This window comes from Oncorhynchus kisutch, linkage group LG8 (assembly GCF_002021735.2).
Source record: "Oncorhynchus kisutch isolate 150728-3 linkage group LG8, Okis_V2, whole genome shotgun sequence".
NCBI classification, from domain to species: domain Eukaryota; kingdom Metazoa; phylum Chordata; class Actinopteri; order Salmoniformes; family Salmonidae; genus Oncorhynchus; species Oncorhynchus kisutch.
The window spans coordinates 65422145-65546294 of NC_034181.2; the positions used below are offsets into that span (position 1 = coordinate 65422145).

At 42.1% G+C, this 124150-nt stretch overlaps 4 protein-coding genes and 1 pseudogene across 11 annotated transcripts in view; 3 read left to right on the forward strand and 2 right to left on the reverse strand.

Annotated features, from left to right (window-relative positions):
• The window catches only part of LOC109895405 (beta,beta-carotene 15,15'-dioxygenase), a 7624-nt gene extending 4815 nt beyond the window's left edge, over positions 1 to 2809 (reverse strand). The window contains exons 1-6 of the mRNA XM_020489063.2: positions 2558 to 2809; positions 1066 to 1194; positions 845 to 974; positions 555 to 702; positions 306 to 453; positions 1 to 191 (exon numbers count right to left, since the gene is read on the reverse strand). The exon at positions 1 to 191 is cut by the window's left edge and continues 30 nt beyond it. Of these exons, the coding sequence (XP_020344652.1) occupies positions 1 to 191; positions 306 to 453; positions 555 to 702; positions 845 to 974; positions 1066 to 1194; positions 2558 to 2624 (813 nt within the window). The 5' untranslated portion in view covers positions 2625 to 2809. The remainder of the gene's footprint in view (positions 192 to 305; positions 454 to 554; positions 703 to 844; positions 975 to 1065; positions 1195 to 2557) is intronic.
• Positions 2810 to 8543: 5734 nt separating this feature from the next.
• Positions 8544 to 24347, forward strand: LOC109895254 (polycystic kidney disease protein 1-like 2). The gene is made up of 32 exons (XM_020488882.2): positions 8544 to 8864; positions 9535 to 9693; positions 10742 to 10882; positions 10971 to 11378; positions 11516 to 11637; positions 15078 to 15254; positions 15466 to 15603; positions 15725 to 15878; positions 15942 to 16068; positions 16237 to 16357; positions 16539 to 16670; positions 16879 to 17104; positions 17207 to 17397; positions 17519 to 17749; positions 17833 to 17934; positions 18029 to 18207; positions 18301 to 18447; positions 18545 to 18744; positions 18835 to 19067; positions 19255 to 19477; positions 19581 to 20044; positions 20143 to 20239; positions 20347 to 20487; positions 20564 to 20749; positions 20864 to 21194; positions 21362 to 21495; positions 21592 to 21719; positions 21838 to 21998; positions 22116 to 22326; positions 22527 to 22628; positions 22707 to 22838; positions 23930 to 24347. Exons 1-32 carry the CDS (start codon positions 8546 to 8548, stop codon positions 24080 to 24082), a joined length of 5970 nt encoding a protein of 1989 aa, XP_020344471.2. The 5' UTR covers positions 8544 to 8545; the 3' UTR covers positions 24083 to 24347.
• An 8962-nt stretch (positions 24348 to 33309) lies between these two features.
• Positions 33310 to 49977, forward strand: LOC109895253 (polycystic kidney disease protein 1-like 2; annotated as a pseudogene).
• An 86-nt stretch (positions 49978 to 50063) lies between these two features.
• psmd7 (proteasome 26S subunit, non-ATPase 7) lies at positions 50064 to 55178 on the reverse strand. Its single transcript, XM_020489062.2, has 7 exons — positions 55004 to 55178; positions 54443 to 54534; positions 54251 to 54343; positions 54052 to 54149; positions 53821 to 53901; positions 53462 to 53553; positions 50064 to 50792 (listed from the first exon to the last, which is right to left on the reverse strand). The coding sequence occupies exons 1-7, from the start codon at positions 55075 to 55077 to the stop codon at positions 50348 to 50350; spliced, it is 975 nt and encodes a 324-aa protein (XP_020344651.1). The 5' UTR covers positions 55078 to 55178; the 3' UTR covers positions 50064 to 50347.
• A 2224-nt stretch (positions 55179 to 57402) lies between these two features.
• Positions 57403 to 120772, forward strand: nfat5b (nuclear factor of activated T cells 5b). Of its 8 annotated transcripts, XM_031830894.1 has the most exons (15): positions 57419 to 57723; positions 96391 to 96519; positions 105883 to 105945; positions 106544 to 107204; positions 108424 to 108613; positions 109463 to 109653; positions 109831 to 110003; positions 111170 to 111304; positions 111434 to 111486; positions 112139 to 112271; positions 112909 to 112977; positions 113132 to 113235; positions 113380 to 115336; positions 115489 to 115745; positions 115947 to 120772. In XM_031830894.1, the coding sequence occupies exons 4-14, from the start codon at positions 106567 to 106569 to the stop codon at positions 115725 to 115727; spliced, it is 3882 nt and encodes a 1293-aa protein (XP_031686754.1). In that variant the 5' UTR covers positions 57419 to 57723; positions 96391 to 96519; positions 105883 to 105945; positions 106544 to 106566; the 3' UTR covers positions 115728 to 115745; positions 115947 to 120772. The 8 variants fall into 8 exon arrangements, with proteins under 8 accessions (XP_031686750.1, XP_031686754.1, XP_031686753.1 ...); XM_031830890.1 differs by lacking the exon at positions 105883 to 105945 and having other exon boundaries at positions 57403 to 57723; XM_031830893.1 differs by lacking the exons at positions 57419 to 57723; positions 105883 to 105945 and adding an exon at positions 77311 to 77434.
• The last annotated feature ends 3378 nt before the right edge of the window (positions 120773 to 124150 follow it).

The following is a 124150-nucleotide window of genomic DNA, read 5'->3' on the forward strand; positions in this document are numbered from 1 at the left end:
GGCCCAGTTGACGCTTCTAAATATAGCTGTGGCCAGTCTGACGATGTCCAGTTTGAGTGGTTGCTCGACAAAGATGATGTAATTCTCTGTCATGCCGAAGCTGTGGAAGTAGCTGGGGAAGAGGGTAGAGCGAAACGGTATATTGCAGACCTGCTTCACCTTCCGCAGGGCAGGCTTCTTATGCTCCTTATCTGGAGAGGGAAAGAACATTGTCCTGTGAACACTTAAATGTGTAATCATTCATGGAGGTTTTTCCCCTAACATGTATATGGCCAAGAACCCCCAAAATTTAAATGTTCCGATACCTGATGCATTTACTGGAACCTTGAAGATGACATAGTTGGGCATGCCAAACCTCATGAGGGCAGTTCCCATGTTATAGGTGTTTCCCTCATCATCGTAGTGAGGGTGTGAAGTCGCCATGTTCAGAGCAATGTGATTCCTGTAGTTCATCTGAGGTTGAGTTTACAGGACAGGCAAAGGGAGAATATATTAAAGCCAGTGATAATAGATTGCATGGACAACAGTGATAATTTCAACAGATTTGAATTTACCTTTCCAATTACGTCCAGGGTCATTGGGTCAATTTGATTAATGTAGTTGACTTCTGATGAGGCATAGTAGTCCTCACCATATCTAATGATGTTTATCAGGTTGTTATCTGTGAAGTCTGGGATGGCAGCGAGAAGGTAGGAGAAGGCTCTGAAAAAAGGACAAGATACTATGTGATATTATGTGTTTTTGGTCATATTTGTTGAGATTTTTTGTGTGGACATCCATGAAAGGGACATGTAAAATCAGGAACAAATAAACTATAAATCATGTTTAAAAATGCATTATTTACTTTGAAAATATGTTTTTGCAGGGATCGGGATAGATCATGGTCCCAAATTCTGACACAACAATCTTGTTTGCCTGAGTGTTTTTCTTGAAGGTGTCACTCCTCAGGAATTTACTCCTGTAGTACACATCACCTGTAAAACACAAAGATTCTCAGCCCGATTCAGCCAGCTGGGAAAGTGTTTACCATTTGTGGAAATGTACAATGTGTTGTTCCTGTCTCACCATCTTTGAAGGTGAAACTATGAATTAAGGCCATGCCATCAAACCAGTGGTTGTATTCAGTGTCTCCCACTTTAAAGAGACCAGGCCCATTGCGCAGCAATGTCCCTTGTAGCCACTCAGGGACACATCCTGCAAGCACAGAAGATACAAGACATAATAAATGCTTTCATTTTTACCATATTTCCATGTGATAAACCGAACAATGTAGAAATGGAGCTGATCCCTGATAAAGTTTGACCTTCAGCCTATATATTTTTTTGAATGGCAAATTTGATAACTTTTGAAAGTTACAATAGAGGTTCATTATACCTCATATACTGTATATAGGTGTTTGTGTCAGTGAAGGCTCTTCGGAGGAGGAAGGGGAGGCCCATCGTCCTCTGTGATTTTCAGAAAAATCGCAATTGTAAAACATTAAAAAAGTTATCCTTTTTAAATAAAACTATACTAAATATAATCATGTCACCAAATAATTGATTAAAACATTGTTTTGCAATGGTCTACAGTAAAAAATAGGCCTTCAACTTGTAAGCATTGCAATTTAGGCTATCATTTTGGGTACTGATGTCTCGCAGGATAATTGTTTAACTCTATTTGTGTTTTAACTGTTTTTACTATAGGGCTACACTTAAAATGAGACCCTAGCTCACAGGCCTCTAAATATAGCCTTTAAATATTTTTTTTACGAAATATTTGAAGAAGCACTTGCAGTGGCTAATAGAGAAAACAGATCTGGCAATAAGAATAGGCTATAGAGTCTTGACAATTTGGGACCCCTTGGCTATACCACAGTAGCCCTACACGGGCTATGAAAAGGACCTTGTGCATTTCAGGTAAAATAACAACTCAATGTTTATATCCCAGGACAAGTTAGCTAGCAACAGCAAGCTAGCTAAATATGACACATTAGTTAGCAAGTGCAAGCTAGCTAGCTAAATTGCCAAACATGTTTAATGCTTTTCGACGTGTTCCCAAATGAATGTCATTGGTTCAGAGTTTGTTTCGATATTTTGACCTGCGTGTCGTGATCGCGTTTGGTGTAGGGGGACAAAATAAATGTATGCACGATAGCGCACGCGCGCAGCCGGTTTGGGTTCCGTGTCGTCACAGAAACGGTGAACACACAGGCAGAGAAGCACAAAGGGATGGAGGTGCGGCGAGAGAGCGGACGAAAACGCTTCTTCGGGGACCGCAGCTGTGCCGCAGCAATACAAATTGGTGCTGTGACGTCGTCGCAGCAACAGCAAAACGTAATTTACCGTTTTCTAGCGGAGCCAATAGCGGATCTCACTGAAAAATAGTTGGAAACACTGCACAAGATATTAATCAGAACGTGCCAATGTTAAAAAAGTAAAGTTGCTCAGAAGGAAATAATATTTGTATTATGCAAGTCACTAGCAAATAGGAAACTAACTTACTGACATAGCAATAACACTGAACTACCTTGAACGATCGGCTAGCTAGTACATAAAGGGATACGCCTACGGCCTACCTGTTACTTCTGCTTTGACAGGTTCGGGTGATTCAGTCCCGTTCTTGCCGATGATGGATTGAAACATGGCATCAACTATGTTTCAATCTATAGGCTGTTATGTGGTACAGTGGTCCCTTATCAACCACAATAGGTTATATCAAGCTAGACTATGGACGGGTCCGTCTATATCTTTGTGGTATGGACAATAGTCTAGGGGTAAAATTCCAAATGTATTACATAACTGTACCACGTATGACCACGTAGGCTACTAGGCGCCGTCTATTGGCTGGTTTATGTAAAGCGATCACAAAAAGTGATAACTCACTAAAACAATACTATCGCCATCTACTGGCCTGTTTATGTATAATCAAACTGTAACAACAAAAAACAGAGGTCAGACTCTTTTAATGCATTTATTACAACTTTGAATTGAAACTCCACTTCTTCTCCTTTACTCCTTCTTCTTCATCTCTTATCAAATTGACATCTTGAACTTTACTAAAAGGCGATGGAAAAGAAAATAAACAAATGGATAGATTAGAAATAAAATGTGCTTTTGGGCAGTCTTCATGATAATGGGAGTTTATTGAGTTTATACATGTAATGGGCTGCCCTATAGTAAGTTTATTAATGAAAACTAAAAAGCAAACACCTGGTAAACAGTTGAGGGATGGGCTGGAGAAATGTAACCACTCTTAAATTCATAGACAGAGCTATGGATGCAAGGACTGCTCATCCATGAGATAAAAATGTAAGTTTTATGTTTTGGAGCTATACAGTGTTTATTTACAATTACATTGTTTACAAAGTAATGGAGTAAAACAGTTATATTTAGACAGCTGAATAAGCTCAACAGGCATTACAAATTACATTATACAAGAATCAATGGCTATATACAGTGTCATTATTTTACAAGTGAAAACATGTACAGTGCATTTGGAGAGTATTCAGACCCCTTGACTTTTTCCACATTTTGTTACGTTACAGCCTTATTCTAAAATGGATTAAATTGTTTTTCCCCCCTCAATGTTTGCTAATTTATTTTAAAAAATAAAAAATAATAACAGATACCACATTTACATAAGTATTAAAATCCTTTACTTAGTACTTTATTGAAGCACCTTTGGCAACAATTACAGCCTCGAGTCTTCTTGGGTAAGACACTACAAGCTTGTATTTGGGGAGTTTCCCCCATTCTTCTCTCCAAATCCTCTCAAGCTCTGTCAGGTTGGATGGGGAGTGTCGCTGCAGAGCTATTTTCAGGTCTCTCCAGAGATGTTCGATCAGGTTTAACTCAGGGCTGGGCCACTCAAGGACATTCAGAGACTTGTCCTGAAGTCACTCCTGCATTCTCTTGGCTGTGTGCTTATGGTTGTTGTCCTGTTAGAAGGTGAACCTTTGCCCCAGTCTGAGGTCCTGAGCTCTCTGGAGCAGATTTTCATCAAGGATCTCTCTGTACTTTGCTCCATTCATCTTTCACTCAATCCTGACTAGTCTTGCAGTCCCTGCCACTGAAAAACATCCCCGCAGAATGATACTGCCACCACCATGCTTCACCGTAGGGATGTTGTCAGGTTTCCTCCAGACGTGACACTTGGCATTCAGATCAAATAGTTCAATTTGGTTTCATCAGACCAGAGATGCTTGTTTCTCATGGTCTGAATGTCCTAACGTGCCCTTTGGCAAACTCCAAGTGGGCTGTCATGTGCCTCTTACTGAGGAGTGGCTTCTGTCTGGCCTCTCTACCATACAGGCCTGATTGGTGAAGTGCTGCAGAGAATGTTGTCCTTCTGGAAGATTCTCCCAACTCCACAGAGGAACTCTGGAGCTTTGTCAGAGTGACCATCGGGTTCTTGGTCACTGCCAAGTCCAAGGCCCTTCTCCCCTGATTGCTCAGTTTGGCCGGGCAGCCAGCTCCAAATTTATTCCATTTAAGAATCACGACGACCACTGTGTTCTTGGGGACATTCAATGTTGCAGACATTTTTTGTTACCCTTCTCCAGATCTGTGCCTCGACACAATCCTGTCTCAGAGCTCCTTCGACCTCATTGCTTGATTTTTGCTCTGACGTGCACTGTCAACTGTTGTATAGATAGATGTGTGCCTTTCCAATTCATGTCCAATCAATTAAATTTACCACAGGTGGACTCCAATCAAGTTCAACTTGGACTCCAACCAATCAATGCTGCACGGCAATCGCTCATCCATATATTTATATGTACTGTACATATTCTTATTCATTCCTTTACACTTGTGTGTATAAGGTAGTTGTTGTGAAATTGTTAGATATTACTGTATGGTCAGAACTAGAAGCACAAGCATTTCGCTACACTTGCATTAACATCTGCTAACCGTGTGTATGTGACCAATAACATTTTATTTGAAGTTGTAGAAACCTCTCAAGGATGATCAGTGGAAACAGGATGCACCTGAGCTCAATTTCAAGCCTCATAGAAAAGGGTAAATAAAATAAAAAATGTAATTGTTTTTTAAAATTATATATACATTTGTAAAATGTCAAAAAAATCTGTTTTTGCTTTGTCATTATGGGGTATTGTGTATAGATTGATGAGGAAAGTGTGTCCATTTTAGAATAAGGCTGTAACGTAACAAAATGTAGAAAAAGTGAGGGGTCTGAGTACTTTCCGAATGTACTTGTATGTACCAATCCCAGATTGCCCCTTTAAGACCTTTTTACCTTTCATAATAAATTGGTCCCCTCTCAAACTTCCTCTTCTCCTCCCCAACAGAGATTTTGCCTCTGGCTGACATGGCCTGGATAGTGGCCTGGGACGGTATTGAAAACCAATAATTAACCATTGTAACTTAATGAATGGATAAAGGGAAGTTTAAAGGAGTAAACAAGCATACATATGTTAAAATCCATGAAAGTGTCAGTAGATGGTAAGAGTTCACTGCCCATTATTTTGGCTACCATGGCTGGATGAAGAGATGTCAGTGACTTTGAAAGAGGGGCTTCAAAGGAGCTTAGGGGGTTAACAGTGTGTGTTTGTCTCAGTCACCAGATCGCATCCCAATTGCAGACTTATTGGAGATTCTGGAGTGGCGCCTGAGACAGCGTTTTCCACCACCATCAACAAAACATTAAATTATGGAATTTCCAGAGGAAGATTGGTGTCACCTCCCTCCAATAGAGATCGAGTGTCACTGTAAATTATTTGCAATCAGTGTATCAATAAATCAATCAATTAATTTTCTTGCACTGGTAATTGCGTCCTTCTGAGCCGAGGAGTAGACATGAAAATAGAAGGAAATTACGTAGGAGTGGCCCAGTTTTACTGCCTGTTCAGGGGCAGAACAACAGATTTGTACCTTGTCAGCTCAGGGGTTTGAACTTGCAACCTTCCGGTTGCTGGTTCAACGCTCTAACCACTAGGCTACCCTGCCGCCCTGAGAGGCCAGACCCTGAGAGGCCAGACTCTCAGTCTCCAGCAGGACTCAGTGGAATTATGGAATTAGTCCATGAGCCAGACCCCCAAATTTGGTCTATCAGGCTCACTGGAGGTGACAATGTGTCCTAGTGAATTTAGAGAATGTGTGATAGCAGTGCAGCAATGGAGCTTCCAGTAATAACTATTTCTTTCATTCCTCAATACCGTACAATTTTTCCATAGGGGTTTTACCCTATGACAGATAATGCTAATATACAAGTTATTGCTCACGTATAAGCTTTAATTATATATCATTGGATAGATTCACAGCTATCCATCAGACACATTTTTGGAATGTTCAGGTCAACAGAAGTTTAACCTTTGACCTAGAGGGTACATATCAGAATTACCTGTATAAATTGCTTTTAAAAGGAAACCCTGACACATTTTAAACTTTGTTTGACAAGTGGTTCTGAAAGGTCATTACCTTTCAAATGATATATAATATAACTAACTTTGAAAGCACTCGCTACAACTATTGTTTAATAATCACCCATATTATGCTATTGACATTAGAATTTTGGAAGCTTAGCCATATACTTTCATGTAGTGGGGCAACTATGTTTTTGAATTGTAACTTTGGTGATAGAGGCACCAGATTTCACACACATAGTAGAACAGGGTTTTAAACAGATGTGTAGATACAGGGCCATCAGAGGATTCAGGCATTAACCCCACCGTTTTTTTTCTCTCTCAATATGGCCGCCACATAACTCATTGGGGATACATTTCACAAATCTACAAGATCTACAAATATTTTCTAGCTGTGTACAGTATGTGCAATTTGGTGCCTCTATCACCAAAGTTACAATCCAAAAACATAGTTGGTCGAAGCTCTGAACATACCGAAAATGTGTCTAATGGACAACTGTAAATTGGAGCTTTCCAATGATATATGATTAAATGGTATATGTGACCAATAACTTGTTCTATACTGGCATGGTTTGTCAAAGGGTAAAATCCCTATGGGAAAATGTATGAAATGGAGGGATGAAAGAAAGCGTGATAACCGGAGAAAGCTCAAATTGCTGCACTGCTATCACACATTTTCAACTCTAGGGACATAGACCTTTAAAGAAATCACTATGAGACATCACCCCAAGTGAGCCCGACCGATCCCCCGCCCTGGCTCATGGACTAGTATGCACACTCCACACAAAAGTGCATGCACGCACACACATGCCTTTTCAACTCATTGTTGTGAAACTTACTGTTATCTAAATGCCAATTCTGTGCAAAATGATTACGCAATTTTTTCAAACACAGATCATGTCCATTATCTTTAAACACACGATAAGGCCACACACATTCAGGCATCTGGGAATAACACATTTAATATGTTCTGTTATTATCTCAGTACAATTATTGTAGCCTATCATGTTGACATGATGTAAGGCAACTTGAGTTTAATCCCACAAACTCCTTGAAGTTTTTAAAATGTATCCAAATGGAAAATGCATTAATCCACCATGACCTGGATTCTCTTTAGTCAATTGGAAAATGTAGAGCAGGCCTATACTTTGGACCTAAGTTTATTTGCCTTTATCTGTGCACATACTTAGCTATATGTGTTTATGGTTTTACAGAGGTCAATTCTACTGTCACTGATTACCACATAGTACAGCTGGTCTAGAGCAATGCTTCCCAAACTCGGTCCTGGGGCCCCAATGGGGGCACGTTTTGGTTTTTGCCCTACCACTACACAGCTGAATCAAATAACCAACTCATAATCAAGCTTTGATTATTTGAATCAGCTGAGTATTGTTAGGGAAAAATCCAAAACTTACACCCAGGGGGGCCCCAGGACCGAGTTTGGGAAGCGCTGGTCTAGAGTCCCATATACGCCAACATTCTTTCATTAGATTACATTTTCATACACAATAGAAACAAGGGAGATAAAACTGAATAAACACCAAATGACATGATCCCGACTCACATGCAGCTCCTAAAGAGAGACATGTTCTTATTAGTCAAAACAGATAGAAGACTTGTTGAGTTCACCACATTAACAAATGCATTTTCCTTTACAACTAAGGATGTCAAAAGTCCAGAAGAGTTGGACATGACTGTCAGGAGACAAGGCCACTGTCTGGGTCAGTGGTTGATTTAAAAGTCCTCTGACAGTTCACAGCAGTACCAATGTCAATCAACAAAATTCTTGGCCCTATAAAGTTTCATATGTGGTATAAATACAAAGAGTCTCAGTATTTTTGGACTTTTATAACTCTGATGGTCTTTATCTGGGTCATTGGTTTGTTGCTGCCAAACCTGTATAAAGTTGATTTACACCTGCAAGCTGCAGTGTGTTACATCAATGGTAGCCTTCAGAGGCACCCATTATTACTGTTGACACAGGTCCTTCCCTGAGGACCTTATTGTAGACCATTCATTATATCCCTGTGGTCTGTTGGTTTGTACACAAGGATTATGTCCATTAGAACTTCACAAAGAAAGTGCAGTCAGCCATAACAGGTCATTCTGTAATGTCAGGCCCCTTTAAAAGACAGCATGTCATCAGGCTGCCTGTAATAGTGCACAGGTGAAGGGGTGAAGATGGACAGCACTAATCTCTCTGTATTGCTCTTGATGGCTCTCCTCTTAAGCCTGTCTTGTGCGGAGGATGAGATGGCACCTCTATCCTGCCCAGAGTACCAAGAGGGTTTTGACGGCTCCTGTTATGAGTTTGTGGCTCTACCGCGTTCCTTCCTCAGTGGACAGGGCTGGTGTGAGCGGGGTGGTGGACACCTGGCCTTCATTCTAAATATTGATACACAGCAGTTCCTACAGAAGCACCTGCAGCCAGAGCAGGACTGGTGGCTGGGTTTAGCACCTGCCTCCCCGAACCTAACACTGGACTCTGCTGTTGCTGAAGGTAAGAGAGCAGCCCAGGCAACTAAAGTGGGCATTATTTGATGACACTAATGCATTAGATCCTTTGATCATGCAAAGGATCTCAAAGGGTGGGAGTAGAGTGCATTGTATTCATTTGAGCAGATATTGTACAGATTATTGTTAAATTTCCACTGCTGTCTCCCAACCTAAGACTAAGATGCTGGGCTTGTTCACTCCCACATCAGCTGGCTTCTTGCTGGGAGATTTATAATGTATTAATTTCGCACCATTGCTAGGAGACCATGCCACATTTACATATATATCCTACATATATTTAGCAGCTAATGAGGTACACCTGTCATTCAATAGGTTTTGCTGTCCAGTCCGTTGAATTAAAGCAGTCTTTTTAATTCTCCACACAAAGGACGAAACTTTATCACCTAATAGCGTTGTTTCCTTTCCTTACTGCTTCTTTACATATTTTATTAATGCCTCTGACATCCCTCATGAGAACACAAGCTATCATAGTATTTATTAAATTAACTAGATAGTACACAGTAAGCATGTCAGGTCGAACAGATGGGACATCTAATATTGTGGGAAAATACTTTATTTCCTCTCCTTTGAAGAGCAGGTGTTCCTAATGTTTTGTACCCTCAGTGTATATAGAATATAATACTTTCATTGGTGTTTGTGCTGTAAATCCTCAGGTCCTCTCTCCTGGCTTGATGGCTCTGATGTCAGCTACTCTAACTGGGTGAACGACCCTGATCCAGGGGCTGGCTGTGGGCACATACTGAGGAGCTCAGAGTTTCAGTGGGAGGCAACAAGCAACTGTAGCCAGGAGCTGCACTTCATCTGCCAATTTGGTTTGTATTTGATGTGTGTGTGTTTGTGAGGTAGAGAGCGAGGAGTGCAGCTGGATAGAACTGTTAATATTGTAAAACAAACACAGCTGCAGCAAAGGAGGGAAATGCACGAGAACAAAATTCCACTTGAGGAAGGAGCTATTGTATAATCAACATAAAAGATGTCTTTATCGCACTGGAAACCACAGTAGCCGAATAAAAGCAAAGCCACTGAATATAGCCTGAATATAGTGAAATCACATGCTTTGGTTGTAAAAACAATACAAACAAATAGAAATACAAGGTAGTAAATATTGACCTTTGCATTTAACGTATTGCACTGTTTGTCCTCCTGAGCTAGTATTTCATGCATGAATGGCAGACATTCAGAGTAGGCATTGTAATAAGGATCCTCTATCTAAACCATGTGTACTGATACCCCTCCCATAAATGTAATGGCTTTTGTACAACTCAATTCTAAAAAGGACGACAGCCTAATGAGGAAAACGATAATGACAATTTCATATAATTTACGTTATTAGTAGCACTTTCTGTAGTGACAATAACAGGCCTACAGTATATGCCCCTTATTATCTACACAGCTTATCCCACTCTGTTACAGTATGTACTATGTAAAGTGATTTTCCTCTCCCTCAGTATATAGGAAGCAGTGGTTGCTGTGTGGCCTTCAGACAGTGCATGTACTACATGCTTCTCTGCTTGATTCTAATCTCTCTCCCTCTTATCAGTTGGATTACACAACAACCAATCTTTAGTCGACCACAATGTGAAAAATGGCACAGCATCATCAGCCAATCAACTTTAGTTGTCCCTCAGGCATATTCTAATAATACAGCAACACACATGAGAATATATTCAATTCAAATGCAGAATGCAATGTGATGCATTTCAAATTAAACTAAACAAAAATACCCAAGTAGGCCATTAACTTTGTTCTAGTTTGGTACTTTTCAGTTCTTATATTTGAACACATTGGCAAGCTTGAGCGGAGACTAGCACCTAGCACACACAGTCATATTCATCACCCAGCTGTGTCTCTGGTCCACAGTCCAGAAACACATCATCCTTCAGAAGCCCATCGGGGAGTTTGGCATCATTAAGTGCTATAGCATGAACCAATCAACAGATGGTGCAAACTGCAAGGCCCTGTACGGAAGCCCCCTTCAAATCCAGGTAGAAGTAGAAGCTGGTAAGTAAAACCAACATGAGCCGAAATAAAAGGTCTTACATTTCCGAGTACAAATCTTGGTAGAATGAGACAACTTTGCTATCTACAGGTACGAATGTGACCTACAAACTCCACAGTGGGGAGATGTTGGTGGCCAATTCATCAGCAGTCAGAGGAATCGTCCCCCACAACATCACAGTGGGACCAGAGGTGGAGCAACAGCTGGGCTCTGGCTGCCACCAGCTGACCCTGCATGCCTCTAACGGGGTCTCGGTCTTGGGCGTGTCCACTGAGCTGCAGGTGTGTCTGCTGGAGCCTGTGGAGGGCCTGCTGGGATCAGTGATGGCTGAGGAGGGCGAGTGTCCAGACTCAGACCTCTATGTTAGTGTCTACCTAGACCGGGGAGCCCCAGTGCAGCTTCTCTTCCAGGTGTCTGGAGCCAACGACAGCATCTCTAAGACCAGAGACATGCAAAACAGAAGCATGCAGGTTTACAATATCTCAACCACTATCCAAGGTACCTAACCTATCTACTCAAACTGTCATCCAACAAACCTTACTCAGAGATTAAAACAGAGACTGATGAAGAGACCTTTTTTAAAATTCTTTATAATACTCATGTTTATATTATTCATATCAGCTGTTTTGTTACAGGATTTTTGCAAGTGAAAGTCAGGGCCTGGAATGTCTTCTCACACATGGATGTGGATGTGGGGAACACAACAGTTGTTTGTCACAACAGTTCAGACCTCAGGCAGAATGGCTATGCAAACACAGTATGTCAAATAGCTAAGAATTACAAAAAATGTATATATTCCTTTAACCTTAAACAGGTAGCACCTTTTTCACTAATTGTGAAGGTAATTATTTTCCTGCAGTTTTTCTTCACATATTTGTTTTCATCCCCAGACAGAAAAGCATATGAGAGTTCGCCGAGCCTATACCTTGAGAATTACTGCCATTCCAGAAACTGCCAGTCAAGACACTGAAAGCGTCAAACTTGAGGTAACTGGCTTAGGAGGACTATCAAATGGAAAGCGGAGCAAATTTGAATGGGAATGCAGTAAGTACCAGTTAAGGCCTTTAAGCCACAGGGCTGTTGAAGAGAACCCTCTCACCTCACCCTATTACAGTATAAAATGAAAAACAATGACTGTAAACTTTGTTTTATAACGTCCATTTTCCGTAACAATCGTTTTTTCCCCTCTGTTTACTCCGTGTTGTGTCTGTCATCTTTTTACAGCATGGCCTTATGGTGATGTTTTCTAACCATTTTCCCTTTCCAATTCCAATAGAAGAAGACTGTAAAGGGAAATGCAATGATAAAACAACAGACAAGACTCGTTTGATTGAAAAAGACTGTCTTCCAAACCCATTTGAGTTTTTTGAATACACTTTTTCTGTGAAGACAAGGAGTGGCGATGGGAAATGGTTCGACTTGTTTTCAACATCCCAATGCATCACGGTTACTCCAACGAACTTCGCCAACTTTAGAATTTGGTAATATGGGGATACGCTTCAAATAGTGAAGTTAATATAATTATAAATATAATATATTTATAATATAATATAAATATAATATAAAACAAAGTCATGCTATTTTATTTCATGACATGATAACTCCCATCAGTGTCATTATAAAAACAGGCAATGACAATATTATAAAAATTGCTATTTAAATATCCTAGAAGCCTATTAATAATTCTAGTATCATCGTCATAATCATCCTCAGAGAAGTACAGGTAACTGCCAAAATAAAGGAAACACCAACATAAAGTGTCTTAATAGGGTGTTGGGCCACCAGAACGGTTTCAGTGCACCTTGCATAGATTCTACAAGTGCCTGGATCTCTGTTGGAGGGAGGTGACACTAAGCTTCCTCTAGAAATTCCATAATTTAGTGTTTTGTTGATGCTGGTGGAAAACTCTGTCTCATGCACCACTCCAGAATCTCCAATAAGTCTGCAATTGTGTTGCAATCTGGTGACTGAGACAAACACACACACACACACACACACACCTTAAACCCCCTATGCTCCTTTGAGAGCCCTCACTGACATCTCTTCATCCAGCCATGGTAGCCAAAATAAAAATAATAACAACTGGGCATTTTTATACATGACCCTAAGTATGAGGGAATAATAATAATAATTGCATAATTAACTCAGGAACAACACCTGTGTGGAATGCTTTTGGACTGGCCTAGGTGGCCATACAGAATGATACTAAATATCTGGAATGAATTGGGTTAGAAATGATTTAGCTTAAACTATTGACAGATTTGTAATCCTTAAGTGTACAACAGGGTAATGACATTAGCATGCTAATTGACTGATTTAATTAAAATTCAGAAGTAAAGTGGTCACATTTAACATGCGTTGCTCTCATGCCTATGGAGCATGTTGTAATGACACTAATAATAATGTTGCATTAAATGCCCAATAATGACATAATAATGTATGTATTGCTTTGTTATTACAATGGTAAACAGTTTCTGGTACAACACTGTTCCTATTTCCATTTGTATGATAACAATAACTGCTGAACTCCATTGATATGTATTTACGAAGCAATAATCAATTTACTATGTTACAAAATGTGAATTCAATGTTTTTAAGATCTATTTTATGCTAAAAACATTCCCATATTCTTTCAGTTGCCAGGATAATTGTAATATAGTGGATGTAAAAAAAGATGTCATATTCAAATTGGACTGTAACTCCAGTTGCCCAAAGGTAATTTGGCAAATTGAGGACCCAAAATCTTCAACAGTAAGTTTGAGATTCCTTTATTGTTGCATGCTGAATGCAATCATATGTTTTATTGGTTTCAAATCTAATTTTATTTGTCACATACACGTGTTTAGAAGATGTTATTGTGGATGTAGAGAAATGTTTGTTTTCATGTGTGAATTAGTTTCATTGGAGTGCATGAATCAATTTATTGACTAACCCATGCTGTCTAATTTGGAGTTGACATATTCTAGATAAATAAAAACAAGTTGATGCATGAACACATTATTTGTGGACTGCATGTGATGGACTATACAATAGCCAGAGTTCAGCGTACATGAGGACAACATTTTGAATTCTGTGGTCTTCTAGGGTGCCCTGCAAAACTGTTACAAAAACACAGGGAAAAAGCCACTTACGGAAAGAAAAGATCAAGATGGTCAGAAAGAGTACAAAGTGAGCAAAAACTACCTGAAAGAAGCTTCAGATAGGCTTCAGAATCTCCATGTGATAGTTTATGGTGAGTATCTATTCCTTGTATTCAATTCCAAAAACACTATAAGTACAGGCTAAAAGTTCGGTTAACTCAGTTGATAACAGGATGTCCTTCAGATATGTTGAACTTGCATCAAACTGTTCTTTAGCATATCGACAGAAATTTAGACATTTCCCGACTGATCAATTAGACATCCCCATTTTTGTTTGAGATATTTATAGGAGCATAGTTGTGATTGATTCATCCTCAGAAAGTATGGACCAAATGTAACATGTTCACGAGTGGAAATAACATAAATATCCCTGTATATCACCGTTCTTTAGATAAGGAAACTTTTGAATATGCCAGGTACACCATTCAGATACCAGGTGTTACGACTCCTGCCCCTGCTGATACTACGCCACCTGTAACCTCTGCTCCGGCTATCACCTTAAGTCCCCCTTCATGTAGTATTTACCCTCCGTATGGCACTGTTCTGGATCCTTTCAATATCACCTGTACAACACCTACATCCTGCACAAACGGCTGCCAATATTGTTTTAAAACTGACCAAGGTGAGTATCCCTCTTTGCCAGTGTTGTATATTTCAGGAAACCTTCTCCCATCAAAGAAGTTTAGCACCAGAGCCAGATTAAGATAAAAATGCCATATTGATTTAGTAAAAATAAAAAAATCTATGTAATCAGATAGTTTTTCTTCTTTATCTTTCAGGTAAACATCTGCGCTGCAGTTCTGTAAATAAAGTAACGTTAATCTTCCTACCTGTTGGGGAGATAAGCAGCAACTACATGCTGTCGGTAGAGGTGACTGTTACAGAATTGAACACAAAGACACGTGGAAGTACCACAATCAACACTGAGGTTTGTTATTACCAAACAAAATAAATAATAAATGATATAATTTCATGTATGGGCTCTGTCTTGCCTTTCATCTCCATAGTTCACATCCATTTAGTAATTGGAGCACTCATTTAGTTGTTATCCCCCAAGGTGCGGCCAGCCAAGTCCGGAACTCCAGTGCAGGAGCTCCAATCTGCAGTGGCGTACACAGTGGCTAATCTAGGGCAGCAGGGGATGCTCTCTGGAGAGACCCTTGGACAGATGTTCAAATCTGTGTCGGACATACTGAATAAAGGCTCCAGTCAGGAAAAGAATGACAGGATGAAGGTATAAGGAGTGTGTGTGGGGGGGGGATACTAAATGTATATGAACTTTAAGACAAAGATAGTGGTATGTTTTCGTTGAGTTTACAAGACAGATGTTTGTGAGGTATCCTGATTGAATAATCCAGATGGAGATTGTGCAATTGGCGTACATGTAAAAGGTCCAGGTTAAGGGCTTTAAACATCATTCTTCAATGTTGGTGTGTCTCCTTAAGCTGCGAGAACAGATGCTGATGAATTTAACTGAAGCACTGGAGATCAGCTCCAGCAGCACTCCTCAGAAAGTGCAGCTGACGGCCAGAGCTGTGGCAGGACTCACCAAGAGGGGGGATGAGCTGAGTCCCGATGCTCAGGTACACTTGGATAGACCTAGCCCCCCATGGAAGCAGGGTAGCATGGAGTAATTCACACAAACACATTGGTCAAAATGTGCCCAGAATAAAGACTTCATTTCAGATGGTCTATTTTTTCCAGCTTGAAGCTAGCTTCCTGGTGGCAAACCTCAGCTCTTCCCTCCTCTCCATGAACGTCAGTGAGCATGGTGGAGAAGAAGAGATGGTGCAGGCAGCTACACCAATTGTAGAGGCAGCCAGCAATATCCTGGATGTTTCCTCAAATGTGAGCACTAATTTACCTTCACTTAGTCTAATGACAGTAATGAAGCATCCTTACTTAACAGTTTGTCTTTCACAGAGAGAAGTCTCTGATTTACTTCTCAAGGGCATGGACAATGTGCAGAGTGCACTGTTGAATTGGAAGAAGGTTGATGAAGATCCTGTGATTGTCAACAGCTCTCAGATCACTGTGTTTGTGAACAGGTAAGAAGAATGTGGGCAGAGGACATAAGAAAAGGAACTGTAGTTTTAAAAAGCAACGATTGCACCACATCAGACATATTTTAATTGCTGTTACAATGCGATGTCTGCAAGACATTGCAACTGTTATATAGCCTCAATAATGAGTGACAGCATATCATGCCCTCTCAGAGTGTCAACAGAAACTATTCAGATGCAGTCTATAAGCAACCCAATAAGCTCCTCTGCAAGCTTTTCCTTCCCTCCCCTGGGTGCTGATGTCCTTTCTCCAGATGAACCAGTGGACGTGCGAGTAAGTGTGCATGTGGAACTATATACTGTATGTATGTATTATCATGAGTCAATATGCATGAAAGGTATTTTCATTGTGAAGAGAGATATTTGTCTTTTTGTACCTGTTAGTTTTGTTGATGAATAATTAGGTATGGTTTTTAAACCCTCTCTCTTGATTCACTATTTCCCATTTGTTACAGATGCTAAGTTTCAAGAAGAACCCATTTTCATGGAGCGAGGAGAACAACATTACCGGCACTGTGGGGTCTGTCTCCCTGACAAGAGGAAATGGTTCTGTCATCCCCATAGAGAACCTATCTGAGGAGATTGAGGTCAGAGTGCTGCAAACCCCTTCATATTCTATGTCATTTGAGAGTGTAACAATTCTACTGTTGCCTTAATAATACCATATTAAATTAAAGATATAAGATTGCAGATCCTGGATCAGATATCAGTGGCGAATGACATTCTGCTGTATATAATAAATTATATACCCATTATCTCTTCTTTGAAAAACATAATCTCTTCTTTGATGCTCAGATCTTCTTGCCAAGGCCTGAAGGAGTGCAAGCAAACAGCACAATACTGTACTTGGGAAACTACAGCACACTGATGGTCGACGTCCCTTCACCTGATGTAACACTGGTGCTGAAGATAAAGCCATCGAAGGACATAACCTTTCAACTGTTCCTGGGGTATAAAGACTACCCAAACGATAAACAATACATAGCTAAGACTCAGATGCCTCACCAGAGCAACACGCAAGGTGATGTACCTCCTGAACGTACATGAGTCACGTAGACATAACAATTGTGAAGCATGGTGAGCGGAAAACATTTAATGTTTTGTGTGTGTGTTTTGGGTACAGAGGAGAAATACACCTGGGTCCTGGGTCCCAAAGATTTGACAGGAAAAGTTGGGGTGCATTACCTTGTTGTGAGGCCCATTGTGGAAGCAGGGGTTAAATCCGTCAATGCCACTGTGACTGTCACCTCCATTGCTGCTCAGTGCACATATTGGAATGAAACCTTATCCACCTGGAGTGAAGATGGCTGCAGGGTGAGTTAAACAAGTACTACACAACACAACACCTTATGATAAAACAAAGGCACATTGCAGCATCCCTGCAATCCTAGACCAGGCTATAATGAAATACATAAACCAACTGTGATCTCCTTAGGTTGGTCCTTTAACCACGCTATTGGCCACCCAGTGCTTATGTACGCACTTGACCTTCTTCGGGAACTCTTTCTTCGTCATGCCCAACCTCGTAGACGTGTCACGTACGGCTGAGCTCTTTGGCACCTTCGCCCAAAATCCTGTGGTGGTGTGCTTTATTGGTTCCATCTTTGTTGCTTACGTATTGGTGGTCATATGGGCACGCAGGAAGGACATCCAGGACACAGCCAAGGTCTGACTTGAAAAACCACTGCTACCATTTTATCATCTTTGCTGTTGATGCTGAGTTTTACCTTCAAGTGTTACTTCTTATAGGTGAAGGTGACATTGTTGGAAGATAATGACCCATTAGCTGAATACCGTTACATGCTGAATATCAGCACTGGGCATCGGCGTGGTGCTTCCACCTCCTCTCAGGTCAGTACCAACAGTTCCCACTGCTGCAGGACATCATATTCTGTTCTCTGATAAAACCACACTCAGTCATCCTGACCCTGTGTTGATGCTGCAGGTTACTGTGACTCTGCTGGGCATGCAGGGAGAGAGTGAGCCACACCACCTCACTGACCCTGACAAGCCTGTGTTTGAGAGGGGTGCAGTGGATACGTTCCTGTTGACCACACCCTTCTCTCTGGGGGAGCTGCAGAGCATCAGGCTGTGGCACGACAACTCAGGGGGGCACCCAGCCTGGTAGGAAAGGGGGAGGAGGGGAAAAATCCATGACCAAAGTTGAACTTTGAAGTGAAGATGTAGGTCTAGTTGACAATAAGAGTTTTCTTGCAGGTACATAAACAAAGTTATGGTGCAAGATGTAGAGACAGGACAGAAGTGGCACTTCCTGTGTAACTCATGGCTGACCATAGATATGAGTGAGTGCACTCTGGATAAAGTTTTCCCTGTAGCCACGGAGATGGATTTGAAGAAATTCAGGTGAGAAGGAACTTGAATGCACCTTAGAATGGTAAAATATTAATAAAAATCTAATTGTCCATTATGGTACAAGCTTCCTATACCGTATATTCTGCAGCAATATGTTCTTCATGAGGACGGCAAAGGATTTCCGTGATGGCCACATTTGGTTTTCTGTGATCAGCCGGCCTCCAACGAGCACCTTCACATGTGTCCAGCGAGTCTCCTGCTGTTTCTCTCTGCTGCTGTGCACCATGCTGACCAGCATCATGTTCTGGGGCATCCCCACCGACCCCTCTGAGCAGACCATGGACCTGGGTATGGACGCCTGCACAGTATTGGTGGCATTTGGAAATGGTAGGTTTTCAGAACAATAACTCGTTCTTCTTTTTCTTTCTACTCCTGTAGGTCATATCGAGTTCACCTGGCAGCAGCTGATGATTGGAGTTCAGAGTTCAATCATAATGTTTCCAATTAATCTCCTCATTGTGAGTATCTTCAGAAACACCCGCCCCCGAGAGACGAAGCCTGGAAAGCCCAAGGCAGAGGTGTCCAAGCAGGGGAAGACTGGCAGAGTGTCTCCCTCTCAGCCCTCCTCCCCACAGAGGGACAGAGAACTCACACCAGACACAGTCATCAAGGTAAACTATGTCAATATATTAATATTCCAATTGAAGCCAACAGTCCCTACCATAAAATCTCATTTTAGATACTGTATGTAAGCCATGATTTGTAAGTAGACAGTTGTAAGTTTGATCTCATCCTGGCTGTCTTTATTCTGTATTCTCTCCACATTAGCAAGGCTGTTAATGTACTGTATTCTCGCAGGACATAAAGAAGATTGCTCAGTCACTCTCCAAGGCTATGAAGAGCCCCATTCCACGCCTGGAGTTAGAGATGAAGTCTGGACCACAGACTGATATCAACACTCTGCTCTCTCTGGTGGAGGACATCATCCGGCAGCAGAACAGAGCCAGTGGAGAGTTCTACACTGATGCCTCCAAGAAAGAGGGATCGCTCATTCTCTCACTAGGGGTAACCAATCTGCAAGGTACAGCCCGAGCCTCCAGATCCTACAATGATGATCATCAGTATTGGTTGAAAATGTTAAACTCTGTCTGACCCATATATTTCCTATATCCCTCTGCTTTCAGAGACCAGCATGTGTGGGAGCCCTGAGAAGACTGGGGATGGGAGACAGAAAAGGAGCACCAGCAGCCAGTATCTGTACAGGCAGCTACACCATGTAGAGAAGGAGCTGAGCCTACTGGGACCTTCTCGCTTCCCCAACCCAGACAGCTACTGCCAGGCAGTGCAGCAGGTCCAGGGCATGAAGGGACTGCTAGAGTCTTCCAGCCTGGCAGGGGATGAGCTGGCTCAAAGTCCGGGCCAAGCTGAGAGTAGTGATGGGGACAGTGGCAGTAAAAAGTGCTGTCAAGACGGGCTGCCCTGGTGGTTTGTGTTTATCGGCTGGATACTGGTGGTAGCCACCAGCGGAGTATCAGGATACTTCACCATGATGTATGGGCTGACCTATGGGAAGGACCGCTCTATAAGCTGGCTCATCTCCATGGTCGTTTCTTTCTTTCAGAGCCTCCTAATCATTCAGCCACTGAAAGTGAGAAACATTAGATTAGAACTTTCTCATTTCAATTTAAAATGCCCTGCAGCATGTATCTGTAATCTGGGTATAACTTTGTGGATTTCCTAACACAGGTGCTAGGTTTTGCAGCCTTCTTTGCTCTCGTTCTGAAGAAAGTTGATCAGGAGGAGTATGGGGATCCAAAAATTGAGGGGGCACTCAGAAACCCAGGTTCTTAGTTTTCCTTATTTACAGTTTTGGGGAAATTCTGTTTACTTGTACATTAGCTAGACTTTTACAACATTAATCCATGTAAGATGACACAATCTGGTCCACAGATGACCCTGATGTAGTCTGGGCTGTCAGGAGGGATAGCACACGTAGCTACTACCAGCCCCCGCCACCCACAGACGTCGAGAGGATGAGGAACAACATGATCAAGGAGCAGAAGGTTTTTGCCCTCATCAAAGAGATTCTCAGTAAGAGGAACCACTTTTTCATTCACTGCATACTATTGGTTAACATACATGTTTAAGCCCTATGATTCTGTTGCAGCCTACATGGGGTTCATGTGGATGTTGCTCCTTGTGGCGTATGGTCAGCGGGACCCTAACGCTTACTTCCTGATTCAGCACATTCGGCAGAGCTTCAGCCAAGGGATCTCAGACAGCATGAGCCACGGAAATGTGTTCACCTGGGCAAATACCTCTCTTCTCAGCAACCTCTTCGGAGAGTACCCAGGTAGGATTCTCTAAAGAGGATGTTTATTTCTTTGAAAAACACGATGCTCCAAAATGTCCTAAATAAAGGTTTGGATTAAATCCTGTGTCAACAAAAGCAAATGGTGTGTTATAGGTTTCATCACAGATGGGAACTCCAAACTGGTTGGTAATGCCCGTCTTCGCCAGGTGAGGGTGCAGAAGAATTCCTGCCGAATCGCCCGCTCCATGCGCCAGGCTGTACCTGACTGCCATGCTCCATACTCATGGGAGGTGGAGGACATGGGCTCCTATGGGCCAGGCTGGAACCGCTCTGCGGGTGAAAACACCTCCAAGACCCTCCGCAGCCCCTGGCAGTACCAAACCCAGGCCCAACTCAGAGCTCAACCCATCTGGGGCAGTGTGGTTCTCTACAGGGGAGGGGGGTTTGTGGTGGACCTGGGCCCTGACTCACAGAATGCTAGCAGGTAAGCTCACAATTTCCAATGCTTCAAATTGATCACAATTATCATGCCATAGCAAATGTATATAATGTTATATAATGGAGGTTGGTGCCCCGGTCCCCAAAGGCTGTAGTCCGGCCCTGTGTATCGAAGGGTGTATTTGAATTATTCCATGTATTCTGTCCCTGCAGTACCCTTCAGCATCTGTTTGACAACACCTGGCTTGATATGTTCACCCGAGCAGTCTTTGTAGAGTTCACAGTGTACAATGCCAATGTCAACCTCTTCTGCATTGTCACACTCATGCTGGAGACCACAGCTGTAGGTGAGACAGTTGTTATATCACTCCATGATACAGCATAAAGTAAGTATTTAAAGGCATCCAAAACTCAGATTGTCAGCACCTGTCTTATTCTCTTAGGAGCGTTCCAGTTTCGCAGTGAGCTGCAGAGTGTCCGACTATACCAGTCCACCGGTGGACTCCACATCTTTGTCATGGCCTCTGAGGTCATCTATTTCCTCTTTATCTTCTACTACATGTATGTTCAGGTAAGCCTTCATTTAAATTAATTTCTTATATGTAAAGCGTATAACATCTGTGAAACAATGGTCTAGTGCCATTGTTCTGGAATTCCTCCTCTGTCTAACTCTTCTCATCTCCTCACAGGGAAAGCTGATGAAGCTGCAGAAGTGGGCTTACTTCAAGACAAAGTGGAACCTGCTGGAGCTCGCCATCATCCTCCTGAGCTGGAGCGCACTGTCTGTCTTCATTAAGAGGAGCCTGCTAGGGAACCGGGACATGGAGTACTACCACAACCATAAAGACCAGTGAGTTCACACTGGGTTGGGGTATCATGAGTTTTTGTTCTTCTTTCGCTAGTCTGTTATCCCTATTGTTGGTCCGTTGCTCCTGTGTGATGTTCAACTTCTCCCCTCTCTATCCAGGTTTGCCAGTTTCCATGACACAGCCACAGCAGATGCAGTGCTGGGATATCTGATTGCATTCCTGGTGCTATTGGCTACAGTCAAACTGTGGCACCTGATGAGGTTCAACCCCAAGCTACACATGATCACAGCCACACTGCAACGTGCCTGGACTGACATATCCGGCTTCATACTGGTCATCACCATTATGTTCCTGGCCTATTCTATGATTGTAAGGGTCTTCCTGGAAAACTTTTCATTCTCCAACTTTCCTATTTGACATTCTCTTGTAGCAATGCATCTGTATTCCTAATAAATTGCGACGTGCTTGCTTTTGTGATAAATGTCTCTTCAATTTAACTGAATCTTTCACAGCTGAGTTATGATTCATTCGCTTTGACACTAAATCTAGCATGTGTTCATTGTCTACAGTCTAATCTAATGTATGGCTGGAAGCTGTACTCATATAGGACTCTCCTGGATTCTGCTCTGACCATGGTCAGCTTGCAACTGGGCATCTTCAACTATGACGAGGTTAGTAAAGGAAAGCTCTCTAAATTACAGCTATGGCCATGATGGCAGGTCTTTGATTGGTATCTCCTTCCAATCCAGGTTCTTGATTACAACCCGGTGCTTGGAGCGTTCCTCATTGGCTCCTGCATTATATTCATGACCTTTGTGGTTCTGAACCTGTTCATCTCAGTCATCCTGGTGGCGTTCACTCAAGAGCAAATGCATCACAAGGTACTGTGCATCATAATCATATAATATTCCTTGTTTATATAACGGATGGGTCTAATCCTGAATGCTGATTGGTTAAAACCGCATTCCAGCTGATTCCACAAGTTACCACTGACTAAATCTATGACGTATTTACTCTGTTCCATCTGACTGCGCAATCCACTGTCTCATCAGCCCAGCCTAGCCATTTACAAACTTGATCTCCACTATAAAAAGCATCTAGACATTATCTCACATTTCTTTTAGACTGACATTTCGTTTTCAACAGCAGATATTTCTATAAACCTTGCTGTCTGCATCTCCAACATTTTAAACATTGTTTCGATATTCAAATTCTATCTCCAGCTGTTCCATAGTAATGAAGGAGTCGGGACGAGACAGAGAGGCAGGCTGCGTTTCTCATCCAGTCAAAATCATGAATCAGCTGCCGTCATTTTTATGGATAAATGCAAAGAAATGTCAGTTGAAAATAGCTTAAACAAAACTAAGTGCAGCTAGTTTGCAGTCTCTCCAGCTTCAGTTTGAAGTGATTAGCTGAGTTGTTGGCTCCTCTGAACAACAGTGTCCTGACAAGTGAACACATGTTCTATGCCAAGCGAAATCGTGCCTCATTAGCTCATTATATCACTAGAAAACAGTTTAAACAAATGCAAATGCAGTTACTTTGCTGTTATTCTGGCTGCATATTTTGTTGTGAATGTAAGTTACCCATTGTTGACTAGCTAGCAAGCAAGGGATAAGAACGTTGCCAGCCAGTATGGCAATGGAACATTTAGAATGTATAACTGGGTCGCATCCATAAATACAGAACAAAAAGACTGAACGGCTAGCCGGCTTGGGTAGGATGAAATAGTTTGAATAAATTAATCCAAATAACGTTTTTCATTCAAATATGTCAATCATTATTTGAATATGTTGGTAACCCGAAGTCGGTGTTTGGAGGACTGCCAATATATCCTCCAAACACCGGCTTCGAGGGCATTATCACTTAAATAATACAGTATCAACACCACCATTTAACAGTGGCAATTGGCTACTGTAGGTGTATCAATGTCAGACCAATCAGATTTGACTGATCTTTTTTTTTTTTACAGCCCTCAGAGGAGGAGGAGATAGTGGATCTGATGCTGATGAAGTTCTGCAGCTTGTTCGGGATCAAATATAAGAAAGAAGAAAGTAACAGTCCCAAGGTGATTGCCAACCATGCCTCTGTTACTAAGCAAGGACCCTCCACTATATCCTCATAGATGCTTAGTTCTCAGTAAAGATCTACTCTGTATGAATTGATATTGGAACTGCTTTCATTTATGTTGCTCAATAGGAGTATTAAAACATGTTATATCAAGACTTTTGCACCACTTGTATGGTTGCTTGTAGCTGTTTAATGAAATCAGCATATGTACCATGTAACCATATGTACATATGTACATGAAATAATAATTCCTCTATCTAACAGTTCTGCTTTTTCAATATATTTAGTTCCAAAATAAATAAACAATATAAAGGGTGTTGAACCATAGCAAACTGTATTCTTTCATCATTCTAATGGGTTGCATTAAGATCAGATAAAAGGCCTGAGATGACTGTTGTGGGCTGCGCAATTCATTCCGATCACTTTCCCTAGGATAAAGAACTACTACAGAAATGGTTTAGTGCAGTTTCTGTTTTTACTTGTAAGAGTTGGGTGCAGACCTAAGTTCAAATCCATGTGTATTTGAGTATTTGTTATATAAATACTTGTTTTCTTTGTATTTGAGTAGTTTCAAATACACATCCTGTATTTGAGTATTTTCAAATACACAGCCCAAAACAAGTACCTTTATTTGAGTATTTGAATGGTTACAACTAAATTGTATTTGAAAGTATTTTTCAAATACTTGGGTTAAATGCATGAGAGTGTATTTTTATTTCAAGTAAAGTTTATCTGGATGCGGGTATATTTACATACACTAGTGTTGCTCCCTATTGTATTGGGTTGCACAAAAACAGTTTGTGGGAAGCCAGAAGTAAATAAAAATTCAATTTCAACTTACTGTTCTGGTGTGCAGGATGGTTGGTCATTAAAGGGATACTTCAGGATTTTGGCAATGAGGCCCTTTATCTACTTCCCCAGAGTCAGATGAACTCGTGGATACTTTTTTTATTACAAACCTCAATTAGCCACCATTTTCCCTACATTTTCCCCCCACGTCCCCTAGCATTTCGAGTTTCAGCCAACGAGCTTTAGCCTTTCTCCATTTTAGTGACAGCTAGCAAGATGCACACAAAGCAGAGCGAGAAAGAGCACTGATGTGGTGCACATGTCTGCAAATATGCGATTTTTGGGAAACACTTTTGGCTCATGCGTGCTACTTTCAGAACTACTGGCTACAAAAGTACTGAAGAATCTCTTTTAGATGGGAGGAATTTAAAACCAAATATCTAAACAAACATATTATTAAAAATACTTCCCAAAGGTGGGTCTATTTTAGGCCCACTTGCTCTCTACTTATCTCATGTCAAAATTAAATTCCCCTCTATTTTTAATTCTAAAATTCAAAACAATGTCTACACAATTCGAAATGTTTCGTGGCCACCAATGATTTAACATTTATATCAAAATTAACAAACCATTTCATGCATTAGTGCTTTGAATTTGTCCTCGGGTGTGGCATCATTATTCATGTAAATATAAATGTTCAATGATTCTCAAATAGACAAGAAAATGAATTGTACTCATTATTAGTTTCTTCTGTCTTTAAATCAGTCATGATTTTCTGGAATTTCAATTAAAAAACAAATTATTTTCTTGTACAATGACAATAACCAAGCGCCTCCCCATTACATTTTGAGTAAAATTTACCGAAATTTTGCCAAACCTTGAGAAAAAGTAATTAATTTACTTGTGTCTTATGATGATGTTACCTGCCACATGCAATTATTAACAATTATTATTATTTATTTTTTTCTTCACATTTTGTCCAAGACAACACCTTTTTTCCCTATCATTTATCAGCATCACCCATAGGACATTATGTCACACCGTTGGACAATACACAACAGGCAGTCAAGTTTTACTATTAAAACATATTAATGACAATTTCCGAAGTTTCTAACCACTGTACAATTCAACTTCTAAATATTAGCAATGGATCCTCGTTAAATAATTTCTAGTGTGTTCACTCCAATTACAGGGCCTCGAGGGTCCTATTTTGTTATTTTTTGTGTACTTCCCCAAGTCGGCAGCGGGTAATTTTACGCCTGCTGCCTTAATCCTTGGGTATGATAGCCGTTGCTCAGGCTCACTCTCCGGAGTCAAACCCTGATTCCTCATTACCCGTGGTCACCATAGTGTGCACAGAAGAACCAATGGAAAGTTGATAGATCAGATATTATCATGAAACGTCACTGCAACGATGGGCACTCTATCAGCTCAAGGTTATCTAGTGTCACAAAAAGTGCCCGGGGTGCCCGAAAGGACCCCGCATGGGTTTTGGGTTTGATAAATGCACAAATCCTCAAAAGTCAACGTTCGTTGGAATGTACAGATGTAGGATCTTAATTTCATCACCCTGTTGCAGAACTATCATGCAATGCAAGACATTCAAAACATGTAGTGTAGGTTTGATAAGGCTTCTTAAGTTTGTAGTTTCCACATGATTCTCACTTACGAGAAATGTATCAACCCCTACAAGAACATCTATTAATTATAATCCACAAAGTAATTCACATTTCCTGTTCCAGTAGGATTATTTTCCTGCTGAAGCAAACTGGCTCAAATTAAGATCCTACGTCTGTATTAGCTCTAGAATTGTCACAATTGTCCAAGTCACTTTGTAGTGATCAAGAATCCATAACTGATGAACTATTAGCAGTTTCACTGTACCTGACCTCCCTGGGGCCTGAAGCAAAATTCTGCTAATGGGCCCTCCTACCTGACCCGTGAGCCATGTAAACCATTTACCATTGCCACACAGTCACACCTGTCATCCCAGTGCTCCCACGACAATCCTCCCTCCTTTAAAACAGTTTGATCCATCGGCCTAAGAATAACTAGACCTATACAGAACAGAATGAGGTATAAACAAACAATATTTATTGAATAGAGTATTTTCTATAGAATCTTAAGATAAGTGAATATTAACATTAACATAAATAAGAAATTGTAGAAAATATAAAATGTAGAAAATAATAAAATATAACACTGCAGCTATGGCTGCAGCTATATGTCTCAAAATAGTCCAATAAAACCTATACAGCTGTGTGATTAACTTTGGTTCCCTCTACAGCCTGGGCCTTTTCAGCATCAGCATGGGTACCAGTCTATCTGGACTGTCTGGAGGAAATTGAGAAATGTCACATAGTTAGTTAAGCAGTCATTTACACAAATGCACTTCTGTCACACAATTTTAAATGTGTGTAAACATTTGAATGTTTGAATTCAAATCTTACCATTAAAATATTCCTCTTCTGCACTTTCTCGAGGCAAAATCATCAATGATGTCATCATAGGACATGTGTTTCCCTACATCATGATTTATGCTCATGATGGCCAGACCACTCAAACATTCCTGTGACATGGAAGACCTCAGGTGGCTTTTGATTAGCTTACATTTTGAAAGTCTCCTCTCTGCCGATGCTACTGTTACTGGTAGGGTGACTGCAATTCTTAGGGCTGTCCAAAGGTTAGGATAGAGTTCATCCAGGTTCTCACAGAGAATGGAAAGCAGCTCAAAGGCAGTCATCTTATCTGATGGCAGATCAGGTAAATTCTGAATCTCGTGTCCCAGATCCATTTCTGGATGGTTGGAGTGTTTTCAACTTCCATGCAGTGAGCCTTTGAAGATTCACTGGACATCCGAGAGGCAGTGCTGAAGGTCAGCAGCACTCCATATTTGGTTTTCACCTGGTTGATTGTTTCAAATCTCTCGTCCATGGATGTCACAGCAGAGTCGACCACAATGTTGAAGAAGTTGACTTCAAGGTTTTTCAGTGCATCAGTCACTGGTTCATCAGGAGCCTCATTGCTGTTTCTCAGTCTCTTCTCTTTCAGAAAAGCCTCCACATTCATTTCTTCACAAATGCTTTTGGCTGTTGTCTGGGCCTCAGAGAATCCAGTTTCCCGGTATGTAGTGAGGGAGGCCTTTGCATTTGAGATTAAATTAACTGCGATGTCCAAATGCATTGAGGAGGATTGGAGGAGCTTGTTCACCTTGTTTGTCATTGTCAGTATCTCACACCATACAACACAGCAAATCAAGAAGCGGTAGGACCCGACTTCCTCTGCATGTGCTTGTGCCTCCATTTTGGCCACAGGATCGTTGATCGTCTGTCTGGCTTCCAGTAATGCCTCCCGAACCTCAGAAGCCTGATACCTGATTGCATGAACACCTTGGCGCCTACTCTCCCATTTTGTGTCACTCCATGACTTCACAGTGATGTTCATGTGTTTCTTCAAGACACTCCATCTTTGTGAAGAGAAGAGCTTTTGCACATGCCCAAAAAAAAAACACTGCATATTTTGAAGATTTGGCAGCATCTGCAATGACAAGGTTTAGAGTAGGTGCTCCACATGGGATGAACACGGCTCTGGGATTTTCTTTTGAGCAGTGTGGCTTGTACTCCTTGGTGCTTGCGCTTTATGGCCCCATTTTCATAAGCTTGTCCTCTTCAATCTTCAAATGGAATCTTCAGCTCGTTCAGCTTATCTAAGATGACAGTGGACAGATTCAAGCCTGTTGTAACCTCAACATTCACAAAGCCGAGGAAGTGCTTCTTGATCTCTGGCTTTCCCTTTAAAGCCACGCTTCTCAGATTAATGGACATTTACTCCTGGGGACTAATGTCATGTGTACAGTCCAAGACAATGGAGAAGTACTTTGAGTCTCTTACTTGAGTCACTATTGCTTCCAGAATCTTGTCACTCACAATCTGTATCAGCTCATTCTGTGTGCGCTTCCCAAGGTAATGAGCATGTGTCTCTCCATCTTTAATTTTGCTGAGATGATTTTCCATAACGGGTTCAAATTTAGCCAGTAATTCAACCTCTTTTAGGAAGTTTCCATTATCTGGTTGGAAGAGTTTGTCTGATGAACCCCTGAATGTTAGGTTTCTTTCAGCCGGAGATGGGTGGTGATACTTATTAAACATGTAAGAACATCCCACCATCTCTTTCTTTCAGCCTCCAAAATTGTCATTTGTATCTGGTCAAGAGTCAGACTTAGGAGCAGATCAGGTTCTCTCCAATTAATCATATTGTCTGTGTGTTCAGGACTACCCTCATGGTGTTTCAGAATGGTGTCTTTTGTAGAAAAGAGCTTACAGCAAAAACCATGCAACCAAAAATCCAGTCCTGGTTTGAATTGACCTCTGCGCAATAACTCAGTCCTCATAAAATCTGTTAAGACTGGGGGCCAATCTGCTGGGTAATTTGGTGGAGCAACAACTGTTCTATTAGGGTCTGAGCTGCTTAAATAATGCTGGCTATACACCTCTGGTTGTGCTAGTACTGGCTGAGGCTGCCTGTACAGTACTTCACCTGTGTCTGTGTTATTATTTGCTGAAGACGGCTGTACTGGGTCTGTGTTAGTATTTGCTGAAGACGGCTGTACTGGGTCTGTGTTAGTATTTGCTGAAGACGGCTGTATTGGGTCTGTGTTAGTATTTGCTGAAGACGGCTGTACTGGGTCTGTGTTAGTATTTGCTGAAGACGGCTGTATTGGGTCTGTGTTAGTATTTGCTGAAGACGGCTGTACTGGGTCTGTGTTAGTATTTGCTGAAGACGGCTGTATTGGGTCTGTATTAGTATTTGCTGAAGACGGCTGTACTGGGTCTGTGTTAGTACTGGCTGAGACTGGATGTGGATCAACTGAGTCTGTGCTTGTACTGGTTGATGATCTAGCATCTCCTCTACTGACAAACTTAAGCATAGCACCTGTAAATTATAGATAACAATTGTAACGGCTGTCTTTCTCTGATGAGGAGGAATAGTAAGGATAGGAGGACCAATGCGCAGTGTGGTACGTGTTCATGCTCTTTATTAAAACAATCAAACACTGAAACAAAACAATAAACGACACGTGAAATAACCAACCGAAACAGTTCCGTGTGGAACACAGACACAGAAAATAAACACCCACCAAACACAAGTGGGAAAAGGCTACCTAGGTATTATTCTCAATCAGAGACAACTAACGACACCTGCCTCTGATTGAGAACCATACCAGGCCAAATGCAAAACACAACATAGAAAACAGAACATAGACAACCCACCCAACTCACGCCCTGACCATACTAAAACAAAGACATAACAAAGGAACTAAGGTCAGAACGTGACAACAATACTATAATTAATTTTATCAACTGCATCAGGCCCATTCAAATTGGCTCCCCCAGATATCCTTTTATACATTTTCAAATATAAAATACTATTTATACTGTGGCTTGGCTGAATACTTGATGTTTATTATTTACTGAGAGATGCAACCATATTAGATGCATCCATTGCATCCATATTGCCCAGTACGCCTAGCTAATCAACATTTTAAATTCAATATATAAATTGATAGTCAATGTCAATCCATTGTTTTTCGTCTTGCATTAGTCCAGAGTTGTAACTAAACCTTGACTGAGAGACTAGATAATCATTGTCTTGTTTTAAAATGATGTGCGCGTATGAGGAGTGTTATCACACCCATATATTGTCTGGATTGGTCCCCACAGAGGTTGCTGCATGGAAAGTCTCATTTTGTGCAGATGAACGCATGTTCATATGAACCGCGAAGCGGTTATCTTTTCCGAGCTGCAATTTCTAAACACTGTTGCCCGTTGCTGTTTATCAAACATAATAAATAGTTGTATTTCACTCTCACTTTTGTCAGGCACAAAGTCACAGAACACAGCCCTGGAAGTGGCTGGCAAGCCAGCAAGACACAGACAGACCAAGAGATGCACTGCCCCACTAGGTTAGCAAGACAGACTAGAGAGAGATGCACTGCAAGCTAGCACATCAACTTCACATTACTGTTATTTGCTGACATCAAACTTGGAGGAGAGAACACAAGTTTACCTGATTGCTGTTCCCGCAATTCACTCTCACGGTGCTGTGTTTTTAAAATATTTTTGTGACCAGAAGGATAGTTCCGCTTCATCCTCACATTGAAGTTGTAAACACTGACACCCGCTTTGACACAACGGGGAGGCGGGGCCCTTGCATAATTTGCAGGGCCCAAGCAACTTGCGTAGTGAGTGTATAGGGCCTCCCGGCTCTGGTACCCCAGCCTTGTGTACTTAGACTTGCATGGCTTAATCTTTGAGCCAAAAATATGCTACTGGCAGGAAAAACCAGGTAGCCCCTAGAAACATTCAGGTTAACCTTGGTACACAGTGAGGAGGAGACCCGCTCGCACCCAGTGGGAGGCCTCGACCTACCCAGAGCAGCCAGCAGCAGGCCATGCGACACAGTCCCCCTCAAAAACTAACCACATTTGGTTAGTAGAGAGCCTTCTAAATATTTTCTACCCAACTTTAGCTGAGACCGAAGAGTTGCTGGTATCAAATTCTAGATGCCATTGCCCGCCGCTGTGCCCTTGAGCAAGTCACTTAACCCCCCACAAAACAGCTCCTGGGCGACCTGTGTGGCATCCCCCCGCACCTTTCCCAAACCTGTATATGTACTGTACATACAGTGACTTCGGAAAGTATTCAGACCCCTTGACTTTTTTCCACATTTTGTTACGTTACAGCCTTATTCTAAAATGTATTAAATGAATAAAAATACTAAAATAAAAATACCTACATAAGTATTCAAACCCTTTGCTATGAGACTCGAAATTGACCTTCCATTGATCAGCCTTAAGATGTTTCTACAACTTCATTGGAGTCCTCCTGTGGTAAGTTCAATTGATTGGACATGATTTGGAAAGGCTGTAAGAGGCTGTAATTGCTGCCAAAGGTACTTTAACAAAGTACTGAGTAAAAAAAAACTGTTTTTCCTATGTCATTATGGGGTATTGCGTGTAGATTAATGAGGGAAAAAACTATTTAATCAGGCTGTAACGTAACAAAATGTGGAAAAAGTCAAGGGGTTTGAATACTTTCCGAAGACACTGTATACAGGTTTTGGAGAGGTGCGGTGGGCTGCCACACTGTATATGTATGTGTGTCTTTAAGAGGGGTTGTGTTAAAAGGTGGAAGTAAAACTTCAGTTGGACCTTGTGTGCAATTGACCAATAAACTGATCTTAATAATAATCTATTGTTTTGGGGGCTATGGAGGGGGTGGAGAACGAAGTGCTCCTGATATGTACGCCACAGTCCCCCTCCAAAACTACACATATTTGGTTAGTAAAGACCCTACTGAGTGTTTTCAACCCCACTTTAGCTGAGACAGGTAGTACAAGTGTCAGCACTTTATTATTTCGTTATTGAAAAAAAAACATTTTAAACAATGTTTTTTATTTGATTTCAGAAAATACTTATTGCCTTTTCTTATTGCCACAATACAAGTGGTCATTGACTACATTGCAATATATTTTTTATCGGTTATTAAAAGTCTGTAATAATATAATCTGTTGAAATGCAGGCTTTTATTTGATTAAGTTTTCCTCATTCCCCTACGAAATGGACATCAAAGTGACTGCCAGTATAGTACTGGGTTGAGAGCGGGAACTCTAGAGAGACTCCCGAGTGGCGCAGCGGTCCAAGGCACAGCATCTTAGGGCTAGAGGCATCACTACAGACACCCTGGTTTGAATCCAGGCTTTATTACAACCGGCAATGATTAGGAGTCCCATAGCACGGTGCACAATTGGCCAGCATCGTCCAGGTTTGGCCAGTATAGGCCATCATTGTAAATAAGAGTTTGTTCTTAACTGACTTGCATAATAATATAGTTAATTGTGGCTCTAAAAATAACAACTATTTTGATATATTTGATATATGATTTTAAGTCCTTGATATACTTCGAAGAGGAAATTCTGACTGTAAAAATGTATTGATTTCTTATCATTTGAATAAGACAGGTTAGGGATTCTGCTAGGGTTGGAATAGTAGTTGGATATACAGTATAAAGGTCTCTCTCTAACCAGAGTCGCCTACTGGAGTCTATTGCACTGCTTACTGGACACTATCATCATATACTGCGTGCAAGCGGCAATGGCTGCTCCATCATTGGCAGCCTTAAAGGAACAATAATACTCAGAGGCTGTTGACAGAGGGGCCAGAGGACCTTATTACAGCCCATTCACCGTAGGCCTTTGCTCTGTTTGTTTGTGAATCTGTTTGTTTGTGAACAAGGATAAATCGTCCAATGGGAACTCAGAAAGCCAGACAGACCTATGTTGGATCCAGAACAGATCATTCTGTGATGTTGAAGTTGTGGCAGGGAATTATTGATGTCAGTCCCCTTTAAAGACTGCATGTCACCAGGCTGCCTGTATCAGTGCACATGTGAAGGGGTGAATATGGACAGCACTAATCTCTCTGTATTGCTCTTGATGACTCTCCTCTTAAGCCTGTCTTGTGCTGAGGATGAGATAGCACCTCTATCCTGCCCAGAGTACCAAGAGGGCACTGAAGGCTTCTGTTATGAGTTTCTGGGTCAACCACGTTCAAGTTCCTTCCTCAGTGCACAGGGCTGGTGTGAGCGGGGTGGTGGACACCTGGCCTTCATTTTAAACGACGGAACCCAGCAGTTCCTACAGATGCACCTTCAGCCGGAGCAGGACTGGTGGCTGGGTCTGGCACCCGCCTCCCCAACCCTAACACTGGACTTTGCTGCTGCTGAGGGTAAGAGGACAACATAAGAAAACACTAATTGCCATCAATATACTGTATAATAATAGATATGATTATGTAAAGGAAATCAATGGTTGAGAGCAGACTGTCTTGTGCAAGGATGTATTTGCAAGGAGTTATTTTATTACGTGTTAGAGTGTATGATTTCAATTCTTATGAAATTGTCATGATATGAGGGGATTCTATGTCAAAGGACCCATGAGCACTAAGAGAAGTTCATAGGATCATGTCAAATCTGGCGTCAAATGAAAGCTACATTTTTTAAAATTAAGTTATATATACATTTTTCAACCATAGGAGACACATGCTAGGAGACAGTCACAATTGTATATCTCCTTTTAGCAGCACCTGGCTGATGAGGAACAAGTCTCATTCAATAGGGTCTTCAATAGGGTATGCTGTCTAGTCCCTTGATTTTGACAGGGCTTTTTTATTCCCACACAAAGGACCAGTTTTATCACCTACTCACAGCCGGCTCCTGTGACTTTGTTTTCTGATGTCATATCCCTTCCTCTGCTTTTTAAGTGTTTTATGATGTGTATTAGAGTATTAACAGAATGATGTATCAGGATGTACAGCTGGGATATCATTTTGTAGGAATATATGTCACAAATAGAATATAATAAAATAGAATACTTATATATACTCTATATAGAATATAATACTTTATTTCCTCTCCTTTGAAGAGCAGGTGTTCCTAATGTTTTGTACCCTCAGTGTATATAGAATATAATACTTTCATTGGTGTTTGTGCTGTAAATCCTCAGGTCCTCTCTCCTGGCTTGATGGCTCTGATGTCAGCTACTCTAACTGGGTGAACGACCCTGATCCAGGGGCTGGCTGTGGTCACATACTGAGGAGCTCAGGGTTACAGTGGGAGGCAACAAGCAACTGTAGCCAGGAGCTGCATCTGCCAATTTGGTTTGTATTTGTTGCGTGTGTGCACGCATGCGTGCATGCATCTGTGTGTGCATGTATGCAGAATAACAAGGTAGCGAGGAATATACTGTATGCTCTTGCTATTCCCTTTCACTCTATAATTGTTAAACCTTATTTACTTCTTTGTCTCAGAATCTGGGCACTCCATTGCTTGTGCTGACCACAATGCCACACTACAGTGTGGTTCTGGTCAGGTGATAGAGATTGATGACAGCTTCTATGGTCGTAAGACGGTTCACTACTGCCGGACGAGTTCCGCTTCTTCAGCCACCACCACACAGGAGGAGTGTAGCTGGATAGATGTTGTACATTCAGTGACAGGTATGGTGTGAAGTCTAATGTTTTTAAAACTGTTGAAATATTGTGCAAGGTGTATTTTGTCCATCACTCAGGATATTGATATATGTCTTGGTTTGACTATTGATTCAAGAATAGTCTTGTTCTTACATTGTATGAGTAAGAACATTAAAGGTCCAATGAAGCCATTTTTATCTCAATATCCAATCATTTCCGGATAACAACTAAGTACCTTACTGTGATCACAGAGGGGTGGAGATGTTGTTACCTACCCTCACCACCTGGGGGTGGCCCGTCAGGAAGTCCAGTACCCAGTTGCACAGGGCGGGGTCGAGAACCAGGTTCTCGAGCTTGATGATGAGTTTGGAGGCTACTATGGTGTTAAATGCTGAGCTGTAGTCGATGAACAGCATTCTCACATAGGTATTCCTCTAGTCCAGATGGGTTAGGGCAGTGTACAGTGTGTTTGCGATTGCATCGTCTGTGGACCTATTGGGGCGGTAAGCAAATTGGAGTGGGTCTAGGGTGTCAGGTAGGGTGGAGGTGATATGGTCCTTGACTAGTCTCTCAAAGCACTTCATGATGACGGAAGTGAGTGCTACGGGGCGGTAGTTGTTTAGCTCAGTTACCTTAGCTTTCTTGGGAACAGGAACAATGGTGGCCCTCCTGCAGCATGTGGGAACAGCAGACTGGGATAGGGATTGATTGAATATGTCCGTAAACACACCAGGCATCTGGTCTGTGCATGCTCTGAGGATGCGGCTGGGAATGCCGTCTGGGCCTGCAGCCTTGCGAGGGTTAACACGTTTAAATGTTTTACTCATGTCGGCTGCAGTGAAGAAGAGTCCGCAGGTTTTGGTAGCGGGCCGTGTCAGTGGCACTGTATTGTCCTCAAAGCGAGCAAAGAAGTTGTTTAGTCTGTCTGGGAGCAAGACATCCAGGTCCGCGACGGGGCTGGTTTTCTTTTTGTAATCCGTGATTGACTGTAGACCCTGTCACATACCTCTTGTGTCTGAGCCGTTGAATTGCGACTCTACTTTGTCTCTTGTTTGATTGCCTTGCAGAGGGTATAGCTACACTGTTTGTTTTCGGTCATGTTTCCAGGCACCTTTCCCTGATTAAAAGCAGTGGTTCGCGCATTCAGTTTCATGCAAATGCTGCCATCAATCCAGGGTTTTTGGTTTGGGAATGTTCTGATAGTTGCTGTGGGTACGACATTGCCGATGCACTTGCTAATAAACTCGCTCACCGAATCAGCGTATTCATCAATGTTGTTATTTGACGCAATGCGGAACATATCCCAGTCCACGTGATCGGAGCAATCTTGAAGCGTGGAATCAGACTGGTCGGACCAGCGTTGAACAGACCTGAGTGCGGGAGCTTCCTGTTTAAGTTTCTGTCTATAGGCTGGAAGCAACAAAATGGAGTCAGGGTTAGTTTTTCCGAAAGGAGGGCGGGGGAGGTTCTAATATGCGTCGCGGAATTTAGAATAACAAAGAGTCCAGGGTTTTACCAGCCCTGATTGCACAATCGATATGCTGATAGAATTTAGGGAGTCTTGTTTTCAGATTAGCCTTGTAAAAATCCCCAGCTACAATGAATGCAGTCTCAGGATATGTGGTTTCCAGTTTACATAGAGTCAAATTAAGTTAGTTCAGGGCCATCAATGTTTCTGCTTGGGGGGGAATATATGCGGCTGTGATTATAATCAGTGGCAGTAATAAAGCCTCTCTTGAAAAATCCAAACCTTGACCCAGAAAATATAAAAAAACTATCTGCCTATATCGAATCGCCCATTCCTCTCAAAAAATGTTGAAAAAGCAACTCACTGCCTTCCTGAAGACAATCAATGTATACGAAACGCTTCAGTCTGGTTTTAGACAACATTATAGCACTGAGACTGCACTTGTGAAGGTGGTAAATGACCTTTTAATGGCATCAGACCAAGGCTCTGCATCTCTCCTCATGCCCCTAGAACTTACTACTGCTTTTGATACCATCGATCACCACATTCTTTTGGAGAGATTGGAAACCCAAATTGGTCTACAATGACAAGTTCTGGCCTGGTTTAGATCTTATCTGTCGGAAAGATATCAGTTTGTCTCTGTGGATGGTTTGTCCTCCGACAAATCAACTGTAAATTTCGGTGTTCCTCAAGGTTCCGTTTTAGGACCACTATTGTTTTCACTATATATTTTACCTCATGGTGATGTCATTCGGAAACAAAACGTTAACTTTCACTGCTATGCGGATGACACACAGCTGTACATTTCGATGAAACATGGTGAAGCCCAAAAATAGCCCTCGCTGGAAGCCTGTGTTTCAGACATAAGGAAGTGGATGGCTGCAAATGTTCTACTTTTAAACTTGGACAGAACAGAGATGCTTGTTCTAGGTCCCAAGAAACAAAGAGATATTTAGTTGAATCTGACAATTAATCTTGATGGTTGTACAGTCGTCTCAAATAAAACTGTGATGGACCTTGGCGTTACTCTGGACCCTGATCTCTCTTTTGATGAACATATCAAGACTGTTTCAAGGACAGCTTTTTTCCATCTATGTAACATTGCAAAAATCTGAAATGTTGATGATGATGCAGAAAAATGTATCAATGCTTTCGTCACTTCTAGGTTAGACTACTGAAAGGCTCTACTTTCCGGCTACCTGGATAAAACATTGAATAAACTTCAGTTAGTGCTAACCACGGCTGCTAGAATCTTGACTAGAACCAAAAAATTTGATCATATTATTCCAGTGCTAGCCTATCTACACTGGCTTCCTGTTAGGGCAAGGGATAATTTCAAGGTTTTACTGCTAACCTACAAAGCATTACATGGGCTTGCTCCTACCTATCTTTCCGATTTGGTCCTGCCGTACATACTGTTCCTGCTGTACATACTGCCTCCTAACTGTCCCTAGAATTTCTAAGAAAACAGCTGGAGGCAGGGCTTTTTCCTATAGAGCTCCATTTTTATGGAATGGTCTGCCTACCCATGTGAGAGACGCAGACTCGGTCTCAACCTTTCAGTCTTTACTGAAGACTAATCTCTTCAGTAGGTCCTATGATTGAGTGTAGTCTGGCCCAGGAGTGTGAAGGTGAATGGAAAGGCACTGGAGCAGCTAACTGCCCTTGCTGTCTCTGCCTGGCCGGTTCCCCTCTCTCCATTGGGATTTTCTGCCTTTAACCCTATTACAGGGGCTGAGTCATTGGCTTACTGGTGCTCTTCCATGCTGTCCCTAGGAGGGGTGTGTCACTTGAGTGAGTTGAGTCACTGATGTGATCTTCCTGTCTGGGTTGGCTTCCCCCTTGGGTTGTGCCGTGGCAGAGATCTTTGTGGGCTATACTCGGCCTTGTCTCAGGATGGTAAGTTGGTGGTTGAAGATATCCCTCTAGTGGTGAGGGGGCTGTGCTTTGGTAAAGTGGGTGGGGTTATATCCTGCCTGTTTGGCCCTGTCCGGTGTATCGTCGGATGGGGCTACAGTGTCTCCCGACTTCTCCTGTCTCAGCCTCTAGCATTTATGCTGCAGTAGTTTATGTGTCATGGGGCTAGGGTCAGTCTGTTATATCTGGAGTATTTCTCCTGTATTTCTTATCCGGTGTCATGTGTGAATTTAAGTATGCTCTCTCTAATTATTTTTTCTTTCTTTCTCTCTCTCGGAGGACCTGAGCCCTAGGACCATGCCTCAGGACTACCTGGCCTGATGACTCCTTGCTGTCCGCAGTCTAAATGGCCGTACTGCTGCTCCAGTTTCAACTGTTCTGCCTGTGGCTATGGAACACTGACGTGTTCATGGGACGTGCTACCTGTCACAGACCTGCTGTTTTCAACTCTCTAGAGACAGCAGGAGCGGTAGAGATACTCTGAATGATCGGCTATGAAAAGCCAACTGACATTTACTCCTGAGGTGCTGATCTGTTGCACCCTTAACAACCACTGTGATTATTATTATTTGACCCTGCTGGTCATCTATTCACATTTGAGAATCTTGGCCATGTTCTGTTATAATCTCCACCCAGCACAGCCAGAAGAGGACTGGCCACCCCTCATAGCCTGGTTCCGCTCTAGGTTTCTTCCTAGGTTCTGGCCTTTCTAGGGAGTTTTTCCTAGCCACCGTGCTTCTACACCTGCATTGCTTACTGTTTGGGGTTTAAGGCTGGGTTTCTGTACAGCACATTGAGATATCAGCTGATGTAAGAAGGGCTTTATAAATACATGTAATTTGATAATACTCTAAACAGTGTGCACACGATTAATATTTTCAGAGCTCTTGGATAAGTGTATTATAATGATAATGTGGATGATGATCTTATTGATGATGAAAACTCTCCTCTTCTATTTCTTCACCTCTCATATCTCTATTTAATGTACATTATTTCCAGGAGACTGCCATGGGCTGCAGGCGTGCCAGGCCACAGCAGATGTGGCCTCCTTTGGTGAACCATGCTCAGGGCTTGGAAGCTACCTGTCTGTGGAATACAACTGCAGAGATGGTCAGAACATTCTACCCCTGTCATTGTCTCTCCTTCCCTCCCTTCTACATTCCATTTAAATATCCAAATATGTTTTCAGCTAGTGAAGGGCTCGATTTACGTTTTCTCTAATGTTGTATTTCAACACATTATGAGTGGTGGCTAGCACACACAGTCACAATCTAACCTAGCCATGTCTGTGGTCCACAGGTCTCCACTTATTAATGAGCAAGTTGGCTGCTGTTTTTTTGACAATGTCTCCATAACATTGAAGTGGCTTCTCCATCCATTCCAGGGCAACCTGACCTGCACTCTAAGTGCTGGAGATGGGCACAACATCGATCCTTATAGTCCAGAAGAGTAAGTAACTGAGTAATGTAAATCGCCCAACATCAAAGGCAAAAAGTCCCTAATACACTAACAATTAATGGAATTTCCACTCTCACAGGTTGGAGAGCAGTGTGGTTCATAAATACACCTATCCGGGTATCTTCATGGGTCGGGTGGAGTGTACCACCAGTGAGTGGCATGTGACAGCTCAGAAAGCCATCACCATTCAGGAGCCCATTGGGGAGTTTGGCATCATTAAGTGCTATAGCATGAACCAATCAACAGATGGTGCAAACTGCAAGGCCCTGTACGGAATCCCCCTTCAAATCCAGGTAGAAGTAGAAGCTGGTAAGTAAAACCAACATGAGCCGAAATAAAAGTATCTGGTCTTACATTTCCGAGTACAAATCTTGGTAGAATTAAACAACTTTGCTATCTACAGGTACGAATGTGACCTACAAACTCCACAGTGGGGAGATGTTGGTGGCCAATTCATCAGCAGTCAGAGGAATCGTCCCCCACAACATCACAGTGGGACCAGAGGTGGAGCAACAGCTGGGCTCTGGCTGCCACCAGCTGACCCTGCATGCCTCTAACGGGGTCTCGGTCTTGGGCGTGTCCACTGAGCTGCAGGTGTGTCTGCTGGAGCCTGTGGAGGGCCTGCTGGGATCAGTGATGGCTGAGGAGGGCGAGTGTCCAGACTCAGACCTCTATGTTAGTGTCTACCTAGACCGGGGAGCCCCGGTGCAGCTTCTCTTCCAGGTGTCTGGAGCCAACGACAGCATCTCTAAGACCAGAGACATGCAAAACAGAAGCATGCAGGTTTACAATATCTCAACCACTATCCAAGGTACCTACCCAAATACAATCAGAAACAATGACAGAAGATAGGAAAATATTAAACGTTTCCTTGTTTATTTATATCAGCTGTTTTGTTACAGGAGCTTTGCAAGTGAAAGTCAGGGCCTGGAATGTCTTCTCACACATGGATGTGGATGTGGGGAACACAGCAGCAGTTTGTCACAATAAATCAGACTTTCAGACAGAGGAGCATAAAAGGCTTCCCTGGGCTAATGTGGAAATCACTTCTGATCCAGAATGTCCATCTGACTTCACTCAGTGTCACACTTGGGTTTACTGGTTTGAGTGGAGTACAAATTGAATGGGAATGCAGTAAGTACCAGGGCTGAGAACACTCACCTCTCATTTCAACTCATTAATAAGCTACAGTAACAAAGTCTGTCAAGACTATTTACATGGCTCACTTGTTCAAGTCTTATCTTCAAGGCTTGTGCCTGTTATAAATCCGAAATCCGTAGATTTTAGTTTTCAGTTCAGGCACAATCTTTCTATGAATAGAATTGTTCTTCTAAACTCACTAACTAACAATGACGGTATTTCTCTGGTTTCCGGGTGACAGTATCGATTGTGTAGGACCTTTAATGTACTTTCAGCACAGATGTTATACTCAAACCATGTTCCCCATTTATTCCAACAGATGAACAATGTAAATGCAGAGACAAAACAAACCAGGAGACACATGTGATTACAGCAGCCTGTCTTCCAGACCCATTTCTTTTTTTATATACAGTTTTACTGCAGAAGAAAAATGGGACCGGGGCTCGTGGCTAAAGCAGAGAAATGCATCACTGTGATTACAGCAGCCTGTCTTCCAGACCCATTTCTTTTTTTATATACAGTTTTACTGCAGAAGAAAAATGGGACCGGGGCTCGTGGCTAAAGCAGAGAAATGCATCACTGTCACTCTGCCAGAATTCACCGATGTTACCATAAGGTAAAATGAGGGAGGGAATAGCTCAATAGACAGATGTATAATCCTGAGTGACATTTTGTTTGTTAGGAGAGGTTTGCATTATCAAACAAAGAAGCTAATTGGCTGAATTGAATCAAATTCTAAGTTACAGTAATCTATGTCCCAGAAGATCTGTTGTATGATAAAAGCTAACCTTTATTCTTCTAGTTGTTCTAATTGTAACCCAGTGAACATAAACAACGGTGTAAGGCTACAATTGTACCACCACGAGTTGCCCAACAATAGTTTGGCAGGTTGAGGACACAAGACCTTTGACAGTAAGTCTGAGACTCCTCTATTGTGTACACAGGCATATTTATGAATAGTGGTTTCAGTGCATGAATAGATAGAACTTCTGTTGTCTAATTTAAGATTAGATATACTTTATTAGTCCAGACGGAACTGTCTTCTGCTATTAACCAAACCCACTGGCATGCACACAAACACACAGGTGTTTGAACACACATACACACAAACACACATTCATTTGTAATTTGTCACATGAGCATAATAAGTAACCGAAATCTATGCATGTGAAGTTCGATTGTATAAAAGCTGTAATCATTCTGTACAACGACAGTGTCAATGAAAGCAACATGTTTAATTTTGAGCTAATTTCTTCTAGGGAGACCTCAAACACTGCAACAAAAAAAGCAAAGACCACTGCTACACAGAATAGATGGTGGCAATGAATACATGGTGACAAGTGACAATCTGAAAAATGCACAGTCCAGATCTATGAATCTCAATGTGATAGCGTATGGTAGGTATTCACTGATTTTAGAGTATGTCTTGTTATATGTACTTTAGTAACAGATGAGCAGATGAGTAGGATGAGCATCACTTGAACCTGACATCAGAATGTCAAATTAGCCATTGTAATGTGGGCCAATGTGTTATAGTTTAGGTAGTGTATCACTTGATCATCAATATTTAGAGTAAATACTGTACATCCAGACCAACATTTACAGAATTAATGAATTTATATTAATGTAACCTGTTCAACTTTTTTTGTAGGTAAGACGACATCTGCCGCTGTCAAGTACACCATTCAGATACCAGGCGTTGCAAAACCTGCACCTGTTGCCACTAACATACCACCTGCTACTACCTTACCGGCTGCTACCACCATCCTACCGGCTGTTACTACTCGTCCAGCTGCTACTATCATACCAGTTCCTACCACCCCACTGGTAGCTACTACCCTACCGGCTGCTACCACCATATCGGCAACTACTACTGTATCTGTAACTGTACCTGAAATCACAGCCCCAACTACCATCACCAGCCTCCCTTCCTGTATAATTTCCCCTCAGTTCTAGATGCTTTCAATATCACCAGTGCAACAACCTCCTGCTCCACAGGCAAATGCCAACATTGTTTCAAAACTGACAAAGGGGAGTTGTCTGAAATCTATCCACAATGTAGTCTATTTCAAGACACTTTCCCCTATCAAAGATGTTGAATAGTAGGACCGTAAATCAAAAATTCAGTGCCCTTTATTCAGATGAAGCTTCATCCACTGTATGAAAATACTTGATATAATATTGATTTAAATTTCAGATAAACATTTGCGCTGCATTTATGGAAATGAAGTCAAGTCAATCTTCCTACCTCTCGGGAACAACAGTTACAACTACAGTCTGTCTGTGGTGGTTACTCTAATAAATGGGCATAGAAAAACAAATCACCACTGAGGTTTGTCATCAAGTAAAAAATCCTATCATTTACATGGAATCTGTCCTGCCTTTCTGCTCCATAGAGCTCACATTTATAATGTCGTATCTGGAGCTCTCATTTGATTGTTGTCCACCAAGGTGTGGCCATCCAACTCCAGTTCCTCAGTGGAGAATCTGCAGTATGTGGTTGAGAACACTGTCGCTCAGCTACAGCAGCAGGGGTTGCTCACTGGGGAGACCCTGGGACAGATGTTCAAGTCTGTGTCTGGCATTCTGAATAAGGGCAGTGAGGATCAGAAAGGTGTCAGGGAGGAGGTGAGAACGGGGTAATATGCTAAGGTCATAGGGAGCATGGACTTTGATGCCAGGAATGTCTACACCAGGGATGGGCAACCCGAGACCCGCTTTTGAAGTTCCGTGGATCAATTTCCAAAAACAAAGCCCCAATTATTATATTTTCTGTATAGCCTTTAAAGACTAATAATGAGCAGTTTATAAACTACTTATCAGGGTTGGATCCAGGCATGAGTGACATAAGCGGTCACTTAGGGCCCCTGGCTGTTAAGTCAGGGACCAGTCAAGACCGGGACCAGTAAAAACAATTGTCCCACCGGGTGCAGGGCCAAGTCTTTAAGGCCCCCAAAAGACTAGGGCCGGCCCTCGCTACTGGTGTAATGCATTTAGTTAAGAGCCATAAGTAGTTTAACTGCATAAATGGATTGAATGCAAAAATCAGTTGACTGCATGTGTGGCTATGGATGAGGGTACGCAGACCCGCGAGCCACTGCAGCTCCTCATGATGAGTTCACATTTTTTGTGGCCCCCACCCCATCAAAGTTGCCCATCCCTGGTTCTAGGGACTCTGTGAATTGGTGAAAATAAGACATTACACTAAACTAAAAGTTAAGATAAATTAGTATGAAGTTCAAGACAAAAGGAAGAGTGTCTTTAGATGGATGTTTGTGAGGGATTCTGATTGATGTTACAGATGCTGAGCACCATGACTGCAGTGCTGGAGAATGTCCCCAACAACATTCCCCAGGAAGCGTAAGTTACATCCAGAGCAGTGGCAGGGATCACCAAGCGGGGAGAAGAGGTCAATTCCTCTGCTCAGGTACACTTGGATATGGGAGCAAGGAAACATCATCTTTCCCAAACATGTATTACTGAAAGAGAGCAGAGATTTAGTTCCCAATGGTCGATGTTGGGCTGTGGATCTTTTCCAGCTAGAAGCTAGCCCCCTGGTGGCAGACCTCCGCTCTTCCCTCCTCTCCATGAACGTCAGTGAGCATGGTGGAGAAGAGATGGTGCAGGCAGCTACACCAATTGTAGAGGCAGCCAGCAATATCCTGGGATTCTCTTAAAATGCAAGCACACAGGTGATATACAGTATATAGCTTCACTGAGTTCCCTGATGACAGTAATGAACTATGGTTACTTTTCAGGACTACTGCATTTTGTTTGTCTTTCACGGAGAAAGGTCTCAAAGATTCTCATTTACAGCATGGACAATATGCAGAGTGCTCTGTTAAATGGATAAAAGGTTGGTCAGGAGCCTGCCATTATCCATAGCCCTGAGATGAGTGTGTAAGAGACAGAGCATTGGAGTGGAAACATTACAATAAAAAAAGGCCTGTCACATAAATGTCATTTGAGATATGTAATTTGTATTTAAAATACAATATCTCAAAAACAAAATGCTACTGTTAAGTTGCCTCAATATTGAGTTACAGTATATTATGCACTCTCTGCTCTTAGGATGTCTCCAAATAGCATTCAGATGCAGTCTATAAGCAACCCAATAAGCTCCTCTGCAAGCTTTTCCTTCCCTCTCCTGGGTGCTGATGTCCTTTCTCCAGATGAACCAGTGGATGTGAGAGAAAGTGCGAATGTCTGTGAGTGAATGTGTGGAGGTTAGTGAGGGATTTATCACGCAAGTGAATACGGCAGTGAAAGTGTCTTTTTCTTTTCTGTCAAGCATGGGGGGGGTTTCATTTGGTTAATTGTTCATATAGTAATTGTCTATCAGTCTTTTGTGGATGGTTTTAACCCTCCTTCTCTTGTCTCATCATTTCTTTATTTTTACAGATGCTGAGTTTTGAGAAGAACCCTTATTCTTGGAGTGAGGGGGGTAACATCAGTGGGGCCATGGGGTCTGTGTCTCTCACCAGACAGGATGGATCAGCACTCCCTGTGGAGAACCTGTCTGAGGAGACTGAGGTCAGAACGCTGCAAATGTGTACCAATTTTAGTGGAGCTTTTCTCTTGAGAGCCCTTGATGTCAAAGAATTACAGTATATCTTCTAAGATAATGTCCAAGACTTATACGTTAAAGACTATATGATCAAGTAGACAGAATTATGATTACAATTGTATATATTACAACATCTTCTATTATTCTCAGATCCTCTTGCCGAGACTTGAAGGCGGGCAGGTGAACAGCACAATCCTTGACCTGGGAAACTACAGCACACTGATGATTGACGTCCCTTCACCAGACATAACACTGGTGCTAAATATGTAGCCCTCAGAGGACATACCATTTGTATAAAGACTACCCAAAGGACAAGCAATATATAGCCAAGACGCAGATTCCTCACCAAGGCAATTCACAAGGTGATCAACCTCCTGAACTGACTTTTGTAAATGGCAGAGACATAGAACTATTGTGAAGCATAATGAACAAACACTGAGTGTTTAGAAAGATACATGTGCTTGTGTTGTGTTTATTTTGGGTACAGAGAGATACACCTGGGTCCTGGTTCCCAATTATTTGACAGGAAAAGTTGGGGTGCATTACCTTGTGGTGAGGCCCATTGTGGAAGCAGGGGTTAAATCCGTCAATGCCACTGTGACTGTCACCTCCATTGCTGCTCAGTACACATATTGGAATGAAACCTTATCCACCTGGAGTGAAGATGGCTGCAGGGTGAGTTAAACAAGTACTACACAACACAACACCTTATAATATAAATATTGGCACATCACTGTAACCAGGCACTGTCAAAATCAAATGCATAAACTGACTGGTCTCCTTAGATTGGTCCTTTAACCAAGCCATTTGCCACCCAGTGCTTATGTACGCACTTGACCTTCTTCGGGAGCTCTTTCTTCGTCATGCCCAACCTTGTGGATGTGTCCCGTACCGCTGAGCTCTTTGCCACCTTCTCAGACAACCCTGTGATGGTGTGCTTCGTTGGTGCCATCTTCATTGCTTATCTCTTGGTGGTTGTGTGGGCACGCAGGAAGGACATCCAGGACATAGCCAAGATCTGCCTTGAACAATCGCTGCCACCATTTTCTAGACACTTTTTGTCCAGACTATACAGACACCTTGAGAACATGCTACTCTGGTGATCCAATCAGAAGATTTACAGTGCTTAGGTTTACCAGTTTGAGAATGTATCATCCTGTTGGTTTGCTGTTGATGCTGAGTTTTACCTTCAAGTGTTACTTCTTGTAGGTGAAGGTAACATTATTGGAAGATAATGACCCCTTAACGCTGAATACCGTTACATGCTGAATATCAGCACTGGGCATCGGCGTGGTGCTTCCACCTCCTCTCAGGTCAGTACCAACAGTTCCCACTGCTGCAGGACATCATATTCTGTTCTCTGATAAAACCACACTCAGTCATCCTGACCCTGTGTTGATGCTGCAGGTTACTGTGATATGTTCCTGTTGACCACACCCTTCTCTCTGGGAGAGCTGCAGAGCATCAGGCTGTGGCACGACAACTCAGGGAGGCACCCTGCCTGGTAGGAGAGTGGACGGGGAGGATGTCTCACAGTAGTAGAGGGACAGATGGATTTGACGTTCATTAAAGCTGACGTTTGAAATTGTGGATGTAGTTGACAATAACGGTTTTCATGCAGGTATATAAACAAAGGGACAGTGCAGGATCTAGAAACTGGACAGAAGTGGCACTTCCTGTGTAACTCATGGCTGGCCATAGATATGGGCGAGTGCATCCTTGATAAAAGTCTTCCCTGTTGCCTCTGACATGGATTTGAAGAAATTCAGGTGAGGTAAAGAATGGATGCACCTTGTAATGGCAATATAAATATCCCAGGACAAGTGTCCATCATATAACTAAATCTTCTTACACAATATATTCTGCAGTAATCTGTTCTTCATGAAAAAGGCAAAGGATGGCCACATCTGGTTTTCTGTGATCAGCTTACTTCCTGACTCAGCACATTCGGCAGAGCTTCAGTCAAGGGATCTCAGACAGCATGAGCCACAGAGATGTGTTCACCGGTGCAAATACCTCTCTTCTCAGTAACCTCTTTGGAGACTACCCAGGTAGCATTCTCTAAAAAATAATGTTTATTTCATAGAGAACATTAATTTATGAAAAGTTAAAGAGCAATTGTATAGGTGAAAGAGTGCTATCGTTTTATCTTTTGGTTATTTTTTGCATGCTGTGTTATAGGTTTCATCACAGATGGGAACTCCAAACTGGTTGGTAATGCCCATCTTTGCCAGGTGAGGGTGCAGAAGACGGGCATTAGGAGCGTTGACCAGGTCACTCTTGGGAAAGAGATGCTATCTCAATGAGACAAACCTGTATAAATAAAGGTCAAATTTAAAAATTTAAAATGTAATAAAAAATAACTCCTGCCAAATGGCTGTACCTGACTGCCATGCTCCAAACTCATGGGAGGTGGAGGACATGGGCTCCTATGGGCCAGGCTGGAACCGCTCTGTGAGTGAAAACACCTCCAAGACCCTCCGCAGCCCCTGGCAGTACCAAACCCATGCCCGACTCAGAGCTCAACCCATCTGGGGCAGTGTGGTTCTCTACAGGGGAGGGGGGTTTGTGGTGGACCTGGGCCCTGACTCACAGAATGCTAGCAGGTAAATAAACATTTACAGTGCTTAATGTTTAAACCGTCTTTGTGGTAGAGAAAGATGTTATTTTATTCATCCATGTACTCTGTCCCTGCAGTACCCTTCAGTATCTGTTTGACAACACCTGGCTTGATATGTTCACCCGAGCAGTCTTTGTAGAGTTCACAGTGTACAATGCCAATGTCAACCTCTTCTGCATTGTCACACTCATGCTGGAGACCACAGCTGTTGGTGAGACAGTTTTTATATCACTCCATGATACAGCATAAAGTAAGTATTTAAAGGCATCCAAAACTTGTCAGCACCTGTCTTATTCTCTCAGGAGCGTTCCAGTTTCGCAGTGAGCTGCAGAGTGTCCGACTATACCAGTCCACCGGTGGACTCCACATCTTTGTCATGGCCTCTGAGGTCATCTATTTCCTCTTTATCTTCTACTACATGTATGTTCAAGTAAACCTTTCTTTACACAGCTTTCTTATGCTGTTCTTTATTAGAATATAAAGGCAGTGATACAATGCTTCCGGAATTCCTCCTCAGGAATGTTCTCCTCTCCTCACATGGCAAGCTGATGAAGCAGCAGAAGTGGGCTTACTTCAAGACAAAGAGGAACCTGCTGGAGCTCGCCATCATCCTCCTGAGCTGGAGTACACTGTCTGTCTTCATTAAGAGGAGCCTGCTAGGGAACCGGGACATGGAGTACTACCACAACCATAAAGACCAGTGAGTTCACACTGGGTTGGGGTATCATGGGTTTCTGTTATTCTTTTGCTAGTCTGCTATCCCTATTGTTGGTCAGTTGCTCCTGTGTGATGTTCAACTTCTCCCCTCTCTATCCAGGTTTGCCAGTTTCCATGAGACAGCCACAGCGCTGGGGTATCTGATTGCATTCCTGGTGCTACTGGCTACAGTCAAACTGTGGCACCTGATGAGGTTCAACTCCAAGCTACACATGATCACAGCCACAGTGCAACGTGCCTGGACTGACATATCAGGCTTCCTCGTGGTCATCACTATTATGTTCCTGGCCTATTCTATCACTGTAAGGGTCTTTCTGAAACTACTAACCTAGAAGTTGTCCAACTTCATCCTCATTCTCTTCTTATGTGATGTTATGCTTGTGTATGATGGGTGTCCCCTCGACTTGCAGTGTGAGTGTAAACTGTGATCATTCTCTGTCTGCAGTCTAATCTGATGTATGGCTGGAAGCTGTACTCATATAGGACTCTCCTGGATTCTGCTCTGACCATGGTCAGCTTGCAACTGGGCATCTTCAACTATGACGAGGTTAGTAAAGTAGGACAGCTCTACTAGACTCCTGATTATTGCTGTAGTCATGATGGTAGCTTAGTGATTAAATTCGGTAACATCTCCTTCCAATCCAGGTTCTTGATTACAACCCGGTGCTTAGTATGTTCGTCGTCGGTTCCTTCATTATATTCATGAGCTTTGTGGTTCTGAACCTGTTCATCTCAGTCATCCTGGTGGTGTTCACTCAAGAGCTAATACATCACAAAGTACTGTGCATAAATCTTACACTATGTAAAATTAACATCAATATATCAGAATCAACAGGGACCAATATCTCAATACATTTTGACTGAGGCGGTCACTTGGCTATCCATTCTGAGCTGTCTGTTCACTGTTCCACAGCCCTCAGAGGAGGAGATAGTGGATTGGAGGCCGATGAAGCTCTGCAGCTTGCTTGGAATCAAAGTTAAGAAGGAAGACAGAGACAGCCCCAAGGAGAATGGCATGACTGCCTCAGCAACTAACAGAGGATTCTCCACTATATCCTCATAGATGATTACTTCTAAGTACTGGTGTACCACTCTGTATGTATTCACAGGGAGCTGTCATTTTCAGTTCTGTTATTTCATAGGAGCAGTGACACATTTGTTGACTTGTTGCCTCTAGCTGTTTAGTTATCTAATATATCATGCATAAATGAGTCTATTTGTGCCGTTTTGTGATCTAATGCAAATAGATTACCTCACTTTTCTGTCACAAATACACATATGTATGGTTATTATGGTAACATGTGAGGAGACAACAATGAGGAGGAGAGCAGGATACAAGATAATTACAATGTTGTATTAGTAACATGTTTGTTGTGAAATGAATAAAAATTGTTTTAAACCATAGCAAACTAGTCTTTTGTCAACATTAACCAAATGGGCTGCATAAGAATGAAAAATGATTAGACTTATGTGGAGTAGACAAACAAATGGCCAATGCCCTTCACTCTTTTAATCCATTCTGAAAATGAGAGGGTCTTAACAACAACAAGATAGTGTCTGACAGGTGGGAAGAACAAAAACAAAGTCAGTCTGTAGTCAGAAATGACCATTGCTTCCTCATTTCTTCTCCTTCTTCTTATCTTTCTTAGTGTCTCCCTTCTCTTTCTCCTTCTCTTTTTCCTTGTCCTCTTTCTTCTCTTTCTTGCTGTCATCTTTTTCCTGGCCTTCCTTCTTCTCTGCATCTCGGTTGGCGACCTTGTTGTTGATGAGGTTGTGAAGAGCAACCACAGAGCGGATGAGTGAAGCCAGGTAAACCACCAGCATCTGGTCATTGGTCTTGAGGTAAAATGCCTTGATGAACTCTTGAAGGTTGACATCAGGCAGCAGATTGAAGACGTCCTGCAGCTGGTAGATGATCTGGTGGTTGATGGGCAGCTTACCTGCGGCAACTTTGTCCAAATACCCTTTGATATCCACTAACTTGCAGTTGAGGCCCTTTAGGCCATGCACCTGGTTGGTGATGCGTTGAGACAGGGTGCCAACTGTTGTGTCCTTGATGTCTCTGGATAGAGACACAAAACATTTTATTTTAGTGACTGCATGTTTTAAGTCAACCGGTTTCCCTTTTTGGTGGAAAAACTGGCCTTAAATTTTTATGGTATGAATCAGACTTGGATTAAAATACTCGTTTTTCAATTACTTTCATATACATTTAAAGTACAGTTCCAGTCAACAGTTTGGACACACCTACTCATTCAAAGGTTTTTTTTTCTTTTTTAATATTTTCTACATTGTAGAATAATAGTGAAGATATCAAAACTATGAAATAACACACTTGTTGGCTGCTTTTCCTTCACTCTGCGGTCCAACTCATCCCAAACCATCTCAATTGGGTTGAGGTCTGGTGATTGTGGAGGCCAGGTCATCTGATGCAGCACTCCATCACTCTCCTTGGTCAAATACCCCTTACACAGCCTGGAGGTGTGTTTTGGGTCATTGTCACGTTGAAAAACAAATGATAGTCCCACTAAGCGCAAACCAGATGGGATGGCGTATCGTTGCAGAATGCTGTGGTAGCCATGCTGGTTAAGTGTGCCATGAATTCTAAATAAATCACAGACCCTGTAACCAGCAAAGCACACCCACACCATTAAACCTCCTCCTCCATACTTCACGGTGGGAACCACACATGCGGAGATCCTCTGTTCACCTACTCTGCGTCTCACAAACACATGCCGGTTGGAACCAAAAATCATACATTTGGACTCATCAGACCAAAGGACAGGATTCCACCGGTCTAATTGCTTGTGTTTCTTGCAAGTCTCTTCATCTTATTGGTGTCCTTTAGTAGTGGTTTCTTTGCAGCAATTCAACCATGAAGGCCTGATTCATGCAGTCTCCTCTGAACAGTTGATGTTGAGATGTGTCTGATACTTGAACTCTGTGAAGCATTTATTTGGGCTGCAATCTGAGGTACAGTTAATTCTAATTCATTTATCCTCTGCAGCAGAGGTAACTCTGGGTCTTCCTTTCCTGTGGCGGTCCTCATGAGAGTCAATTTCATCATAGCACTTGATTGTTTTTGCGACTGCACATGAAGAAACTTTAAAAGTTCTTGAAATGTTCCACATTGACTGACCTTCATGTTTTAAAGTAATGATGGACTGTCGTTTCTCTTTGCTTATTTCAGCTGTTTCTTGACATAATATGGACTTGGTCCTATCTTATGTATACCACCCCTACATTGTCACAACACAACTGATTGGCTCAAACGCATTAAGGATAGACATTCCACAAATTAACAAGGCACACCTGTCAATTGAAATGCATTCCAGGTGACTACCTCATGAATCTGGTTTAGAGAATGCCAAGAGTGTGCAAAGCTGTCATCAAGGCAAAGGGTAGCTACTTTGAAGAATCTCAAATTGAAAATATATTTTGATATGATTAACACTTTTTTGCTTACTACATGATTCCATGTGTTATTTCATAGTTCTGATATCTTCACTACTTTCAACAATGTAGAAAATAGTAAAAAATAATAATAAAAACCCTTGAATGAGTAGGTGTGTCCAAACTTTTGACTGGTACTGTACAGATCCAGAAACATTTTATTTGAAAAGAATATTGAATGTTTTAGTGCACACTGATCAAAAATATAAACCGCAACATGTAAACATTTTATACTCCCATGTTTCATAAGCTGATGTCAATGTTGTGAACAGAGTCCCCCATGGTGGTGGTTGGGTTATGGAATGTGCAGGCATAAGCTACGGACAACGAACACAATTGCAATTTATCGATGGCAATTTGAATGCACAGAGATACTGTGTCGAGATCCTTAGGCCCATTGTCTTGCCATTCATCCACCACCTCATGTTTCAGCATGATAATGCACAGCCCCATGTCTCAAGGATCTGTACACAATTCCTGGAAGAGGAAAATGTCCCAGTTCTTCCATGACCTGCATACTCACCAGACATGTCACCCATTGAGCAAGATTGGGATGCTCTGGGATGCTCTGGATTGACATGTATAACAACGTGTTCCAGTTCCCGCCAATATCCAGCAACTTCGCTGGAGGAATGGGAAGACATTCTACAGGCCACAATCAACAGCCTGATAAACTCTATGCGAAGGAGATGTGTCATGCTTGCATGAGGCAAATGGTGTTCACACCAGGATAATGACTGGTTCTGATCCATGCCCCTACTTTAAAGGTATCTGTGACCAACAGATGCAGATCTGTATTCCCAGTCATGTGAAATCCATAGATTAGGACCTAATGAACTTATTTCAATTGACTGATTTATTTATATGAACTGTAACTCAGTAAAATCTTTGAAAGTGTTGCATGTTGTGATTATATTTTTGTTCAATATATTTAGAAATACAATTGGAAAGCATTTGAAAATACACTGACTCAAATACACACCCATGCACTTAACCCAGGTATTTGAAAATAGTATTTGAAAATGGTTTCAATTATTATTATTTTTTTTTTTACAAATAACCATTCAAATACTCAAATGAAAGTACTTGTTTTGGGCTGTGTATTTGAAAATACTCAAACAGAAAAAAAAAAGAAAAAATAGTATTTTCAGTACCAGATACTTAAATATACGTGTATTTGAACCCAGATCTGGTCTGAAAAAATTATGAGCAATAATACAAGAACGACAGTCATTTACATATTGAACTTCAAGACAAATGACAAGTACAAACACTTACCGGAGTAAATGCTCCACTCCCACTTCCTCTGCTTCTTCAGCACCAATCTCACTGGTGACATGTTCAAAAGTCTTGGACGTTGGAGTGCCATCCTAAAAACAAAAGGAATGTTACAACCATTGGACCTTCTTCTCAAGTGAATTTGTCAGTTTTCCTCAACATTAAAGCTCAAAAGGCATCCGTTGCTCCACAACATAAACTTTGATTGGAAAACAGAGACATTCTTTCTAATCCTACAATTTTTAGATTTCACTAAGTGGTAGATGTAAAACTGACATGCAGCATAAAACTTTGTTGGTACTAGAGAATTGTAGTTCCACTTTTACATTCGTTCAATAATTCCCGTGTTAAAAACATACATCATGCACTTCCTCCACAGATATGTAGGCCTCCGTTGGCAGACCCAGGTCTTTCGGTTTCACGTCAATGATGACTAAAACCTATAAACAATCAAAAAAATCAAATTAAAATCTTTGTACCATAGTATGGTTTACTCATATCAGTGACATCAGTAGTAATATGTAATTGCTAAGTAAAAAATTACATCAACATTTTGTATTCAATTCAACTAAAATGTTGTACATACTTACAGAATTAGTACAATATTGCTTCACGAGTTCATTGATGGCAATGTCATTCTTGTGTAGTTTGGGGCCCGTGTGATACCAACCAACTATTCTTTCCCTTGCTGAAACATTGGGAATATATGTTCAATCACTAAATCACATTGTAGAATAGAATCTAGTGTTATTAAAATGCACACTAAGTTACAAAGAACTCGAGACTTACCATTGACTTTCTTGAACATGTTGTACATGTTCTCCAAATAGTCATGGTCCAGGAACCACACCGAATCATCCTTGTCATCCTCGTCAAATGGCACTGGAAGAAGGGGGGGGGGGGAGATCAGCCAGATCAACAATAAACCAGAGTGTAATCAAAGAATTGACCGTGGTTGTAGAAATAGGTTAGGAAACTCACCTGCAAAGCTGTTGGACACATCAAGAACCTTCTTATGCCATGAGCCGAGAAGTACACCCACAACCCTCTTCTGACTTCCAACTTTACCGATTCTGATCAAATACAGAACAAGAGTAGGCTGTTAGCTACAGACAGAGTTTCTGAACCGCCTTTGTTGCACACATGTGACAGTGACATCCCTGACTAGAGAGCGCGGATGGAGCTAACGCGTTACAAGCTGGTTAACGTTAGCTAGCTACAATAGCTAGTACAGTGCATAAACGATGCACTATTCGTTGAGGAAACCTGCCATTTGTGTAATATGCGAACCTGTATCTAACGTTAGCTAGCTACTAGCTATACTGGATAGCATTAACGTAGGTGAATCAGAGCCTTCCGATGTGAATCAGCTAGTTAGCTAACGTTAGCTTGATTGCTCTAAGTTAATTTACTGTCGCTAGCTTGTCGTTTGCGTTAGTTAGCCAGCTAGCTAGCTAAACTTCACTGTTATTTGGGAAACAACAGTGAGTCCACATTTTTGAACAATCATCAACAACTGTCTAGCTCATTCGAATAATTTACCTGTTAAAATGATCCACCACACTCAGGAGCACCAAGGGATGGACAATCACTTTCTCAACAGCCAAATCCGGCATGTTTATGTGTGAATTAAATTAAATAGAAAATATTTTCGCGATAGAGAACCACAACCACCGTCAGTGCACCACAATCCCACAATCCTTCGCGTAGGGTCACGTGACCAAAGAGTCAAAGGTATGGATTTATCAAAACAGCATGGATTTGAATACCCTTTAAAAAAACATTGTTAGGCGAAATATCTTAAATTAATTATTCAGGCTATTTTTTACTCGAACGAGTCCCGAATATACTTTGTGTAGAATCATTGCGAAGTTGCAGTTCAAGCTTTTTAGTATGGATTCCTACATGGGTTGGGCTGTCCCTGGTTTTAACACTAGAGGGCTGTAAACGTAGAAATAACTCTTACACACTGTCCCATCCTGTCATAGTTTTATTCCAGCATGTAAGTGCTTTTGAATTTAGACATTTGACCTATTTTCAATGTTACTCGTGTTGACCAGACAGACGTGGATATTGGTGGACAAATCAATCAATAAATTGTATGCTAATGTATTTTCTATCGTTATAGCTGTAGCTCTTAGAGTTGGGGCTTCACTTTATAGTGAACTCTCTTCTCGCGTTTCTTCTGAGTTAATAATAATCAGCCCTTGGTCATTTCATTTACCCTCATGCTCATCCAAGGTTAGTAGTATTTGCCACATGCTGTGTGCATGACATGCCTCACCCTGTGTGTGCTATCTAACTGCACATAATATTTAGAATTTTGGTTGTATGGTGTTTTCTACAAAGATTGATGAGACTTCTTGTGATGGAGGAGTTATGGTAGTGCCTTATAAACGAATAATGAGCAGTTTATAAACTACTTATAACCCTCTGTATAAATACTTAGGTTGTTCGGTTGCTACAAGCTGGGCAGGGAGATATTTTATCTCTGGCCTACTGTCTATTTTACTTGAAATGTAGCCCACCTGTCCAAAAAAATTTTTTATGAACTGCACAGAAAGTATTTGGAAGGGTGAGAGAGGCCTGATTATCAGCAAAATCATAGGGCCAATAAAAGCATTAAATCCCAAGGACACGGTCATAAACACTAAGGCCACAGGTCGTTTGAAGTTTGTTTTCTTTTTATAGAAAGAGTAATGAACTTGTGAATGTGAAACAACTGACGAAACATTTGCTGATGATTAACTCAATGCACTGAGAAAGTAATGATCAATCACAGATGTAGACCATGGCATGTGAATGGCTATTTTAGGATGCATGTGGTGAGTGCAGTGGTGAGATTAGGTCTATGATTAGGTCTCTGCATTGTTCGGAATGGGCTCCTAAGTAAGCATTTAACTGTAAAGTCTACACCTGTTGTACTCTGCGCATGCGACCAATACAATTTGATTTGATGTTGGGATTTGTTCTGGCAGAAGTCAGAGTGTGCCATCCTCCAATCTTTACTTTAATGTCTATCTTCAAACCTGGAAACTTTCTAAAGGGTACATATGACATGAATAACGAAAAAGTCTCACATAACTCACAAGATCTACAGTATGGTGCAGTACACCCATTGTTACAGTCATGCCCCAATCAACAAACAGGTTTCTACAATTACCTTGCTGCTGCGTTAACTTTGCTCTTGGCCATTGTTAGGATTTATAAGCATATCATTATTCAGTTAACATACTTAAACAGGTGGCATAAGTGAAAAACATGTAACTGTCAAATCCATAGAAACCTTCAAACTTTTATCAAATAGTATCTCACACTGAATCAAAATCCTCTTATTTCTGCTGATAGTTTGGCCTTATGAGATGCATATCATAGAACCATGATCCTTTCATTATACTCTAATATCCAAGAACTGGTTCTGTGGAAAAAGGTTGAGGACTTTAATGTGTGATAAACTAGCACAGGTGACAAGCTGCAAATCCTTTTGCAAGTATAATGCATACCTCAACGGCCAACAGCTATGCTGTTACTTTTGAAAGTTGTAGGAGTTGCAGTGACACAGTATTTGTTTACTCTTATAATATCACATATATGACATAACACGTCAGAAATGGCCAAAGTGATGAGTGGATGCACCTGCATGACTTATAGCCACTGTGCCAGAAAGAAATAAAAGCTGTGACCAATCTCATCATGACCATTTGCTTGTGCATTATCCTATAACTACATTGACATTTGGGGGAGATCACCAAATGCAAGAATGACAATTATCCGATTGACTTTTCCTTTATTATTTGAGTAGGCCTAGTGCTGTTACACTTTCAATTATGCAAATGTCAGACCAGTTGTAGGCCTACAATCATGTGACAGATTATTGTCCAGTGGCTACTGTCTTGTTTTAGCTGACGGGTTTGCGTCATGGGGGGGGGGCGGGGCTGTACAGAAAAGAGACGAACTGAACACATTTGACAAACACGAACGTGGGAGGCAGAAAGAAGCGTGTTACACAGGCTAATAACGACTGGTTCAAGATATACGTAGTCTGTATGCCAAATAGCCTTTTGTTTGTTATCAGTATATTTATTTCCCATTAATTCAGTCTCAGAGAAATATTTATTTCTAGCTTGCTAGCTCAGCGACGTTCATATCTGAGGGCGTCCGATTTCCCCTCCTCTTCAGAGGCATTACGATGCCCTCTGATTTTATATCCCTACTCAGCGCGGATCTCGACCTGAATTCCCCCAAATCCCTATATTCCAAAGGTAATACATCTATTTTATGTTAAACTGAGACTTTCATTTTTTCTTGTCTGTGTTGTTTTAGTTATTTTCGTTGATATACGCTGTTACTCTCGTACATGTGTGTTGTGAGAGCGACTGCCCTGGTTTATTTGGCCGCCCCGGTCGAGGCCAGCGCTCCGCATCCATCTACGTCGCTTTGGCATTGCATCTAAACAGTAGATCTAAAGCCGATGCCGCGTTCAGAATAACTCGGAAATCGGAAATCGCCGACTTCAGTGCATCCAAGACAACTGTGAAATCGGAAAAAAACGAGATCTGACTGAGAAAAATTGGTTTGAATGGTCATCCATTCAGGAATTCCAAATAAGAAACCCAGGCATCTTCCAAGAGCGCCGTCTTTCCGACCTGAAGATCACTGACGTCATGATTTGACCTGTTTTTTTTCTCTCTCAATTTCCAGTTGTCTTGAAAGCATCATCAGTGTAACGTCACGCGTAAATCTGTTTTTATTTTAATTAGAGTATTTGCTTTAACACTAAAGCTAGTTTAATCCTGTTTGTTTCCTATATGTATGTGACGATTATGCAATATAAAAAATGAAATACTTTGCCTTAAATCCTGTCAATTTCACGCACAATGCCACATGATACATTTACCCTTTTGACCCAGTTTATTATTTATCCTCCTTACAAAGGTGAGGACCTCTTTGGCAGGCATAGCAGATCTAGTCTAATTTTTTGCATTCCTGCTGTCTAGAAAATATTAGTAGAAATTGGCCAAGTGATCTGTTGTGTATTAGATCCATGTGTAGATTATATAAGAAAAGAAAATAGAAAGTTGCCTCTTAATAATAGGCTAGTCTTATGAATGTAAGGAAGTATTAGATTTTTATACCATTATACCATAGCTTTAAAAGTTGCTTACCTTGATGCAATGTCAACATGTTACTGTTGTTCGTCACAAGTCAACTAGGCTATTTATTCAGCTGGTAAATGACTCCACAAATGATTTATTTTATTTATTTTACATGTAATGATGTTATTAAAGTAATTTGTGTTTATGGTCCCATACCCTACACATATTTGTAGTGCTATCATGAGTGTGAGAGGATAAAGGCTGCCTCATTGAGGTCACAACACAAAAAGGGTTGATACCCTATGTTGAAAGCCATTAATGCATTCTGTGGAAGTGTTTACCAACACTGTGCCAGCAGTAATTTCAATATTTAATGTTTAAACATACAGTCATCACCCAGATGATGACTTAAAAAAAGAGGCAAGAGTACAATATAGGCCTAGGCCCTATTTTTATGGTGTAGTTGTAGGTCCAAATAGATTATATTCACCATGGCCTAGTCCCACTGAACAACAACCAAGGGTGCACTGGTTGGCTGAACAGTTAGGGGTGTCTCCGCAGCAGCATGTCAGTCCTCTTGACTGATGCAACAGCCGAGCTGAACTTGGGTTGCTCGAGATCTGCAGCAAAGAGTAGAGTCACTGAGAGGAGTGGGTCGCTGCACAGTCAAATGTGAAAGTGTAGAATGTCTTTAAGTATCTCAGATGTATCTCACACTGTACTTGCTTAAAGGTCATGTGCTATTTGTGTGGCAAATTGACAACTGTTTCAGAGCGGCTTTTGTTTTTCCAAGGGTATGCTGTTATGTTGGCAATACTCAGTGCCAGGTACACTGATTCATCCTCCAAATCTCTTTTCATATGGTTTCGCAATATGTCTCAATACAGCACTTCAACAACATATCTATAAGCCCTTTGACAAACAACGGTATTAAACATGTCCAATTTCACAGTGAAAGTCCATTGTACATCTCAATACATCTCAAATAGCCAGTGGACTTAGGCTAGCCTATGTCTCTTTTTTTACTCCCTCAAATCCCCTACAAAGTAGAAAGTGTCGTCTTTATTAAAATCAGAACTTTTTTGTAACCCATTCCTGAAAACATGTTTTTAATTTCCTGAGTACTGCAGAGATATAAAGTTGAAGTCGAAAGTTTACATACACCTTAGCGAAATACATTTCAATTCAGGTTTTTCACAATTCCTGACATTTACTCCGAGTAAGAATTCCCTGTCTTTGGTCAGTTAGGATCACCACATTATTTTAAGAATGTGAAAAGTCAGAATAATAGTAGAGAGAATGATTTATTTCAGCTTTTATTTCTTTCATCACATTCCCAGCGGTTCAGAAGTTTACATACACTCAATTAGTATTTGGTAGCATTGCCTTTAAATTGTTTAACTAGGGTCAAACATTTCGGATAGCCTTCCATAAGCTTCCCACAATAAGTTGGGTGAATTTTGGCCCATTCCTCCTGACAGAGTTGGTGTAACTGAGTCAGGTTTGTAGGCCTCCTTGTTCGCACACGCTTTTTCAGTTCTGCCCACAAATGTTCTATAGGATTGAGGTCAGGGCTTTGTGATGGCCACTCCAATACCTTGACTTTGTTATCCTTAAGCCATTTTGCCACAACTTTGGAAGCATGCTTGGGGTCATTGTCCATTTGGAAGACCCATTTGTAACCAAGCTTTAACTTCCTGACTGATGTCTTGAGATGTTACTTCAATATATCCACATGATTTTCATCCCACTTGATGCCATCTATTTTATGAAGTGCACCTGTCCCTCCTGCAGCAAAGCACCCCCACAACATGATGCTGCCACCCCGTGCTTCACGGTTGGGATGGTGTTCTTCGGCTTGCGAGCATCCTCCTTTTTCCTCCAAACATAATGATGGTCATTATTAGAGGTCGACCGATTAATCGGAATGGTTGATTAATTAGGGCCGATTTCAAGTTTTCATAACAATCGGAAATCTGTACTTTTTTTTTTTTACAACTTTATTTAACGAGGCAAGTCAGTTAAGAACATATTCTTATTTTCAATGACGGCCTAGGAACGGTGGGTTAACTGCCTTGTTCTGTGGCAGAATGACAGATTTCTACCTTGTCAGTTCAGGGATTCAATCTTGCAACCTTACGGTTAACTAGTCCAATGCTCTAACCACCTGCCTCATGAGGAGCTTGCCTGTTAAGCGAATGCAGTAAGAAGCCAAGGTAAGTTGCTAGCTAGCATTAAACTTATAAAAAAAACAATTCATCAATCATAATCACGAGTTATAACTACACATGGTTGATGATATTACTAGTTTATCTAGCGTGTCCTGCGTTGCATATAATCGATGTGGTGCGCATTCGCGAAAAAGGACTGTTGCTGCTCCAACGTGTACCTAACCATAAATATCAATTCTTTTCTTGAAATCAATACACAGAACTATATATTTTTAAACCTGCATATTTAGCTAAAAGAAAGGTTAGCAGGCAATATTAACCAGGTGAAATTGTGTCACTTCTCTTGCGTTCATTGCATGCAGAGTCAGGGTATATGCAACAATTTGGGCCGCCTGGCTCATTGCGAACTAATTTGCCAGATGAATTTTTTATTTTTTATTATTATGTTATAATTAAGTCTATGATTTGTTAGAGCAGTCTGACTGAGCGATGGTGGGCACCAGCAGGCTCGTAAGCATTCATTCAAACAGCACTTTCGTGCATTTTTCAAGCAGCGCTTCACAATGCTTCAAGCATTGCGCAGTTCATGACTTCAAGCCTATCAACTCCCGAGATTAGGCTGGTGTAACCGATGTGAAATGGCTAGCTAGTTAGCGGGGTGCGCGCTAATAGTGTTTCAAACGTTACTCGCTCTGAGACTTGGAGTAGTTGTTCCCCTTGCTCTGCATGGGTAACGCTGCTTCGAGGGTGGCTGTTGTCGATGTGTTTCTGGTTCGAGCCCAGGTAGCGTCGAGGAGAGGGATGGAAGCTATACTGTTACACTGGCAATACTAAAGTGCCTATAAGAACATCCAATAGTCAAAGGTATATGAAATGCAAATCGTATAGAGAAATAGTCCTATAATTCTTATAATAACTACAACCTAAAACATCTTATCTGGGAATATTGAAGACTCATGTTAAAAGGAACCACCAGCTTTCATATGTTCTCATGTTCTGAGCAAGGAACTTAAACGTTAGCTTTCTTACATGGCACATATTGCACTTTTACTTTCTTCTCCAACACTTTGTTTTTGCATTATTTAAACCAAATTGAACATGTTTCATTATTTATTTGAGGCTAAATTGATTTTATTGATGTATTATATTAAGTTAAAATAAGTGTTCATTCAGAATTGTTGTAATTGCCATTATTACAAATACATTAGAAAAAAACGGCAGATTAATCGGTATCGGCTTTTTTTTTGGTCCTGCAATAATCGGTATCGGCGTTCATAATCGGTCGACCTCTAGTCATTATGGCCAAACAGTTCTATTTTTGTTTCATCAGACCAGAGGACATTTCTCCAGAAAGTACAATCATTGTCCCCATGTGCAGTTACAAATCGTAGTCTGGCTTTTTATGGCAGTTTTGGAGCAGTGGCTTCTTCCTTGCTGAGCGGCCTTTCAGGTTTTGTCGATATAGGACTCGTTTTACTGTGGATATAGATACTTTTGTACCTGTTTCGTCCAGCATCTTCACAAGGTCCTTTGCTGTTGTTCTGGGATTGATTTGCACTTTTCTCACCAAAGTACGTTCATCTCTAGGAGACAGAACGCGTCTCCTTCCTGAGCGGTTTGACGGCTGCGTGGTCCCATGGTGTTTATACTTGCGTAGTATTGTTTGTACAGATGAACGTTGTACCTTCAGGTGTTTGGAAATTGCTCCCAAGGATGAACCAGACTTGTGGAGGTCTACAATTTTGTTTCTGAGGTCTTGGCGGGTTTCTTTAGATTTTCCCATGATGTCAAGCAAAGAGGGACCGAGTTTGAAGGTAGGCTTTGAAATACATCTACAGGTACACCTCCAATAGGCTAATTGACATTATTTGAGTCAATCAGAAGCTTCTAACGCTATGACATAATTTTCTGGATTTTACAAGCTGTTTAAAGGCACAGTCAACTTAGTGTATGTAGACTTCTGACCCACTGGAATTATGATACTGTGTGAAATCTGTGAAATCTGTCTGTAAACAATTGTTGAAAAATGACTTGTGTCATGTACAAAGTAGATGTCCTAACCGACTTGCCAAAACTATAGTTTGTTAACAAGAAATTTGTGGAGTGGTTGAAAAATGAGTTTTAATGACTCCAACCTATGTGTATGTAAACTTCTGACTTCAGCTGTATATTCTGTTTGTAAATATACACGCTTCTTTGGTTCCAAGTACAGGACCCCAGTAATCTCTGTGCAATTTAGTCTGAGAGAAATTCAACTTTTTACCTGCTATCTTCATCAACTGTACGGTAATTTCGGGTTTATCAGGATTTTTCATCCAGTCAGTCCCGAGGGTGCATGTGAGTGTTCAACTTCAATCACAATGTAGGGCAAGTAGGGACTCTGCTGGTGTAGTGTTGCACCTGAGCCCTGAGTTCCTTAGCATTTTAGATGACTCTTCAGTCTTCATTGCCTACTTTCCAAGACAGATTCTGTAGAACTTAAACAGCATGTTCCCTCAACTGAAAAGGGAGAAAAACAGTGGGTATATTTTTCTTGTGTCTTTGGTATGTTTGTGGTTTGCTGAAGGTATCCATAAGACTTTGACTCTGTTTTTCAACTGAATTCACAATAATCTGGCTAACCTAAAGTATAAAGGGCTGTGTTGACTTTCTGTCTGACCGTGCTGTTAATCCTCTACCTGGCTGGCTGCTGGCAGTGACCACACAGAGGCTGCATGCCCAGAGTAATCTCTGCACAAACGATCAGATTGTTTCTGTGGCTCAAATTTGCTGAGGGTAGCCTAAATGTCATAGGCCTAGCAGTGTTGGAGAGGTGGCAGAGTGAAGCCCAGAGGGTGTCAAAGAGCCATCCTTAATTAGTGTGGCTTTAAAGCCAGCAGAGTGAAGAAATGACTCAATCATCCTCTTGACTGATGTCAGGGACTTGTTCATAAATGGGTTAACTTGAGTTGGCCTGACTTGCGGTTGTAATGGACTGCCCCATGTCAGAATATGAAAATGATTCGGCTAGGCCTAGTTTCTTCACTGAAAGTCTGCTTCTTGAGGAGCTACAGATGGATATCATTACAGTGGGCTCACAGGGCTATCTATTTTTCTGTGTCACTACTTTTATGGGTGGAATGAGTGACCGGGTATGTATGATTCTCTAGACAGGCAGGCTCCTTACATAATCATAATCCAAAAGATTTTGTGTGGGCTTAGAGGATGTTTATCCACTTTTGTAATAAGAAGGGAAAGTAGAGAATTTGAGGGAGAGAGAGATTCCTCAATTGCTGCCCTGTAAACGTTTTGAGAGGTTGAAAACACTCACATTTAAATGAGACACTATGTTTCCAGTTTCTGTTTTTACTCAATGCTCATCGTTTACTGAGTTTTACATGCATTGACATAACATCATGTCATGTGTCATTTTGCTGGACTAGAACAGGTATTCTGTTGAGCGTACCGCTCAATGCCGTCGGGGGTACGCCAAATAAAAATGTGAATCGCATTTAAAATATATTTATATAAAAAACAGTCCATTTATATTTTCCAACGGGGCTATACATTTGGGTGAGGTTTTTTTCTCGTCTGAGTAGCCTCGTTTCACTACCAAAAATACAATTAAACCATCTAGTGTTCAGAAAAATAACAACACACTGTCAAATACAGGTAACCTAGTCAAATAATTAACATCCAATCACATTAACCGTTACTCTCTCGCAGGGATTCCACTAACGGTCTGTATGTAGCCAAAAGTAGCTGCTGCTCATGTTGGTATCAGTACTGAACAAGAGAGCCTCATCGAAATTGCAACACGCGGTTCTGTGAAAATTGCCCTTTGCAACGACGTACCTGTGCGAGAGCTCTTTGTCACTTCCCACAAGCTGGGTTGTGACAAAAACTCACACTCATTCTTATGTTTAATAAATGTATTGTATAGTATGTGTGGCAGGCTTACAATGGTGTCAAAAAAACATTTGAGAGTGCGCTGACCCTGGTGCTAGAGGGGGTACGCAGCTGGAGGTTGAATGTTTGAAGGGGTACGGGACTATAAAAAGTTTGGGAACCACTGGACTAGAACATGATATGGCCCCATGGACACTGAAACCACTTGTATGACAACTAATCTCTTCATCTCCAATCCTCAACTATGATTTCTGAACCATCCATCAAGATAAGAGGCAGAGGATGATCATTGTTTTCCTTAGGATTGTTTTCAGCAGTGGTGGCAAGGGTAAGGTGGGGGTGGGCACATTGTTACTATTCGTGCAATGACATGCTACCTGTTCCCATAGACTTTCAGTCATTGAGCCAACGACTATCCTTTTAAAAGCATGTCTTGGCAGAAATATATATATATATATATCTACAGTGGGGAGAACAAGTATTTGATACACTACTTACAAATTACAGACCTCTACATGCTTTGTATGATTTTTAAATTAATTAATTAGCTTTTTATTGCATGACATAAGTATTTGATCACCTACCAACCAGTAAGAATTTCGGCTCTCACAGACCTGTTAGTTTTTCTTTAAGAAGCCCTCCTGTTCTCCACTCATTACCTGTATTAACTGCAGCAGTTTGAACTCGTTACCTGTATAAAATAATCCTGTCCACACACTCAATCAAACAGACTCCAACCTCTCCACAATGGCCAAGACCAGACAGCTGTGTAAGGACATCAGGGGAAAAATTGTAGACCTGCACAAGGCTGGGATGGGCAACAGGACAATAGGCAAGCAGCTTGGTGAGAAGGCAACAACTGTTGGCGCAATTATTAGAAAATGGATGAAGTTCAAGATGACGGTCAATCACCCTCGGTCTGGGGCTCCATGCAAGATCTCACCTCGTGGGGCATCAATGATCACGAGGAAGGTGAGGGATCAGCCCAGAACTACATGGCAGGACCTGGTCAATGACCTGAAGAGAGCTGGGACCACAGTCTCAAAGAAAACCATTAGTAACACACTACGCGTCATGGATTAAAATACTGCAGCGCACGCAAGGTCACCCAGCTCAAGCCAGCGCATGTCCAGGCCCGTCTGAAGTTTGCCAATGACCATCTAGATGATCCAGAGGAGGAATGGGAGAAGGTCATGTGGTCTAATGAGACAAAAATAGAGCTTTTTGGTCTAAACTCCACTCGCTGTGTTTGGAGGAAGAAGAAGGATGAGTACAACCCCAAGAACATCATCCCAAACGTGAAGCATGGAGGTGGAAACATTATTCTTTGGGCGTGCTTTTCTGCAAAGGGGACAGGACGACTGCACCGTATTGAGGGGAGGATGGATGGGGCAATGTATTGTGAGATCTTGGCCAACAACCTCCTTCCCTCAGTAAGAGCATTGAAGATGGGTCTTAGCTGGGTCTTCCAGCATGACAACAACCCGAAACAACACACAGCCAGGGCAACTGAGTGGCTCCATAAGAAGCATCTCAAGGTCCTGGAGTGGCCTAGCCAGTCTCCAGACCTGATCCCAATATAAAATCTTTTGAGGGAGCTGAAAGTCCATATTGCCCAGCGACAGGCCCAAAACCTGAAGGATCTGGAGAAGGTCTGTTTGGAGGAGTGGGCCAAAATCCCTGCTGCAGTGTGTCCAAACCTGGTCAAGAACTACAAGAAACGTATGATTTCTGTAATTGCAAACAAAGGTTTCTGTACCAAATATTAAGTTATGCTTTTCTGATGTATCAAATACTTATGTCATGCAATAAAATGCAAATGACTTACTTAAAAATCATACAATGTGATTTTCTGGATTTTTGTTTTAGATTCTGTCTCTCACAGTTGAAGTGTACCTATGATAAAAATGACAGACCTCTACATGCTTTGTAAGTAGGAAAACCTGCAAAATCGGCAGTGTATCAAATACTTGTTCTCCCCACTGTATATATGCACACAAAATACATTTTTTTTGCATCTAAATTAATATAGGGGAAAAACTGGGATGATAAAGAAGATGATGATAAGCATTACATAGACAGGACAGAGTACAATGAACGTTGAATGTTCTGTTGACTCTCTTAACCTAATTTTTAGGCTTTAAGTGGTAATTTATTACATCAATTGTCAAACACCTACATCCTTGTAGGTAGGTAACATCTATTACAATGTTATGTGGCTGATATGAAACTATGGAACGCCGTTTGGGTCTTTGCGTGTCAAAAAAGATGCACGTCAAATAACACTATTTGATACGTCAGATAAGCTTGTTGACCAATCAGGACCTGAATATGACTGCACGTCCCATAATAATTAAATGCGTTCATACATTTTTTACGTAGTTATTACACATTGATTACACTATCTCGTATTTCATGTGTCACAATGATTCATCTATATGTATGCTATGATGCTGGTAAAGTTGTCTCTCGCACCTACAGTGCTGGTCATAAGAAAAGCTAGCTAGCTCATGGATGCAAACAATGATCTTCCCCAAGAACATAGCAAAACAACAATCTGTTTCAGTAGCTATAGTTAACTAGCTAGCTGTCATCATCTAAAATAACCCTAATTTATTAAACAGTTCTTATTTGATTAATGGTGGTCTGACCCATCTATGTGAAGCTAGCCACAATAAGGATTAACCACAATACTGGACTTTGTGGTTAGCCTTTAAATTAAAAGTATGTAATTGACAGTGATGCAAATGAATACAAATAGTGTAATTATGCCATAATTGTATAGATCATAATAAACGAGGTTGGAATGTTGTTGTCAAATTAACAAATTGTCTTTTGTTGATTTTATAATCTGTTGAAATCACACAATGTTCACAATTACACAGAATTGCTTTGGGGGCATACTTATTTCACTGTACAGCATTACCCATGTCATTGATCCACAATCCATCGGTATCAGTCTACTCTGTGACACGCAGAGAACATTAGCATCGTAGCTCTTATTGCAGGACTCTGAAACAACTGAATTGAGCTACATTTCTGGTCAACCTACTATGTGTATTAAACATTATTCCTGAAGAAAAACAATACTGTGTGGATGTTTTGGAGTCAGATAACTCAGAGGAGGGTGTTGGGAAAATAATATATTGGGTATTGAGTAGATGGATACCTAATTTCATTGATCCCCAATCCTTAGGTAAAGCTGTACAGTGCAATATGAATGTCTACACACAATAGGCTGACTGGGGAGGTGATTTCACAGTCCCGCGATAAGATCTACAACGCTAATATTTGTGTAAACTCTTAACAGTTGTTTTCTGTGGGTGTCACCGAGTAGACTGATACCCCATTTCATTGCTTCACATTCCAACCTTGTTTAACATGATCTAGTTTAAATATGGCATGATTCCAACAATTGTAAACTTCTGCATCACTTTGAAAGAGGTACTTTTATTTTGAAGGCAAACTGCAATTCTACTATTGTACCTAATTGTTTTTATTATGGCTAGCTTCACAACACAGCCCGTTCAGGTCGAGCCTCACTAGCCAGATGAAGCTAGCAGGCTGCTTATAACGTTAGCTGGCTAGCTATTTATTTTCATGAACTGAAATTCAGTTTCAATAGGTGAACAACAAGTGGCTACCTATCTAATACTTACTCACAACGATTCCTAAATCATTGCTAAGAATAGTGAAAATGACTGCAGTTTCTACTAGTCATTGTTTTCAGGTTGGTTGTATTGGTGCTAACTAGTAGCGGTCGAGCAAATAATGCTTTATTACTAACGCGTTATTGTTACACATCGTTTGTGGCCGGTGTGTGCTTGTTTGCATACTTTTTTTGTACAGCTTTGACAGTGCTACTTATAATCGCGGTGGCGCTTGGCTTGCACGTGCAAATTCAGCACTCACAACATTCTATAATAGAACTGTGTTATTTGACGTGTCAAATGAAAAGCTTATTTAATCGTCAAATAGTTTTATTGTCAAATAGTGTTATTTGACGTGTATCTTTTTTGACACGCAAAGACCCAAACGGCGTTCCATAGTCTGCAGCTGAAGTTGTATCAAAACATGAAACATTCAGAGCTTACATGGAAGTTGGAGCAGGCAGCTGTTTATCTCATGGCTGCGTGAGGTTGTGTCGTCATACTGTACTTTTCTTTTCTGTCATTTACGGATCATATTTTGGTGTTTCCGCTAATGATGCAGTGAATCACACTACACTGCAAACACGGCTGTGGAGATGGAGCCAAGCATATGGCTGTGTCTCTGCTGTCTGAAAACATGGCAGAATGCCCTAGAGGTGAAACAATTCTATTTCTAGTACATCTCTCCTATTACATCTGTTTTTAGTCAGAATTCACATAGTCTATATGTAGATGTAGGGGCAGTGAGGGCTTAGGTTGCATTTAATACATCTCAGTTGGGTTTTGTAATGTGATCCATGTACAGTACCATAGACATAACAATATTTGAAACTATAGGATAAGAGCATACTTCGCTTGTCTTCGGGCTGTCAATTGCCACGGACCTCACAATATGATATCACGATACTTAGTGCCAATGCGATTTCTATTGAGATGATCAAGATTTTATGTGTTGTGTTTTGATGTTCCAAACATTGCTCACTATATGTCTGCTGCAGAGAGAAGAGAGCATGAGAAAATTAGTTTTGATCAGTCATGATAATAAAAGTGTTGAAAACATGTTGGCTCAATATTTTTCTAAAGAAGATTGAGAACAAGTTATAGGATGAAAAATACTGGAGGTTTGGCACAGGTACAGCCACAAGTACTAGCAAATTCTACCTAGCAAAATTGATACTTGGGAGTCAAAGTATCAATATAATATTTTCCAAAATAGTCTTGCAATTTTCTTTACCCCCATCACCAGTTTGCCTTGTCAAGTTGTAGAATTGTGACCACTTTGCAATGTGACAAGCATTTTAGGAGAAGGTATAACAACCATTAGAAGTAAAATGGAATTGGTAGATTAAGATATTTGAAATGGCCAGCCACACAATGAAACCTTTACTCCTGAACACTTACTTCACTGTTAAGTTAATTCGTTGGCCCAATTTACAAGCCCTGTGGTTTTGGTAAGCTTAAGAGCTCAGGCCTCGAGAGACTGGTCCCTGTCTTAATGAGTGTATTACACAGTGATGCTTTCCATCAGTATTGGTATCTTTGTCCTACTCTGGACCACAGATCTCCCTTTGGCAGAGGCCCTCTATGTCTCTAAGCTGGCCCACCAGAGCCCATAGGATCAATCATTAACCATCACAAGGGAAGCGGGCTGCTTTGTGTGTAAACCTGTGCTTGCCCTCAATTAATATTGACTCTGCTATGTTAAACAAACTTGGTGGCATGCGCTTAAAAATATTTGATTGCCTTGAATGCTAATATATTTATGATGATGAAAGATCAAAGACCTCAGAGGGACAACAAATTAAGCCAGTTTTTGATTAGATTATTGATAATAATTTGAAATGTTTGACTTTCTGATCGGAACAATGAGACTACAATACCAATCTCCTCTCTCTTTTAAAACCGATGAACAAACATTCAGTCCCACACCTGTGCTTGCACTTCTACCACAAATCTGCAGGCATGGCATACACAGAGAAAGGATCGATTAGTGATCTCTCTTTTTGACCTTTGGGATTATCATGGGTTTAGAGAGAAGCCGAAATCTAAAATAAATCAGCTATCCCACTCTTTTTCTGCTCCACACAATTGAATTTAGTCTAATCACAGCAGTTGATGGTGTCAAATCACACTACTACCCAGGCACACTTTGAAACATGCCCAGTATCCTTCTGATGATGATGTGCAGAATTATGGCCTAGGTTCTATTTTCTCAGACATGTCCTTAAGAAATAATCTCCTTGTTCACTGGATGGTTGCTTGTGTTTTTAGTCACGGTATTGAGAGGCTCGAAATTTAATTTGTTTCTCTCGTTTTGTTACAAGACATACAGAAGGTGTTTTCCTCTCAAACATAATTTTGCCAGAGACCAGGTTATAATAAGCTATGCTGGGTATTATATGTCATGCAGGGTATAATACCAGTGTGCCAGCTGGGGGGCTATACATTAGGTACAAGGGCCACAGAGGACCGTTACAGGGCCATCCGTGTCAGTGAGTTAGGCTATAAGGATCCACAGTGGGTTAGTTGGGGGCAAGTGTAAGGTAACAGTATATTTCTGCCAAAGTGGATGCTTGTCTCAATGTCTAGTTACACGCAGATAAATCCATTGGATTTGGTTTCCAAGAACCATCGTATGATTTAGTGTCTTTAGGTGTAGGCTACTGCTTTAGGAACATTGTCATAAACTAGGCTAAATGTTTTAGTACTGTATATCAACTATGCTGATGTGAATCAGACTATCAATGAATGGATTGTTTTGTATCCAAAAACATTTGGTATTTTTTCATTTGACTGTAGGAGAGTTAAATTACAGTGTGGTCTGGACATTTTGAAATATGGCCGGTATTTTTCAGTCCATTTTCTTCTCCAGGATTAGCTTAATCCATAACTATTTTTAAAGAGTCGTGATCATGCAAATTGCTGTGTACTTAAGGTAAAATGTATGTTCAATGACAAACTATAGCTTAGTCTCCAGTCTTTGTTATCTGTGGGTCTGGGTCGCTCTTTGTTGTGAATCCATCCAGTGGTTACCAAAATGCTTGGTTATTTCTGAGTAGCTCATTGTTTTTGTGCTTGTCTGGATATTAAAAGCTGTATGTCACCACCAACATGGAAGGAAATGGGTCGGCTTCACGTCCACTGTGTTGACATGGCTGAGAGTGGTAGTTCTTTCACTTGCTTCAAAGAGCCAATACAGATGACAGTTACGGGTGTAGGATCTTACTTTGATCTGTATTGACGCAGCAAACTAGTCCTGCAGCAACAGGATGTGAGCGTTTAGTCAATAATGTTGCTTGCTTGGTGGTTAGGTTATTAGTTGATCAAAATAAGGTTACATGAATCGTGGAATACTGTTAATATAACTGTGTGTAAGTGCAGGTTTTCAGTGAATTTCTGTAAATCACAATCTGCATTTCCTGCAAGGCAGGAAAATTCTACGCAACAAAAGAGTGATCAAATTAAAATCCTTCATCTGTATGTGAAAACAGCACGATTTCTGGTAGATGATAAGTTGACCGAAAGCCTACTTTTTTTCACCCAATGTTATTGTTCAAAATATGTCTTGGGCCAACATGTTTAACAGGTTCTTAAATGCTTCTGCTCTCAGAGTACAATGTTGTAAATGAACAAGAGCTGTCAACACTAGCTGGGTTATTACAGCGGTGTATGCAGAAAAGTGAGCGGACTTGTTTTGAGAAATGACATTTGATCACACAGCCCACTCCCCCTCAACACTAGCCTACGTCAAACCAGGCTTCACTGATGGATCTTAAATCCATTTAATGACGCAAACTGGACAGCAGGGCTGTTTCTAGCTTTTTGGGGGCCCTAAGCGATATTTGTTTGGGGGGCCCCGCCACCTTGAAGGGCAAAACATATTTTAGCCCCCCCCCCCCTCTTGGAGGTGGAGAGAGAAGCTACAAGGTTTAGATTGCTAGGTAAATTAGTCTAGCCAGCTAATCTAAACTGTTAGTTGACATGGGCTTATTGACTGGCTGTCAATAACTGACATGACGAGGAATACATCCTTCCTTTTTGTTTGGGGGCCCCCTAGCGGCCGTTGGCCCCTAAGCGGCCACTTATGCCTAGTAACGACACTGCTTCTCCCATAACTTCATTTTAGAAACTCTCAGGGGTTAATGGTTAACACTAACCAAACCTCAGTAAAGAGGAGTAATAGGCCTCAGGTCAAAACATTACGTCTTCCAGTATTTACTGTGACCTTGTTTAGGCTCTAACCATCCTATGCATGAGCGGTTTAACCTCCTAGCACCCATAGCAACAGTCACTGATTAGTAACATCAACACTTGTCATTTCACCTTGCAGTGGTTATCATCCCTCTTGTTCTCGTATCAAATTGATGGATTTCTGACGGTGTTGAGAGGCTTTCATTAATCAATGTTATTTTTTAATATGTACTTCTTTGGTTTAAAATGACTGCAGAACAGTGTAGCCAGTGTCATAGGCACCCTGATCATAATTTGGCAAGGGAATACTAGTTCAGATGAGCGTGAGAAAATATGTAGAGCAAAAGCCACAATAGTTGCAGGGCTACAATCTCTATAAAGCATGTCAAGAGGTTGGCAATACAACAAGGCCAGTTGGTTAAGGCCTACCTTTCTCAAAACATCAGTATTCCATAATGATTGACACACCAGTCCCTGTTGTTGCATGGTTTGTATTAATTAATACAATCACAGTCACTGCTGTGAATGAAGTGCCTCGCCACATTGAGTTTAAAAACACGACTTTTATCAGTACTGTTAAATGTCATTTGTGATTTAGTGAACATCAAGACTGGTCTCGTGTGACTTTAATTGATTACATAGGGCTAGTATTTCAGAAACCCTGTTTTAGGAGCTACTGAAAGGATTCCCAGATCAGTTGTCTGTTGGGGACAATTCAAGAATGACACAATCGTGCAGGAAGAATGACACATCGGGCAGTTGGTAGCCTAGCAGTTAGAGAGGCGAGCCAGCTACCAGAGTGTTGCCAGTTTGAGTCCTGGGTATGAAGGGGAAAAAAATTGTCTGAAAGTGAGCCAGGCAATTGGATGGTTGCTGGTATCCTAAGTAGAGGTCGACCGATCATGATTTTTCAACGCCGATACCGATTTATTGGAGGACCAAAAAAGCACATACCGATTTTAATCTGACAATTAAAAAAAAAAATATATATATATTTTTGTAATAATGACAATTACAACAATACTAAATGAACACTTATTTTAACTTAATATAATACATCAATAAATTCAATTTAGCCTCAAATAAATAATGAAACATGTTCAATTTGGTTTAAATAATGCAAAAACAAAGTGTTGGAGAAAGTAAAATTGCAATATGTGCCATGTAAGAAAGCTAACGTTTAAGTTCCTTGCTCAGAACATGAGAACATATGAAAGCTGGTGGTTCCTTTTAACATGAGTCTTCAATATTCTCAGGTAAGATGTTTTAGGTTGTAGTTATTATTGGAATTATATGACTATTTCCCTCTATACCATTTGTATTTCATATACCTTTGACTATTGGATGTTCTTATAGGCACTTTAGTATTGCCAGTGTAACAGTATAGCTTCCGTCCCTCTCCTCGCTCCTCCCTGGGCTCGAACCAGGAACACAACGACAACAGCAACCCGCGAAGCAGCGTTACCCATGTGGAGCAAGGGAAACAACCACAGGCTCAGAGAGAGTGACGTTTGAAGCGCTATTAGCGCGCGCTAACTAGCTAGCCATTTCACTTCGGTTACACCAGCCTCATCCCGGGAGTTGATAGGCTTGAAGTCATAAACAGCGCAATGCTTGACGCACAACGAAGAGCTGCTGGTAAAACGCCCGAAAGTGCTGTTTGAATTAATGTTTACGAGCCTGCTTCTGCCTACCACCCCTCAGTCAGATACTTAGATACTTGTATGCTCAGTCAGATTATATGCAACGCAGGACACGCTAGATAATATCTAGTAATATCATCAACCAGGTGTAGTTAACTAGTGATTATGATTGATTGTTTTTCATAAGATAAGTTTAATGCTAGCTAGCAACTTACCTTGGCTTACTGCATTCGCGTAACAGGCAGTCTCCTTGTGGAGTGCAACAAGAGAGAGGCAGGTCGTTATTGCACTGGACTAGTTAACTGTAAGATTGGATTCATCGGTCGACCTCTAATCCTAAATGCCATTGCCTGCCGTTGTCCCCTTGAGCAAGGCAGTTAACCCCACACAACAACTGCTCCACGGGCGCCCAGTGTGGCAACCCCTGCTCCAACCTGTGTGTGTCTTTTGGTGGGGTTCGTCTAAAGCAGAAGTCACATTTTGGTTAGACCTTCTGTACAATCGACAAATACAGTGATCATAATCTTGTGCCAAATGATCTGCACGTTCCCCAGTTGTAGCTTATCTTTGAAAATCAGAACTTGGCACTATTTGATTTCTGCTACTGCCAGTAACTATAAGGAAATACATGTAGGCTTTAGGTAGGCCTATGCACTTAACAGCATAGTCTCTGACCAAATACGGTCTTAAATTGGGCGATACAAATGCCCAGTCTCAACACTGTCCCTTGGCTTTTGTCTCAGAGACAGATCCTGCTGTATTCAGTGATACCCTGTGCCCACAGTTGAACTCCGGTGGTAGACTAATTCTCATGTTAGTATTTGATAAATCTCTTGTCGACAGATGCACGTAACATAACTGGTAGTAGCAGCTGTCAACAGAGTGTATGATGCGACGACTAAAGCCTGTTGCATGTTTCCCAATCGAAACATTTTGTGAATATTTTATGACAAAATTCTGTCAAGTTTTGGTGTTTGGCAGGGATTTATTAATCTGTTTACGCGCACAAACATTTTTCTTGAGGCAAGTCGAAGTTCGGTAGCCGAAGTCTGCTCCCCTTCCTCAGTGATTGGTCAACAGTACTACTCCTAGTAGGAGTGGGAGCTAGGGACAGGGTTTTTCAGTAGTGTTTGTTGTCATTGAATGAGAGACAACTCATTTTCATGCAAATTGTTTTACTTAAATACTCCAGTTAGATGTGAAATTGCACAACTAAGACCTCCTTTGCAAAAACGTCCAAATGAATTACAGATTTATTGATTTATCATAGATTAATTATTTTGAGGAATTGTTACTTGGTATGTTGTTGCTACAGCAATCTCAAGAGGGACAAACAATAATATTGCTGCTTTTTTAAGGGATCATGCGAGGCACAGATGTTCACTTTGCCTAGCCAAGTTCTGCTAGGAGCAAACCGAACCTAGTATGCAGGGGCCTTTACGAGGAGCTTACAGGTACACACATGTTTTATCACTGGTCATTTGGGCAAATCACGATATAGCAGGTCCTCACATCTTTCAAATTTCAGAAGGGAAGAGATATCTGGCCTGTAGACTTGCCACAAAACTGTCTGAGAGGTTATGTTTAGAGTGGTGGAGAATTTTCTTATTGTCATTAGTAATTTTTCGAACACGTCCCCCTCCTATAACCTAATCGAGCATCTGACGCAATAATGCAAGGTTTTAGTTCTGGATGTCTCAGGTTAGTGGTTTATTAAATTCTCTCTGGCCACAGGTGCTGTACCAGTGAGAGACGGGATAGGCTGGGAGTTTGGCTGTGGCGCCCTCTGCTCTCGCTGTGCCTCTCCCTCATAGGAGACTGATTTGTGACATCTTTCTGTGAAAACCTGAAAGCGTCTCCGAGCTCTGATCCCTCTGATGTTTCTACCCAGAGCGAAATGCACACTTTTTTTTATTTCAACAAAGATGTTAAATATTTAGAGGGCTAAATCATAGCTGCCAGGAGCTTTTCCATTGGCAGATGAGAAGACAAGGTCAGGTTTCAGTGTAGGCTTACAGCTCTGCTAGTCCCGCCTCAAAGAGCATGGCTCCTTATGTGGACTTTATGACATGTCTGCCCCACTTGGATCCACCGCTAATGAGCATTGTTCATCAATCTTAACCAAAGGCCATAAGCCTTTTCTGGTAGTTTTCAGATAACCCCTTGCTCTTTAGTGCTATTTAAAGTCCTGTTCCTGATTTGTGATTCTTGTTAATGCTTTCTCTCCCTCCCTCTCTCCTCTTCTACCTCTCTCTCTGCTCCTGCAATTGCCACACCCAAACGTGCTCTGTGTCAGAGAGCTTGCCCAACGATAGATTATTATACACAAGAGGTATGTCAAGGGCTTCGGCAACACTGTGACTTCAAGGGGGGTATAAATTGACAAACATTCCAGTGCACCATAACAGTTGTGTAATATCAATTTCCTGTGTATTCATTCCCTTTTCCTGTCACCTGTTAGTTCCCAGGGAGGTGTGGGCAGAAAGAATGGCACCTTTGGAGTGACTGTGTCTTATTTTCCCCCCCTAACATCCTGTCGTAAAAAAAAAGAAGTTTTATTCAAGTAGCTTAGCTACCAGTCTTAAGTCTCAATAACTTGTAATTGGAAGCATAATAAGGTTCACTTTCACTGAAGTACAGGTAGTTAGTTATCACTTTACCTCAGTTGAACTGCCTCAGTCACAGCCTGATAAATTATGAAATGTTAGAAGGGTTTTGTTGAGTGGGAAAACCAGATGTCATCATCAGGTATGACGGTGCCCCTCTGCCAAGCTCTGAACCAGATGGAACCTGTTTCTGGTTAGAGATAGGACTGATTACATTTTATCTCAGGGCCTCTGTCAGGATCTGCTTGATAGCATTGTATTCTGTTGAATAAATCTGTTGCAAAAAAGACTACCTTTCTCTAAACTTATCTGGAACAGCATTCATTGTCCCTCATAGTTTTGAATCCCCTCCAGTACAGCCTTGGCAACAGAACAATTCTGCTGAACTAAATTATGTAGCTTAAAGTGAAGAGATGGCGCCGGAAGAAATGGCAGACGTTTTACAGGTGCCTAATCAATTGTGCTATTATGTGTTTTTTTTTGCATTTATATGTAACTTATTTTGTACGTAATGTTTCTGCCACCGTATCTTACGGCAAAAAATTGTTTCTGGATATCAGAACAGCGATCACTCACCTCGGATTAGACAAAGATTTTTTCTTCAACAAGCAGGACGCAGAGGATGTACTTCAGACACCCAACAAGGCCAATATCCCCGTCATTGGCAGGAGAAAGAGACCCAGGCATAGGGGACACAGGACGGGGTGCCTTGTAAGGATCCGCTGACGGTGAGTGGGAAGTCTGCCTTTACCATCAATATTACTTCCCAACGTACAATCATTGGACAATAAATTAGACAAGGTACGATCACAAACTATCCTACCAACGGGACATCAAAAACTGTAATATCTTATGTTTCACCGAATCGTGGCTGAATGACGACATGGATAACATTCAGCTGGTGGGGTATACGCTGCACCGGCTAGATAGAACAGCAAACTCCCGGTAAGACTAGGGGCTGCTTTCTGTGAATATTTGTAAACAACAGCTAGTTCACAAAATCTAAGGAAGTCTCTAGATTTTGCTCACCTGAAGTATAGTATCTCATGATAAGATGTAGACCATACTATTTGCCAAGAAAGTTTTCATCTATTTTTTGTGGCTGTTTATTTACGACCACAGACGGATGCTGGCACTAAGACCGCGCTCAGTCAGTTGTATAAGGAAATAAGCAAATAGGAAAACGCCCACCCAGAGTCGACACTCCTAGTGGCTAGGGAATTTAATACAGGAAAACTGAAATCAGTCTTACCTCATTTCTATCAGCATGTTAAATGTGCAACCAGAGGGGAAAAAAACTCTAGACCACCTTTACACCACACAGAGACACATACAAAGCTCTCCCTCGCCCCCCATTTGGCAAATCTGACCATAATTCCATCCTTCTGATTCCTGCTTACAAGCAAAAACTAAAGCAGGAAGCACCAGTGACACCGTCAATAAAGAAGTGGTCAGATGACGAAGGTGCTAAGCTACAGGACTGTTTTGCTAGCACAGACTGGAATATGTTCTGGGATTCCTCCGATGGCATTGAGGAGTACACATTAGTCACTGGCTTCATCAATAAGTGCATTGAATGTGTAGAATGTGGCAAAGCGCCAATACAGGACTAAGATTGAATCATACTACACTGGCTCTGACGCTCATCGAATGTGGCAGGGCCTGCAAACTATTACAGACTACAAAGGGAAGCACAGCCGCAAGCTGACCAGTGTCACGAGCCTACCAGATGAGCTAAATCACGTCTATGCTCGTTTCGAGGCAAGCAACACTGAGGCATGCATGAGAGCATCTGCTGTTCTGGACGACTGTGTGATCACGCTCTCCGTAGCCGATATGAATAAGACCTTTTTCAACAGGCAGGGCCAGACGAATTACCAGGACGGTTGCTCCGGGCATGTGCTGACCAACTGGCAGGTGTCTTCACTGACTTTTTCAACATGTCCCTGATTGAGTCTGTAATACCAACATGTTTCAAGCTGACCACCATAGTCCCTTTGCCTAAGAACACTTAAGGTAACTTGCCTAAATGACTACAGACCCGTAGCACTCACGTCCATAGCCATGAAGTGCTTTGAAAGGCTGGTCATGGCTCACATTAACACAATTATCCCAAAAACCCTGGACCCACTCTAATTTGCATATCGCTCAAACAGATCCACAGATGATGCAAACTCTATTGCACTCAACACTGCCTTTTCACACCTGGACAAAAGGATCACTTACGTGAGAATGCTTTTCATTGACTACAGATCAGCGTTCAACACCATAGTGCCCTTAAAGCTCATCACTAAGCTTAGGATCCTGGGACTAAACATCTCCCTCTGCAACTGGATCCTGGACTTCCTGACAGGCTTCCCCCAGGTGGAAAGGGTAGATAACAACACATCTGCCACGTTGATCTTCAACACGGGGGCCCCTCATGGGTGCGTGCTCAGCCCCCTCCTGTACTCCCTGTTCACCCACGACTGCATGGCCAGGCACGACTCCAACACCACCATTTAAGTTTGCAGATGACACAACAGTGGTATCAGTGATCACTGACACCGATGAGACAGCCTATAGGGAGGAGGTCAGAGACCTGGCCGAGTGGTGCCAAAATAACAACCTATTGATAGTGGACTACAGGACAAGGAGGACCGAGCACGCCCCCATTCTCATTGACAGGGCTGTAGTGGAGCAGGTTGAGAGCTTCAAGTTCCTTGGTGTCCACATCACCAGCAAACTAGCATGGTCCAAACACACCAAGACTCTCGTGAAGAGGGCATGACAACACCTATTCCCCATCAGGAGACTGAAAAGATTTGTCATGGGTCCTCAGATCCTCAAAAGGCTCTACCGCTGCACCATCGAGCATCCTGACTGGTTGCATCACTGCCTGGTACGGCAACTGCTCAGTCTCCGACCACAAGTCACTACAGCGGGTAGTGAGTACGGCTCAGTACATCACTGGGGCTAAGCTGCCTGCCATCCAGGACCTATATACTAGGCGGTGTCAGAGGAAGGCGCTAAAAATTGTCAGACTCCAGTCATAGACTGTTCTCTCAGTTACCGCATGGCAAGCGGTAGCGGAGCGCCAAGTCTAGGACCAAAAGTCTTCTCAACAGCTTTTACCCCCAAGCCATAAGACCTGGACTATGCATTGTGTCCAGCCGTTGTTGGTTAAGGGCTTGTAAGTAAGCATTTCACTGTAAGGTACACCTGTTGTATTCGGTGCACGTGACAAATAAACTTTGATTTGATTTTAATTAAATGTTGTTCTTCTCAGGATAACACCCTCGCCTACAAACATTGCGAACTGAGTTGCCATCAATTATTTATTTGTGGTGGTGTTGGCTTGTACCATTGCTCTGATAATAATAGCCTCATTCTCCCATGGTTATTTCTAATTAATCAGCAGACATTCTAAAGCCTTAATTAGATTTTGTGCCAAATCCTCTTAGGTGATTAATATACTGTAGGTGTGGTCTTAGTATGGCTGGGAGAGGTGAGATTGAAGGAAAAATTAGCACTGCAGCCAAGGCAAAGACCGCTCCAACCACACACAGTCCTCCATGCGGCACCATCATGGTCCAACTGAAGAGTTCAATCAGGATTGTGGTCAATGTGTACAGCAAGCCTATCTCATCATGGGTTAAATTATACAAATGGATAAATACACAGTTGGTTCTATTTTGGTTGTTCTGACTGCTGTTGCTGCAGTCCTTCCTAGTGCTCTGCTCAGTAATAAGTAATAATGTTATTTTCTGGTTTGGCAATTTTATTTTGTACTTTTTTCTAAATGCATCTATTACCTCCCTCCCCAACCCCCATGACGGGGGAGCCTCAAGGCCAAAACAACCCTTCCTAACATAAATTGTTAATGCCAAATATTTTATCAGCTTATTCCAACAGTCTTATCAGCAGAGTCAACATGCGCTCGTAGCAAAATCAAGAGCAAATCTACAAAGGTTCCAAATTTGGAGGCTTGTGACGCCGCAGGCTATTTTTAAGCAGATCACTAATAACTCTCCTGGGATTTATAGAAGGATGGTAGGAGAGGGGTCTCTGTTTCTCAATGCTCTACAGAGCTGAAGTTTGACGGTGAATTTCATGGGCTGCTGGGTAAATACTTTGGAGTCTTTCATAGTTCTCATATGTCAACATGGCTGGTACTGATAGAGCCTCAACCACTAACCATTGTTCATCAATCATTCACTTGGGAAGAGATGCATTTTTCTCCTTCATATGATCCTGGGTAAATAGTAGGGTCGGGACTATACCAGTATTGCGATACTTTTTCAATGACAAAAATGAAACCATGAAGCAGACTCGTTGGTCCTTTAAAAACCTGCTGTGTGTAAAATATTGTGTGCTATAGCTTGGAAAATAAATCATTGTGACTCTGGATGACAACATAATGGATATTTGTTTCCAACATTAGGGCTGTTTTCCTAAAGAAGTTAAATCCACTTTGTTTCGTTTCCTTGCCACGATACTAACGAGTATCGCGATAATGGTATCATCCTGGCCCTAGTAAATAGCATTGACCTTTTTTTGTCTTTTAACCAAATCAAAATCAAATAAATTTGTATTTGTCACAGAGTTTACAGCAGGTATAGAAGGCCAGCATCCCGGAGTCGCCTCTTCTTCACTGTTGACGTTGGGACTGGTGTTTTGCGGGTACTATTTAGTGAAGCTGCCAGTTGAGGACTTGTGAGGCGTATGTTTCTCAAACTAGACACACTAATGTACTTGCCCTCTTGCTCAGTTGTGCACCGGGGCCTCCCACTCCTCTTTCTATTCTGGTTAGAGCCAGTTCGGCATTGTACGAGATCTTCAGTTTCTTGGCAATTTCTCGCATGGAATAGCCTTCATTTCTCAGAACAAGAATAGACTGATGAGTTTCAAAAGAAAGTTCTTTGTTTCTGGCCATTTTGAGCCTTAATCGAACCCACAAATGCTGATGCTCCAGATACTCCACTATTCTAAAAAAAACTGTTTTATTGCTTCTTTAATCAGAACAACATTTTTCAGCTGTGCTAACAGAATTGCAAAAGGGTTTTCTAATGATCAATTAGCCTTTTGAAATTATAAACTTAGATTAGCTAACACAACGTGCCATTGGAACACAGGAGTGATGGTTGCTGATAATGGGCCGATGTAGATATTCCATAAAAAATCTGCCGTTTCCAGCTACAATAATCATTTACAACATTAACAATGTCTACACTGTAATTCTGATCAATTTGATATTATTTTAATGGACAAGAAAAAGTTTTCTTTCAAAAACAAGGACAGACCCAAAACTTTTGTGTGTGTATTTACTTTTTTATTGCTGTTCCATGTTACAAATGTATTGCTCACCATGTGTCTTCTGCAGAGGGACAAGAGAGCCATGAGAAAACTAGTTTTGATCAGTCATGGAAATAAAAAAGAAGATGGAGAACAAGCCGTGAGGGAAAAATACTGGAACTTTGGTGCAACTAGCACAAAAATAATATTGCGATATTGTCAAAACGAAACTATATATTGTCCAAAATGATATCCTGATATGTAACTGTATGGATTATTTATTTATTTTCATCACTAGTCAGTGCAATTAATCTCTAAAGTGCAGATAGTCTCTGAGGCAAATTAACTCTAATTTCAGTGTTAAATGGCTGTGTAACGGCGTTCTTCGTTTGTCGAAAGAGAGTCGGACCGAAATGCAGAGTGGTGGTTAATCATGATCTTTAAGGAAGAAAAACGGAACGATACATGAAATAACTGATAAATACAAAACAACAAACGGAACGTGAAACCTAATTACAGCCAATCTGGTGAAACTACACAGAGACAGGAACAATCACCCACGAAATACAAAGAGAAACTCAGGCTACCTAAATACGGTTCCCCATCAGAGACAACAAGAATCACCTGACTCTGATTGAGAACCGCCTCAGGCAGCCAAGCCTAACTAGACACACCCCTAATCATTAGCAATCCCAAATCCTATAAAACCCCAATACGAAACACAACAAAATAAACCCATGTCACACCCTGGCCTGACCAAATATATAACGAAAGCACAAAATACTATGACCAAGGCGTGACAGGCTGGTTGTTTTTCTGATTGTCCTGTTTGGGAGGCTGAGAAGCTAAAAGCTCTGAGTGTAGCCCTGGCTTGGTGATGTCATGCAGTGAGTGTACTTGTGCGTGCTGAGTGACCATAGGCCTCCTTGTTGCCTAAGCATGGTTCTCCCGCTGGCTGGAGACATGCCTATGTGGGCACACTAAGCGCATTGTGAAGCAGCGTCCTTGTGATAATAGGGGAGTGGGGGAATGGCAGTCCTGTGATTTGTGTCCTATGAATGAGACCGGCAGTAACAAGATAGATATTAGCAGATGGACCCTATTGTGACTGACAGACCACACCTGATGGTATGCGAGGCCTGGTTCAGTAAACCATCCGGTGTGTCTTTGTGGGTGTGTGCAGAGGGTTGGCTTGTGTAAATAGCTTGAATTCCACAGATTTCTGAAGTCTTTCTTTCATATTGTCTGTTCCTCCTCTCTGAAGCCACTGGTAAACACAGCACAGACAAACCATTTGAACGGCAGCGCGTTAATTTACTGGACATTTGAGAAATGGACCTGGTCCATATGCATTAGTTGCGTAACTGTCCACCCACGGTGCTCAGAGTAACCTGATTATGGCATCCACCCATGGTGCTCAGATTCACCTGATTATGGCATCTACCCACGGTGCGCAGAATGACAGAAATCACGTTTACATTATGGTAATTAATCTTAACAAAACTAGAGAACAACCGATAATCGGCCGAGCCGATATATTGGCCTTTTCTATTCTATCGTCTATAGGTCCTTCTCTATCGTCTTTGCCAGCCACCACTCACCGCCTGAGCCATGAGCACTACACAATGCAGAGGAATGTCTAGCTGGGGAAATCATCATCATCATCATCAACATCAACAACAAGCTAGCATATTCTCGAAGAGAAATGTGCAGTATTGAGAAATCGATTAATTGACAATGTGACAAATCAAATTCCTGTTGCGAATATTAGTTTAGTTAGCAATTCGCTAATAATTACGCTTTTGTCGACGTGTCCGGACATGCATGCAATAAGCAAGCTAGCTAAGCAGGTAGCTATGTGATCTGTTAGCAAAGGTGACTATAACTAACCCTTTTATCTGTGGTGTTGGCTAGCTAGCTATTATTAGCTACTAATATCAGATAACATTAGCAGTTAATAGCCAACATAGCTAGCTATCTGGTTATCATATTGAACATGCACCCAGTTCGGGAACGAGCCAACTGACTTGCAGTGTAAGGTTAGCTATTTACTGGTGTGCCGATCTGACCATCCACAATCGTTCCCGTAAATTGACAATTTGATAGTCGGGTTAGAGGACTGTCGTAATAGGGAAAGAAGGAAGTGTTTTAAAATGGCTAAATAGAGGTTGGCAATAGGTTTAGCTAGCTAAGAATCTTACTGCATGTTTATTGACCACGAAATCTGTAGATCAATGTGTGTATGTAGGTTCTCACTTCTCAAACTATGGGCAGATTTCAGCCTTTCAGACAGAATGTGCATCGTTGTTTAATAATTTGTTCCTTCCATCGCTCTCCCTGTTAGATATATTATGCACTTATATGGCTTTGTAGCAAATGTAATCACCATTAGCTAGTGCTCATAGTAGCAGAAAACGTCAACAAGTGATATGAGCGATGGAGAGAGATGTGAGGAGAAAGGGAAAGTGAAGTTACAGCCTTACTCTATCCAATCATAGCAGTAGGATCAAGTTACAATCCGCCCATTCCTTGACAGCCCATTGAGTTATTTCTAATTTTGTCATAGCTGCGGAGTTGTTTAGAGTTGCTTCCTGACGGCAACAAAAAAAATACAAATAGATTCCAGATCACAGAAAATGACTAAAAATACTAGTTTCATAAGAATCCATGATCACAAATCATGACATTATGTTGGACCCATTTGCATTGAATAGATTTTCTCTTATATTCTCAAACTAACAGCAGTGCCTATATGATGTCCTTCCATACAGGCATGCAAATATCGTGCTGCTGTGCAAATATCGTTGATTAGTAGGCTAATATAAGTCCCAAATAGAAGGGAAACAGACTCCACTGATCAACCAAAACAAGCTCAATAACTCAATGCATGCACACATTCTTTTTGAATATGCATTCACATGTATTGTGAGTATTTTATTAATTTATTTAACCAGGTAGGCAAGTTGAACAAGTTCTCATTTACAATTGCGACTTGGCCAAGATAAAGCAAAGCAGTTCGACACATACAACGACACAGAGTTACACATGGAGTAAAACAAACATACGTCAATAATACAGTAGAAAAATAAGTCTATATACAATGTGAGCTAATGAGGTGAGATAAGGGAGGTAAAGGGGAAAAAAAGGCCATGGTGGCGAAGTAAATACAATATAGCAAGTAAAACACTGGAATGGTAGATTTGCAGTGGAAGAATGTGCAAAGTAGAGATATAAATAATGGGGTGCAAAGGAACAAAATAAATAAATACAGTAGGGGAAGAGGTAGTTGTTTGGGCTAAATTATAGATGGGCTATGTACAGGTGCACTAATCTGTGAGGTGTTCTGACAGCTGGTGCTTAAAGCTAGTGAGGGATATAAGTGTTTCCAGTTTCAGAGATTTTTGTAGTTCGTTCCAGTCATTGGCAGCAGAGAACTGGAAGGAGAGGCGGCCAAAGGAAGAATTGGTTTTGGGGGTGACCAGAGAGATATACCTGCTGGAGCGCGTGCTACAGGTGGGTGCTGCTATGGTGACCAGCGAGCTGAGATTAGGGGGGACTTTACCTAGCAGGGTCTTGTAGATGACCTGGAGCCAGTGGGTTTGGCGACGAGTATGAAGCGAGGGCCAGCCAACGAGAGTGCACAGGTTGCAGTGGTGGGTAGTATATGGGGCTTTGGTGACAAAACGGATGGCACTAGACTGCATCCAATTTATTGAGTAGGGTATTGGAGGCTATTTTGTAAATGACATCTCCGAAGTCGAGGATTGGTAGGATGGTCAGTTTTACAAGGGTATGTTTGGCAGCATGAGTGAAGGATGCTTTGTTTGCGAAATAGGAAGCCAATTCTAGATTTAACTTTGGATTGGAGATGTTTGATGTGAGTCTGGAAGGAGAGTTTACAGTCTAACCAGACACCTAGGTATTTGTAGTTGTCCACATATTCTAAGTCAGCCGTCCAGAGTAGTGATGTTGGACAGGAGGGCAGGTGCAGGCAGCGATCGGTTGAAGAGCATGGATTTTGTTGTATTTAAGAGCAATTGGAGGCCACGGAAGGAGAGTTGTATGGCATTGAAGCTCGCCTGGAGGGTTGTTAACACAGTGTCCAAAGAAGGGCCAAGTATACAGAATGGTGTCGTCTGCGTAGAGGTGGATCGGAGACTCTCACCAGCAGCAAGAGTGACATCATTGATGTATACAGAGAAGAGAGTTGGTCCAAGAATTGAACCCTGTGGCACCCCCATAGAGACTGCCAGAGGCCCGGGCAACAGACCCACCGATTTGACACACTGAACTCTATCAGAGAAGTAGCTGGTGAACCAGGCGAGGCAATCATTTGAGAAACCAAGGCTGTCGAGTCTGCCGATGAGGATGTGGTGATTGACAGAGTCGAATGCCTTGGCCAGGTCAATGAATATGGCTGCACAGTATTGTTTCATATCGATGGTGGTTAAGATATCGTTTAGGACCTTGAGCGTGGCTGAGGTACACCCACGAAGAGCTCGGAAACCAGATTGCATAACGGAGAAGGTATGGTGGGATTCGAAATGGTCGGTAATCTGTTTGTTGACTTGGCTTTCGAAGACCTTAGAAAGGCAGGGTAGGATAGATATAGGTCTGTAGCAGTTTGGGTCTAGAGTGTCCCCCCCTTTGAAGAGGGGGTGACCGCAGTTTCTTTCCAATCTTTGGGAATCTCAGACGACACGAGAGGTTGAACAGGCTAGTAATAGAGGTGGCAAAAAATTTGGCTAATCATTTTAGAAAGAAAGGTCTAGCACGGCTGATTTGTAGGGGTCCAGATTTTGCAACTCTTACAGAAGATCAGCTGACTGGATTTGGGAGAAGGAGAAAGGGGGAAGGCTTGGGCGAGTTGCTGTGGGGGGTACAGTGCTGTCGACCGGGGTAGGGGTAGCCAGTTGGACAGCATGGCCAGCCGTAGAAAAATGCTTATTGTAATTCTCAATTATAGTAGATTTATCGGTGGTGACAGTGTTTCCTATCTTCAGTGCAGTTGGCAGCTGGGAGGAGGTGTTCTTATTCTCCATGGACTTTACAGTGTCCCAGAACTTTTTTGAGTTTGTGTTGCAGGAAGCAAATTTCTGCTTGAAAAAGCTAGCCTTGGCTTTTCTAACTGCCTGTGTATATTGGTTTCTAGCTTCCCTGAAAAGTTGCATATCATGGGGGCTGTTCGATGCTAATGCAGAACGCCATAGGATGTTTTTGTGTTGGTTAAGGGCAGTCAGGTCTGAAGAAAACCAAGGGCTATATCTGTTCCTGGTTCTAAATTTCTTGAATGGGGCATGCTTATTTAAGCATCCTCTAGCATCCTCTACTGACGAGATTAGATCAATATCCTTCCAGGATACCCCGGCCAGGTTGATTAGAAAGGCCTGCTCGCTGAAGTGTTTCAGGGAGCGTTTGACAGTGATGAGTGGAGGTCGTTTGACCACTGACCCATTACGGATGCAGGCAATGAGGCAGTGTAGGCCTATGCCATCTTAATTTACCCAGTTTATTAAGAGATTTACCATTCAAATAAAATTATGTAGTTTTAAAAATGTTTAATTAAGGCGTATGTGTTCGATTTTTTTAAATTGATGAATTAATGCATACATGGCTGTCTCTTGGAAATGTAAAGATATTGAATATCGGCCTAAAATATCGGCCATAGGCCTCAAATTGGTATGGGCATTAGCCCTAAAAAAATCCATATTGGTCGTTCTCTAAACAGAACATGCAACTCAAAGATGAAACGGCATGCGTCCTTACCGAATTCAGTTTGAAGATGTTAGAATAACTGGCCATGTTTACTGTTCCTCTGCCAACAAGACAAGTAATGAACAGCAAAACCACTAGCCTATGTCAATCTACTATCCTCCATAGTAGAAAGTTTACCTACTCTGTTGGTCAGCTCGTTGTTCTGTGTGAAAAAGAAATTCGAAACAGACTCTGGGACAGTTGTGGGACAATAGATTCCATATTCATACAACCAGTACATTGAGGCTGATGCAACAGATCAGAACTTTTGGCTTAAAATTATGATTCACAATTGAATTCCACAGTCGGCTCACTGTGACTGGCTAGTTTGTCCTGATGATGGTGGGTGTTGTTGCGTTGCGAGCCAGTCGGAGGTAGGCCTAATCTGATTCCAAGAGGTGGTCTCTAGTCAAAATTAGATTAGCTGGACAGAAACAGGCTGCAGGTCACGATCTCTGAGCCTTGTGTGACACCAACGGCTGACCTTAATCCAGGACCTGGCTGCCTTTCACTTTTACAACAAACACAGATGGAGAAAAAATAAAGAGTGAGAAGACCAAAGATGCATAGATGACACAGATCACATTCTGAGATGTGATATGGGACCTGATAAAGATAATGCACAGTCTATAAAACCAAACCTCTCAACCTACCTTGTGATGCGTTTCACTCAATGGTTAACAAACCTCGGCTAGTTAGTTTCTTCCCCTGTCATACTGAATGGAATCAATGACAAACTAGGAAGCACATGGAAGGGAAATTATAAATATCCACTCTGTTAACCCCTCTGTCCATGCACTGCTCACTGCATTGGTCTAAAATGGTCTTCTTTCATCTGTGTTAAGATATTGTTTGAGTGAGACGTTATGGCGCTGTACTAATGATCAACCACACAGATACACACACACACACACACACACACACGACCCGAACAATTTGATCAATGGCTCTTGGACTGGTTGTGTGGAAAGAAGCCGGCTGTAAAAGTTCATCTGCTCTAAACTAACTTCTACACTCCTTGTGACTCCTCCTAAACATTGTACTGCAACTGGGCTACAACTCAAATATTGCCACTCATTAAGTAATTTATTTGAGCTATTTTCCCCAACAACATTATTCCAAGTGGAACATTGATTTGAATAACAGAGAACATTGAGAATCCTCATTTTGTTATTTTTGATCAAATTCACCTTAGCTATTCCTACGAAACATCCGGCCAACCTCGGAGGAAGTTGACTGGAGGCTGAGGGTATGAGCCCCTGTGTTGTTAGTCACACATTGTGGTTGTTTTTTTCTTTCAGGTGGTTGATTCATCTCTGTCTCTGTGTGAAGAATAGATCTGCTCTGGGATTCAATTCCATGGAGAGCATTGTCATAAAACATTCATCAGTGGATGGCTTAGGTGACAGGACATGGCACTTGCCATGCATTAGGAAGTAGCTGAGAAGACCAGACCTGCTCAATTGGATTAATGAAGCCATTATGTTTTTTTCTCAGGTAGTGAGAGATTGTGACTGGTCTGGGGCTGAGGATGGTTTCATTTGCATTTGGTTTCTAGTGTTCAGGTACCCTAGATGGAGATATGAATGTTCCTTTGGTTATGCACAGATAGAGACCTCAGTTCAGCTGTGTGGTGGGTCAGTGCATTGGGAACCTGTTTGTTTTTTTGCAATGTCCTTGTTGGAGGTGTGCTGGTGACCACGTCTAATGATGTCACTAGTCCATGTGGTCCTTGCACCTGTATTTGGGCAGCGGGCACAGCAGCAAGAGATGAGGGTTGATGACGGTACGGTGACACTGGTAATGCGTAAGCCAACTGTGCTCTGATTGGGCTTGCCCACTAGATGTCAACACATGGAGGACGTGAACATTTACATTAACCCCTGACACCAGAGCTGGTGACCCCTCATTTTGTTCTCCACCACCCCTCCAGCTTTCCTGGAGAGAGTGAGAGGGGACAGATTTGTTGTTGGGTGATACCGTGGAAGCATTTTATTACTCCATCCCTTAGTTGTCAGGCGCATTTGAATCATGCCGCTGTTAGGTTGGCCAAATTGAGACTGAAGGACATTGCAACGGTTGTGATTGTCATAGTTGTCTTTGGGAAAACCTTTTTGTTGTGGCTTGAGTCTTGCTGATATATAGGTTAGTGTTGGGTGTGAGGATCACAGTGGACAGGTCTACTTATCAAAAGTTTTGTTTCGCTTTACTGATTTTGGTTGACATTTATGTTGTGAATACTTTTAGCACCTCTTTGTCGCAACAATTTCACCATGTTTCAGTCATACATCGGATGGCAACTTCTTCCTTCCGGTTGAACAAATCTGAGACGACACTTTTGACGTCATCATTCAACATTCACTCAAGATCGTATTTTTCAGTATCAATGTTTTACAAAGTAGGTGGGCCGTATGTGACTTGTGCTTCAATGGTTTGTATTGGTTTGCCTTTAGGAGTGTATTTTGCGAAGATGTTGACTTCTCCCTCTGGGCTCATACCAGAGTAGCACCTGATTTGAATAGAAAATTGATGGCTGCCCAGACAGCTTTAGATGTCAAGGGAGGCCGTGGGTGGTGTTTAAAGATTTAACAGATTTTTTAAACACATGGGTTACCATTGCTTACTGAGATGATCCTGCAGTATTTACAGTAACTCTGGCAGTTGTAGAATTATCCACCTGTAAATGGTAGGCTAACTTCTTTATTTGGGCGTTTTGTATGTGTCTGTTTTTCTCCTCATTTTCTCATGAGAAGAGACAACTCTCTTATGGAAAGTGCCCCCATGTTCCCTGTTGCTATGGTGTCAGTGGCAGCCCTCATGTAGGCTTGGTTGTAAACATATCAGGAGTGTTGTAAATAGCTCACTGCAGGTGCCAGCCCTCTGAATGTGTTTCTCCCTGCCTGGGTTGCACATCAGATGTGTTGCTGTGAAGGTAAGTCTATTCTTTATCCTTCCTTGTCTCTTCATTTAGTGTTGTCCCACCATAATGTAGCCTAGCCACCCTGCACCTTTATCCTACTTTGGCTGTTTGTGTTTTTCTCAATGGCCTCCATTTCTATTTGACAAGCTTCCAATGACAATGCAACCGACCTGTTGAACAAGCTGATAGAAAAAGGTCTGTGAACACCATAACAAGACAAGTGGTGGGAGGGGAGGTGGACAGAAGGGGTGTTAACAGTCATTCAGCCAAAATCACAGTGCCACGCCCCAGGTGCTAGGGCTAGTGAGAGCAAGCAGCAGGAATGTGAGGGAAATGAATGGGAGTGTAAGTCCTGCCTTTCCCATGGTGAGTGGTCTCTCTTTACACTTTTACTTCGACATAGAGTTGTGCAGTCAAAACTGAACACAAGGGTGGCACATGCTATGGGAACGATTTTTAACTGTGTGGACGTTTTGAGATCAATTTTGCCTGGATTTGCCTCTAAAGAAGGTGAATCTTTGAACACTAGGCTGCATGTGGCAGATCATAGGCTTGGCAGAGTTAGGCTAAATAAAGTGTACCCATATCTTAATTATATTTTAAACCCTATGCCCCCATGTATAGTAACAGCATTCTTTCTTTGAGAAATGGGATGGTAGCATCTTCCCTTCATTCATTTTAGTTTCGAAGCAGATCAAATAAAATAATTGGCATCTTAAATCCAGTTTTGGAACTCTGTCAGAATAGGAGAGGAAATGAAGTTATCCTCATTTTCAGTCTGACTTGATCAAGTTCACAGAACAGCAAAACAGGGTGTAAGAATATAGAGCGTGTTAGAATGGAGGCAACACATGGTGTCAAGTCAATGTGTTTATTTAGCCAGTTAATGATATTGACCCTTGTTTTTCTTTTCCCCATGCGAAAGGAAAATCGTGTTTAGCGATGTGAAAAGAAAGCACTGTGCTCTGTTTGCGAGGGAGGAAACTATGCAGCAGAATAGGAATTTTCACTCTTTATAAAGTCCTGGGACTGTGGAAACACTAAAACAGGCCAGCCACTGATTCGAGAGCAGAGTACATATTTTCTGTCTGTGCGGTCTGCATTCTGTTTACTGGAAGGGCCCCGTGCAGAGTGCACATGTTCCCGCATGTGCCATCAGTGTGGCCAGGGAGGACTGGTAGAGGGACTGGTAAACGGAGTGGCAGACTCAGAGAATTGGAGAGAAAGTGTGTGTGTTTGTTCATGCCTTTCTTTTCTGAAGTGGTTACCTAACGTAGAAGCATTAAACCACACCAGATCTGCTTGTGCTGCTCCAACGTGAAGCTTGGGCGAGGAGGCGGCAGAGATTGTCATTTTCAGGCCCCTCTGTGTGGGAAACTGTGTTTTCATCCAGAATGAGCAGTGCTGTGGGACTCCCGAGGCCTGTAGGCTGGTTTTCACTGCTTGCTTCCCAGGTTCGTCTGTAGTAGACAGCCAGCGGTAACAATGGGAGGGTTAAGTATCTGACACACACACCAAACTCCGGGACTCAGCTGCAAGTAATTAAAGCTGGCAGTTGGCAGAGAGTCAGGCGACTGTAATGGCCGCTGTTAGTTCATACCATAATATTTGGAAGATGAATAGGGTCTGGTAGTAAACGTGTTGTCATGTTGTTGACCTAAGGCTTTCTAGCTCCCCTCCCTCTGTCCCGTTCGCCCTGAGGGGGAAGTCCGAGGGAGAAAGGCCCTCTGTCAATCCTGCTCTCTCTACTGTAATCAGTTCTGAAACGCTACTTATTGACATGCCAGGGCTTTTGCTGTGACCTGCGTAGTCTTGTTTTTTCCATAGAAGTCGATTATCCCTGAGGTGTTACCATCTCAGGTTTGGAAGTAAAAGATGGTTTCCTTCTCAGAGAACCTTCAGCAAGCCATTCATTTGATTCTACTTTGATATGATTGCATGGATTCATTCAGATCTGGTGTTGCAATCTCAATCATAAAGTAAAAAGTAGCTTATTGAGCTTTTTATCTTGTAAAATATAAAAAGGATCAGCAGGGGCTTTACTAGGACACTAAAAGCAATCGATTCAAATGATAATTGGGATAGGGAATTTGATGCTCAGTAGGACTTGTTTAGGCTGACGATGGCCCTATATTCCCACTACGAGATATGAAGGTCTGAGGAGCGGGGTGGTGAAATAAAATGTAACTTTTCAATTCACATTACATCCTTGCTTTACCTTTCGTTGTGGCTGGCAACACCACATTCTTTGTCTGCAGCTCAAATTTAACATAAATATCACAGTAGCCACTAGCCAGTAGGCACAAACTATTCAACATTGACATACTTTTCTTCTAAAACATATGACATTGTTGAAAAATGCACCCAAACCATATTACACTCTTGAATAATACAACAATTCACAAACATGTATGTGCAGACAATTAAAGGGTTTATTTCTCGTCTATAGGCTACACTCATTACATTTTAGCTTCAAGACAAAAGCACAGAGTTGCTATAACGGCATGTTTTCATCAAGTAAATTTAGCCTATCAAAGCTGTTTTATATGGAAGCCTATAACTGCCACACAAAACAAGAATGCTTCATGATTTGTCAAAGTGCACAATTAGTCTGATCTGCAGTCTGATCAACTGGGGTCTACTGATAACAACCACAGCTGCAGGTAGCCTAGAGAAGCCTATGCGAAGCCTATGCGACAACTGATGTGTCCTCTCATTCACTGTCGAACTAGCCATATAACTGTTGACAGTCATTGATCTACAAGTAATTTTGCATGCCAAACTAGCCCAGGGATTATCAGTAGCCTAGTCAAACTGCACACTGTGCCCAGCTTTGCGTTCTGACCAACGCGAGTTATGCTCCCTGTCCCTGCAGGACCATGTACATCTGTGTGGCACCTTCAGCATTCAAATGCTAAAAGGCCTTGCAGGATATTAGGCTTTATTATTTGAGTGACAACACATGTAATTTGCTCGATTGTTATCAATGTGCTTCCAATAGATGTTTCAATTGTTCAGGTTCACCATCAGCAGTAGTTTTGCTTTAATTGATCAGTGCACACTGAGTGTACAAAACATTAAGAACACCTGCTCTTTCCGTGACATAGACTGACCAGGTGAAAGCTATGGTCCCTTATTGATGGCACCTGTTAAATCCACTTCAATCAGTGTAGAGAAGGGGAGGAGACAGGTTAAAGAAAGACTTAAACAGGGTATGGTAGTAGATGCCAGGCATACCGGTTTGAGTGTGTCAAGAACTGAAGCGCTGCTGGGTTTTTACACTCAACAGATTCCTGTGTGTATCAATGTTCTACCAACCGAAGGACATCCAGCCAACTTGACACAACTTTGGGACGCATTGGAGTCAACATGGGCCAGCATCCCTGTGGAACGCTTTCGACATCTTGTTGAGTCCATGCCCTGACAAATTGAGGCTGTTCTGAGGGCAAAAGGGGTGCAACTCAATATTAGGAAGGTGTTCCTAATGTTTTGTACACTCAGTGTATATGGTAATTCGATATACAGGGTAAAGTTGATCATTTCATAACAAGGAATCACTTTTGGGAGGTGCTCGGCATTACTAACACAGGAAGAGAAAAGAAGCTCGCTAAACAGTTGCGCTATATATTCATTGGGAAGGTCATAGCTAATTTGTTAATGATAAATATTGATACATTACTTGCTCAAACTTAATCTGCAAAAATGACAAGTTAATTAGTAGGTGATGGGGATTTCAAAGTGGGGAGACAAGAAACCATAAAGCTACATTGCCCCCCTAATCTGGTGGTAGATGCCTAGTCTCCCTTATGGCTCAGATCAGCTAACTACACAGTACACACCATAGACATACATCACTTACAGACAGACCGGCAGATCCTGGCTCAGCGAGGCCCAACTCATGAGCTCCATCAGCAACAGGTTTTAATTTAGAATGGAAAATGAATGTGTTTATGCAACAAATGTTACTGCATCTCAAACCATCAATTTGTTTTCTACTCAAACTGAATCGCATCAAATCATTTCAAACTAAAACGTATCGTTCATGTATTGTATCGGAGCCCATGTATCTAAATACACATTAAATCGTTGTGAAAGGGAAAGATGCACATTCCCAATTTATAGCCTAAAATGGGCCCATTTATTTGTGTTCTAAGAAAATGTGAATGTGATCAAATGTGGTTTATAGTCACACTTCGGGTAGCGAGGCTACCTAGGCCTTTTTAATCCAAAGTTGGAATGAATCCATCAACACAATAGTAATGACTTGCTGTATGAGCAACCCTGCATACAGTGAGCTCAGCCTTGTTTGTTTTTATCCAATTGCAGTTGTCTCTTAGTCTGTGTGAAGGTTTGTAATGTTTTTTAGTTTTTACATATGACTAGATTTTTTTACAGTGATTTATTACTATGTCATATGCTTCAAATAGGGTCCGGATTTGGTTAGGTTAGCCTACTACCAGATCAGGAAAAGCTCTAGGCCCCAGGAAAACAATTGCCCCCCCACCCCAACACCACTCTGGGACCTGTGGTCTCTGAAATCACCACACAATGTTACAAATAAAACATTTGTATGATCAACATTTGACATGTTTTAGGTGGTGGGGATGGGCTTCCATAGTTTTACATGGCTCAGTGCAGCCGGCACCTACTGCGACAATTTCAGAATGTAGCAGGCTGTTACTGTATTTTCAGGTAAAAACTGCTCTGGTATTGCCATTTATACTGTAGGAGTTTTGGCTCAATGAGACAATTCTGTTTGCCCTGCCCTGCTTCAAGGGGGGGGGGGGGGGGGCAACTGTCGTGCCATGTGCTTCCTCCGAAGGTAACAGTTGAGACATAGAAAGTAAGCAAGTTTACATTTGAGTAATATGTGAAGCCAACGGTATGTTAGGAAAAGTCTAGTAAGTGTGAAGAGGCTCCATCTGCAGAACCATATAGTCCTATTGAATGGAGGGAGTTGGAAGGTGTGAATGTTCTGGTCGTCATCACAAGTAGTGTAGCGCTTGAAGTCACCTCCCTCCACACCCGCCTTTCTCCAGTCCTCCTCAGCCCCTTTGGTTTTCAGTGTGGTGCTCATCAGCATACTAAACATGGCTCGGGGGGCATTGTGCTCTTGTTCCTCTAAATAGCTCCCTGCCATTTTTCAGGGATGTGGCCGAGCGAGATGTCCAAGGCCCCTGGCACAGACACGTGGGGATGGGGGTTGGTAGGTGGTGGGGGCACCAGGCAGCAGCTGATAGGCCAGGCTGTGGAGACATGGCAGGAATCTGGACTGGGGCTGTATTTATCACTATGCTCTTGTTGTTATAGTACATTTATAAACTGCTAGGTCATTTTCCAGAGTGATGGCCAGGCAGGACAATGCTCAGGGCCTGGTACAGGGTCAGTGTCAACTGTCAAAGGCATGCTGTACCATGTTTACGAAGGTTATTGTTTCTCCCTGTTGAAATGTTTTCTTGATGTCTGTAAGGAGAGCCTATGAGTATAACCTATAAGTGAAAGGCATTTTACAATTTTGAAAATTGACCATCTTCCTTACATTTTGAAAAGGAGGAGCTGTAATTTTGCTGTATTTAAACTTGTCTTTAAGAATTCTGAAAGAGCTTCATGTACAGTAAATCTGCTGACTTCTTTGCAAGCTCTCTCATGCTGTGAGATTACGAACAGCCTTTCAAGTGGGACTCGACTCACCTCCTGAACCCCCCCCTCTCTCATTTCTCTTCTCTCTCTACACAGAATCAGTGTATGACCTTCTCCCCAAAGAGCTGCAGCTGCCATCCTCCACTCAGCAAAACCCAGCAGCAGCCATGAGCCAGAAGAGCGGTGGAGAGGCGGTTCCTCCTCCCTCAGCTGCCCTTGACTCAGGTAAGCCCCTCCTCCTCTACTCCCTCTTCTCTTCTGCCTCCATGGTAACAGTGAGCAGTGCTGGTAATGGTTCCATCCTGTTTCCTGGAGTCAACCCTTCTTTAGGCTACCTGCAAGACCACTTCCAACTACATTAGGGGTAGGCAGCACACAGTCTGTACCTGTAGGCTTACACCTGCATGTAGAGAGTACAGCCAATAGGCAAAGGAGCAGCTGCTGAAGACCGGAGTTATGAGGCCTTATTGCCCTCTCCCTTGGGCGTCCTGTGGCCCTCAGCAAACATACTGCATGCAATGCTAGCCAGCCATCCCTGGGCCCTGGGGGCTTGCTCACGTCTCTGAAGACTGTGAACAGTTCTAACTGTGAGTGATGGGAACGACCTGTTCCTGTTTTTTTGTTTTGGTGTGCATTATCCCCTGGGTTTTACACAGAGATAATTATTGCAGACATGCGGAACTATGAGTACCTTTTATATCATGATCTGTTGCTGGTTGCTATAAACCTCACAGCTCAGATGTAATCAGCTCCAGCTGCAGCCCCTTTTAGAATCCCAATCAGAGGGCTAGACTGAAAATGGGCTGTAGTAAAGCATTGCCTTGTTTTGTGCTGATACAATGATTCTACACAGGGACTCTAGGATCCAAACATCTCTTTATGACATAGGCCTACAGGTTGCAAGCAGATCAGAAAGGCCTCTTTTAATGTGCTTTAGGGTAGACATTTTTAAAGGTTTTCCCATCAGGGCATAGGGGCTGTAACACACAATCAGAGAGGGCATTCTTGCTCTCCATAGAAATCCAACTTCATGATCCTAGCTCAACAATTGGCTATAAGGATTGCACTGTTTTCAATGGTTGGGTTATGCCAAAACAAAGTCATGCCTACAGTCCTTGCTGGGAACACTGTGCCTTGCAGTTGGAGTCTAAGGAAACCCTCTTCATTCCATGCCATTAGAGGACACCCCTGATTCTTTCGGGGCACACAAGACCTACAGTCCCCATCTTCTTGGGCTGTCTGAATGATCTTCATTACGGCAGTCTGTCTTTTTGGGGTCCACTAAATCATGAAAAGCTAAATGTACCCCATTAATTGACAATAGCAATTGGCTCTCAGTCTGTTATTGTACATTTGTGAAGATAAATGTTATAAAAATGCAAACCATCTCTCTTTGGGACAAGTCAGAAGCCGGGTACAAAACCATTTCGGTACTGCTCACAAAATCATTGTTTGAGATCCAAAAATGTTGAGTAATTCAGTGATATCTCTTTGCAAAATTCCAGAAATATCACTAACTGTTTACTTATGTGTTTTGCAGCTATTTTGCTTAACCAGTTACTGCCACACCATTAGTTCAAGTAGTATCTTCTGACACCATGCATCAGTCTGTGTAAGGCTAAATAGTACATCTAGTACACTACAGTACTTCCACATAAGGAATCCAGAAAATCACTGAAACTAGTGTTTGCAACTGTAGGCCTAAATGTTAATTAACCCAATATCATATTCAAAGGAAGAGAAAAAATATAAAACAAAACACCTTTTTCTGGTTAAATTTGTCACAACCTGAACGTTCAAAATGCAATTCACTTTAGCTCTTTTTACTCTGCCCCTTACCAAAGTGCCCTGGTTTAGAGTGAGTTTCAGTAGAACCAGAAGTCTGTTGCCTTCGGACATCAGTGCTTCAATGCAGCCAATGCAGCCCTCAGACAAGGCGGGACATACTGGCTGTAGCTGGAGGAAGGTGAAGTATTTTTCAGTTTACATGAAATTTAATTTGGGACTGTAGATTTTACTGCAAATTGGCCTTACTACTTCTGGCTATCTCTTCTTTTCACTTTTTTTTGTAAACTTTATTTTGTACCCCAAATCTTTGGAATCAAGTATTGAAAAAATACTTTGACATTTAAAATGTAGGTTTCTATTGGTTCTCTGTCAAATGAGGACAACTCTTTAATTTTAGGCTGTTCAGCAGTTCAGGTTAGTTTTTTTTGATCACACCAGACAATTTTGCCCGTCGCTTTGGCTCTTTGTTCAAGTAGTTTCTCCCTCCCCGTATCCCTGCACAGCCTTCCTCCATTTGCCACCATATAGCTCTCTGCTGAAGCATCTCTGCCCTGGCCTTTTTACACCTTTACTGTTCTGTGCTGTTCCTGTACTTTGCAAGGCGGGTGCATGCTGGCTGTGATATTACCCTACTCCCATCACCCATCCGTGGCCTGCCCTGATACTTTTTATAGCTTGGCCTGGCTGTCACCACATCCCTGATGCCAGTGTCCTTACTGTTTAGCTCTATACGGCTGCACACTTCCATGTTCCTATCCCTGTTCTTATCCCTGTCCTGCCACCCCTGCCTGTAACCTTAAGGCTTCATTACGTTTGTCCTGTTTGTCCCCTCCCCTGACCACTCTTCTTTGAGATATGGCTGAATGGAGATGCAGCATCACTACAGGTTGACTTCAGCTGTTGTGTGGGAATGTTGGCTGTTTCTAGTCAACTCTTGCCATACAAAATTCATATTGCTTTTACTTTGCTGATTAGCTCTCCCTTTTTTTCTAATTGATGTAACATGTTATTGATTTCCATTTAGAAGTCGGAAATGGGCATGAATTATTTGTTGTCTGAGGTCAACTTTCTTCCTTGCCTTTCAGTCAGTCTATATAGTACTAATGCCAGGCCATTTAAGGGAGATCATTTCAAGTAGTGCACTTCACAAGAGTTGTTTTTCCGTTTTAAGTAGGTAATTGCAGTGGGAGTCTTTTTATAGGTGTACACCCATTAGAGAGGGAAATGACCTTATGTGACTTTTGCCCATAATTTCATTCAGTTCATCTTTAGGAATGTTTGTTCTGTTCAGACCTTACCATCCCAGCCACTCCTTCTCCTGCTTCCCACCCATGCTAAAGGGTCAGAGTTTGCTTGTGCCAACTTAGCTTCTGCATGAGTTTAAAGTGGAAATGCATTTTATTTTACAAGCTCCAAAATGACACTCAGCCTGTACATTGAACAGCACCTGATCAATATCGTCATCCACACACCTCAGCAATATATTGACAAGTGAACATACTCCACAATGCCTTTGAAATGTTCTTCCTTTCTTTGTTTCAATAATATTCAGCAAATGCACAAAGTTAATAGATTTTTTGTTGATTGGATATAAGTTGTTTTGCTATTAATGAACTTAACTTGCATTTTAGCCCCAGAGGCATCGTGGTGGGTTGTGTGGCTGTCTTTCTATCAGTAGTGAAGACATTTAGTCCCAAGGGCTCTTAAGCCATCAAAATTCACCCAGGGTGTTGAGTAGATCCGTCTAAACTTTGACTTCTTATTATTTTCATTTACTGCATTTACAGTTTTTTGTATTGTATTGCAACTGAGTTTTTGATGTCAGTTTTGTTTCTTTAATTCTTCATTTAAATGGTAGTGGAACACAGTGTGGAGTTAAAGGGACATTTAACAAAATATATATCTACTTCATATTCATCATCTCCAGCACCACCACAACATCGACATATGCAAAAATTGTGCTTTTCTGTGTTTTGTAGTAAAACATATCAAGATATGGTTTTCCAATGACATCAACCAATTGGTAGATAATGTCTACAAATGTGTCAATTGTACAATGCACAACGATGATGTCATTGGAAACACTTCTCTTCCATCTTTTTTTTTTTTACTACAAAACATAGAAACTCACCATTTTGGCATTTGTTGATGTTGGGGTGGTGCTGGAGATGATGAATATCACGTTGGGGGGGAAAAAGGTTTCCTTCAAGGGTTTAAGGGTAACAAAAAGCAGAACTTTGGCTTGGATGGAACATGCAATGGTCCCATAGATGGAGGCATGGGTCTTCGGTAATGCGTTTACAATAAGAGCAAATGTTCTATGTTTATTTGAAAATGTATTAAGTCTACGCTGTAATACACCTTGAGTATTATTGCCTCCATCTGCTGGGGCTGTGCAATAATCACATTGGTTTTAAGAGCATGGTGATTTGCAGCCACTTTCAGCATTTTTTGTGAAGTGGAAATTGGTAGGGTTTGTGGAAAGAATAGCCTACATATATTGAATGATACTACCGGTACTACTATTTTATGGCCAAACCAAATAGTTTCAGTGCCTCCAGAAAGTATTCATACACATTGACTTATTACACATTTTGTTGTGTTAAAGCCTGAGTTCAAAGTGTATAAAAAAATGTTTTTCTCTCAACCATCTACACACAATACCACATATTGACAGAATGAAAACATGTATTTAAACATTTTAGAAAATGTTTTGAAAATGAAATACAGAAATATTACATTTACATAGGTATTCACACCTCTGAGTCAAAACTTTCTAGAAACACCTTTGGCAGCGATTAAAGCTGTGAGTCTTTCTGGGTAAGTCTCTAAGAACGTTCAACACCTGAATTGTGCAACATTTGACACATGTTTTATTATTATAAATTATTTTATATCTTATTTTTTTAAAGCACTGTCAAATTGGTTGTTGATCATTGCAAGACAACTTATTTTCAGGTCTTGCCATAGATTTTCAAGTAGATTTAAGTAAAAACTCTGCCACTTGGGAACATTCACTGTGTTCTTGTTAAGCAAATCAAATCAAATGTATTTATATAGCCCTTCGTACATCAGCTGATATCTCAAAGTGCTGTACAGAAACCCAGCCTAAAACCCCAAACAGCAAGCAATGCAGGTGTAGAAGCACGGTGGCTAGGAAAAACTCCCTAGAAAGGCCAAAACCTAGGAAGAAACCTAGAGGAACCAGGCTATGTGGGGTGGCCAGTCCTCTTCTGGCTGTGCCGGGTGGAGATTATAACAGAACAAGGCCAAGATGTTCAAATGTTCATAAATGACCAGCATGGTCGTATAATAATAAGTCAGAACAGTTGAAACTGGAGCAGCAGCACAGTCAGATGGACTGGGGACAGCAAGGAGTCATCATGTCAGGTAGTCCTGGGGCATGGTCCTAGGGCTCAGGTCCTCCGAGAGAGAGAAGGAGAGAATTAGAGAACGCACACTTAGATTCACATAGGACACCGAATAGGACAGGAGAAGTACTCCAGATATAACAAACTGACCCTAGCCCCCTGACACATAAACTACTGCAGCATAAATACTGGAGGCTGAGACAGGAGGGGTCAGGAGACTCTGTGGACCCATCCGAGGACACCCCCGGACAGGGCCAAACAGGAACTCCAGTGTAGATTTGGCTTTGTGTTTTAGGCTATTGTCTTGCTGAAATGTGAATGAATCTCCCAGTGTCTGATGGAAAGCAGACTGAACCAGGTGTTCCTTTAGGATTTTGCCTATGCTTAGCTCCTTTCCATTATATTTTTTTTATCCTGAACCCCCCCCCCCCCCCCCCCCCCCACAGTCCTTGATTACAAGCATACCCATAACATGATGAAGTCACCACTATGCTAAAATATGGAGAGTGGTACTCAGTAATACTCAGTATGATTTCACTCAGTATTTGCACATTTGCACAGTTTTTCCTTCTACATTAGCTGCAGTGAAATGTCTCCACACATCAGATAGTGCCCGTGGCATTTCCCTGTAAAGATTAGAAAAAAAGGAGTAAAAAAAACTAACTACAATTCCATGTACAAATAAATAGTTAAGCAGTTAGATTAATCAACTCCTTTGTAAGATAAATGTTTTAAAATGAAACATGTATGGAAACAGGTGAATTAACACTCAGTTAGCAGGCTCAAGCAAGCTAAAACCCACATGGTAGCAAAAACTAACTAGCAGAAATTAACAAGTTAAAAATTATTTAAACACAATTTTCTGTAGGCTACTATTTACTAGTTAACAAAAAATTATTTATGTCATATAAAATCAATTCACCTGACCCTTTGCAACCCTAATTGTGGCGGAACTACAATGTTGTTGATCATCCTCAGGTTTTGCCTATCACAGCCATTAAACTCTTTAACTGTTTAAATGTCACCATTGGCCTCATGGTGAAATCCCTTAGCAGTTTCCTTACTCTCTGACAACTGAGTTAGGAAGGGCACCTGTAACTTTGGTGACTGAGTGTATTGAAACACCATCCAAAGTGTAATTAATAACTTCACCATGCTCAAAGGGATATTCAATGTCTGCTTTTTAAAATTATTTTTTCCCTTCTTTGCGAGCATTGGAAAACCTTCCTGGTCTTTGTTTGGTCTGTGTTTGAAATTCACTGCTCGACTGAGTGACCTTACAGATAATTGTATATGTGGGGTACATATTCAAAAATCATGTTAAACACTATTATTGCACACAGAGTGAGTCCATGCAACTTATTATGTGACTTGTTAAGCACATTTTTACTTTTGAAGTTATTTAGGCTTGCCATAACAAAGAGGTTGAATAAAAAACGACTCAAGGGATTTTATTTTATTTTTTTATAAATCATTCCACTTTGACCTTATGGGGTATCATGTGTAGGTCAGTGACAAATCTCAGGTAAGCGATTTTAAATTCAGGCTGTAACACAACAAAATGTGGAATATGTGGAATATGTTCATAATATACACCATTTTATGTATGAAGTTCTCTAGCTTCAACCTATCTGTACTTTGTTCCTCTGGATGTCTCTGTACCAAACCTCCTCAGAGTAATTATACATGAAGCCTTCAACCCTTTGTCCTCCATCTCCCTTTGAATATTGAATTGCAATGCATTTCGTTAACCAGGGTATTATGCACAAACGGAGCAGGTGATGACTCAAAATTCAAACAAGAAATGAATCCCGAGTCAGCCATTTTGGTGGTAATAGCTGTCCTATTGGCCAGCTGTCTTTTTCTTTTAGAATGGATGGGCTCCTATTGAACAGGATGTCTTCATTAGCACCTGTGGCTCAGCATTTCAAGGTTATCAGATGTACTGTGCTGTTTGCAGGTATAATAGTTTGTCAAGATCAAAAGGTTTAAAACCAGGCAATGCTTAATGAGGGCCAGTTTCCTGGACCGAGATTAAGCCTACTCCTGGATTACAAAGAATCTCCAATGAAAGTGCTTTTTAGTCCAGAAATAGACTTAACTTGACGTGATGATGACCAAAGACACATTAGGCTTTAAAGAGGCTAAACAACAACGGGTTAAAAGGTGTCTGTGATAAATGCCTCTTCCTGTGGCCAGGTGCCTTTCTCCTGTGATAAATCAGACTTCCTGATTTTAAATGATTTATACCCTGGATAAAGAGATGCAGCAGTGCTCTCCTCCGTCCTCCCTGTAGGTGTCTCTGGGTTTTCTCTTCTTTAAGACCTGGCTACATTTTAAACAAACAATCAGCCAGCCTTGCTTGTTTAAACTAGAAGGCTAATGGGGGTGTGGTAGAGGGAGAGACAGAGAGGGAGATTCTATCCAACAGTTCTACTGCTCCACAGCACAGGCCAATAACAGAGGGATTTCATTCTCTCCCGCAGCGTTTGCTGTCCTGCTGTTTATTACACGGTTGTCTTTAGTTTCATTACACTCAAAGCAGGGCAACTCATTTTTAGATGAGAAAAAAATACATTTCCTCCCTCCTCTGGACAGACAGCAGGACATAAAAGGGCAGTTGTTTGAAATGTGTACACAACTCACGGATGGGACCATTTACTCAGGCATATTTGCCAATGTACAGTAGTCTACAGAAAGCTTTTAGGCCATATAAATAAGTCAGGAGGGAGCAGAGTAAGAGCTGTGAACCTTTACAAAGCTGGAGGGGTTTACTGGACTGGGTTTCTTTGAGGCCTTTGTTTCTCCAGTTTCTGTGAGTGTTTTTAAGTGTGGTGAGGGGGCGCTCAAAGTGGCTGCAAATCATTCACTGTGGTTCCAATCTTAGCAGGGCCTGTATGTTTCATGTTTGTTACGCTTCCTAAAATCTGCATGAACAGCACCACATCATGAAATGTGTTTCAAAGGAAAGCTTCATATTTAGATTTTCTACTTGACATAATTTTATAATGAACTAATCCATCAGCATTTCAAAACCTCTGTTCTGTTCAGTTTATTCTTGTTTTTAAACAGATTTTCATTTGAAATGACATGATTGTGAAAATGGAACTAGTTATTTTGCAACCTAGGATCTGCATGTGGTTGTGGGAGGAAGCTTACAGCTGCCATGGGGAACAAATTGCTGTCTTGCTGCCATGGGGAACAAATTGCTGTCTTGCTGGATCCCAATCTAACTAAAATGATTCCTGTCTCTTGAATAAAAAAATATAATCTATTGGATAAAATAGCTGCTCCCAACCATCTGCAATCAGGTGGAAGTTGTTTGTCTGTTCGCTAGATTGTATGGATTTCTGCAAACAGAAGCAATGTGCTGTATGTTTTGAAAGCATTCTTGTTCATCAGAGCATAAATGGATGTATGGCTTTATACATTTCTTCTGTTTATCATGGCAACTCTACAATAAGTACAATCAGTTTAGCCACTAAAATTAATTAGAGAAAAATAAAAACCTATAAAAGCTAAATTGTGCTCCATATTGTGGCATGGTTCCTACATATTAGTGCATTTGGAATGGGCAAAGTTAGTGAGTTTGTGGGTGGAATGTAAAGTGACTGGAATTTCTTCATAGACAATGCACCACATTGGCTTGTAATGAGTCATAGATATCTGGAATTCTTCCAATTACCAACAAAAAGCTATCTTATTTTTCAGTCATAAGCACTGTAGTTACCTTTTTTGAATGAAGTGTAACCTAGTTGCACCGCTTTTTATTTTTTATTTGTTTTTATTAACATGTTGAATTCACAGTATCGATAAAGGTTTTACAAATGAGGATAGCTTGTCTGCCTGTCCTCTCACTCCTCTCCCTTCTCCTGCAACAGTCTTCAGGATTTCACCTCCATGCTCAGACCTTAAGCCCTAAGCCCTTAGGCCACCAAGGCTTCCATTTCTCCCATCATATCATCTCTAGTATACTGTCAAGTATTGCGTGTTTGTAATGCTTTGGATTTCTTACCATGGGGGTGTCATGAGCTTTCTCCAACTCCATGTTCTTGTTGCCCTTTTATGCCAGGGACAAGCCCTACACTAGCCAAACAATCCAGTTTGTTTTCACAAAAGTGGAAGACTACAATCTACCATGCAGTATCTGCCATTTCACTTGCTTGAAGCTGCACTCTACTGTACCCTGCATTGAGGACCTGATAACTAGGAATGCTTTTGAAATGTATTTAACATTTGCTGCCATTTTCAACCCTCGCTAAGGTTTCCTACGGTGTTTTAGGAGGACTATCAGGAATAGAACGAGACCCTTGAATGACTGTTCCATTTTCACAAATACGTTTTGTTCAACGTAGTTTATTTTTTATTTTTAAATTACATTTGAATGTTCAGCTCTTATTGCTCATTCGCTGTCTCGTTTTTATTCCAGGAAGTTCCCTCTGAAGCAGGGAGTGTCTGCATATAAAATGGTCTGCAGTTCTCTGCTTCATAGGTCAGAAGCTTGTTTATCTTGTCTCTGTGGCTACGCTCAGTCCCAACTAAATTGTTTGAACCTGTATGAGAAAAAGCTCCATTTGGCACGCATCATCTTACACACCAGATAATCTTCATTTTCATTTTCACATCCCTCTACATGTAGATTTCCCAGTTAATTTCTGTTTATGGCAAATGCTATTCAAAATCAAGTCCCAGTGTCACTGAAAGATGGCGAGAGAATTGGATTACTGCACGTTCTGGGGAACAATTTTTTTTTTTGCAGATTGAATTAGAAACTCTCAAAGTATCCATTTCAGATAATTAGATATACATGTCAGTAGATTCATGACTTTTAATTTACATCATGTCCTGTAATAGGACTCTTTCGCACTTTATTATATTTTTTTTTGTCAGAACACGTGTACACACATACTCACCTACACACACTCACTCATCATGATGCAATAAAAGAAAAGTGAAAATTATAATTGGATGATCAAAGAAAGCAAAAAAAACGAGAAAACAATCATGCACAAATTTCGCTGCTTGAATGGGACTGCTAGCCAATGCTGGTTGGGATGCCTTTATTTACTGTCCAATTGTATACACTGTAGATGCCACCACCGTCTCCTCTTCTATGACCATGGGAGGCCCTCGCAGTGCTTTTCCCACCTCTTCCAGCTCCACCATGCACTCCAGTACTTCAGCCACCGACCACACCTCTGCTCATACTGGCATCGCCGCTCCAGACGAAGGTGTAAGTAGCAGAGCGGTGGCCGAGATGCTTGGAGCCGAGGGCGGGACTGGCAACAGTGGGAGTGCTGGTGGCGGCAGGGCTGGCGGCGAGAAAGGAGGAGGGGCAGGATCCCTAGGTGGAGGAGGAAGAGGGGGGGCATCCCAGGAGGCCCAGCAGCACCACCAGATGACCCCCTCCAAGCGGCGGACGGTGCTGAACATCTCACCTCCGCCCGAGGACCTGTTTGACGACAGCCGCATGTCCTGCCAGGAGGATCAGCTCCAGGACTCCGAGCAGAGCAACAGCATCTGGATGGATGACTCCGCCTCCAACTTCAGCATCGTCAGCTCCAGCTCCTACAACGACAACACAGAGGTGCCCCGGAAGTCCCGCAAGCGCACCCCCCGCCAACGACCCGGGCCCAAGCCTGCCTCGGCCGAGGAGGCCAGCATGGACGTGTTTGATGCAGACAGTGCCAAAGGGCCTCACTTTGTGCTCTCACAGCTGGGCTCAGACAGCAAGGCCTGTACCAAAGGAAGGTTGGTGCCCCTGGATCTCTTTTACAGTGAAATTAGCCCATCTATCTAGCCTACCATTTACTTCATTTTAGTCTGCAGAGGTAACATTCCTGTTCTTTTACATCTTTGAGATGGCTCTATGGACTTTGTGGTTAAGTTTCAGTTCTCAGTTTGAATCTTGTCTGGAGCACAGAATGGAAATACATTAAGAAAAGTTAAATGTCAGAGAAAGTGATTAATTAATTGAAAAACACTGATAGACTTGAAATTAGCAGCGGCCATTTACAACTACTATTGAATGGACATCTCAACAGAACTGTTCATTCTTTATCTTACCTGATTTTGAAGAGGTTTATCTAAATTTGCTCCATACTTATTCCCATTGTTAAGAGGTGTAAAACCACTATACCACAAGCGGAAATCGTACCAAACCACTGGCTGAACATTTGTCTGTGCTTGAAGAAGAGCTGGCAGATCAGAGGCTAGGGAGGGGCAGGATACCACCGCACAAACAATGGTCAGCCATGGTGAATCACACTGAGCCTCTTTTAAAAAGCGCTGAGAAAGCAGAGCAGATTAAATATACTGATAAATCTGAATCCCCTAAGAGGTTCTGATGGACCCTGCTTAGTAGTGGGCCTCCAAACTCTGCATTGCTCACTAGTGTCACTGGGAAACCATGGCAGCTATTTGGGGATCCCTCACTCGTCCCCTGCTGCTCTCTAGTTCCAAATACCCCCTATGCTCCACCATACACACATACTGACTGATTCACTCACTCACTCACACACACACACACACACACACACACACACACACACACACAGATATTTACTGGTGGGTTCACAGCTTGGCTGGAACTTTGATAGTAAGTGGATGGTCTCCAAGTCCTGTCAAGTTATCTTCCACTGAGAGGAAGCTTGGTGCCAACAGTGGAGCTGATCTTCCCTCCCCTTACATAAACGAACACAAGGTGGAGCGGAGAGGAGGCGTGGGGGGGTCAGGGTTGCTGCCACTGTCACCCAACGCCAGGTTGTGCGGCCCTCAGTCCCCATTGATTACAAGGACACAGTTAGGGTTAGCAGTTAGGGTTAGCAGTGCTGTGAATGAGTGAAAGGAAACAATCCCCTGCATCAAATATAAGCAAGCGTATTGTAGTCAATGTTAGTGTTGCATGTTTCAATGTAGGTTGTTTAGGAGTTGTTGGGCTTACACAGTACCTAACCAGCCTGTCTTGCAGTTCGGCAGATGGCTCCCAAACAACCCATCAGAAAGGTGGGACCCTAGCGAGCCAATTCCCTCAGAAGAGTGAGTGCAAGGAGCTGAAGATCCTGGTCCAGCCTGAGACCCAGCACAGAGCCCGCTACCTGACTGAGGGCAGCAGGGGGTCAGTGAAGGACCGCACTCAGCAGGGCTTCCCTACCCTAAAGGTACGCCTTAAACCAGCACCAGGACCAGGCTGTGGCCTCTAGGGCTATTTGTGGACGGTCAGTGCCCCATACACGGATCACTGTTTTGACTCTACCCCTTTATCCCTTCATACTCATTGTTACAGAACACCTCTAGATTGGGTTAACATGCTTAAGTCAGCCTGTGACAGTCACCAAATCACTATGTAGAAACTTGTGTAAGAAGTGATGCAATGTATCGACCCCACAGTATTTTGTTTTTATGAAATAAGGTTTTCTAGCTAGATGTTCCAACGCACATTGGAAGGCAGCACTCAGGTGGTAGAGCATGGCGCTTGCAATGCCAGGATAGTGGGTTGCATTCCCAGAAATGAATGACTAAATCGCTTTGGATAAATGTGCCTGCTAAATGCAATATATTATATAACCTACATAAAAACAACAGATTTTCCTGTCCACCGAGAAAAAGAGGTAACTATCATTATTCTCTTGGAAGTGATTACAACAGCAAATCGTGACTTTATTTGCATTTCTTTGTCATATCTCTGTATCAACAATGCTATTCACAATGTATTGCATATTTCAGATGATTTTGCTCTCAAAGTAGACAGCAAAACAGGCAGTTGTGCAGGGACAGTTGTGTTGTCATGGAATTATCATCTTGCTAAGCAGAAAGCTGGCACTGTCTTTCATTTATTCACTTCCGTACGTTATTTCACCTGCACCCTTTTTGCTCTTGTGAAAACTATCACTTGCACAATACATTGAACACTCAATTCTCTAGTGACTTACAAAAATGGGTAGAGTTGACTTTGGCGCAGCTGTGTTATTTTATGATCTGACTTTTCTTTGTTTCCTTCTTGTTCTCAGCTGGAGGGTGTGAATGAGGCAGTGGTGCTGCAGGTGTTTGTGGGTAATGACACAGGGCGTGTAAAGCCACATGGGTTCTACCAGGCCTGCAGGGTGACTGGGCGCAACACCACAGCCTGCAAGGAGGTGGACATCGAGGGCACCACTGTCATTGAAGTGTCCCTGGACCCCAGCAATAATATGACCCTGGCGTATGTATCTGCTTATTGCCATAGCTGTTGCAATTCTGTAAAATCACACATACTGGAGACTGCTCCTCTTAGTCATCCTCCAATGGGAGTGTGTTGGGGGCTGTTGCAGCCGCTGGGGCCTTGGTCAGCAGGCCTGCCTTCCAGTCTAATAGCTGTGATGTGTGTGTGTCTCTGCAGGGTGGACTGCGTGGGGATCCTAAAGCTGCGTAACGCTGATGTGGAAGCTCGTATCGGGGTGGCCGGCTCCAAAAAGAAGAGCACGCGTGCCAGGCTGGTGTTTCGGGTCAACATCCCCAGGCCGGACGGCTCGGTGCTCACGTTACAGACACCGTCGTCCCCCATCCTGTGCAGTGAGTGGCATTAGGTTATTCGTAGCATTTGCTCACCGGAGTTCTCTCAGGAACTCTGTTGAGCTGAGAGGTGACGCACGTCACCAGGGGATTAGGGGGAGGGATAATAAGTTCATTCAGGGGGTTGGTGGACAGGAGGAAACTGAAGAGGAGCTTGGGGCAGGACAAGGATGTCAATAATGAAGTCTCCATTGGGAGCCGTTACTGTCAAAATTCGACTGGATAGCCTTATGAGCATTTGTAATATAGGTTTGTTTTATTGTTTTCATCTCGTTTTTAAGTTTCAAGCTGAAGACTTGGACACTTTGAAGAGTTGATTCAGTCTAGAAGTTCCATTTCTAATGTGTTATGTATGCTTAGCAGATCATTTTCTAATTCAAGTACATTTTCAAAGACCATGTATATAGACTCTCTTCAGCTTCACGTGTTCCTCCCGTTGTGGGCATAGGGTGTGGCTGTGAGTGGCAAAAACAGGAAAGACTGCTCTGGGGTATAAGAAATTCTATTTGTTGGTGGTTTTAGAAGCAGAACTCCAAAAAAACGAGGGAGAGAAAGAAAGGGGGAAGAAAGAGGTGTGGACTTCTATTGTTTACAATGCCACAGTGCAATCCGTCCAAGCGAAAATCTGGCCAGAAAATATCAAATCTAAATCTCCAGTGGCGTCTGTCTGTCTGTGTGTGTTGTGCTGTGGAGTGGAGTGGGGTGGTGAGAGTGAGGAAGGCCTGTGAAAACTGGGGAGGGAGGAGGAGTGGGAGGAGTCAGCTTGTTGTTTATAGAAACTTGGGCATTTCTATTTGCCTGTGAGAAAGGGGGACTGCAAAGACCGTGTCAAGTTTACCTATATTCCAGTCATTTTACTGTCTGGTTAAGGATCATATACTGTAAAATAACAATCACATGCACCCCATTTTTTTCAACGCCAGCTCAGCTCAGCTCACATTTTTCCTGGCAAAGCAATTAAGCACAATTACTATTTCACAAGATTACACGTGTGCCTTCCAAAAAATCACAAGGCACTCTTGAGCAATTGGTTTAAGCTTTTCTGTTGGCTTCCCCTGGTTCCTCTGACAAGGCCAGCAGTTCTGTACTCGTAACAGAATATTAGTTAAAGAAGCTAGGTCAAGCAGAACTCCGAGCCTGACGGTCTGTTGGTGTCCTGTCTACAGCCCAGCCTGCAGGGGTGCCTGAGATTCTGAAGAAGTCCCTCCATAGTTGCTCGGCGAGGGGGGATGAGGAGGTCTTCATCATTGGGAAGAACTTCCTCAAGGACACCAAGGTCATATTCCAGGAAAATGTGTCAGGTAGGCAGGCCTACACAACCTATTATTGTCTGAAATCCATGTCCTTACAGTATATGAATAATGAATAACATTTATATTTATTCTTTGACCTACCATACTAATGAAACCGTTCATTGTTTTCCCCCTAAGATGAGAAGTCTTGGAAGGCAGAGGCTGAAATTGACATGGAGCTGTTTCACCAGGTAAATAAGCTTATTCTCTGCTTATTGTGGTCCTAGAATGATTCATGCTAATGATTTAACGGGGTGATTAGATAACGACGGCCATTTGGGATTTGTAGGTTCAGATGTAATCATCTTAAATTGCTAATCACGCAGGGAGGTGAATGGCCTCATTGTTTTGTCACCTAATTACGGTGAGCCACGGTGGTAAGTGTGTCTCAACAGTCCTGCATAAACTTTTGCCCTTGGGAGCCAGAGGGTCAGAGCTTCGTTAGCTAAGCCTCAATCAGTTGTCTGAGCCCTGGGGTGTTTAGATGTCTTTCACATGTTATTCACAATTTGTAACCAGGCAAACTATGTAAATCACCGCCACACCTTTTACTAGTCAGCAACGTTAGAAAGGAGATGCGTGTTTGAACTAGTTAGTGACGTACGGAGTCTCCAGTTCATCGTCTGTGCCAGGATTATGTCCGTTGTGGCTATGTCTCTCTTTCAACTCTACATTGTGCTGACATCGCTTGATAATTTAATCAAAGTAATTTTGCAATTGCACATGTTTTAGACGGGATGTTGACACGTGTATCACATGACTTGATGTATGTAATTATAAGACTGGGGCTACTGTACATTTTTGTTTGCTAAGTGGATTTGTCTGTTATGCGTTTCCCCTCAGAATCACTTGATTGTGAAGGTTCCTCCATACCAGAACCCAGCCATCGTGTCTGCGGTGTGTGTGGGGATCTACGTGGTGACCAATGCTGGCCGATCCCACGACGTGCAGCCTTTTACATACACTCCAGAACCAGGTCTGTGATAAGTCCATGAACAAATCTTATTTTTTTACACCTCCTGCGCCACATTAAGACCAAAACAACATTTCCTCAGAGCATGTCTTCAGCCAGTGTAAATTACAAACATTACCCAACCACCACTACTGGATTAGGTGGATATATCCTCTAGCCTGCTCTAAATTTACCATTTCAGTCCTTGGTACAGGAAGCCATGTCCACTCGAGAACAGGGGGGTATTTGTCTCCTCCTTTTTCTCTCACATCACTTCCAGTCGTTAAAACGTCCTTTGGGCACAGTGGCACGAACTATCAATGAGCGAGCAGGAAGTGACAGAGAAAGGAACTAAAACAATGAAACAAAACATGGAAGTGTAGATGATCCATCTAAAAAAAAAAAATACCCTTCTGAATACAGTATGTACTAAACATGATACCGCCCCATACTGCCCAATAGGGCAGCGCCCTATACAAAACAGTCAAGTCATACAGATCTATTCCTTATTGTTTTTCACTCTACACAGTAACATTTCATATACAACATTTTTATATGAAAACCTGACATGCAGACGATGGAGAATGAGACTGGGTATGAAGAATAAGTTCATCTGATTTGCATGTCCATAACTCAACTTACTTATCTGTGTACGTCTCAGTGGACATATCTGTGAAGAAAGAAGTTCCATCTCCAGGCAAGCCCTGCCCCTTTGATCAACAGATGAAAGGTATAGTATCTCTACCATGCTGTATATGCTGTATCATGTGTTCTTGTTTGTAATGCATAGGTGTGTGTGTGTGTGGGGAGGGGGGGTCAATGTACTCCTGTATCTTGGCTTTCAGTATGACAACATTTTAACATTGTCATTCACGCACCTACAGTAATTGATGGTGCCTTGATGCCCCCAATGTTGCCTCTTGTGAAGAGAGAAGAGGTCACTCCAATGGAGGTCTCCAGCAACCTCCCTTCTGCTGGCATTTTCAAGGTTAAAGCTCTATAAATGCATTCCCAGCCTTGGCTGTGATAATGCCTCATTAAATGGTAGAATCATATCCATATGAACCATATTGATCTTTCTCCCAATATATATAAAAAACTAGCAGGTGTCATCTGTTTTTTGTATTCTCAGCGAACCCCCGATGTCATGTGTTCGGTCCAGCAGACGCTGGACATGAGTTCCAACCTTCCCCCCAACAACAGCCCGTTCTCCAACTCCTTGCCGCGGCCTGCCAAGGACCCTGCCGAATCCCAAACAGCAGTCTTCAACAGTGCAGAGGCCCTGAGCACCATACAGAAGCAGGACATCGCTCCCACCAACTCCTTCCCCGTGCCTGCAGATTCTCTACTCCAACCTGGGCCTCAGCAGTTCCTCCTGGAGCCCAGAGAGGGGCTGGGGCAGGACAGGGCCGGCAACAACGCTGGGGCGGTAGGGAGGCTCAGTCAACAAGTGGAGGCCCCTCAACCTGCCCCCCAGCAGCACCAGCTGCCCATATTCCCCCCAGACGAGGTGGCCCAACTGGAACAAGCAGTGAGACAACTGCAGGCCAAAGGGTACTGCAGCCAGCAGCAACAGCGACAACAGCAACAGATTCAGCAGCAACAAATTCAGCAACAACAGCAGCAACAAATTCAGCAACAACAGCAGCAACAACAGCAGCAACAAATTCAGCAACAACAGCAGCAACAAATTCAGCAACAGCAACTACAGCAACAACAGATTCAACATCAACAAATTCAGCAACAACAGCAAATTCAACAGCAACAAATTCAACAGCAACAAATTCAACACCAGCAGCAGCAACAGCAAGTGTTGGAGAACCTGCAGCAGCAGCTGTTTCAGTCACAGATGCCCATGCAATGTGGCATATTCCAGGGTGGTTCTCGAGGTGAGAACACTGAACAGCAGGGTTCCCAGCAGGGCATGGTGCAGAACCATGGTTCCCTCTTTCAGCAGGCCCAACAACAGCAGCAGCAACAACAACAACAACAGAAACAGCAGCAGCAAGCAGCGCTCTTTCAGCAAGCCAATGAGATCCTCTCCATTCAGACCAACTTCCTCCATCAGACCCCTTCTCATCCCTCTCCACCCCTCTTTCATAACCCCAGCCCCCTGGCTGAGGCACAGGACCCACAGGGCGCGCTGTTCCACACTCAGAAGGCCTCTCCCACCCAGGAGCAGGTCCAGGCAACCCTCTTCCAGAACACCCTGACAGTGTTGAGTAGGACCAGCCTCTCCCCAGAGCAGCCCCCCTCTCCCGCCAACCTGTTCCTCCCCCAGAGTACCCTGCCCGGGCAGCTCTCCGCTAGCGGTAGCCAGCAGCTGGCCTTCCTCAGTGCCCTGCAGACCTCTGCCACTGAGCCTCAGTCAGTGTTCCAGGCTCAGACCCAGCTTTCCCCCATCCAGCAGGGAACCCCCATGGAGCAGCAGCAGCCATCCCAGCCTCAGCCCCAGCCTCAGCCACCTCAGCAGAACTCCATGTTTCAGAACATCTCCCCTCATCCACCTGCAAACACTCTCTCTCAGACCCAGCAGCAGCAGGCCAGCCTACTGTTTTGCAGCAACCCCCTCTCCACTCCAGAGCAGGCCCCCAGTCTGCTGTTCAGCAGCCAGGGCCAGATGCCCCCCATGAGTAGCAGCAGCCTGAACTCTCAGGAGCCCCAAAACCCCTCCATGCTGTTCTCTCAGGCCAGCATGGTGACAGTTAGCCAGCAGGAATCCTCAGAGCCCATGGCCTTCCAGGACCAGAGCCAGGTGGTGGGGAACCCCTCAGAGCCTCGCCAGCAGGGCCTGTTCCAAGAGCAGCAGCCCATGCAACTGATCACCAGCTCCAACAACGGCCCAGAGCAGCCCGTCTCCCTCTTTATGCCCCAATCCAACATGGCTGCCCTGCAGGGTTGCATGGCTGCCCAGGAGCTCCCGCAGACGGGCATCTTCAGCACCCAGAATGGGGTGGCAGGCCTGCAGACCACCACCTCCTCCCCTGTGCAGCAGCCAGGGTCTCTGTTCCAGACAGCAGTCAGTGGGACCCTCAACCAGCCCAGCGAGGCCCAGCAGCCAGGCCTCTTCCTCTTTGGGATTCAGAATGGTAAGGATTCATGATTAAGATTTCTGTTCTTTTATCAAATGTCAGCTTTTTTAATATGCTCCAGAAAACAGTATGCCATTGTTTGGTTTTCGATAACATTTAACATTTCATGTGGCATGTAGTCAGTGACTACCCCTTTCTTCCCCATACAGAGTGTGGCCAGCTGATAACCTCTCCTGGAACCACTCTGTCTGATCAGATCATTGCCATCAGTCAGTCTGGTCAGAACCAGAGAGAGAGCGAGGCCCAGATCCAGTCGCTGCTCAACCAGTCCATGTCTGAGTCAGGGAGCATGCAGAACAGCATGACCGCCTCTCAGAACATGGAGAAGATAGATGACCTGCTTGTTAGCCTGCAGGAGCAGGGCAACAACCTCACTCGCTCCTACTAGGCCTGCTATAGGTTTTAGGTGAATGCTTATCTCTATATAAACATTTTAAAAGTTTGGTTTGCCAATGTGTTTAAAACGGTTGTACTTTTGTTGTTCAATTTAAACGTTTTGATGGTATCTCAGAAAGCAGGATTAACCATTTTGAAGTTCAAATTTTAATCACTGACTACTGTTTACATGCTCCTATGTCTTTAAACATGTAATTGCCCCTCCCTTTAGGAGCCCCGAAGACCCCCAGTGTGGACCCCCATTACAGACGGCAGAAGACCCCAGTGTAGACCCCCAGTGTGGACCCCCATTACAGACGGCAGAAGACCCCAGTGTGGACCCCCATTACAGACGGCAGAAGACCCCAGTGTGGACCCCTATTACAGATGGCAGAAGACCCCAGTGTGGACCCCTATTACAGATGGCAGAAGAACAGAAACAAATTCAACAGTGGGCTCCTGTCCAAACTCCAAGTTACATGTAACCCTCAGCGGCCTTCTTCTCCAAGGACAGTCTTCATGTGTAGATGCTCCACAGTGGCGCCGAGCGGGGTACCAGTCCGCCACTGCATCTAAACCTGGACCTCAAAATAGGACATAGGTTGTAGTCACCCCACAACTGCAGTGTGGTCAATGTATCTCACAGCTAGCCGCCTCCAGCTGTTATTGAAACATGACACTATGTAATGTTTGGCTAACTCATCAGTTCTCAGAGCAGCACTATGTAATGTTTGGCTAACTCATCAGTTCTCAGAGCAGCATTTTGCGGTGTGGTTTTATAAGGATGGTGGTGGAAGCTAGCGCAGCATTCGGTCTTCTCCAGGACCAGAGTGTGGGCTCACAATTGTTTATAACACATTGTTGTCCTTTTTATACGATATTAAAAGTATTTTAGGAAATAGCAAAAGAAAATATACAATTTGTGAAAAACAAACCTTTGTAAGATATTTTGACATGAATTCTTTCAGCACTTTACGATGCTTTCCTTTTGTGACCATTTCCTCATTAAGTTGGCCCATGCATTCACTCGTCAGCTATTTATCTTTCCTGCTGTTTACTGGATGTACAGCTCGACTACTTTATTACTCCTGCATGTGTGTTGAGTTATGGCTTTAGTTTTTTATTGCTCCTTTCATGAAACACCCGTTTATCTTATTGGCAGCCATCTTCCCATTACCCATTCCTGAGAATAACTCCAACTATTTGAGTATTACACCATGGATTTCTTTCCCTGATTAGACTCTGGAGTACGACAGATGCTCTAGATTAGGGTCAATGTGGATCAAGAAAAAATAAATAATCCAGCTGTTAAATCATTCATTTCCAGTCTACATAATTAAATAATAGGCCTACAGTTTGAATAAATCATAACCATATATGCGTACCATATACCAGTGCGCACGGTTGTCTGATTGATGTAATTAAAGAGTATATTGTTATTTGTATCATTCTATGGCAAGTGTAGATAATGTGTTGTTTTGTAGTGATGTCTCCATGGCAGATGTTTGTATTAGCTCACGTCTGGCACGCACGAACTGGACTTATCTATAGATCAGAGAGGAGTTTTCCGTATGTTTGTCTTACTGTAAAACAGCAACTCTCTTGCCTACAGTGGGCCACCCCAGGACCTGAGTCAAGGCCTCAAGTCACAGCCTCCTTTTTCGTCTTCATGAATGGCCAGTTTTATGGCTCATATTGATTGGTGTGTTCATATTTGTCGTTTGAGACTAGCCATGTTTTGACAGGGAGAAAATGGTGAAAGTGACTGGAGCAGTTATTTGTTTTGCCTTGACCATGAATGGTGGTTTGTAGTTGGATTATTAGTGTCAGGCGTGATATACAGATGTAGGATCTTAATTTGATCACTCTTTTGTTGCTGAGAATTTTCCTGCACCGCAAGAAATACAAACTTGTTGTTTTTCTTATATATATATATATTTTGTACTTTTTACCCCCAATTTCGTGATATCCAATTGGTAGTTGGTCTTGTACCATCGCTGCAACTCCTGTACGAACTCGGGAGAGGTGAAGGTCGAGAGCCATGCGTCCTCCGAAACTTGACCCTGCCAAGCCGCACTGCTTCTTGACACACTGCTCGCTTGACCCGGAAGCCAGCCGCACCAATGTGTCGGAGGACACACTGTACAGCTGGCGACCAAAGTCAGCGTGCATGCGCCCGGCCCGCCACAAGGAGTCGCTAGAGCGCGATGGGACAAGGACATTGTGCTCCGCATCATGGGTATTCCCAGTCATGGCCAGCTGTGACACAGCCTGGGATCGAACCCGGGTCTGTAGTGACACCTCAAGCGCTGCAGGGCTGCGCCTCTCGGGAGGCATGTGTATTTGAGTTTTGAAAAGGTTTCTAAAGTTTTTATTTTCGACTTTGAAATTTCAGACTTGATTTACCCTAATGAAGAATGCATCAACTCCTACAAAAATGTCCATTAATTATAATCCACAGAATAATTCACATTTCCTTTTGCTGCAGGATTATTTTTCTGCTGTAGCAAACTGGCTCAAATTAAGACCCTACACCTGTACTGCTGCCAAACTGGTTTGTGCTTTTATTCTTTACATGTGAGTATTGGGCTGAAGTGGAGCCAACAGTAAGATTGTGTCTTGTTTTTAGTCTGAATCTGAGTATACGCATGAACAAGGGGCTGGTCTCTGATGACAACAAGAACAGCTTAGTTGAGTGCCTCCATCATTCTCTCTTATTGTTGTTGTCTGTTAGTGTGTGTTCTTAACATCATTACCTTTTATTCACTTTTAAAAACAAGAAGATTTTTAAAATGGAGAGTATTTAAACTATTTTTAGTAATGTGATTGGTGGGGCCCCATATTCCCCATCCCAGAGCTTGAGCTGTGTTCTTTTAGATATTTAAAGGGACCCTACTCATGAAGAATGAACCGTTAAGTTGCTTTAGAGAAAAGAGCTGTCTGTGATTGGCTTTCTTCAACTCTTGTGAAAAACTAGTACTTTTGTTTCCAATAGTCATGAGTATTTATGTGAATTTTTTATAAGATTTACAAATATTTTATCATATCTTTTTTACTGGTGTAGTTCTAATACATATTTTCAGAAATCATATCTAATTTATTTGTTATTTTTTTGTCTTAGATATTGTGTCCCACAATCATCTTTGTCCTACAAATGACTTGATGTACAAGTTTGGTTCTGATTTAACTCTGTAATTGTATTAATATTAGTTATGTGGATTTGGCCCTTCCCCACCTGTTGAAACTGTAATTGGCAGTGTTCTTGTGTGACATATCTGTCAGTGAAGCTTATCTTCTCCTTCTGAGGACAGGGATACAACTTTATGGTTGAGGGAGTTCAAATGTACCATGTACACTACGAGTCACATGTACTTTCCTGTGCATTGTTTTCCTCCTTAGATAGATTTCTGTTCATATGCCAGGTTGAGATCAATTGTACAGTATGTTTGTCCAAAGCTGATAGTTTAAGTCAAACCCTTGTGATATCATTTGTGAAACATTGAACCTGTACTGTCACATCTACAACTTATTTCATCTCTTGAATAAGGAAAGTGTAGGAAGTTATTGGACAACTATGCCAGTTATAAAGCCATACAGACAGGTAAAACAGCATCTATTAAATATTTGTTAATAGGGTTTACAAAAAACTCCAAACGCAGAATGTGTTTGTTACCTCAACCCGAGCAGGTTGCTAATCAGGCCACCTTACTCAACATTGGACCAATTACAATGATAAAGTACATCCTTTATATATAGTATACATACAATATTTTGGCAGCAGCATGTTAATGTTTTGTGTTATGAATACACAATAAGCATATTGAGGGGAAAAAAATACCTATTTTCAAATGTAACCAATGAATATCCCAAATAATTTGAGCTTTGACAAAAGAGGAGGGCTATTTGGTTCTGAGGCTACATGTTTTACATTGATGACGACATGAGTCTTTGTAATTGAGTGGCGCAATACGTTATTGTACCGGTTAAGGTTCCATTTACTGAAGACCTAAAAATGAACTACTTTTCCTACTCAACCAATGACTACAGAAATGCAGAGGTCACCTTGAAAGTTATATTTTTACCATATTTGCACCCAGACTAACCAATGATTAATGACATCACAGTGTACAGCAAATATATTTTAGAAGTATTGCTCAGTACATTGGATGATATACTTGTGCCTTGACAAACTTTTATAGTAGAGACCAGATTTATCTTGTACCAGTGTTGCCTGATTTATTTACCGCTGTGACACTATTGTCTGGTTATTAGCCCTTGATAACTAGTATCTTGCAAGCCATACGACTTGTGTGCTTCAAATGCCGTACAGAGATGAGTGACCAGATAAATGTATAGTGTTGTGCATCTGATTTTATTTTCACGAAAATGTTAATTGCATTTGTTGTTTAACGTCGTTGCAATTGAAGTTTTGTCTCAAACTGCTATGCAGCTTGATTCAATATAAATGTATATCTGTTACTTTTTTATATAGATTTGATCTATCTAGCCACTCTTGATTGTTCATTGCAAAGGGGAAACTATAACGAAATATTGTAATTCTGTTAATTATTTATGTAGCTTTTTGAAATAGTATTGATACTGTGTGCCACCGGGATTTATTTTTATGATTGGGCTTATGTCAGTCAAGACCAACACAAATTTCACCTAATTGAAACAAACTTTTCATTCAGACTTTTTATCATGGGTGTTTTGTTTATATTGTAATTGTCATCAGTTAGTCTGTTCACACACTTCTGTTTGTGTCCCCTTAACCTGTCAGGCTTTGGTTTGATGTGAAAGTCTGCTTTATTTCCTTGAGCGTTTTTTTCTGCTGGGGATAGTAGTGAACCTGTTGATAGCATTGACAGGTTATAGGTATGGGGAGTGCATATCACCTATGTGTTTTTAACTACCATGTGAACAACCGTGAAATATTACCTTTGAAAAAATGAATCGATATAAATGTATTTTTGCTTTTGTTGGGGCATTTGTATACTCTTGCAATTATATTTATGTAAACCTGCTGGTATCTATATTAATAAAGATAGATGATACGTTTTCCTTTGTCAAGTTAATTTCCACACCCTCTGATGTTTGGTTTTGGTGAGATTTTTGTATTGATCAACTTTTGTTTTTGCTCAGGAGAGACACAAAGAATTAACCATACTGTGAAAGCACGTGAATTGAATTACGTTTGAAGAGTAACATAACTAATCATCAATCAAATGCATCATGGCTTTACCCTAGTTGTCCATCTGAAACATGTTTTAACATAAGGAAAGGAGGAGAGCGAGGGAAGTAAAAAGGGAAAACATGCTTGCATGCTCAGAAACCAGATGAATATGGTCACATATTCACATGTATTTTAATACTGTGATTAGAGGTTAATAATTAGTAAATGACCTGTGTTCTTCAATGAAAATCTGCGGAAAGCAGTCATTTTAAATAAGGATTTGTTCTTAACTGACTTGCCTAGTTAAATTAAAGGTTAAATAAAAAAAACATATATATAAAATGAAGACCACAACAAAATAAACCCCTATGATCCCCCTGGTGGTCTGAGTGCAGTACTACTTTTACGCAGTGTCTTCTGTGACTGATCCTCTCGAATACGCTGAGATGTCATTGCGTACAATTCGACGTCAATATTTGTGTACGTGCGTTGATCTCGCTTGGAGAGGGTTGAGGGCCAGGATAGAAGTAATGTGGTGTGGGGAATTGGATGGGTGGAAATTGCCAAGTGATGGAAAATCTGATAGAGATGAAAGATAGGTATGCCTGAATGATGGCTGAGGGACCAGGATTGATGTAGGCACAGGTATCTAGTGTGATGGCAGGAATCTTCTGAGTGGGAGGTATGGGAGGAGTTGACAGTAGGGAGTGATCATTACCCCATACTATGTACAGTAGGTCGGAGGGGGGAGGAGGTATCAGTGCATGGAGTAGACGGGTGAGTGTTTGGAAGGGCAAAGTGGTGTCAGTGGAAGGAGTAGACCGGTGGGTGTTTGGCAGGGCAAAGTGGGATCAGGTGTCAGTGAATGGAGAAGAAAGGTGGGGGTTTGGAAGTGCAAAGTGGGATCAGTTTCAGGAGCTGAGTGAGCAGGTGATTGCTCGGGTAGATATGAGCAGGTGTGTGGATAGTATGAGTAATTGAGTGGGGGCAACTACTGAGGCTATACTTAAGAGTTCAGGGAGGAGGAAGAAAAATGAGGAGGAAATCAGTCCCATGGTGGACGGAGGAGTATGGGGCAATGGTGAGGAGTAGAAACAGGGCATTTAGAGTACTGAACAGGATGCATGACTTCCAACATCTGATTTAGTATAAGCAGGCCCTGGTGAGGAGAACTATCCGTTAGGCAAAGAGGTCAGGTTGGTGTCGGTTCTGTGACACCATTGGAAGGGCGACACCTGTGGGAGAAGTGAGGTTAGAAGGGAGTGAAATTATCCAGTGTTGACGAGTGGGGAGGATACAGATGAGAAGGCAGAGATGATGGTCAAAACGTTTGTCCAAGTGCATAGCTCGGCAAATTTTGTCAGAGGAGGGGGAGAGAGAGAACCAGATAGGAGGGACGATGTAAATGATGCGTTGAATGCACCATGGCAGCGGTGAAAAGGGCAATAGGCAAGGCTGGGTTATCTTCACCTGGGAAAGATGAGGTGTGCTATGTTATGTTTTCCCATCTTAGTGATGTACAACATCCTGATTGGTGTTGTACATCAGAGTGTGGGAGGAGGGGAACCTCCAGGCAGCTGGAAGGAGGCAGTAGTGGTACCAATCCAGAAGCCCGGGAAAGACCCAGTGAGGCCAACAAGCTATCAGCCAATAGCTTTAACATCACGTGTGAAAGATTATGGAACGTATGATTACGGCGAGGCTAACTTACTTCCTGGAGAGCAAGGGGCTAGTATCGCCACATCAGAGTGGGTTCAGGAAGTGGCCGGGGAACTATGGACCCAGTGCTCTGCTTAGAATCAGAGGTCAGGAAGGATCAGGTGAACAAGGAGAATGTTGTAGCTGTCTTTTTTGATGTGGAGAAGGCGTATAATATGATGTGGAAGGAGGGATTGTTAATCAAGCTTGACATTATGGGGGGAGGAGGAAGAACGTGGAACTAGATAAAGGATTTCCTGTTTGGAAGGTCTATACAGGTGAGGGTGGGGAAGTCTATCAAATCAAATCCTATTTTAATTGGTCACATACACATATTTAGCAGATGTTATTGCGGGTGTAGCGAAATGCTTGTGTTCTTAGCTCCAACAGTTCAGTAGTATCTAACAATTCACAACAATACACACAATACATCTAAAAACAAAAAGATGGAATTAAGAAATATATCATTATTAGGATGAGCAATGTCATTGACTAAAATACAGTAGAATACAGTATATACATATGAAATGAGTAAAGCAGTATGTAAACATAATTAAACTGACTAGTGTTCCATTATTAAAGTGACCAGTGATTCCATGTCTATGTACATAGGGCAGCAGCCTCTAAAGTGTGGGGTTGAGTAACCGAGTGGTAGCCGGCTAGTAATGGCTATTTAACAGTCCGATGGCCTTGAGATAGAAGCAGTTTTTCAGTCTCTCGTTCCCAGCTTTGATCCACCTGTACTGACCTCGTCTTCTGGATGATAGTGGGTTGAAAATGCTTTGGCTCGTGTGTTTGATGTCCTTGATGATCTTTTTGGCCCTCCTGTGACATCAGGTGCTGTAGGTGTCCTGGAAGGCAGGCAGTGTAGCCCTGGTGATGGATTGGGCAGACTGCACCACCCTCTGGAGAGCCCTGCAGTTGCGGGCAGTGCAGTTGAAGTACCAGGCGGTGATACAGTCCGACAGGATGCTTTCAATTGTGAATCTGTAAAAGTTTATGAGGGTCTTAGGGGCCAAGCCGAATTTATTCAGCCTCCTGAGGTTGAAGAGGCGCTGTTACTCTTTCTTCACCACACTGTCTGTGTGGGTGGACCATTTCAGGTTGCCAGTGATGTGTACTCCAAGGACCTTCTCCACTGCAGTCCCATCGATGTGGATAGGGGCGTGCACCCTCTGCTGTCTACTGAAGTCCATGATCAGCTTCTTCATTTTGTTGACATTGAGTGAGGTTATTTTCCTGGCACCCCTCCACCAGGGTCTTCAACTCCTCCCTGTAGCCTGTCTCGTCACTGTTGGTAATCAGGCCTACTACTGTTGTGTCGTCTGCAAACTTTATGATTGAGTTGGAGGTGTGAGTGGTCACGCAGTCAAGGGTGAACAGGGAATACAGGAGGGGACTACCCTTGTTGGGGCCCTGTGTTGATCGGGCGGGGGTCAGACCCAGGGCCGAGCTTGATGGGTACTATGGTGTTGAAGGCTGAACTATGAACAGCATTCTTACATAGGTATTCCTCTTGTCCAGATGGTAAGGACAAGGCAGCTAGCTACCTGGTGGATAATGGT

Bases quoted from the DNA above. Each gene is read 5' to 3' on its own strand.
- LOC109895254 (XM_020488882.2), top strand. From the start codon at position 8,546: ATGGACAGCACTAATCTCTCTGTATTGCTCTTGATGGCTCTCCTCTTA. The intron at 9,694-10,741 runs GTTTGTATTTGA...TCTGGTCCACAG, and splicing joins GCACTTCATCTGCCAATTTG to TCCAGAAACACATCATCCTT. The intron at 22,839-23,929 runs GTACTGTGCATC...TTTTTTTTACAG, and splicing joins AAGAGCAAATGCATCACAAG to CCCTCAGAGGAGGAGGAGAT.
- psmd7 (XM_020489062.2), bottom strand. From the start codon at position 55,077: ATGCCGGATTTGGCTGTTGAGAAAGTGATTGTCCATCCCTTGGTGCTC. The intron at 54,535-55,003 runs GTAAATTATTCG...GTATTTGATCAG, and splicing joins GTGGTGGATCATTTTAACAG to AATCGGTAAAGTTGGAAGTC. The intron at 54,344-54,442 runs GTGAGTTTCCTA...CCCTTCTTCCAG, and splicing joins TGTGTCCAACAGCTTTGCAG to TGCCATTTGACGAGGATGAC.
- nfat5b (XM_031830890.1), top strand. From the start codon at position 57,651: ATGCCCTCTGATTTTATATCCCTACTCAGCGCGGATCTCGACCTGAAT. The intron at 111,305-111,433 runs GTAGGCAGGCCT...TTTCCCCCTAAG, and splicing joins ATTCCAGGAAAATGTGTCAG to ATGAGAAGTCTTGGAAGGCA. The intron at 112,978-113,131 runs GTATAGTATCTC...ACGCACCTACAG, and splicing joins CTTTGATCAACAGATGAAAG to TAATTGATGGTGCCTTGATG.